The 144179-nt window shown below is 39.7% G+C and overlaps 3 pseudogenes; 1 reads left to right on the top strand and 2 right to left on the bottom strand.

Moving 5' to 3' along the window:
• Positions 1-9223: 9223 nt before the first annotated feature.
• Positions 9224-9974, bottom strand: LOC149153348 (spermidine synthase 2 pseudogene; annotated as a pseudogene).
• Positions 9975-21601: 11627 nt separating this feature from the next.
• On the bottom strand, positions 21602-22351 carry LOC149153347 (spermidine synthase 2 pseudogene; annotated as a pseudogene).
• A 23825-nt stretch (positions 22352-46176) lies between these two features.
• On the top strand, positions 46177-112962 carry LOC149153346 (ferredoxin-dependent glutamate synthase, chloroplastic pseudogene; annotated as a pseudogene).
• The last annotated feature ends 31217 nt before the right edge of the window (positions 112963-144179 follow it).

Here is a 144179-nt window from a genome sequence, read left to right as displayed (position 1 = left end):
TCCAAAACCAGGAAATTTGTTTTCCTGATGATACGCCCTCAAGGAAAGAAGAAGACAGTGGCCGCGGCCTCCAAACGGGGTCCCTCTGCACGACAACTACAGATGGACAAGATTGTGGAGGAGTACGAGGACATCTTCACCTCCCCGGCAGGGGTTCCTCTGCACTGTCAAGTCAAGCACTCCATCGATCTGACCCCAGGTGCGCCGCTACCCAATGGACCAATTTATCGGCGCTCCGTTCTGGAGAACGATGAAATCAAGAGGCAGATTCAGGAGCTCCTGCAGAAAGGTCACATCCGTCCGAGTTCATCGCCCTGTGGGAGCCCGATCGTGTTGGTAAAGAAGAAGGATGGGACGTGGAGACTCTGTATTGACTATCGGGCGCTGAACAAGATCACTGTCCGTAATAGGTACCCGATCCCACGGATTGATGACCTCCTAGACCAACTAAAGGGGGCGAAATATTTCAGCAAGATCGATCTGAAGTCAGGATATCACCAGGTACCAATCGAACCCTCAGATGTGTGGAAGACTGCCTTCAAATCCAAGGAGGGCCTCTTCGAATGGTTGGTCATGCCTTTCGGATTGACGAATGCTCCTGCAACCTTTATGAGGCTAATGGATGACATCTTGCGGCCATTCACCAACTCCTTTGTAGTAGTATACTTGGATGACATTCTGATCTTCAGCCAGAGTTGGGAAGAGCACCTCCACCACATCCGACAGGTTCTCCAAACACTGCGGCAACACAAGCTATGTGCCAATTTGGAGAAATGCACTTTTGGCATGACCGAGGTTCAGTATCTGGGATACATCATTGATGAACAGGGGGTGCATGTCGATCCAGCCAAGGTCCAAGTCATTCGGGATTGGCCCTCTCCAACCACTCTAACAGAGCTACGCAGCTTTCTAGGTCTTGCCAACTTCTACCGCAGGTTTGTGTTGGGGTTTTCTCATATTTCTTGGCCCTTGAGTCAAGTCACCAAGGGCGGGGCGAAAGCAAAATTCTTTTGGTCTGAATCTCAACAGAAGGCATTCAGGGAGTTGAAGGATCGCCTCTGCACGGCACCAGTGCTCGCGTTACCAGATTTACAACAACCATTTGAGGTCGAGACAGATGCCTCTGACTATGCTATTGGGGCAGTCCTTACTCAACATGGACATCCAGTGGCATATCACAGTGAAACACTTTCAGACACAGTCCGGAAGTACCCCACTTATGATAAAGAGATGTATTCCATTGTACAGGCCTGCCGACAATGGAAGCATTACATTTTGGGGAAGGAAACGGTCATCCACACAGACCACCGACCTCTGCAGTTCATACAGACCCAAGGGAAATTGCAGAATGATCGCCATCAGAAGTGGTCTACATACCTGCAACAGTTTCACTTGAATATCAAGTACAAAAAGGGCAGCACCAATAATGTTGCAGATTGCCTCAGTCGACCACCGATCATGGCGCTAACCACCGTGCTCAACTCTTGCGGGCACGAGACTTCTGATTGGCCACTTCTCTACAAAAGCGACCCAGAATTCGGCCACACATACCAGACACTCTTGGAGGGTCGGCAGGTTGCAGATTTTCACCTCCAGGATGCCCTATTATGCCACCTCGGTCACCTTTGTGTTCCTTCAAACGAGCGTGCCAAGATGATTTGGGAAGCACACTACAGTCGGGCTGCTGGGCATTTCGGGGTCGAGAAAACAGTGGCAGTACTACAAAATTATTTCTATTGGCTGAATCTTCGGCAGGATGTTGGGAAGTACATCCGATCATGTACTGCCTGTGCCATTGCCAAACCAACCATTAAGAAGCAAGGCCTCTACACCCCGTTGCCTACCCCTAGTCGACCTTGGGAATCCATCTCCATGGATTACATGTCAGGCCTTCCTTCCACTAAGCATGGAAATGACTGTGTTTTTGTGGTCGTCGACAGGTTCTCAAAGATGGCCATTATGATGGCCTGCAAGAAGAATATCACAGCAGAAGCCACTGCTAAACTCTTCTTTGAACGAGTGTGGGTGCACTTTGGGATCCCACAGTCTATCATCTCAGATCAAGAACACTCGCCAACAGAATATCCAACTGTATCGAGTTGTCAAAGCAGGCCAACTCCTTCAGCAGGGCAAGTGGCTCACCAGGGAACAAGTTCAGCAGAAGTTTCCTCATCTCATGGAGGATCTCAACGCAATGGGGACCATTGCTTCCTAAGGGGGGAGGAATGATCCAGGTGGATATTGGTGGCCACCTGCCAAGTCCACCTGGACCCCCACCATTGTCTTTCTCAGCATTTTCAGTTTCCTTAATTGTAGCACAACTTACTATTTTTAGCGGTTTTTCGGGTGCTGAACTTCCGGAGCCGTTTTGAGGCCCTAAACGACGTTTTTTGGGAAATCTACCGCCAGCGATTTTTTTGATAAAAATCGCCTTTTCCGTCGTAGTCCTCAGAGAGATATTTCCAATGGGCTATCATGCACGTCAAACGGAGATAGTATGACCAATTCGCGACCCCGGGAAGTTGATGTACCAACTTACCCAAAAACGGGGCCCACAATTTGGCGTTTCATCTTCTAGGGTTAGGTTTTGGAATGTGAAGGGTTTTCTATTGTTTCTCAACAATAAATAGGCCTCCGAGCCTCACTGTAAGACAGTTCAGAGGCATGTAGCCATCACATCTCTTCTCAGAGATAAGCTACCATCGCCCTAGCTAGTTTATTTCCATTTCTGTTGTAAGCATATTTGAGTATTTTCCATTAATGAAATGAAGTATTATTTCCGCTGCATCTTTGTGTATATGGTTATCTCTGTAATTTGTTGCGTTCCTGTTTAAATCCGGATCAGTGGTATCAGAGCGGTTTGCTTTTTCTCTGTTTTTCTTTGCATGTCCCCAACAAGGTCGGGATATAAGGAGTTAGGGCTTGAACTGGTTGAACCTTTGCAAGACCAGCCTCGCAAATCCCGACGGCCTCCCATGGCGGACGAGAAGAAAGACGAGGGGGCAGGAGATCCCATCAAAATCTTGCTCGAAGAAGCCCTCGAGCGACAACGGAACGCGATGATGGACAGTTTTGCCCAGATCCTTCAACGGCTACCGAGAAGCAACGCATCGGCTTCCAGCAGCTACTCTGGAAACGCCACACCCTTTAAGGTACAAGTTAATTTTGAAATCCCCATATTCGAAGGTCAGATAGACGCAGATGCCGTAGATAAATGGTTAAATCTACTAGAGGGTTATTTTTCTGTTCATGAATTTTCGAGTCGGGAAAAGATTGTTTTTGCTCTCCTCAAAGCAGCCCCCCACGTCAAGGACTGGTGGGAAACCTACTGCGAGCAGAAGGATGAAAGTACTGGCTCACTATTTTCAGCCGCACCCACCTGGGATTCGTTCCAGGATGCTATCAAGGAGCAGTACTACCCTGTCGGGAGCTATGAGGATGAATACATAAAGTGGACCACGCTGCGGCAGGGAAGGGACCAAGACGTGCCGGAGTTCACCAATCTTTTCCATACCCTTCGCACAAAGTTGGGTATCAAGGATTCAGAGCAACATTTGATACTCAAATACCATGGCTGCCTGCACAAGTACATCCAGGAAGAAATACAATTCCTAAACATCCCCTCGCTCGGCGCAGCATACCGGTATGCCGTCAAGGTCGAGCAGAAGTTTAAACAAAAGAAGTGAGACTTTGGATCTGCGAATCCAAAGCAGGGGAAAGGTGCCCCTAAACCACAGAACAAAGGACAAATCCAAGGCGGGACAGCCCAAGACAACCAGCCGAAGCTGCAAGCAAAGAATAGCACCGCGAAGCCGAGAAAGGACACTGGAAAATGGTGCGAGTTCCATAAGAGCTCCACTCACAACACAAGTGAGTGTCGGGCCAAGCAGTCACTGGTGGCTGAGCTAAAGGTTTCAGAATCAGATGCATGTTCCGACACGGAGTCAGAACCCAATAAGGGGTATGAAAAAGGGAAGCAGATCATTGATGCGGACCCCAGCGCCACTGTTGATACCGCAAAGATCCAGAAAAATGAACCCGAAGATCCAGAGGAGGAGGAGCGTCTCTTCCACTCCCAGATGTGGGTAAAGGGCTCCCCGATACAGTTCATTGTTGATAGCGGGAGTCAAAAGAACCTCATTTCGGCAGAGGTCGTGAAGCGGTTGGGCTTACCGACCACATCACATCCACAACCATACACCATTGGGTGGCTTCACCAAGGACGAGATCTTCGCGTGAGCCAGCAGTGTCGCCTTCCATACAACATCAAGCCCTTCACGGATGAGGTATTGTGTGACATTGCTCCCCTTGAAGTTTGTGATGCATTACTAGGACAACCATACTTGTGGAAGCGACATGCTGTGTATGAATCGAGGCCCCGTGCAGTTATTATTACATTGGGAAATAAGTTGTTTAGGATACCAGAGGTAGCACCACCTGCCGCCCTCTCTTTGATTACTGCAAAACAATGCAGTAAGATCATTTCCAAAACCAGGAAATTTGTTTTCCTGATGATACGCCCTCAAGGAAAGAAGAAGACAGTGGCCGCGGCCTCCAAACGGGGCCCCTCTGCACGACAACTACAGATGGACAAGATTGTGGAGGAGTACGAGGACATCTTCACCTCCCCGGCAGGGGTTCCTCTGCACTATCAAGTCAAGCACTCCATCGATCTGACCCCAGGTGCACCGCTACCCAATGGACCAATTTATCGGCGCTCCGTTTTGGAGAACGATGAAATCAAGAGGCAGATTCAGGAGCTCCTGCAGAAAGGTCACATCCGTCCGAGTTCATCGCCCTGTGGGAGCCCGATCGTGTTGGTACAGAAGAAGGATGGGACGTGGAGACTCTGTATTGACTATCGGGCGCTGAACAAGATCACTGTCCGTAATAGGTACCCGATCCCACGGATTGATGACCTCCTAGACCAACTAAAGGGGGCGAAATATTTCAGCAAGATCGATCTGAAGTCAGGATATCACCAGGTACCAATCGAACCCTCAGATGTGTGGAAGACTGCCTTCAAATCCAAGGAGGGCCTCTTCGAATGGTTGGTCATGCCTTTCGGATTGACGAATGCTCCTGCAACCTTTATGAGGCTAATGGATGACATCTTGCGGCCATTCACCAACTCCTTTGTAGTAGTATACTTGGATGACATTCTGATCTTCAGCCAGAGTTGGGAAGAGCACCTCCACCACATCCGACAGGTTCTCCAAACACTGCGGCAACACAAGCTATGTGCCAATTTGGAGAAATGCACTTTTGGCATGACCGAGGTTCAGTATCTGGGATACATCATTGATGAACAGGGGGTGCATGTCGATCCAGCCAAGGTCCAAGTCATTCGGGATTGGCCCTCTCCAACCACTCTAACAGAGCTACGCAGCTTTCTAGGTCTTGCCAACTTCTACCGCAGGTTTGTGTTGGGGTTTTCTCATATTTCTTGGCCCTTGAGTCAAGTCACCAAGGGCGGGGCGAAAGCAAAATTCTTTTGGTCTGAATCTCAACAGAAGGCATTCAGGGAGTTGAAGGATCGCCTCTGCACGGCACCAGTGCTCGCGTTACCAGATTTACAACAACCATTTGAGGTCGAGACAGATGCCTCTGACTATGCTATTGGGGCAGTCCTTACTCAACATGGACATCCAGTGGCATATCACAGTGAAACACTTTCAGACACAGTCCGGAAGTACCCCACTTATGATAAAGAGATGTATTCCATTGTACAGGCCTGCCGACAATGGAAGCATTACATTTTGGGGAAGGAAACGGTCATCCACACAGACCACCGACCTCTGCAGTTCATACAGACCCAAGGGAAATTGCAAAATGATCGCCATCAGAAGTGGTCTACATACCTGCAACAGTTTCACTTGAATATCAAGTACAAAAAGGGCAGCACCAATAATGTTGCAGATTGCCTCAGTCGACCACCGATCATGGCGCTAACCACCGTGTTCAACTCCTGCGGGCACAAGACTTCTGATTGGCCACTTCTCTACAAAAGCGACCTAGAATTCGGCCACACATACCAGACACTCTTGGAGGGTCGGCAGGTTGCAGATTTTCACCTCCAGGATGCCCTATTATGCCACCTCGGTCACCTTTGTGTTCCTTCAAACGAGCGTGCCAAGATGATTTGGGAAGCACACTACAGTCGGGCTGCTGGGCATTTCGGGGTCGAGAAAACAGTGGCAGTACTACAAAATTATTTCTATTGGCTGAATCTTCGGCAGGATGTTGGGAAGTACATCCGATCATGTACTGCCTGTGCCATTGCCAAACCAACCATTAAGAAGCAAGGCCTCTACACCCCGTTGCCTACCCCTAGTCGACCTTGGGAATCCATCTCCATGGATTACATGTCAGGCCTTCCTTCCACTAAGCATGGAAATGACTGTGTTTTTGTGGTCGTCGACAGGTTCTCAAAGATGGCCATTATGATGGCCTGCAAGAAGAATATCACATCAGAAGCCACTGCTAAACTCTTCTTTGAACGAGTGTGGGTGCACTTTGGGATCCCACAGTCTATCATCTCAGATCAAGAACACTCGCCAACAGAATATCCAACTGTATCGAGTTGTCAAAGCAGGCCAACTCCTTCAGCAGGGCAAGTGGCTCACCAGGGAACAAGTTCAGCAGAAGTTTCCTCATCTCATGGAGGATCTCAACGCAATGGGGACCATTGCTTCCTAAGGGGGGAGGAATGATCCAGGTGGATATTGGTGGCCACCTGCCAAGTCCACCTGGACCCCCACCATTGTCTTTCTCAGCATTTTCAGTTTCCTTAATTGTAGCACAACTTACTATTTTTAGCAGTTTTTCGGGTGCTGAACTTCCGGAGCCGTTTTGAGGCCCTAAACGACGTTTTTTGGGAAATCTACCGCCAGCGATTTTTTTGATAAAAATCGTCTTTTCCGTCCTAGTCCTCGGAGAGATCTTTCCAACGGGCTATCATGCACGTCAAACGGAGATAGTATGACCAATTCGCGACCCCGGGAAGTTGATGTACCAACTTACCCAAAAACGGGGCCCACAATTTGGCGTTTCATCTTCTAGGGTTAGGTTTTGGAATGTGAAGGGTTTTCTATTGTTTCTCAACAATAAATAGGCCTCCGAGCCTTACTGTAAGACAGTTCAGAGGCATGTAGCCATCACATCTCTTCTCAGAGATAAGCTACCATCGCCCTAGCTAGTTTATTTTCATTTCTGTTGTAAGCATATTTGAGTATTTTCCATTAATGAAATGAAGTATTATTTCCGCTGCATCTTTGTGTATATGGTTATCTCTGTAATTTGTTGCGTTCCTGTTTAAATCCGGATCACCAAGTGGAAGCAAGAACCTCCAAGTGGACTCAAGAACTGATAGAGGGAGAGGACACTAGTTAGATCTCAAGCTGACTCATCCTCTCTCCAAACATCTATATATGGATCTCACCTCCATGAGATCTAGAGGCTGGAATTTTGTAATTGCAAAGAATTGTTGTTGGTTTGTGGCTGGAAACATTGGGTGCTTAATGCTTTGAAGGGAGCAGAAGAAGGAATTCCATTCTGCTGGGAAGGAGATGCTGGATTGGAGCCCTATGGGTTGTATCTCTTCCTGAACCCTGTTACTTATCAATAAAGCTATCTTTATTCTTTCCTATATGCTGGTGTATTTTATAGGATTGCATTAGTGTATTTGATTTACTTCTAATCCTGAATCATTTATGAATATGTATATTTGCCTTTGCATTGTGTCCTTCTCTTGTCGCAAGTAGCTGTTCTCTTGTCACAGGTAGCTGTTCTCTTGTGATCTCGTGGGATTCAAGTAGTTGTTCTCTTGACCAAGCGAGGAGAAAAGTAGCTGTGGATACACAAAGAGAAGAGGATCTAGATCGAGGGACAACCGGAAGACAACGGTAAGTCTGCCAATCTCCCCTCTTTCACATTTCATAAAGGAAGAAATCATAATAGCTGTATTCGTTTGTTGCTAAGGCGCTGTCACACCTTAGGTGGATAGGATCGTCCTGCATAGGCATTTTTCCCCACAACAATGCTCTTCGATAATAAGTTGATGAACATATTCTCTACACACATCAACTCTCATCTGAGCTCAAATTAACCCCGTCGAAGATTAGAATAGGTAGCGGATCAAATGATGCCGACAACACACATCAGATCAGATGCAAATATGTTGAAGGCATATGTTGGATCAGATCAAACGTATGGTGAAAAAGGCACTAGCCACTAGGCATCAAACCTCTGTTGTCATGTGAGTAATTTCCTTACAATATGTATGAGAGATTTCAGAAGTTTGATTAATTTCTGGAGCATACATACTGGTGCTCACGACTACTTAAGTCGAACAACCAACCAATGCAAAACCACATTGCTTTCAGCTGCACAAGCTCAACACTATGCTCTTTCAAAACGTCCACAATTTTTTTGCTAAATCCACAATGTGGTTGATCTGGGGTACCTTTCATAAACAAAAGGATGGGTTTAGAGTCCACAAGTTGCTGCAGTCTTCTCTTAAGCGCGGTATCTGATCTAGCAGTGATGTTCCCAACCTGTGGAGACTTATTCAATTCCTTAACTACCTCAATTACTGCATGACCACCAGCCATGCCAACACTAGAGGGAGCAGCTTAGCTGACATGGTCATTAGCAACCCGTTCTTCAACTGGAGTGCCAATATCTGTATTTCCTTCTGTGGTTCGATCAACATGTGAAACAATGCTTGAATCTGCTGCGCTTTTGCGAGGAGTTGAATCTCTTTCACGTCCTAATCGGAGCTCATGCAGATGCAAGATCATTGCCACATGACTCCAATACTGCTTCAAAATGCTTCAGTCTTTAATGAAGGGCATTTAAAATGTGTTTCGAATTTATAAAGCGGAGAAGTTATTGGTGTGACCGGAGCAATTTTGAATTTGAAATTTATAAGCGGTGGCACAATTTCTGTGGTGTTCCGGCTCTGTGCGCCGCGAGCACAGCTAGTGCGCCGCGCTGGTCTGGTGCGCCACGCGCTTGTAAATTTCCACTGGCAATTTTAGCTCAGTGCGCCGCACACATCCTATGCGCCGCGCACTCCTTGTATGCGCCGCGCGCACTGTCAACACACTGTCGGCCTCTCCAACACTGAAATTCACTCTTCAACCTCCAAATTCGGCTTTCTCCTTTGGATTTTTGTGAACGTTTGTCATGCAGATAGGTTGTCAAAAACAATGGATTTTCTTTACAATTTAATATAGCACTGCTCTTTAATGGGATTAACAGGATTTTTGAAATCTACTTGTGGTCCTTCACTTGAGCAAATCACAAAACCAATTGCGCCACTTGGATATGTTAGAACTGATGTCCATGTATAGTGAACAGAGCCCTTGAAATTTTGCCTGCACGTTGTGACAATATCTTGAATAACATGCATATGTAACCAAAAGCTTTCTGCCTGACTTATAACTACGCCTCCAGGCCTCAATGCTATGGACACTGTTTCATAAAATGGTTTTCCAAATAGTTCCTCTGTAGGACCTACTAGATCAGTAGAGTCTACAATAATTGCATCATAAATTCCAGCCATACATTCTCTCAAAAAAGGCAGTTCCATCACCGATATGAAGCCTTACACGAGGATCATCATAGCCTACAACAACGTTTGGGGAAAATTGTTTGGATACATTCATAACCATTTCATCAATTTCACATATATCAATTTGTTCCACCAAACTATGTCGACATATTTCTCGAAGAACTCCCCCATCACCTCCTCCAACAACCAATACCTTTCTGGGAGATGAAATAGAACAAAGTGGAAGATGAGCTATCATCTCATGGTAGGCGCATTCATCTTTCTCTGTCAACTGAATCACCTTATCCAGAACAGGCACTTTCCCATATGTTACTGACTGAAATACCATCACATCTTGATATTCTGACTTGCCTTCAAATAATATATTTTCCACCGCAAATTCCTTCGAGTCTTTCATTTTCTTCTCTGACCTTCTTTAGCTGAAATGATGGTTCTTCTATTTTTGCTTTTACAGGGATAGGAGCAGCTATAGCTGCTGCCATTGAAGAGCTGTACAACTTCGAAACATTTTGACAAATTACATATTTACTACAAAAACACATTTGATGATTTCTTCTTCAAAACAGGATTTTGAACCTTGGTGAATTTGGCTCTGACAGAGGACTGACAAGACTGAGTCTAACGTTGGCTCCAATTGGGATGGAAGTTGCCACTCCGTGGAGATGCCAAGAACCGTAGATCTTTGGGTGAGCAGACAGTGCCTTCGTCCATTGGGCTATAGAGTCATTATTCTGACAACCAACACAGACATTGACGCATTTATTAACTGAAACTGGACTCAAACCGAATCAATTGTAAATCTGAAATGACTAAAAAACTGACTCGACAAACTGTACTTAAAAACACTAAGACCTGAACTTAAAACATAAAGCTGCGTGGCAGTACATGGCCACCTGTGTTTCTTACAAGACAATATATCCTCAAACTATATCAAAATGCCAATGCAACCAATCAAGAAGATGGCTTCTTGATTGATTCTTCCTATCATATCTTTTGGTCAACAGTGGATGCTTGTAACTGGGTCTCCAGAAAGCTAATTTACCATGATCTCCTTCATCACCGAATACTGCAATAATCACCTTCACTGCTGACTGCAATAAATCTGCCATTGGATCGTGAAAAACATGAAGATTTTCTTCCTGCTGAAGAAACAAGGTGTCCTTTGCTTCAAATTCTAATCTTCCTTCATCATGTGCTTCAGTAAAAGTATGCTCATGGGCTTCAAAAAACTCTGAACAGGTAGATGAGTAGATATCTTCTTGGAAAAAAAATTCAACACATGAAACATATGAAGAGGAATCTGGATGGAAATCCTGAATGTTTTGATCTTCTGTGGTGTGAATGTATTGAATGAAGGTCCGATCTTGTTTTTCATACACTGACTGGATTACCTCCTCATGAAGGTTGTATTCTAATGAACTGAGAGCATTTGGATCCATAACTGTGTCTTCTGCATCCCAGATGGTTTCAACAGCAAAGTTCTCTTTCATAGGATTCCGTACTAGGCATTCTTGGTCATCACAATCTGAATCTGGAACTGAAATAGCTGTCCTGACATTATCACATTCTGAAATTAGGACTGAACTTACTTGCATGTCGTCTTCTTCTATTGACAGATCTGAACCGACACTTTTTCTTTCATCACCTTCAGCCATATGGAACTCTTCAACCTGCTGATTTTGATCCTGCTGCAAAGTTTCCTCTAAGAGTTCTGTAGACTGCTGAAACGGATTTTCATACAATGCTTCCATGATCTCATCATCCATAAAATTATCATCCTCATTCTCAATAAAACCATAAGCATGATTTCAACAATCCTGAACTAAATTTAATGATGGATAAGATTCTTTATACTTCTCAAAGAATATGGAATGAAAATCCTTTAGACAATAAATGGAAGCAGGTGGCAAACTTTCATACCAAGATCAGGCTTCGTCTTCCAGAGTAGCCATAAACATTTTCATCAAAGAGTCCTTAGGAAAATTGATCTTTAATTTATGCATATGAATGTGAAATTTCACTAGATGAAGAGCAGCGTCATTACCTTCCACATTTCTGAACACAGGCAAATTCTTCGACCAATCTACCTTGGGCATTTTATTTGGAAAACCTGGGATGTGATCTCGGCTCATGGGAGCGTATCTTCTTGCAATCTGATCCATCTTAAGAAATATCAAAGCTACTGATCCCTCTGTAGTGGAGTCACCATGAAGGATTGATTGCATGGATTTCTCAGTGAATGGAGTCGCCAGGTGAATGCTTTCAGCCTTTCCAGTGTCTGATCATCGTCCACCATCAAAAATCAGATCGAAACTTGAGATATGAACTGGGGCAAGACAATCTACAAGCAAACCATTTTCGTCCCAAGCGGAGTTGCCACTATGTTAGCGCTTGAATCTTCCTTAGGCTGAAAAAGCCAAAACTCGAGGCAACATCAAACCAAGCTTAGCCTCGTAGCTAGCCCTACGAGGACAGGAGAGGGCTCTCTCTAGTCAATTTCGATAGAATGAGCAATCGGGTGCGAGATGACTAAAATTGGGAACTGATTTTAGGCTAGTAAATGGATAGGAAAAGGGGTAATTTGATAAATGATTGGGTTTTCTAGGCAGCGTGGGATCGAGAATAGCATGAGTAGGGAGATTAAATCTGAGACATAGATTATCTCAAGAGGCAAGATAGGCAATAAATTTAGCATTCAATTTTGAAATTATATGGAATGAAAAGAGTGCTGAGAGGTTGACAAGGGCAATAGATGAATCCTTATCAAACAGAAGAAAACATAAAACATGAATACCTTCCCAAGGCTGAGCAGCAAACTGGATTCTTCCTTTCTCACTTAAAAGTATTCATTTAGAAATGATTACGAAATGAAATGGAAACATAACAAGATACATATGAAACAAAGGAAAAGACAAATGCTAAATTTACACCACACGAATCTCAGGAGTCAGAGCTGTATCTTTTCATTAAATCCTTGTCAAAAACTCTACAGTGAAGTTTTCTTTCACAGCTCTCCCACTGTTTGCCAGAACTCAGAACCCTTTACAAATGATTCTTTATGCAATAAATAAGCTTTTCTGTGGGAAAATGGATCTACCAAAAGTGGGGGGTTATTTAATCATTGTTAACAGAAATGAAAAGCCAACCATCTGTTTTGAAGAAAAGGAGCGTTACACTTGAAAATTGTTTGATAGCCCACGAAGAGGCAACAACTGTAGCGTAGATGCTTTGAACCATAACTGAAGTCCAACAATAGACTATCTTTTCCTATTTTTCGGCTGTGGTAGGTATTTTTCATTTAATTGGGCCTTTGACCTTTCACGTTCTCTTTTGTCATTTGAAACCAATTTTTATAATGAGCGACAGGTCCATCAGTATTAACCAGTGCCATGAAACGCCCAAAAGGACCTTGTCTCTGAATAAGTTTAAACATACTCTTCGAGCTAATTGAATTTGCAACACAGCCATTATGATACTCTTCAAATCCAGCATCTTGATCGGGAAATCTTTGTATGTGTCTGGGTATAGAAAGTGCAAGCCTTGCTGCACTTGCTTTGAATGCACCCAAAATGACGTTAGAACTCAACTAGTCATCCTCATCTGTTACTTCACAATCTTTTGTTGTGAGGAGGTCCAGATCTGCTAGATATTGAGTCGTTCCCTGAGGTCTCAAACTAGTTTTCATGTTGAGAATCATCTTTACAAGGAATTTGCCAACCTGGATAAAAAGAATTGTGTTGTAACCCTCATATGTGCAAGCAGGTATATATGCTGCAAATAGCTCTGGAAGTCCACTAGCACATAAGTAACCATGGCCTCCACAAGCTTTCCTATTTTTCAATCGCATCTGCAGTAACCGAGGTGGTCAGAGCTTTTAGTCCAGACGTGCATGCGTGAATCTCTGCCAAGGTTGTATTTCCCGATTCCCATTGTTAAGGCTAAACTGCCGCCTAACAACATTGTACCTCACAGCTATAGTAACAGCACGAGAAAGACACACTGAAGCTTCCATGAGAATGATTTGCCGTGCAGTGATCATGCCTCCATATAAAATCTGTTTAGGCACATTTTGGCGTACATACTTGCCCTCTTTTGTTACTATAGCCATTCGCATTAGCAAGTGGTCACGAGGGATTCGAGTGTTATTGAACTGTGCAAAATCGTTATCCACTGTATTATTTCCACCATTCCCAAACTTTTGTCCAATGTCCCCCACTGCTATTGTTGTCAAAGGTTTGTGATCCTCCATACTTCGAATTTGTACAATGAATGCGTGCACACCATAGTCCCTGTCTAAAATCAGTCGTACATGAACAATTGCATGAGTTGCAACCTGCTGATTCCGTAGCTACTGCAATATTCACCCAGGAAACGACGACTCTTTACAACTTTAGGCCAGCTCTCCATGCTAATCTTCTCCACTCAGCTTCACTCAGTTTTAGGTACTCGGCTTCATGCAAATGTCAGCTTGAAATTTGTATTATATCAAAATAAAAACTGACATTCACGCGCTGGTTTCCGGAAAGAGGAAGGTGGGTTGTTGTAACAACGATCAACGATTCTCCCTGCAATCGTTGTTCTCCTACAGCGCCACGGCAGATGGGCTCTTCACACATCCTTTCAGAGCTCTTTAGTTTGCCTCACATTGGAGCTTCTGGTTACTGGTTAAGATGATGTTGGTCGTCCATTGCTCTGAATTCACGTTGCAGAATTGTAATGTCCCTGTGTGATGACTCCTTGAAAATATTAGATTGGTCGATGGACTGGCTAACATTCCGAAGCATGCTGGTTTTGAATTGGATATCACCGAGACTTGGAACTTCAAACCTACACAGTGAGCTCTATTTTCCATTCTAGATTCATGCGAGCAGTCTCTCCACACAAGCACACAGTTTCGCTAGACAGGCATGTACAGTCAAGCTCTCCATTGTCCACGCATAGTTGTATGCTCTCCCACAATAAGTTGATGAACATATTCTCTACACACATCAACTCTCATCTGAGCTCAAATTAACCCCGTCGAAGATTAGAATAGGCAGCATATCAAATGATGCCGACAACACACATCACATCAGATGAAAATATGTTGAAGGCATACATCAGATCAGATCAAAAGTATGGTGAAAAAGGCGCTAGCCACTAGGTATCAAACCTCTGTTGTCCTGTGAGTAATTTCCTTACAATATGTATGAGAGATTTCAGAAGTTCGATTAATTTCTGGAGCATACATACTGGTGCTCACGACTACTTAAGTCGAACAACCAACCAATGCAAAACCACGTTGTTTTCAACTGCATAAGCTCAACACTATGCTCTTTCAAAACGTCCACAACATTTTGCTAAATCCACAACTTGATTGGTCTGGGGTACCTTTCATAAACAAAATGACGGGTTTAGAGTCCACAAGTTGTTGCAGTCTGCTCTTAAGCGCGGTATCTGATCTAGCAGTGATGTTCCCAACCTGTGGAGACTTATTCAATTCCTTAACTGCCTCAATTACTGCATGACCACCAGCCATGCCAACGCTAGCAGGAGCAGCTGAGCTAACATGGTCATTAGCAACCTGTTCTTCAACTGGATTGCAAATATCTATATTTCCTTCTATGGTTCGATCAACATGTGAACAATGCTTGAATCTGCTGCGCTTTTGCGAGGATTTGAATCTCTTTCATGTCCTAATTGGAGCTCATGCAGACGCAAGATCATTGCCACATGACTCCAATACTGTGTTATGAAACCAGCTCAAGAAAATATAGAAAAGATAGATCAATGCCTTAGAATTCAGCCTCTTCGAGGGGGCAACCTCCTTTACATTACATAAATGAACAATTCTTTGATGATACAAATGACAAAACCTCCTTTCTATATATAGGAGTCTAAGGAGTCACAATATAATCCAGCCGACCTAACAATAATAATATAAAGCCACAAAAATAACAATAGAGGGATTCTATGGGGCACAGAAATAACAATATGGGGGTAATAGGGGCACAACAATATAAATAAGGGGTATAACTACAATAGTAATGGGGTAATCACTAGTATTATAGGGACCCAACATGCCCCTCTCCTTCAAAAAAGTGTTGTCCTCAACGCTTGAGTAGTTCTGGATACTTCTGCATAAAATTCTCATCCTCCCATGTGGAATCTTCAGCGGATAAGTTCTTCCACTTGATAAGATACTCTGAAATTGATCGATTTCGTAGCTGTCGAGTTCTTGTTTCTGTGACTTCTTCCGGTTCCAATATAATTTTTCCTTCCTCGTCAAGTTCTGGCAATATTGTTTGAACTGGGAGCTTGTCGCCTATAACCTTCTTTAAACATGAAACATGGAAAACTGGGTGCAATCGAGAAGCTGCAGGAAGCTCCAATTTGTATGCCATAGTACCAATCTTTTGCAACACCTTGTACGGACCATAATACTTTGGTGATAATTTATTATCCTTCTTAGCTTGCTTTAGGGACATTTGCTTATATGGTTGTAGGAATACCCAATCACCTACATCAAAACTTCTTTCACTGCGATGTTGATCTGCCTGTTGTTTCATTCTATTTTGTGCCAACACGAGGTTATCCTTTAAGAGTTGGAGGACTTGTTGTTGATGTTCGATGTGATGTTCCACTCCCTGAACCTTAGAATTTTCTCTTAAATATGATGTGATGGATGGTGGTTGATACCCATAAAGTGCCATAAATGGGGTCATTTTTGTTGCTGTATGGAAGGAAGTGTTATACCACCATTCAGCCAGAGGCAACCATTTGACCCATTGTGTCTGTTTATCAGATACAAAGCAACGAAGATATCCTTCCAAACATTTGTTTACTATCTCAGTTTTCCCATCAGATTGAGGATGATAAGATGAGCTATGAGCTAACTAAGTACCAAGACAAGAAAATAATTCTGTCCAAAAATTTCCAGTGAAAATGGGATCTCTGTCACTTACAATAATCTTTGGGTTTCCATGTAGCTTTTGAATTGTTTCCATAAATGCAGTAGAAACTGTACTGGCTTTAAATGGATGTGATAATGCACAAAAGTGTGCATACTTGGTAAGTCTGTCAACTACCACCATGATGACACTCTTTCCCTCAGACTTGGGTAAACCTGTGATAAAATCCATTGAAACCTCCTCCCAACGTTGGCTTGGAATGGATAAAGGTTGTAATAGACCCGGTGTCTTAATTGTTTCAACTTTATTTTGTTGGCAAACCAAACATTCCGCCACAAACTTTTGAATATCTGATTTAAGGCCATCCCAAAAAAATTCCTTCTTAACCCTGTGGTAAGTTTTTAAAAATCCTGAGTGCCCTCCTAAGGGAGAAGTGTGCAATTCCATAAGAATCTTTTGTTTTAGCTGGGAATTCTTACAGAGGTATAAGCGATCTTTGTACCATAACGAATCATTTTTCCAGCTAAATGTATCAGACGTACTGGAATCTTGTTGTAGCTTTCGAATAAGTGCCCACACTTCTTCGTCATTCTTCCATTCCTCCCTTGCTTCGTTTATCCAATCTGGTTGGATAATAGAAATGGCGCACAACAATGCTTCCACATCCTCATCCTTTCTTGAGAGTGCATCTGCCACCACATTTTGCTTCCCTTTTTTGTAGATGATTTCAAAGTCATAACCCAACATCTTTGTGACCCACTTTTGTTGCTCTTCAGAGGATAATCTTTGTTCTAAAAAGTATTTAAGGCTATCATGATCCGTTTTTACCTTGAAGTGTCTTCCCATTAGGTAGGGTCGCCATTTCTTAAGTGCATGGAGTATTGCCAACATTTCCTTCTCATAAATAGCTTTGCTTAAAAACTTTCCCTTGATTGGACGACTTTCAAAAGCAATGGGTCTTTCATCTTGCATTAGAACAGCACCAATTCCATTTCCTGAAGCATCACATTCCACAATAAAGGTTTTTGTGAAGTCCGGTGTAGCTAAGACCGGTGCTTGGCACATTGCCTCTTTAAGATGTTCAAAGGCCTTTGTTGCTTCCGGAGTCCATGAAAATGCATCTTTCTTCAATAATGTTGTTAGAGGTGCTGCTATTCTCCCATAATTCTTAACAAACTTGCGATAATACCCTGTCAACCCAAGAAATCCTCGCAGATGCTTTATGGATGTGGGGATTTTCCATTCCTTAATGGCTTTAATTTTGCTAGGGTCTACCTTAACTCCTTCATGAGATACAATATGACCCAAATATTCCACCTCCTGGACTCCAAAGAAACATTTGGATCTTTTTGCATATAATTGTTTCTCCTCCAATAGTTGTAGCACCCTGTCAACATGTTCAACATGATCCTTCCAAGACTTGCTGTAGATTAGTATATCATCAAAAAATACTAACACAAATTTTCTAAGGAATGGTTTGAAAATTGAATTCATCAAACCTTGAAATGTTGAAGGTGCATTGGTAAGGCCAAAAGGCATGACCAAAAATTCATAATGACCCTCATGAGTTCTAAATGTCGTTTTCGGAATGTCTTCAATCTTCATTCTGATTTGATGATATCCCGAACGAAGATCCAACTTGGTGAAGTAAATTGATCCATGCAATTCATCCAGTAATTCATCAATGACAGGAATGGGGAACTTATCTTTAATAGTGAGCTTGTTGAGCTCCCTATAATCCGGACACATGCGCCATGATCCATCCTTCTTGTGCACCAATACTACTGGAGCTGAGAAAGAACTTTGACTCGGTTGAATTATACCAGCCTCTAGCATTTCTGCAACCATACGTTCAATTTCACTTTTTTGGACATAGGGATATCTGTACGGCCTGATGTTTGGAGGAACACTTCCTGGAATCAGATGAATAGCATGATCATGATCACGCATAGGTGGGAGACCTTTGGGAGTCTCAAATACCTTGGAATGATTGTCCAGGACTTTTTGGAGATCTGGAGAAATAGATGATTCCAATGTGGAAACATCTAGCGAACATAATTGTGCAATTACACCTCTTTGCTCCTTTTTTAGAAGCTTTGTCATACCATTAGAGCTGATTATCTTTCCTGGTTTCCCTGCAATACCCCTTAATTCAACTTCCTTTCCTTCCGTAGAAAATTTGATGAAAAGTTCTTGAAAATTAAAAGCTATTGTACCCAAGGATTGTAGCCATTGGACTCCTAGTACAACATCAGCACCTCCCATTGGAATGGAAAGCATTGGGCTAGTCAATACATATTCTCCCATGGATAGCTTGATATTATGGCACTTTCCAGAGCAATTTATTGTTCCTCCATTTGCAATCATCACTTGACACTCTGGTGCTGGATATAGGAAGCAATTCAATTCTTTTGCTACCCTACAATGAATAAAATTGTGGGTGCTTCCTGAATCAATCAACACTATTACCTTTTTCTTCTTGATTTGTCCTTCTATCTTGATGGTTTGAGGAGTGGTAATTCCCGCCAATGCATTACAAGATATGGTCGGATTTATTTGTTCTTCATCTAGGCTTTGTTCCTGGAGTATATCTTCTTCTTTTGACCTTTCTTGCTCCTTTTCTTCTTCCTCTTCACAATCTATGTAGAATAATTTCTTCTCAGCACACTTATGACCTTTAGTGTATTTGCTATCACAACTGTAACAAAGCCCTTTTGCTCTTTTTTCTTCCAATTGTTGTGGTGTCAACCTTATAGGTTGTGGAAGACTAGGGGCAACAACACTTCCGTCTTTATAGTTGTGAGTGGTATGCTTCCTGGTTGCCATAATTTTGCTTTCCATTTTTCTTGCTAACCTGAATGCCTTCTCTAATGAATCAGGTTCCCAAAGGCGAACATCATGTTGGATATTATCCTTTAAAGACCCTATGAACACATCAATCCTATGCTCCTCTGGAATATCTTTTACCCTTATGTTCAATTTTTGGAACTCCTCAATGTGCTCCATTATTGAACCCTTTTGTTTGAGACTTATCAATTGGCTAAAAAAAGTGTTGCTTTTTGTATCTTCATAATGTGCTATCAATTCTTCCGTAAAAATTGCCCAAGTGATAAATTTTTTACGAGAGCAAAGCCATTGATACCATACAAACTGATTTGGTTCCAAATATAAAGTTGCCATACGTACCTTTTGTGTGTTTTGCACATTATTGAGATCGAAGAATTGCTCCATCTGTAATATCCATGTGGCGGGATCCTTGCCATCAAACTTCCTCATATCGATTTTTGGAATATGGTGGGTCTTCGATCCAACATTAGCGTCTATGGAATCATGATTAACATTTCTTTTGTTCACATCATGAGTTTCCTTTACAACCTTTTCACCATTAGTAAGTATTTCTTGTAGAAAATTTGTCAAATCTGTCTTCAAATCTGCCATGTCTGTCTTCAAATCTGTCTTCGAATCATCCATCTTAGCTTCCATGCCCTTTATCTTAGATTCCACGCCATTTATCTTAGATTCCACACCATTTATATTAGATTCCACACCATTTATCTTAGATTCCACGCCACTTATCTTAGCTTCTGTTAGCTTTTGTGAGCGTGACATTTGTTGCACTTGTTCTTGTAATTTTGATATATCATGTAGCATTTCTTCCTCTTCTTCATGAGTCATGCTAGAGCTTTCAGGTTCCTTACTAGGTGTTTGCATTTTCTTTCCTCGGGGCATCAGTTACCGATAATAATGCTTTACTATGCCCTTTGAATTCCGTTAAACCAAGCTTACACAAAAATTTAAAAAAAAACTACACACCTTTTTTCACTTTATAGAAGCCTGATATTGAATCTGATGTATCTCTGTAATTTCGGATCATCCAGTTCTGAAATTGCAACCTGTAGTAGCCTTCTGCGTCCTCTTTCCAATGCCACAAGTCTGACCCAAATTGGATTCTCCAAGGAAGAGTTATGTGAAATCTCCCACAGTGACTTGCTTTTAGACTAGTTCAGTAGAGCGAACTTGTACGACGTGCCACGAGTCACTGTTTCAATGTTGGAATCTAAAACACGCACACAAGAAACTACAGTCTGTCCTATTTCTGTACCTTCTTACGAAATTTCAATCCGATCCCAGAGAGAAAGTTATGACGATTTTCCCCAGGTCACCTGTTTTGAATGTAATTCAGGAGTCTGCAAAAAGACCAACTTCCTCAGATCATATCTCCGCAAATATCGCGTGAAAAGCTCTGAAATTTAGACCCAAGGTTCAGCGCAATTTCTTCTCAAATGGGTTTTTTTTGCGACTTCTGAAACGTCACAGAAAAAAAGTTATAGCGAAAATTCCACGATGACCTGTTTGGAGCAGCGAAACCCTAGAATCCAAAGCTCTGATACCAAATGTTATGAAACCAGCTCAAGAAAAGATAGAAAAGATAGATCAACGCCTTAGAATTCAGCCTCTTCGAGGGGGCAACCTCCTTTACATTACATAAATGAACAATTCTTTGATGATACAAATGACAAAACCTCCTTTCTATATATAGGAGTCTAAGGAGTCACAATATAATCCAGCCGACCTAACAATAATAATATAAAGCCACAAAAATAACAATAGAGGGATTCTATGGGGCACAGAAATAACAACATGGGGGTAATAGGGGCACAACAATATAAATAAGGGGTATAAATACAATAGTAATGGGGTAATCACTAGTATTATAGGGACCCAACATACTGCTTCAAAATGCTTCAGTCTTTAATGAAGGGCATTTAAAATGTGCTTCGAATTTATAAAGTGGAGAAGTTATTGGCGTGACCGGAGAAATTTTGAATTTGAAATTTATAAGCGGTGGCACAATTTCTATGGTGTTCCGGCTCTGTGAGCCGCGAGCACAGCTAGTGCGCCGTGCTGGTCTAGTGCGCCGCGCGCTTGTAAATTTCCACTGGCAATTTTAGCTCAGTGCGCCGCACGCATCCTATGCGTCGCGTGCTCCTTGTATACGCCGCGCGCACTGTCAACACACTGTCGGCCTCTCCAACACTGAAATTCACTCTTCAACCTCCAAATTCAGCTTTCTCCTTTGGATTTTTGTGAACGTTTGTCATGCAAATAGGTTGTCAAAAACAATGGATTTGCTTTACAATTTAATATAGCACTGCTCTTTAATGGGATTAACGGGATTTTTGAAATCTACTGGTGGTCCTTCACTTGAGAAAATCACAAAACCAATTGCGCCACTTGGATATGTTAGAACTGATGTCCATGTATAGTGAACAGAGCCCTTGAAAGTTTGTCTGCACGTTGTGACAATATCTTGAATAACATGCATATGTAACCACAAGCTTTTTGCCTGACTTATAACTATGCCTCCAGGCCTCAATGCTCTAGACACTGTTTCATAAAATGGTATTCCAAATAGTTCCTCTGCAGGACCTACTGGATCAGTAGAGTCTACAATAATTGCATCATAAATTCCAGCCAGACATTCCCTCAAAAAGGTAGTTCCATCACCGATATGAAGCCTTACACGAGGATCATCATAGCCTACAGAAACATTTGGGAAAAATTGTTTGGATACATTTATAACCATTTCATCAATTTCACATATATCAATTTTTTCCACCGAACTGTGTCGACATATTTCTCGAAGAACTCCCCCATCACCTCCTCCAACAACCAATACCTTTCTGGGAGATGAAATAGAACAAAGTGGAAGATGAGCTATCATCTCATGGTAGGCGCATTCATCTTTCTCTATCAACTGAATCACCTTATCCAGAACAAGCACTTTCCCACATGTTACTGACTGAAATACCATCACATCTTGATACTTTGACTTGCCTTCAAACAATATATTTTCCACCGCAGATTCCTTCAAGTCTTTCATTTTCTTCTCTAACCTTCTTTAGCTGAAATGATGGTTCTTCTATTTGTGCTTTTGCAGGGATAGGAGTAGCGATAGCTGCTACCATTGAAGAGTTGTACAACTTCGAAACATTTTGACAAATTACATATTTACTACAAAAACACATTTGATGATTTCTTCTTCAAAACAGGATTTTGAAGAAGAATCAATCTCGCATTATTGATGATGACATTCCTGAAATAAAAACTTACTGAACCTCCCTCTGGCCTGCAAGCGTTACTTCACACTTCTGGAGACAAAACCCTGGACTCAATAATTAAAATAACTCTTTTTTACCAAAATGGCATTTGATGACAGCAAATGACGAGAAATGAACCTTGGTGAATTTGGCTCTGACAGAGGACTGACAAGACTGAGTCTAACATAAGGGATGTAATTTCACATTCAATGGTAAATATAGATTCCAATCTGTAAACTAACTGAAAGGGTGTAAAACCTATGGTAGTCTTTACCGAGGTTCAGTATGCCCAAAGATTCAGATACAATATAAGATGCCAATTGGACTGGTTTTTGTCGATCGTCCTTTGCAGGATCATCTTAAGGGGTTTGTTCACAGCCTTGACATGTCCATTGGCTTGAAGATAGTATGGAGATGAATGCTCCTACCGGAAACCCAATTTAAAAGCCAATTCAGACATTAGTTGGTACTGGAAATGACTGCCATGGTCAGTGACAATCTCTCTCGGGATACCGACCCTTGAGATAATCTGATTGAAAAGGAACAATGTCGTTGTTTCACTATCATTTTTATAAGTGGGCTTGGCCTCAGCCCACTTCGTGAAGTAGTCTACGACCACTATAATGTACTTTTGATTCGCTGCTGAAGGCAGATTACAAGTAGTAAAATCAATACCCCACTTATTAAAAGGACCAATGATGACAACAAAAGAGGAGTTGGATGTGTGCGCATATTCCAATTATAGAATTGACAAGGGTGGCAACGTTTCACCGCTTCAACACATTCTTTGAAGAGCGAAGGCCAAAAGTAGCCAGCATGCAGAATACGCTGGGTTGTAGCAAGCCCTGAAAGATGACCACCACAAGCTCCACTGTGGCAATCATTTAGCACAAACTCTGCTTCCTCTAAGGTTAAACAATGCCTAAGTATTGAATCAACCCCTCGGCGATATAGCGTATCACCAATGATGACATAGTTCTTAGCCAAGTGATGTAATTTTCGACGTTCATCCTTAGAGAAAGTAGAGGGAAACTTCGAAGTCTGGAGATAGACAATAATATCTCCATACTAGGGGTGAAGAGATGAGGAATAAATGTTCACCAGGAAAACTTTCCTCATCAATAGTATCCTCCCCACAAGGCAGCTCGGAAATTAACTTCGTGAAAACCAAAGATTTCTTAGACTTGGCGGACAAGAACTCAAGATCGAACTCTTGTAAAATGATGATCCATCGATTGTATTTGCCTCCAATCACTCACCTACTGAGGACAAATTGGAATAGATTGACTATTGCTAAGACAAAAGTTTTGCGTAGCAAGATATAATTGCGGAGCCGCTGGACAGCATGGACAGCTGCCAAGGCTAACTTCTCAACAGGAGAATAGCGCAGTTCAGGACCTACCAAGCCTCGGCTCAAGTAATAAACCACGTGCTCAATGAGAGCATCGTCTTCCTGAACGAGAACCATACCAATGGTTGATTCTGTAGCTGCGAGATATAAAAGGAAATCCCTACCATAATCCGGTGGACTCAAAAGTGGGGCAGAGACTAATGCCTTCTTCAAGGCATCAAACAACTGTTGCACAAAGTCGTCCCATACAAATGGAACTCCTTTTCTGCAGCAATCACATAAACCATTTAGTGATCTCAGCATAATTCGCTATAAACCTTCTTAAGAAATTAGCCTTTCCCTGAAGACTTTAAAGTTGTCGAACAGAGGATGGGGGAGGCAACTGAATTATTGCCTCTACCTTGAAGGGATCAACTCAAATCCCTTTAGTTGACACAATGAACCCTAGTAACCGACCTGATGTAACTATGAAAACGCACTTATTGGGATTCAACCGGATCTTGTGAAATTGACATCATTCAAAAACCAATCGAAGGTGACTAGGATGATTCATTCTCTTTTGAGAACAAGTAGCTAAATCGTCCAAGTATGCTTCGATGATATTCTTGATGTCGTGGAAAGAATATGACAATGGCCTGCTGGAAGGTAGCTCCATCATTTTTAAGACCAAAAGGAATCTTTTGTATGCAAAGGTACCCGAGGGACATATAAAAGTTGTCTTATGCTGATCTTCAGGATAGATAGAGATCTGATTATAACCAGAAAATCCGCCCATGAAGGAGAAAATCTCATTACCCGCACATTCATCAATTATCTAATTAATAAATGGCGTGGGGTAATTATCTTTGGGACAAGCTTTGTTTGGGTCTCTAAAATCAATGCATACTCAGATTGTTCCTTACTTTTTATCAACTGGAACTGGATTAGAAACCTAATCTGTAAGAGGAATAGGGTATATAAAACCCACCTTGAGCAGCTTCTCTACTTCAGCTTTAATAGCTGTTGTTTTCCTAGGATTGACCAGCCGAAGCTTCTGACGAATCGGCTTGGTGTTTTCATACGTCTTGATCTCATGTTGAACTATGGATGGATCAATACCAGGCATTTCTTCATAAGACCAAGCAAATACATCTCGAAACTCTTTAAAAAGGTTGGTGTAAATTTGAATTTCTTCAGGGGAACATTCGGCTCTGATGAAGAGATTCTCGATCACATTAGGGTTCCTAAAGATGTTTATAGGTATCATTTTTGAAATCACCGACATATTACCTTCAGCACGAATGTGTGTTGGAGCCAAAGGATTCGATACCTTACAAACATCACTAGTAAATAGCTCGGAGAACCTAGATTCAACTTCCTGCAATGGAGGAAGAAAATATGAACGATGGTGTAAGTCTTCCCAAGGTCGATCTACACCAGTCATTGCTTCTAAGATCGCTTCTTCTGATGGTAAAACTATATCTAAGCAGTCCATAGTGGAGGTAGAATCAAGGGTCCAAGCTGGGGCCACATCACAATCTAACTCCTCCTTAGAGAAAGGAGTAGAATGGTTATCTGTAGAGTTGACGATAAACTGATATCTAAGCTTTGCTGCAAACATAGGAAATGCCATTCCACCGACTTGTCCTTCATCTAATGTGGTCGTAGGCAAAGGCAAGGTCCAAGGGTCTTAAAAATAATGAGTTTGGTGGAACTCTTCCCATGCAGATTCTTTGGATGATGAAATGACATTGATTCTAGCAATAGGATATACATCTCTTGCTTTACTTCATTGAGCACATTAGCATCATAACATACCAATAGCACCATGATGACATAAATTGCATATAATGACTTCACAAGGCATGTTTGGCCTACTATACATGCATAAGCATAACCAAGACCATACATACATAACAACTAAAGATACACACATAACAAATGAGTACCAAACCATATGCACATCATTATAGATAGATTCTAGTCATCCATGCATGACAATATCAACCACACAAACCATGACCGCATGCCTGACAACAATGACCCCCTCATGTACAGTTGATAACATCTAAACATTGATGTGAATAACAATTCATAATCAACCATACACACATTAAGACATACTCCATGAAAATCCTTCGACCTTCACATGGTGACATCACTACAACCATGATCAACACCATGAAAATGCAACAAGCACATGGACTACATGTATAAGGAACACATATGCAACCAAGATGAAAGCATGATCAACACACAACCCAAGGAGAGTGCAACCATGCTCTAATACCACTCTGTAACACCCTCCTCCCACATCTACCCAAGCAACCAGCTAGCCAGGGTAAACATGCGACAATAGGCCACTATGATAAGATTCAACCTCCTTGGTGAATTTAAGGAAAAGGAATCAATGGAACATCACACACAGTCATCCAACATTGTCCAAATAACCTTCAGGAGACAAGTCAGTCACTCAGACTGCCTGTCCTTGGGTCCTACTTTTGTTTGAAAAACTTAGGGCAGGGTAACGCTACCTCAACATTGCCCATCCAAGTTAGTCTCCAGACTAATGCTCCCTAGACACTAGTAAGGCGCGTTATAATGCTTCCTAGACACTGCCCAGGTGAGTTAGTCTCTAAATTAACGCTCTATTTTGCTAGCATTCTAGGATTTGAGCCACCTTTTTCGGCCCAGAGCCCGAGACATTTCCCAGAATGGAATGATCACTTAGAATTCGTAAGGATACAAGTAAACAAGGATGCAAAAGAAATAAACTAAACAAGATCATAACCAAATCCCTACTATCCATGACAGGTGTTTTGTCAAACATATCATCGACATGTAATCTACAAGTGTAAATAATAGAGTTAAGTGTAGGGATATCATACTTATCTGAGAATCGTTATGAACCATTTTTTCCTCATGCCACTTGTTGCATTATCCTACATTAAGTCATAGACACATTATCCATTCACATGCAAGTAAAAACATGATGAGATCCATACATAGATTCTATCATAAAATGTGCATATAACCAACATAATAGGAACATAAATACAATAAACATATCAGCCATAAAATCCATAAATACATCAATACCTTTACACATGAAAATCAAGGGAATGAATTTCTCATTAACGAAGGCAATGAACCAATTGGAGATGGGACTACCATGTTCCACCCGACCGTAGAATGGTTGATCCAAATCTCTCTTCATCCATTCACCCTCGTTCCATATTCCAAGCATGAATGGGGGATCTCATAGAACACATTAATCAAAATTCATCCAGGGTTTCTAGAGGCCATCCACCTCAACCCATCAAACAATTATTCCACCTCATGGGCAGACATCACCAAGGCCATCATCAAATTGGTCTCCATCCAAGCCTTCCAGGGCTTCCAGAGCATTTGTCCAACCAAGGTTTTTAGAACTAGTAACTCAACCCACAGCTTATACTGGGCTTCCAGAGCGTTTGTCCAACGAAGGCTTCTAGAAGTAGTAACTTAACCCACAATGTATATAGGGCTTCTAGAGTGTTTTCCCAACCAAGGCTTCCTGGATTAGTAACTCAAGCCACCAAGGGATTCCAAAGCATTTGTCCAACCAGGGCTTCTAGGACTAGTAACTCTGTTGGGTTGTGTTATATTCTTTTCATGACTAGCCCACGTAGTTAACTGGGGGGTTAGAGGGGGGGCGGAGCCCCCCTTCGTTGCGCCGGTTGTGTAGTTGGGGGGGGAGGGGTCATAAGGGGTTTGAGGCGTACCCGTAACCCCACTTTATGGGGTCTAGGGTAGCACCCTAGAAAATTTTGGTTTTGGACCCTATGTTAGGATGGGCGGACCCACCTATGGTTTTGTGCATGTTTTTCGCACATGTTTTTGGACGCGATGGTTTTTGGTCCATGGTATTGGATGCTTCGGAATGTATAAATATGTATTATAACATTGAAAGGAACATAATGAAAAATCAAGCTAGTGGTCCCGATTTTGGGATCCAGGGGAAAATCTTTGTGTATATGTGTTTTATGTGTTATGCTCTCACATAGTTTATTTTCTATGTTTTAGAATTCGTATGCAGGTAATTTCTATATGAGGTTAAAACCTACATTTGGTATTAGAGCAGTTTTGGCTTCAAGGGGACGTCTTTGTTGTTGAGGGGTTTCGCTCGGGCCTGTGGTAGACCCTCTTTAGTGGGATATCTACGAGATCGATCTGGTGGTGAAAGAAGATGGCGAGCAGTGGAAAGATAGAGATCGAGAAATTTAATGGTCAGAGTTTTGAGTTGTGGAAACTCGAGATGGAGGATCTATTGGTGGATAAATATTAGTGGCTTGTGGTAGATCCAGGTACTAAACCAATGGGAGTGTCCGATGAAGAATGGAAGAAGTTGGATCAGAAGGCAAAGAGCACAATACGATTGTGTGTCTCAGATTCAATATTGCTAAATGTATCAGGGGAAGCTATGGCGAAGGCTTTGTGGGACAAGTTAGGGACTTTTTACCAATCTAAGTCTCTGGTGAATAAACTGTTCCTGCGGAAAAAGTTGTATAACCTGAGGATGAAATATGGAAACTCGGTGACAGAGCATCTGAACACATTTAATACTGTGGTAAATCAGTTAGCATCTATTGATATTAAAATTTCAGATGAAGATAAGTGCATTAGTTTGTTGTGTTCTCTACCAGATTTGTGGGATATTCTGGTTATTGCAATAGGTAGCAATGCAATTGTCTTGCAGTTTGATGAAATAGTCTCATCCTTGCTGACGGAAGAGATGAGATGGAAAAATATGGAGAGCCAGAATGGTGATGCCTTGTCTGTACGAGGACGGTCCCAGAAAAGAAACAAAAATAAGTCATCTAGTGGGAGATCTAAATCTAGAGGGAGATCTAAATCTCTAGGAAAACCTGTAAAGGTGGTGTGCTGGAAATGCGGAAAGGAAGGGCACTACAAAAGGGACTGTAAATCTAAAGCTCCTGATAAAAGAAAGGGATCTGATGATGCTCATTTTGTAGAGGTGAAAACCACCTCAGATGAAGGTGGGGATGTGTACTTGGCTTCTTCAAGTACAAATATAGATCATGAGACATGGTTGATTGACTCAGGTGCATCCTTTCACTTCACTCCCCACAGAGAGTTGTTCTACGAGTATGAGAAATATGATGGTGGTGATGTCTTCTTAGGGGATGATAGGAAGGCTAGAATCATTGGTCGTGGAAAAGTAAAGTTGAAGTTGCAAGGTGGAAGGGTTAGAACACTTTCAGGTGTTCTGCATATTCCTGCATTGGCCAGAAATCTGATTTCTATAAGCAAGCTGGATGATGCAGGTGTAAAAACAGTGTTCGAGAATGATACTTGCAAAATGGTTTGGGGAGCATTAGTATTGATGCGGGGAGTTCGAATTGGAACTCTATACAAGCTACAAGGTAGCACTGTTATTGATGGGTGCAATAGTTCTATGGTTCTTGAAAGTGGATCAAAAAATCTAGTGGTCTCTGGAGAGAAGACCATGTTGTGGCATCAAAGGCTTGGACATATTAGAGAGAAGGGCCTTCGAATACTTCATGGTAAAGGTATGGTAGAAGGTATGAGTAATAGCTCTCTGGATTTTGATTTTTGTGAAAATTGTGTATATGGGAAGTAGAATCGGGTGAGTTTCCCCTCTGGTAGTAAGAGGGCGAAACAAATATTAGAACTTGTGCACAGTGATGTGTTTGGACCTGTGAAGGTTCCATCACTGGGTAATTATGTGTACTATGTATCATTTATAGATGACTTCTCAAGGAATACATGGATATATTTCCTTAAGAAGAAATCTGAAGCCTTTGACAGGCTTAAAGAATTTAAGGCTCTCGTGGAAAATCAGACAGAGAAGAAGATAAAGGTGTTGAGGCAGATAATGGTGGAGAGTTTTGCAGCAGGGAATTTGAATAATTCTGTAAGAAGTGTGGTATAGCACGATAGAAGACTACTCCATATACACCTCAGTAAAATGGAGTTGCAGAAAGAATGAATAATACGTTGATGGAAAGGGCAAGAAGCATGCTCAGTGGTGCTGGGATAGGACAAGAATTTTGGGCAGAGGTGGTGGATACTGCATGTTACCTAGTCAACAGGTCACCTTCATAAGTGTTGGAGGATAAGACTCCACAAGAGGTATGGATTGGTAAGAAACCCTCTCTTTCACATCTGAGGGTATTTGGATGTGATGCATATGTACATGTTACAAAGGAGAAATGAACCAAGTTCGATAGTAAATCTGAAAAGTGCATATTTATTGGGTATAAGGATGGTTTAAAGGGTTATAAGCTTTGGAACCCAGTCACACAGAAGGTTGTGTACAGCTGAGATGTGGTATTCAGAGAAGTCCAACCAAAGGAACCTAAGAAGATAGAGTTTGAGCTTAAGGAGGAAGAATCAGACTCTACAGCAGAGGAGGAATCAAAAGATGAAGAGCCACAAAATCTGGGTGTGAGAAGATTAGTTCGAGAAAGAAGGTAGCCAGAAAGGTATAGTCCATTTGCTTTCTGTTCAAATTTTTCTTTATCTATCACTTACGATGATCCCAGAACTGTGAAGGAAGCAGTAGATTCACAGGATGGGAAACTCCAAAGAGGCCATGGTTGATAAAATTACATCTTTGCACAAAAATGAGGCTTTGGATCTGGTGGAGTTGCCAGCTGGAAGGAAACCCATTGGCAACAAATGGGTGTTCAAGAAGAAGAAAAATGCAAAAGGAAAGGTGGATAAATACAAAGCTCAGTTGGTAGCAAAAGGTTATCCAGGTGCCAGGAATTGATTTTGGTGATATTTTTTCTCCTGTTGCCAAGGTAACTTCTATTAGATTACTTTTATCTGTTGCTGTTGCTTTTAATTTTGAGGTAGAAAAGATGGATGTGAAGACAACATTTCTTCACGGGGATCTAGAAGAGGAAATATACATGAAGCAACTTGAAGGCTTTGCAGTGAAGGGTAAGAAAGAACTAGTCTGCAAGTTAAAGAAGTCTCTGTATGGGTTAAAACAGTCACCAAGGATGTGGTATTAGAAATTTTATACATTTATACGAGGACTTGGCTTCACCAGAAGCAAAGCAGATCACTGTGTGTATTTTAAATTAATTGGTGACCGTGTTATTTATCTGGTCTTGTATGTGGATGATATGTTGCTGGTTGGAAATGAAAAAGAAATTATCCAGAATTTGAAGACTCAATTGTCCTCCAAATTTGACATGAAAGATCTTGGTGTTGTAAACTATATTTTTGGCATGGAAATTAAAAGAGATCGGGCAAAGAGGAAGCTCTGGTTAAACCAGAGGAAGTATGTCGAGACAATACTGCAAAGGTTTAATATGCAGGATAGTAAACCGGTGAAGGTTCCTATTCCTGTAGGTGTAAGGTTATCTGCTGAACAGTGTCCCAAGACACAAGAAGAGGAAGAGGACATGTCCCGTGTTCCATATGCAAGTGCAATCGATAGCCTGATGTATGTAATGATTTGTAATAGACCAGACATTGCACATGCAGTAGGAGTATTGAGCAGGTTTATGTCAAAACCAGGGAAGGAGTACTAGACAACAGTGAAGCGGGTTTTCAGGTGTTTGCGTGGCACTAGTGATTATGGTTTGTGCTACCAAGGAATATCAGGATTGGACAGAATGTTGAATATTCATGGCTTTGTTGATGTAGAATGGGCTGGAGATCTGGATCAGAGAAGAACTACAAGTGGGTATGTGTTTAACCTATTTGGAGGTGCAGTCAGTTGGATGAGTAAGAAACACTCTGTAGTGGCACTATCAACTACAGAGGCAGAATACATGGCAGCCACACATGTAAGCAAGGAAGCAGTTTGGTTGCAGAGATTGTGTTCAAGTATGGGGCTAGTACAGGGAGCTATAAGGATAGACTGTGATAGCCAAAATGCAACTTTCTTGGCAAAGAACCCCGCATATCATTCAAAGACAAAGCACATTGATGTTCAGTATCACTTTGTGAGGGATATGATAGAAGACAAAAAGATGTTGTTGGTAAAGGTGGAGACTTTGAAGAATACTGCAGATGCATTAACAAAATTTGTGAGCTCTGAGAAGTTCTCTTGGTGTAGAGAGACAATGGGTGTTTCAAGGCTGCAAAAATGACTAAGATCTCTTGTGGCCCCCTATGGAAAGAAAACAACAAGTGGGAGAATGTTGGGTTGTGTTATATTCTTTCCACGACTAGTCCACGTAGTTAACCGAGGGGTTAGAGGGGGTGCGGAGCCCCCTTTGTTGTGCCGTTTGTGGGGGGGGGGGGGGGGGGCGGGTCATGGGGGGTTTGAGGTGTACCCGTAACCCCACTTTATGGGGTCCAGGGCAGCACCCCGGAAAATTTTGGTTTTGGACCCTATGTTAGGATGGGCAGACCCACCTATGGTTTTGTGCATGTTTTTTGCACATGTTTTTGGACGCGATGGTTTTCGGTCCATGGTATTGGATGCTTTGGCATGTATCAATATGTATTATGACATTGAAAGGAAAATAAGGAAAAATCAATCTGGTAGTCCCGGTTTTGGGATCCAGGTGAGAATCTCTGTGTATATGTGTTTTATGTGTTATGCTCTCGCATTGTTTATTTTCTATGTTTTAGAATTCGTATGCAGGTAATTTCTGTACGAGGTTAAAAACTACAAACTCAACCCAAGATGTTACATGTCTTCTAGAGTGTTTGTCCAACCAGGGCTTCCAGGACTAGTAACTCAACCCAAGCTATTACAGGGCGTCCAGAGAATTTGTTCAACTAGGGTTTCTAAGACTAATAACTCAACCCAGGGTAAGGAAATATGAGAACCAACCAAAACAAATCAATGAAAGTAAACCCACAATCACCATGGCTATGCAGGAAATGACAAGGCTAGGAAGTCTAATGTCAATCCCATCCATCCTCCATACCAATGACAGATCATAACCAAGAAACCACATGCATATGCCATGCATGCCAAACTAGTGAAGAAATCATACATGCAACTCGGTACCTACAAGAAAATATGATGTAGTTGTTGATGCCAATGCCCTCTTGCGCTTTCCTACTCTTCTTTTGTCTTCCTGGTCCAAGAATCCAAGTACGCCACACCCTCCAAGAGTGTCCCAAGAAAACTCTAAGTATCCAAGAGTATGAGAGAGAGAGAGAGAGAATAATGAGAGAGCTCCAAAACTGAACTGACAAAAGGTTCATAGTGAAAGGAAGAAGCTTTCCAACTAATCCTCATAAGCCTTTTTATAATGAGGCCTCTATTTTCTTCATTTTCCATTATTTTCCTTCAATTTCCTCCTCACATGAAACCTCTGACCTTTCACCTTCCTTTTCTCCTAATTTCTATTATTTTCATAAATAAATGTGCCAAAATACCTTTTTTCCTCTTTAATTCCTTAGCCACTACCTTTGCCAATTTCCTTAGCCATAAACAACCAAATCAACACCCATTAGGATTTTTCCCCACCATTCACCTTGGAATACATGTCCCATCATCTGTGGTATTTATATATCTTTACATGGAATTTTCACCAGGGTTTTTATAGGTTGCAATAACATGAGGTAAATCATGATGAAGAGAGTGAATATGGGATGCAACTATATAAGTTATGATGCAATGATGATGAGGGAAAGAAGGGTGTGATAGCTATGTAGTGAGGTCGCGATTAGGTGAGCTAGGTCACGACATGATGATGGAGGATGTGATTGTGATGAAGGAAAGACGTTTTTTTGCAATACCAGACGATTCATTGAAATAGAGCCGAAAGAGATGTAACCTTGCTATAAAATGGCCTACAAGACCTAGGGAAAACACTTGTTTCCCATCAACCTTGAAGCTTTTGAAGACAAGCTATTTTTCTTGTGACCTCCCTATCAATCTTCGAAGATGCTAGATTCCACCCGGGAATGATGGAAAGTCCTATCTTTGGCATTCCATAGGTTGTTGCATCTCCACAAGGACATAGGTCACCAGAAAGAGCAACTGCCACCACCATTGCCATCTCTCTTGGTCCAATTAAAGGGCTCCCACATGTAGTTTAGCTTCATCTTCATAGATGTCATTAAGGGAGAAATATTGTTCCATTTGTGCTACCCATATTGCAGGTTTAGAGCCATAAAATTTTTACATGTCCAGCTTGGGTGTCCGGTGGTTAGAATGGTGGTGATTTCCATGGATGTCAAAGTGATGGCTAAATTCTCCTTCTATGTGTGCATCAACACTAGGCTCCTCCCAATGATACTTTGTTATAAGTTTTGTTAGTCGAGAGAGTTGTGTGTTAATATTGTCCATATTGTTTTGGAATTCTTCAAACCTTTTTTCAAGGTATTTGACCCTCCTAGAAGCCATAACTTGAGATTGGGTACCTAGAATTCACCACCTTGGTCAATTAATTAAGAGTAGTCTTCATGGAAAGAGGGCAAGCTCGGGATTCTAATGGCGTGGGCCACTTGAAGTCACGTCAGAAAAAATTGGGACTGTCAGAAAATTGGGGGCTTACAAGTGAATGGTACTACTACGACCAACTCATCATCTTGAAGCTTATGGGCTAAGTCTCCTGCAAGCATCCCGAGATGGTCTCAAATTTTTTTATTTTTTATTTTTAACTTCGAGAGGAGTTTTACTCCCTATTGATCAATACCACAGTGGTTGAATTCTAGAAATCTTGATACTACCCAATGTCTTGTGAAAATCAGGCCTCGACTATAGTTACAAAAACCCCAAGGTCTTGGTCCTACTGAATGTGCTATGAAAATTTGATCTAGACTATGGCGACCAAAATCCTCACTGCACAAACAATCTGATCTACACTATGAAAACCCCAACTATTGAATATGAATTGTACGGTGGCGAGAGAAACCCAACTGTTGGATCTCATATGAAAGATAAGGTAGAAGGAAATACTTAGATAGAAGAGGGAACTATGGTCACAAAGGAGAGTCAGGTGCTACAGATCATGATATACATAGGGGTCCTACAATAGTACTCGACCCAATATTTCATGGTGCTAACTAAGGAGGATCGACCCTACCATTAGTCGTACTACCTGACTATGCTATTATATGTGTGAGTAATGTCCCTGAGTATTGTTCTTAGTGTATTGTAGTAGCAAGAAGGCAGACGTCTTATCTAAGGATAGGTTTTAAGCGAGCCTGGGGCACTTCCGATATACCCAAGGGTATGTGGAAGTGCAGTCTGTGCATGGTTCTATCTAATGTGCCACTGCTCAAAAGGGTATCCACAGGGGTTACAAGGGAGTCCAAAATGTGTGACCACCTCTTGTAGTTCCTACGTGCATGCCTGCCCAAATCTGTAGGTTTATGTGCTCAGTGACAGATCGCATGGTTTAAAGACGTTAGAACACATCTCTAGCCTAAAAGAAAAGTTTGCGAAAATTTGAGGTAAAACTAGCCTTGGAAATTTCTCTAATACCATTTGTTATGATCTTAACCTGCGAAAAATATAGAATACCAGAAATATAAAGAAATATAGCCCAGAACTTAGAATTATCACATGAAACGAGAAGAACTGCAAAGTATTTTATTATTCAGAAATAGATTCAATGTTTACTTGCCTCTTCGAGGGAGTAACCTCCAGCAGAGCAGAGCTCAATTACAATGACACTCGATGATATTTCCCTTACTAACTAAGACTATTTATAGCTAAATGAAATCCAAAACCCTAACTACTAGTGGTCCCTTTCATAACATGGTTTAGTCACTTTATTTATTAACTATGGCCTGTTTACAACTAACTATGGTCCCTTTTCTCTAATGTGGGTCAACCACTTACAGTTATTAATGCGAGCTTTATTGAATCTCTAACTAACTATGACTCTGACTCGACCCATTGGTTTTATTACATAAATAAAATGGTTAGGGTTGGACTATAACATCTCTTTTTGAACAAATGTCTTCATCACCCTTACCATACATCGGATATGCAGAGGTGTTAGTCATCACACATGACACATTACATCAGTTTCTTTGGTTCTTCATACACGTGAGTCGTAACTAAGTTCCAGGGGAGTTTTTCTTGGTTCTTCCTCCAACAATATTGTTGAGTACATGTCCATTATCAAACTCCTTACTGAAGCCTCATCTTGGGACATCTCCAATCTGGTGGTCAGGTTAGAATCTTATCTAGTTGTTATGCAATTGACTAATTTCTATCACATTTGTGATCCAATATTAGTATGTTACATTTTACGGGTATGACTTTTATAATGTCAATTAGAGTTTATTACTTATGAACTTATTCTTAGATAATCTAATGCATTAGCTGATTCATCGGAAAATTATGTATTGTATTGGCATCTCTCCCATTCTTTATAGTTACATGTATGAGTGTAAAATTTTCATGGTTAAAAATTTACAAAAAAGAAAAAACACATACACCATTAATTGCCAAAAATATATTTATATATATATATAGATCGTGTCCAGTATTTTTACATCAAAAATTCCCAAAACTTGGGTGTTTTAAGTACAAAAATGGTTCTGCTAAGCTTCGCTCGGACTCCCGCTGGTCATACCCTACTCTTATTGAGCCTGATGCTCATGTAATATATCACTACTCTAGCTAACCTCCATAAAGGCATCAAAAACTGCTTCAGAACACCCACTGTGTTCCACTTCATATGGATTGGTATGTCCCTCATGGGAAGAGGTATCACACCCATGGTCAAACATTGAAAGTTCCTAGAAACCTCGCAAACTCTATGTGTCATCATCCTCTTCGATGGCTACTTCACCCTATGTTGCTACTCCAGCTCCAAGTAGATGATCACCTCACTCAGCATGGTGAGGAATAAATGTTGGACGTATTGATGCCACATCTATGTCAAAAAAACGCTTCATGTCAAAAAAAATTCACCCATAAAACAAAAAAATTACATAAACTTCAAAAGACAAAAAATACTTTTTTTCACTTTGATCAATCCTCTTACCTAGTGGCCCCCACTGAGTGTCGAGTGGAAATATCAATTTTGAATACCCTGATTAGTTCATGTTAGCATACGGATAATCCTCAATCGTGATCTAGCCACTGAGCCACTCAAAGAAGTCATCCTCAAAAAAGTTTCTAATCAGTCCCCCTCCTGTATGATATGCTAGGGATGCCCATTGCTCCTTTCTAGTATCCCTAGGACCGGCTATACCCACAACTCATACCTCATCACAAGCACTCTCTTTAGTATAAAGGACATGATCAAAGTACCGTACTGTTATGAAACCAGGTCACAAAAAAATAGAAAAGAAAGATCAAGGCCTTAAAAATCAGCCTCTTTGAGGGGGAAACCTCATTTACATTACAAAAATGAATAATTCTTAGATGATACAAATAACAAGACCTCCTTTCTATATATAGGAGTCTAAGGGGTCATAATATAATCAGAGCCAACATAAAAATAATAATGTAAGGGCACAACAATAACAATAGTGGTCTTCTATGGGGCACAATAATAACAATATGGGGACTACATGGGCACAACAATATAATAAGGGGGCTGCACTAATAACAATAAGGGGTTACCTAGTAGTATAGGGACCTAACAAGCCCCTCTCCTTCAAAAAGTGTTTTCCTCAACGCTTGAGTAGTTTTGGATGATTCCGTATAAAATTCTCATCCTCCCATGTGAAATCTTCAATGGGTAAGTTCTTCCACTTGAGGAGACACTCTGAAATTGATCGATTTCGTAGCTATCAATTTCTTGTTTCTGTGACTGCTTTAGGTTCCAATATGATTTTTCCTTCCTTGTTAAGTTCTGAAAATATTGTTTGAACTAGGATCTTCTGCAACTTTTGAATGTGTGGCCACACTTCTTCATTATTCTTACATTCATCCCTTACTTTGTTTATCCAATCTGGTTGGATAATAAAAATAGCACAAAATAGTGCTTCCACATCCTCATCCTTTATTGAGAGTGCATCTGCAACAACATTTTTCTTCCCTTTTTTGTAGATGATTTCGAAGTCATAACCCAACATATTTGTGACCCATTTTTTTCTTTTCTTATCAAGACAATCTTTGTTCTAAAAAGTATTTAAAGCTATCATGCTCTGTTTTTACCTTGAAGTGTCTTCACATTAGGTAGGGGGGCCATTTATTAAGTGCATGTAGTATTGCCAACATTTCCTTCTCATAAATATCTTGCTTGAGATGTAGCCATAAAAATACCCAATCACCTACATCAAAACTTCTTTCACTGTGATGTTGATATGCCTAATGTTTCATTTGATTCTGTACCAAAGTGGTGTTATCCTTTAAAAGTTGGAGAACTTGTTGTTGATGCTTGATGTGATCTTTCACTGCTTGAATATTTTTCTTCTTGATATTTCCTTCTATCTTGAGAGTATGAGGAGTGGTAATTTCTTCCATTGCATTACAATATATGGTCAGATTCATTTCTTGATGCTCAATGTGATATTTCACTTCTTGAACATTTTTCTTCTTGATATGTCCTTCTATATTGAGAGTTTGAGGAGTGGTAATTCTTTCCAATCCTTTACAAGATATTATCGGATTCATTTATTCTTTCTCCGGGGTTGGTTCCTGGTTTATATCCTCTTCTTTTTATGTTTCTTGGTCCTTTTCTTCCTCCTCTTCACAATCTATGTAAAATAATTTCTTCTCAGCACACTTATGACCTTTAGTGTATTTTCTATCACAAATGTAACAAAGCCCTTTTTCTCTTTTTTCTTCCAATTGTTTTGGTGTAAAAATTATAGGTTGTGGAAGGCTAGGAGAAAAAACACTTCCATATTTATATTTGTGAGTGGCAGGATTCCTTGTTTCCATAATTCTGCTTTCAATTTTTCTTTCCAACCTGAATGCCTTCTCCAATGAATCAGGTTCCCAAAGATGAACCTCATGTTGAATGTTATCACTTAAAGTCCCTATGAAGACATCAATCCTTTGCTTCTATGGAATATAATTTACCCTTATATTCAATTTTTGGAAGTCCTCAATGTGCTCTTCCATTGAACCCTTTTGTTTGAGATTTATCAATTGGCTAAAGAAGGTGTTTCTCTTTGTACTCTTATAATGTGCTATCATTTCCTCCGTGAAAATTAACCTACGTGGGCTAGTCATGGAAATAATATAACACAACCCAACATTCTTCCACCTTTTGTTTTCTTTCCATAGGGGGCCACAAGAGAGCTTAGTCATTTATCCATCCTTGCAACGCCCATTGTTTCCCTACACCAAGAGAACTTCTTAGAGCTCACAGATTTTGTCAATGCATCTGTAACATTCTTCAAAGTGTCCACTTTTACCAGCAACACCCTTTTGTCTTCTATCATATCCCTCACAAAGTGATACTAAACATCAATGTGCTTTGTCTTTGAATGATAAGCAGGGTTCTTTGCCAAGAAAATTGCACTTTGGCTATCACAGTCTATCCTTATAGCTCCTTGTACTAACCCCATACTTGAACACAATCTCTACAACCAAACTACTTCCTTGCTTACATAATTGGCTGCCATGTATTCTGCCTCTGTAGTTGATAATGCCACTACAGATTGTTTCTTACTCATCCAATTGACTGCACCTCCAAATAGGTTAAACACATACCCACCTGTAGATCTCCTCTAATCCAGATATCTAGCCCAGTTTACATCCACAAAGCCACGGATATCCAAAACTTTGTCCATTGCTGGTCTTCCTTGGTAGCACAAACCATAATCACTAGTGCCACGCAAATGCCTGAAAACCCGCTTCACTATTGTCCAATGTTCCTTCCCTAGTTTTGACATAAACCTGCTCAATAATCCCACTGCATGTGCGATGTTTGGTCTAGTACATACCATCGCATACATCAAGCTACCAATTGCACTTGCATATGGAACACGGAACATGTCCTCTTCCTCTTCTTGTGTCTTGGGACACTATTCAACAGGTAACTTTACACCTACAGGTATAGGAACCTTCACCGGTTTACTATCCTGCATATTAAACCTCTACAGTATTGTCTCAACATACTTCCTCTAGTTTAACTAGAGCTTCCTCTTTTCCTGATCTCTTTTAATTTCCATGCCCAAAAAATAGTTTGCAGCACCAAGATCTTTCTTGTTGAATTTGGAGGACAATTGGGTCTTCAAATCCTAGATAATTTCTTTGTCATTTCCAACCAGCAACATATCATCCACATACAAGACCAGATAAATAACACGATCACCAATGAATTTAAAATACACACAATGATCATATTTTCTTCTGGTGAAGCCAAGTCCTTGTATAAATGTATCAAATTTCTGATACCACATCCTTGGTGACTTTTTTAACCCATAAAGAGACTTCTTTAACTTGCATACCAGTTCTTTCCTACCCTTCACTATAAAGCCTTCAGGTTGCTTTATGTAGATCTCCTCTTCCAGATCCCTGTGAAGAAATGGTGTCTTCACATCCATCTGTTCTACCTCAAAATCAAAAGCAGTAGCAACAGATAAAAGTAATCTAATAGAAACTACCTTGGAAATAGGAGAAAAAATATCACCAAAATCAATTCCCGACACTTGGGAATAACCTTTTGCTACCAACCGAGATTTGTATTTCTCCACCTTTCCTTATGCATTTGTCTTATTCTTGAACACCCATTTGTTGCCAATATGTTTCCTTCCAGTCGGTAACTCCACCAGATCCCAAGCCTCATTTTTGTGCAAATATGCCATTGCATCAACCATAGCCAATTTCTAGAGTTTTCCATTCTTTGAATCTACTACTTCCTTCACAGTTCTGGGATCATCATTAGTAACAGATAAAGCAAAATTTGAACAGAAAGCAGATGGACTATACATTTTTAACTGCCTTCTTTCTCGAACTAATCTTCTCACACCTGGAGTTTGTGTCTCTTCATCTTTTGATTCCTCCTCTACTGTAGAGTCTGATTCTTCCTCCTTAAGATAAAACTCTATCTTCTCAGGTTCCTTTGGTTGGCGTTCATGTTTAATAACATATTTCACCTCTCTGCACACCACATCTCGGTTGTACACAACCTTCCTTGTTATTGGGTTCCAAAGCTTATAACCTTGTAAACCATCCTTATACCCAATAAAGATGCACCTTTCAGATTTACTATCCAACTTCGTTCTTTTCTCCTTTGGATCATGTACATATGCATCACATCCAAATACCCTCAGATGTGAAAGAGAGGGTTTCTTACCAGTCCATACCTCTTGTGGAGTCTTATCTTCCAATGCTGATGAAGGTGATCTGTTGACCAGGTAACACGTTGTCTCCACTGCCTCTCCCCAGAATTCCTGTCCTAACCCGGCACCCCTAAGCATGCTTCTTTCCCTTTCCATCAATGTCTTGTTCATTCTTTCTGCAACTCCATTTTTCTTAGGTGTGTATGGAGTAGTATTTTTCCATGCTATATGAAACTTCTTATAGAATTCTTCAAATTCCTTGCTACAAAACTCTCCACCGTTATCTGTCCTCAACACCTTTATCTTCTTCTTTGTCTAGTTTTCCACCAGAGCCTTAAATTATTTAAACCTGTCAAAGGCATCAGATTTCTTCTTAAGGAGATATATCCATGTATTCCTTGAGAAGTCATCTATAACTAATACATAGTACACAGACTTACCTAGTGATGGAACCTTCAAAGGTCCAAACACATCACTGTGCATAAGCTCTAATATTTGTTTCGCCCTCTTACCACCAGAGGGGAAACTCACCAGATTCTGCTTCCCATATACACAATTTTTACAAAAATCAAAATCCAAAGAGCTATTACTCATACCTTCTACCATACCTTTACCATGAAGTATTTGAAGGCCCTTCTCTCCAATATGTCCAAGCCTTTGATGCCACAGCATGGTCTTCTCTCTAGAGACCACTAGATTTTCTACTCCACTTTCAGGAACCACGAAACTATTGCACCCATCAACAACAGTGCTACCTTGCAGCTTGTACAAAGTTCCAATGCAAACTCCCCACATCCATACCAGTGCTCCCTGAACCATCTTACAAGTATCCTTTTCGAACACTATTTTTACACCTACATCATCCATCTTGCTTACAAAAATCAGATTTCTAGCCAATGCAGGAATATGCAGAACACCTGGAAGTGTTCTAACCTTTCCACCTTGCAACTTCAACTTTACTTTTCTGCGACCAACAATTATAGCCTTCCTATCATCGCCTAAGAAGACATCACGACCATCATATTTCTCATAATCGTAGAACCACTCTCCATGGGGAGTGAAGAGAAAGGATGCACCTGAGTCAATCAACCACGCCTCATGATCTACATATGTACTTGAAGAAGCCAAGTACACATCCCAACCTTCATCTGAGGTGGTTTTCGCCTCTGCAGAAGGAGCATCATCAAATCCCTTTCCTTTGTTAGGAGCTTTAGATTTATAGTCCCTTTTGTAGTGCCCTTCCCTTCTGCATTTCCAACACACCACCTTTACAAGTTTTCCTAGAGATTTAGATCTCCCACTCGATGACTTATTTTTGTTTCTGTTCTGGGACTGTCCTCGTACAGACAAGGCATCACCATTATGGCTCTCCATATTTTTCCGTCTCATCTCCTCCGTCAGCAAGGATGAGACTCTTTCATCAAACTGAAAGGCAGTTGCATTGCTACCTATTGCAATAACCAGACTATCCCATGAATCTAGTAAAGAACACAACAAACTGATTCACTTATCTTCATATGAAATTTTAATATCAACAGATAATAACTGACTTACCACATTATTAAATGCATTCAAATGCTCTGTCACCGAGTCTCCATCTTTCATCCTTGGGTTATACATCCTTTCCCGTAGGAACAATTTATTCACCAGAGACTTAGATTGGTACAAAGTCCCTAACTTGTCCCACAAAGCCTTAGCCATAGCTTCCCCTGATGCATTCAACAATATTGAATCTGAGACACACAATCATATTGTGCTCTTTGGCTTCCGATCGAACTTATTCCATTCTTCATCAGACACTCCCATTGGTTTAGTGCCCAGATCTACCATGATCCACTGATCTTTATCCACCAACAAATCCTCCATATTTAGTTTCCACAACTCAAAACTCTGACCATTAAATTTCTCGATCTCTATCTTTCCACTGCTCGACATCTTCTTTCACCACCAGAATCAATCCCTGTTACAGATCCATTTGGGCACATCAAATCCCAACATTCAGATCATTGTTTTAGGGCTCATCAAACCCTAATTTCAGTTGCGTCATGCCCTAAACAAGTCATCCCTTTGAATGCCTCCTTCCCAGACAGTTTCATGACTTGAAGACATCAAAAAATAGCCTCTAAAGGGACCAGCGTAGGTAAGCCCTTATGAAGGTACACTGCAGAGTAGTTAAGTTCACTGCCAAGGTTCTCTGCAAAGCACTTAGGCTTCTATTCACCTGTGCTGGGCGAGAATGAGCGAAATTCACATAGGGTTTGGGGAACATTCTTATCTTTTGGATTCATCTAGAAGTTTCCCTCACTTATCAACTCCCATGAGATCAAAAATGGATGAGGAATGAGTTAAGGTGCATCCTATCCTCTCATCCCTTCCTCCATGGAAATAATTCTAAGTATGGAAGGCCATTCAATGGCACCATTAATGAAAAAACCTCCTTCATCTTCCTATAAATTGACCACTCATCTAAGTGATCAGGGGCTGGACTATGTTGAATTGTAAGGAGATAATGCTGCTATGAGATTTGGCTTTGAAGCAAGTATTGTGATGCTACAAGTTTGTCATGCTTTTGATGTGATGTGGATGGGATCCAAGCTGGAGGAATGGCTTTGAATCAGACACCAATGGTTGTAATTCCTTTTTCTATCTAATAAAGTGTTTGAACCTTTTTCCCATATGTTTGTATTGTTTCATAATGCTTATGTGTGTGAATTGTATCTGATTCCTTTCACTTATATTTAATAGATCATATGCTTTGATCGGTTTTTGTCTTCTGTTGTGTTTACAGGGTACTTCTCAAGCGGATTAAGTACGAGGAGGAGCAACAGAATTGATACAAGGGAGACGAGAGGAAAGCAGAACTATAGGTAGGCCTTCTATATTCTCATCTTATCTATTGCTTATAGGAAAAGTATAAAACACTTTAAACTGTTGTTCTAGATACAACTACTTATCTAGGGAATTAGTATTTATCTGTAGATACTAAATTCTCCAAAACAAATTGGTGACCATACTAGGGAGGAATCCTCTTTCCTAGTAGCTTATCCACCTCCTAAGACATCCTTGTAGACCTCATTGTGTTCATAGATCGTAATTCAGTTGTTTACATTGAAAAATTGGTCAAAACTGTGTCAAGTTGCCTCTTGAAATAGCTTACTGTCACCAACACAGGCTTGTGAGGGACACAATGCGAGCGTAGAGCACCCTAGCTTAGGGACAACGCACTGTCTCCCACTCTATGCTATGTTGATCCTCCTAGGATCAGTTTCCCACCTTTGGAAAGTGTTTTTTGCCAAATTTTCTCTGTTTGATTGTTGGCTGATTGATCAATGAATGCTATGTCTTGGAAAATGAGTTGTTATCTCCTGGTCTAGCCCAACTTTGATTGGATCAATTAATGTTTCTTCATGTTTTCTTTTTCATTGTCAATCAATAGTCAAAGTTAGGATATAATTGATTAATCTTCATTCGAAATAAAGTGTCATAAAGTCTTCTCTTCCTTCGAATTAGAACTATCGTAAAAGTCTTCATTCTTATGAAAGATTGTTTGATTGTATGTGCATATTTCCTTTTTTTTAATATTCAAATTAAGGAAATCAAAAATAAATACATCAATGTTGCATTGAAAAAGTTTGTGTGTGCTCATAGGAATAGTGTAAGGAAATTGCATTTAGATTGTGCTCATTGCTCTTTGATCAAAAGAAATCTGATTTCTCTATCCCTAAGTAGCTAGGATTTTCATCGTTAAATTGAATGGAAAGAATGCTTATCATAATAGTTGCATTCCTAGGAATTTCATAATACATCACGTGGTGAACTTGAAAGGCAAATTCCTAAGCAAGATCAACTTAAAATTAACATCAATTTACCTAATGGAGCATTGTCATTAACGAGAACATTTAGTGGTTCTAGGCTAGAGACGTGTTCCGGCGTCGTAAAACAAAGTAGATGTCGCTAACTTGTTTGCAATACATCCCGAGTGTGATACCTCATTCCACATACATGAGTATATTGTAGCTCATCCACGTACCTTCGAGTATATAGGGTGGTGTTACAGTACGTAAAGTATAAGGGAATGCTCTCACTGTGCGGTTTTGCATTAGACAACGCTTATATGGACTGGGCCTCCATGTACCTCCCGGTATATGCGAGAGGACAACTCCAAGTTTCTATCCATCCTTAAGTAACTAAGTCAGCCACCTTGTAAACTATGATACACCGAACACATCATTCGGGGAGATTGCCTGCCCTTACTTCTTGGTTCGCCAGGAGGTATTTTGTAGTTCACAGTTGCTTGGTAAACCTTTTACCTAGTATACCCCTTTTTGTTTATTTCTTTTTTGATAATAAAATTAATCAGCATTCATGGAGGAACATCAACCCCCACCCCGTCGTTCGTGGAGAACAGTGAGAAAACCACCTTTTCCACCCAAAGCGACACCTATGCAGACAAAGCGGTCTCGCTTAACTAAGTCTAGTACATCAAAAACTCCTAGTTCTTCATATGAATTACCTAAATCATCTCAAGTTACTCCACCTATTTCTAGTACATCTGTTCCTAAAGAAGAAGTTTCACAATTACCTGAGGACATTAGCACTGATCCTAATGAAATAGTTACTGAAGTTGTTCAACAACAAGTTGATCCTCAACTTGAAGTTGCTCAGCAAGAAATTACTTCCGAACTTGAATCAGTTCAACTAGAAGTTAATTGAGAACCTATCCCAGTTCAAATGGAAGTTACATCTGAACCTGAAGTTGTTCAGGAACCTCTTACTGAAGCTATTGTTCATTTACCTGAACATTTGGACTTTGAAATTGAACATTCAGAAATTGTTACTTTATAGGAGGATGATCAACTGGTTACCCCTCAGACATCAGTAACTATTGAAACCTCAACTTTATCAATAATAGAAATATTTGACAGACCTGATGGTGAAGTTCTTCCACTAGGTCTAATTGCTACAGAGGAAGAATTGGAAGAAAATTCTACACCAAGAACCCCTTTCCACTTTGGAGATGGGCTTTATATTTACCCTCATACTCTTCATTTTACTACTCCATTTGATCTCGCTTATTTTCAAGTACTCGTTGATTCTTTAGGACAACTTTTGGGTCAATTAACTATGGCTGAACAACCGCCAACATCTCAAACTGTATCATCTGATGCAGCTGCGGTAGAATCTTATGTTACAACCTCTTCAATGTTTTCTACCACACTGAGTCACACCTGTATGGTGAACCGTCCGTCCCGGTTGGTTACCAATCGTTATCTAGAACCCACTCAGGGGTTGCTTCTACACCATGGTCATCACCCGTGTCCTCAACCAAAATTTTACTTGGTTCTTCTCTAACGGGAACTCAACAGTTTGATCTTGCATATCAATATCAAGCTAGGCAATCTAGTTAACAAAGACTTATGTATCCATTAAATACTAGATTACCACCATATGGAGAATAATATGATTATTCACCGTATCCTCCTTATTCCGGAGGACCATCATATGGTAATATCCCGCAGTATTCAAGTCAATCTAGAATTAAAGTTTGTCAATGGCAACCAACAATCCTAGTTCAACCCAGACTTGTGTATCCAACACAACCAATGCAAAATGTGTCAACTATTCCTACTACACCTGTTGTTACTACTGTACCACAGTCACAAGTTCAAACTGTTGTATCTCAACTGGTACAAACTGATCCTTCTACCTTGCAACCACAAGTTTCAGGTCAAGAAGTTTAAATTCCTCAAGTTTTCGTACAACAACCACTTGTTTCCGAGGTTTAGCAACAACCTCATGTTAGTATACCCCTATCTGGACTAAACCAAGCTTACACTAGTATAGTTTATTCACAACCTGGCCAGCCTTTCGTTGTTGGGCAACAAAAACCATTAAATCAACAAGAGTTGTATCAACAATAGTTGATTCAAAAACCGTGGTAGTTGTTAGAGAATTATATATTACAGAGCAATGGAACACTTAAAATATTATAGAAATATAAACAAAGAAAAAACATAAAAAATGAGAGACACAGATATACGTGGTTGACCCAGTTTGGGCTACGTCCACTGAGAAACAGCTAGTCCTTCTTTTTTTTATATTATCCAGCAAACTGAAGAGATACGACCTATAGCAGAACTGCTGTAAATACCTCTTCGCTCTCAATCTCCTCTCTCTTCCTCACTCAGAATATAGATGTGCATAGATGCAATACAATTCCCTCATATATAGTGAGGGGTTGCCTTCTAGGGCAAAAAACCCTAAATTAAACATAACTTATACCATCAGATCTCTGCCTAATGAACAACCCAGATTGACTATGGAATTACAAAATTTTACAAGGCAATTTTACATCTATTCTTATCTTCGGGGGTGCTACCCCAGATCCCCCCACCAAGGGGGGGCTCCCAAAGGTCATAGTCGCCCCCCCTGGACCCCCCCTGCAGTAAATATTTTACGGGGGACGTTTCCACCCCATTACGAACTGGGGTCCAATGCGACGATACCTTTGAATACAAAAGACAATCAGGCTCCATAACCAACAATCTCCCACTTGGAGACTGATTATAGCAACTCCATCGATGCTTCATTTTCTAGACAATGACTCCACTTTGGACCTTGTTATTTCTCATCTTCTTCATCATACTTGAAGACCAATTCAAATTGAGCAAATTCTCAGTTTTTCCTTGGTTACAACTTTTGTTAACATATCTGCAGGATTCTGGCTAGTGTGTATCTTTTCCAGCGTCAATTGTCCATCTTCCAACATTGACCATATGAAATGGTACTTGAGTTGTCTATGTTTAGCCTTGGAATGAAATGTAGATTTCTTTGCAAGATGTATGGCACTATGGTTGTCACTGTATAACTTTCCCAACTCCTGCTTCTTACCCAAATCATCCAAAAACCTTTGTAACCAAATCATTTCTTTACTAGACTCTGTAGCAGCAACATACTCTACTTCTATTGTTGAGAGTGCAACAACACTTTGCAGTTTTGAGACCCAACTGACAGTTGTTCCACCTACAATAAACACATACCCTGTTGTGCTCCTCCTATTATCTCTATCACCCGCCATATCTGCATCAACATATCCTTGTAGAGCAATGTTTGAACCACCAAAGCATAATGCTTGATTTGTGGTACCTCTCAAATACTTGAGAATCCACTTCAATGCCATCCAATGTTCTTTTCTTGGATTGTTCATGTACCTGCTTACAACTACCACTGCATGTGCAATATCAAGCCTTGTGCATACCATTGCATACATTAAGCTTCCAACTGCTGATGCATATGGAACTTTAGACATATGAGCCATTTCTTCCTGAGTCTTGGGACACTCCTCCTTACTTAATTTGAAATGGTTAGCCAAAGGTATACTAACTGGTTTTGCATTCTGCATATTAAACCTTTTCAACACCTTTTCTATGTAATCACTTTGAGACAATGTTAATTTGTGATTCTTCTTATCTCTAGTTATTCTCATACCAAGGATTTGTTTTGCAGCACCCAAATCCTTCATTGCAAATGAGTCTGCCAATTTTATTTTGAGCACATTTATTTCCTGCATGTTAGAACCTGAAACAAGCATGTTATCTACATACAATAACAATATAATATAGCTGCCATCAATTTTCCTTTTGAGATAAACACAATGATGAGAGTGACATCTAGAATAACCTTGTTCAGACATAAACCTGTCAAATTTTAGATACCACTGCCTTGGAGCCTGTTTTAATCCATACAAGCTCTTCTTCAACCTGCACACTAGTTTCTCCTTCCCTTTTACCTCATATTCTTGTGGCTTCTACATACATATATCTTCCTCCAAATCCCCATGAAGAAAGGTTGTCTTTACATCTAACTGCTTAAGATGCAAATCTTTAGCTGCTACTAGAATTAAAATAGTTCTTATTGAAGTCATTTTAACAACAGGAGAAAATATCTCACCAAAGTCTATACCCTTTTTCTGTGCAAACCCTTTCACCAAAATTCCAGCTTTATACAATTTTCTACCTCTATCTTCTTCCTTCAACTTGTAAACCCATTTATTCTACAATGTTGTTTTACCTACGGGGACCCTGACTAAGTCCCATGTCTGGTTAGGTGCTAAGGAGTCCATCTCTTCTTTCATGGCTTGCTCCCACTTCTTCCTAGTTTCTACCTACACTGCTTCTTCACAACATTCTAGTTCACCAGAATTAGTCAACAATACATAATATAATGACGAAGAGTATCGTTCAGGGGGTCTATTTATCCTGGTAGATCTTCTAACACGACTTTCAGGTGTTTGAGGTGCTTTTTGTTATTGTGGTTGTTGTTCTGGCTATCGATCATTATGATTTTCAGGCACCATCACTTTTCCTGTGATCTCGTCAAGCATTGTGTATTCTTTATTTTCTTTTTCCTGTTTCTTTTCCTACAGCTGATCCTTATACAAAACCTTTTCATTGAATATGACATCTCTGTGCCTAATGATTTTGTGTTTTTCATAATCATAAAAGTGATAACCAAAATCATTAACACCATATCCAATAAAGGTACATTTCTTTGATTTTGCCTCAAGCTTTGTTCTATTTTCTTTATTAATGTGGACAAAGGCTTCACAACCAAAAGTCTTTAAAAAAGAGTAGTTTACCTTTTTACCTGTCCATGCCTCCTTTGGAATACCACCATCCAAGGAACTTGATGGCCCTCTGTTTATTAGATAAACAACAGTATATACAACATCTACCCAAAATTGTAAAGGAAATCTTGCATGCAATCTCATGCACCTTGCATGCTCCATGATTGTCCTATTCATTCTTTCTGACACACCATTTTCTTGTGGTGTTCCTGGAACTATTTTCTCTCTGCGAATTCCATTCTCTGAACAGTACCTATCAAACTCTTTGTTGTAATATTCACCTCCATTGTCTGATCTGAGACACTTAAACCTTTTTCTTGTCTCATTTTCAACCAAAGCTTTCCATTTCTTGAAAGTATGAAATACATCAGATTTATTTTGAATACAATAAATCCAGGTTTTTCTGTTTGCATCATCAATAAAAGTAACATAATAACGAGAGCCACCAAGAGATGATACCTAAGCAGTCCCCATACAAATGTATGCACAAGCTCTAATTTTTCGGTCTTCTTTTCTTTCCCAACTCTAAGGAATCTGACTCTCTTCTCTTTTCCATAAACACAATTCTCACAGAATTTTAAATCAACATGCTTCAAACCTGGCAACAAAGTTCTTGAGTGAAGAATCTACATCCCCTTCTCACTCATGTGCCCGAGCCTATGATTCCACAATGTCGTATATTCTCTTGTAGAGGTTAAAGCATTAACATAATTAGAAATACCATTGCATAAATACAATGTACCAATCTTTCCTCCTTTTGCTATTACCAGGGATCCTTTAGTGACCTTCCAAGTTTTACCTATGAAAGTAGTTACGCAACCTTCACCTCCCAACTGCCCTATTGAAATTAGATTTTTCTTTAGATCTGGAACATGCCTTACCTCCGTCAACAGCCATTGATTTCCATTTTGTTGTTTTATGAAAATTGTACCCATTCCAATGATTTTACAGGGTTTATCATCACCCAATCGAACCTATCCAAAATCTCCTTGAACCTAATCATAAAAATGTTTCCTATTAGATGTGGCATGGAATGAGGCCCCTGAATCTACCACCCAGGCATCAATAATATTTTCTGATGAAAGAATCGAAGCATCTTGTATCACATCACCTATTACATACGCTTCATGATTAATTTCTTGATGCACATCTCCTTCTTTTCCCTTTCGAGACTTGTAGTCTTTCTTTAGGTGTCCTTTATTCCCACATTTCTAGCACACTATCCCTGATTTGGACTTGGATATTCCTTTTCTTGACTTACTGCGATATCTAGGGCTCTTTCCTCTTTCCATTTTTCTTCCCCTAGTATCTGCAGTCAAAGCATTACCTGATGTCTCACTGGAGATTTTCTGTCGCATTTCCTCGCTAAGGATTGCACCGACAACATCATCAAACCTTAAAGTACTAGATCCAGAGATAGTTACTAATGGCCGTAACTAAAGCATTCCAACTTTCTGGCAATGAGAACAGAAATAACAGAGCCCTAACTTCATCATCAAAAGTTACCCCTACAGAACTTTACTGACTGGTAACTGTATTAAACTCATTTAAATGATCAGCAACAGATCCACCTTCTGACATCTTCATATTAAATAAATGCTTCATAAGAAATACCTTATTTGAGGCTGAGGGTTTTTCATATAGTTTGGCCAATGTCAACATTAAACCCTTTGTTTTCGTTTTCTTTGAAATATTAAATGCTACTGACGCCGCTAGGCACAGCCGTATTATTCCAAGTGCTTTTCTGTCGAGAATATCTCATTCTGTGTCTGTCATACTCATCGGCTTCTTTGTCTTTCCGCTCAATGGTTGGTACAAATATCTCTGATACAGATAATCTTCCATCTGCATCTTCCACAGCCGGTAGTTTTGGCCATTGAATTTTTCAACCCTAAACCTACCATCTTCCACCATTGCTCCCACTTGAACCAGGAACCCTTCTCTCCCAAAAAGACCTTCGGCTCTGATACCAGTTGTTTGAGAATTATATATTATAGAGCAATGGAACACCTATAATATTCAAAAATATAAACACAGAAAATGCATAAAACAAGAGAGACACATATATATGTGGTTCACCTAGTTTGGGCTATGTCCACTGAGAAATAACCACTCCTTTTTCTTATATTATCCAGCAAACTGAAGAGATACAACCTATAGCAAAACTATTGTAACTCCCTCTTTGCTCTCAATCTCCTCTCTCTTCCTCACTCAAAATGCAGATGTTCATAGATGCAATACAATTCCCTCATATATAGCGAGGGGTTGCCTTTTAGCGAAAAAAACCCTAAATTAAACATAACTTCTACCGTCAAATATCTGCCTAATGAACGACCCAGATTGACTATGAAATTACAACATTTTAAAAGGCAATTTTACATCTATTCTTAGCTTTAGGGGCGCTGCCCCTGATCCCTGCGCCAGGGGGGGCTCCCAAAGGTCGCAGCTGCCCCCCCTTGCCCCCCCCCTACAGTGAATATTTTACGGGCGGTGTTTCCGCCCCATTACAAAATGGGGTCCAATGCGGCAATACCTTTGAATACAAAATATAATTAGGCTTCACACCCAACAACAACCTCATTTTCAACAACCCCAATTCCGGCAAATCCAACCACAATTTGGACTTGCCCAGCAAGTTCAATTTGGGTTTGGTCAATATCAAGCTTACCAAGGTCTTGGTCAACAACGCTTTGCAAGTTATGGACAACCACACATTCAACCTGGTTATCAACAACCACCTTATGCAAGTTTTGTTCAACAACAACCATACCAAGGTTACCAAATGCAGATGCCCTATGTTGGTATGCAAAGACCTATTGCTCAAGCAATTCCATCATATCCTGGGTATGCTCAACTTGACTTGAATCGACAGTTTCCATTTGTAGCAACTTTAGAATTACCATATTTAAATCGGCTCACTAATGATCCAATCTTATATGCACCTTGGTGGCCAATAATTCTGCATAAGTTACCATCTGACATTCCGAAATTTAATGGAAATCCTGGAGAAGACCCATAAAATCATGTTATGACCTTTCATTTGTGGTGTTCATCAAACTCCTTAAATGATGATTGGGTTAGAATTCATCTTTTCCAAAGAACACTTACTAGTCCGGTAGCTAAATGGTGCATTGAGTTACCAAGAGCTTCTTTCAAAAATTTCACCACTTTAGCCACTAAATTTTTTATCCACTTCCAGTTACCCATCAGATACGAGACTGGAACGGAACTCCTAACCAACTTTAAATAGACGACTACTACCCATATATCAGATTATATTCATGAGTGGCAGTGTTGTGGACGAATGGTTAAGACATTTGTTCCTGATAAGCTGTTAGCTAAGTGGTTCATAAAATCCTTGTTTCCATCAATCACCGAGGATGTGGCAAAAGGTGGAGTTGTCATAGAAGAGCAAGTGATTTCTCGTCCCCAATACTTGGATTTGATTTACACACAATCCGACATGCTTTATGATAAAATTCCCAATGCACCCCGACCAGCTTTCACTGTTCCTCCTCCTCCACAATTGAGTAAGGACTCTCATGCTAGCAATGGTGTGATCGGTTCTTCGAGCATGCAAATGGCGGGAATACCATCTAGTTAAACCCTTGCTATTTCCGATCAAACTATCAATGCATCAAAAAATACTCTTGCTTCCGAAATTAATTCCATGTCATCTGACAAAGGCAAAAATCCAAAGCAACCAAGAAGCAAGAAAAAGGGGAAAACAAGAAGAAACAAGATAATTCCCCTCTAGAGAAATCATTTGATTCTTCTGCTTTGGCAAGGAAAACTCATTATCCATGTATAATCTGTAATGACGAGCATTTTACAAGAGATTGTCCACACTGCTCCAAGGTCTCTAAACTTTTAAAGACTTCAAACACATCGGCAGTGTTGATTGATCCGTTTCCAAACCTGGAGACTCATTTGGTTGCAATAGGCCATGATTCCACATCGTAAGTACTCATGGTATCCGTCAAAAAGCCACAAAACGAAGTTTTGGTGTCAACGAGAAACAAAGATTATGGAAATCCATCATCATCATTGAATAATTAGGCCACTGATCAACCTCATCCTTCAACTTCGACTTCATCTGAAAATGTTCCAGCTATTGTACCAGAATTGACAATAAAACCACCAAAGGGAGTTGTGCATAAATCAACATTTAACCCTTGGGCTCAAGCATCTCAGAATTATAACATAGTGGAAGATCTTGCTCAATCACCTTTTGTTATGTCGACACTTGAGGCATTACAAAATTATCCCTCCCAAAACCAAGCTTTACTATCGGCAATAGGTGGGGTAGATCCTACGGATTCTAATCTTGTGGTTTCTAACCATGCGGGATATACACCATAGTTACTGGTGTAGTTAGCCTTCCTAATTCAAGTAATTTCTCTCAATAAAAATGTTCACCAAACTATTATTGATGAGGGGGCATCCACTTGCATTATGTCAATGAGCTGCTAGAAAACACTTGGTTCACCATCATTGTCATGATCACCAACCATGTTGAAAGCTTTAGATGGAAGAACATATACTCCTTGTGGGATTTTGAGTAACCTGAAAATCGAACTAGGGGGAAAAACAATTACTGTTGAAGTTAAGGTAGTTGACAGACCCCTCGATTACAACATTTTACTGGGAAGGCCATGGGTATATGTTGTGGCTGTTGTGGTCTCCACGTATTTTCATACTATTCATTCCCTTTTAAGGGTGAAATCACAGTCATTGATTAGCTAGCCTTCTTTGCCAATAGTTCACAGGCTACAGGAAGCATTCCATTGGTACACGGACCCCCGATGTCACTTCAAAGTGTTGAGTAGGTCTCTTTAAATATCCTTCCTTAATGGGTATGTTCACCCTTCCATCACCATATGATTTGGCGGAAGTGGCAAGAATATAGACTTGTAATATGATTTCCTCCACCTCATCTGATTAAGGAGGATTACTAACAAGGTTGAAGTTGATAGTATTATTGAGGTGATGCCGTTAAGCCCCATTGAATCATCATAGAAACCAATTTTTTGGGCTTGCGTGGCAAACCCAAATCCACACTCAACAATTGTATGGGTAGACCATTCGTTAGAATATGTTACTTCTTCGAATCCTTTTTCACGTATACATTCTATGGATGAAGGAATCATCCAATCAATGATGATAGGAGAAGAACCTTGGGAAGATTATCATCATCGTTCCCATCTTCCAAATAACATAGAAAAATATTCAAATGAACTATATCACCCATCAGACGTTGATTTCCTATCAAATTCAGTTTTCATAGACACAATAGAACCTAAGAAAAACCTGTCAAATATTGAAGAAACAATTTCTATTAATATTTCTACCACGCCTAATATTGTAGAGAATATTCATGTCGGAAAATCTTGTTCTCCATTGGAACTTAATAATAACCGTACTCTCTTTCATGAATTTAGAGATATCTTTGCATGGTCTTACGAGGAGATGTCAGTCAGTGACTCAAGTATTGTTGAACACAAAATCAAAATGTACCATGATGTCAAGCCAGTTCGACAGTGGCTTCGACCTGTTCATCCAAAGAAAGTCACTAGAATTAAAGCAGAATTTGAAAAAAATTTGCGGGATTGTTTCATTTACCCTGTTCCTCTTACTGACTAGGTTTCCAATATTTTTCTTCTCATGAAGAAATAGGGAACAATACGAGTGTGCGTCGATTAAAGGGATGTAAATCAGGAATGTCCAAAAGACAATTATCCTACTCCCTTTATTGACCAAATTATTGACGGATGTGCCGGATGCAAAATATTTTCGTTTATGGATGGTTTTTCTGGCTACAATCAAATCAATATATGCCCACAGGACCAATCGAAAACAACTTTTATTTGTCCATGGGGCACATTCGCCTATAGAAAATTCCCATTTGGTTTTAAGAATGCTAGAGCCACTTTTTAGAGGGCAATGAATTATGCCTTCCATGAAATCAAGCACATTGTTCAAACTTACCTTAACGATTTACTTGCTCATTCACGAAAGTGGACTGATCACCCACAACATTTGAGAGCAATATTTTTACGGTGCCGACACTACAAGATACGACTCAATCTGCACAAGTGTGTGTTTTGTGTTGGTTCTGGTTGATTGCTTGGATTTGTAGTGTCTAGAGAAGGGATTCAACTTGATCCATTAAAGGTTCAGGAAATTTTGGATTTGCCTCCACCTTCAAATATTTTACAGTTACAAAGACTCCAAGGGAAAGCAAACTTTCTGAGGAGGTTCATTCCTAATTACGCTGAGATGGCTAAAGGTTTTACACGTCTTTTGAAAAAGGAGATACCCTTTCATTGGGATCAGGTCGCACAAGCTTCCTTTGACGCTCTTAAAGATACCTTGATTAGAGCTTCATTAATGTATTCTCCAAATTACCAAAATGACTATTACCTGTATCTCGCCATTGCAGATACAACCATTGGCATGGTTTTAGTCTAGGAAGAAAATGGGATTGAACATCCGATTTATTACTTGAGCCGTAATCTCAACGACACAGAAAGTAAGTACTCTTATGTCGAAAAACTAGCTTTGGTAGCTGTGTAAGCTATTCAAAGATTTCACCATTATATCCTGTTACAAAAAACAACTGTCATTTCAGATTACAACCCTATGACATACATTTTTTCACGTCAATTGCTGGGGGGAAAATACTCAAAATGGATAGTTATTTTACAAGAGTTTGATTTGGAATTCATCAAGTCCAAATCAAAGAAATCTCTAGTTTTCGCTGAGTTACTATGTGACCTTCCCTCGACCTCCATTGATTCAACATCTGAACCATTAATATTGGATGAGTCTCTGTTTCTAATTTCATCATCTGATGCATGGTATGGAGATATACTGATCTATCTCTAGACCCAAACTTTCTGGAAAGATACCTCTCGCTCGCAACAGCGACGTATTCGTTACCAAGCCAAATATTATCTAATCATTGGTGACACACTTTACCGTCATGGTATCGATACAATTTTACGGAGGTGCCTCACAGATGAGGAAGCCGAGAAAGCATTGAATGATTGCCATTCTAGTGCATGTGGTGGACACTTATCAAGATATGCAACTGCACAAATAATTCTCTGTGCTAGTTACTTCTGGCCAACTATATTTAAATATTGTATTATTGCTGTCAGAAGATGTCATGCATGCCAGATATATGACTGAAAAACCAGATTACCACCTGCACCACTACATCCAGTCATTGTTGTTGTCCCATTCGCCAAATGGGGCATTGACTTTATTACATGTAACCCCACCTCGGCTGGGGAGCATGGGTATATTATAGTCGCCATTGATATTTTACAAAATGGGTCGAGGTGATGCCAACATTGAACAACAATGGAGAAACGACTGCTCTTTTCTTTTTTAACCATGTGGTTGCCCAGTTTGGTGTACCATAAGACATAGTTACAGATCATGGGTCGCTTTTTCGTAATCACATGATGGCTGAATTGACTGCTAAGTTGGGACTGTCACATGATAGTTCTACCCTGTATTACCTACAAGCAAATGGACAAGTTGAGGCCATCAACAAAGTCCTGAAGCGGATGTTGAAAATATAGGGGTTCATAAAAGAAACTGGCACTTAATCCTATACTTTGCCTTGTGGTCATATCAAACCTTGGTAAGAAATGCAACTGGATTCACACCCTTTAAATTGGTGTATGGTTTGGAAGCAATCTTACTAATACAATGTGAAATTTCATCGCTAAAACTTGCAATTGACCTGTTACTGAACACTTCTGAAGAAGAAGCACGTTTCTTGGAATTAATCTATCTGGATAAAACCCGTAATGATGCCACATTGGCTAATGAAGCACATAAGAAATTTATTAAGGTGCAATACGATAGAAATTTCAAGCCTCGTATATTCTCAGAAGGAGACCTAGTCTTGCTTTACGATTAGGAAGCTGATAAACTTGGAGCAAGAAAATTCGAACCAATGTGGATGGGTCCTTATGTTATCAAGCATGTTCTGGAAAAAGGCACCTACGAGTTAGTAGATTAGGATGGGATTCCATTGTCGCAGCCCCGAAATGAGTTGTACCTAAAACATTACTATGCTTGATTAAGTGTAGTAAAACTCAATGCATATATGCTTTCATTGCATGAGTGTGTGTTTCTTTTAGATATTTTTATCTAGTTAGTAATCCTCTTTGCATTTGTTGTAGATGTTGGAGTCTTCAGATGCTTTTGTTGGTTACGACGATGGTGCTAGTCGTAGTATGTAGAATTTTTCTTCTGCGGCATGGGCTATTTTCGCTCCAAGTGGCGAGTTAGTGAGTTTCCAAGGGATTTGTATCAGTCGATCGACAAACAATATCGCTGAGTATACCGCGTTGATTGAAATACTCTCTGATGCCATTTCACTTGGCATTCGCTAAATCATCGTTAGGCTGGACTCACGACTCATTGTACTACAACTAACAAACATTTATACTGTCCGAAATCCAGCAATTTTTTGTACATTCCTTGGAGTTCGTATTTTGGAAAGATGTTTTGAACACATTCAATATCAACATATTTCCATAAATCTTAACACATTAACTAACTCTCTAGAAAATCATGTTTTAAATAGACATTTTGCGACACATGTAAAAGTAGTATTTTCAATTCACATCATCAATTGAATAGGATTTCATATAACCATAGAAAACTCTGAAAGTAAAATAGAAAAGTGTTTTAATTTTTTTTTACAAAATTTGTGCCTAAGACACATTTGGTCATCTAACTCGAAGACTCAAAAATGCATACAAAACATCCTAAGTAGATCTAGTGGTGCTCATGGTAACAGGTCACAGCCTGTACTATCATGTGCAAAAGTCTCGCCCAACGGTTAGGAACATCAATCGTGTGGCGCTGCAGCCTCATAGGTAATTCCTCAATCCAGATATCTGGAATACCAAGGGTTAATCCCTCTATATGATCCTGCAACACTGTTAAGGTTTCGGCCAAATCCAAGTCCTGAAGAACTGCTCTCCCGATGTTTCTCTGCATTGGCCCACCTGCAACCTATCGACGTACTGCAAGTTGAGCACTACTCACATCTGTATGCATAAGAGTAATTTTAGTTTAGTCTTGGAAACATTAAAAGACATAAAAAAAAAACATGTAGAAACTTGAAAAATTGAAAAACACTTTGGTCAAGAAACTTACCCATAGGACCCCATTGTGCTCCAATTGGTAGAATCAAATCTAGATCTCCACGATAATCCATCCCTGAGTATGGATGCTTCTCAATAACATGTTGTCACTCAAACCAGCTAAAAAATGCAAGGGAGAAAATGATTGTTGACTGGCCTACGTGTCGAGCCATCAATTCAACCCACCTCTGCATACGTGGATCTCTAGGACCAACCACACCTAGTGATACATGTTGCGGTTGCATCAATGGGATTTTCTCTAAGGAAAAGGCAATTAATATCGAACCATAGCATAAATTCTTCGTCTTACCGCTTTTTACCTTAGTTAGTTGTTCTTTCAGCAAAGAAAGCACAGCCTCGCACCAGTTGAAAACTTTTCTTTCTAAACACTCCAGTGCATACTGCATATAAGATATGTTCGCCAGATGGAGTGTCACACTGCCAGCCAATTTTGCGATTGTGAAGAGGATCGTTCTTAAAGGAAAATCACCTACATCCCTGATATTTATTTTCCCATCCTTGCTAGGTTGTGTACTTGGCCGACAAAACTGTCTGAAATAATCTCTCACTGATTCACCTCCACGGGCAAATCCAAAAAGTGAGATGGGGGCACCTTGCCTTGACAGTCCGGTAAGAAAGTAGATATCCTCAATGGTAACAGGGACCATCTTTTCCCTAATGCAAAAATTCTAATCTGTCGGATCCCATGCACGAACAAGGAACTATAGTAGTTCTATTTGTTGCCTCATTCCAGACAACTTAAAATATTTGAGTAACTCGCAGTTTTTGAGGGCCTCAATTGTACCCGAATTGTTTAGGGCAACCATATCTTGTTATTCATGCTCTCTTTCTTGCCATGTAATCGACATCCTAATCCAATGAAATCCTGAAACACAATCATAAGCTAAATTAGGATCATTTCCATGCGAAAAATAGGGCAAATTTTGGACCAAACAACTAAAACAAACTTGGGAAATGCACCCAGAGTAGCCTAGACATAGAGATAGTGTGCTGCAGAGCATACAACCTTCCATCTAGGTGCTCTTCAGCATAATTTTCAATGTGAAAACCTGTGTTGATCCCAGGGCAAAAAAACGAAACCGTAGGGGCCCCAAAAAACCCTAAAATTTGCATGAAACGACAAAAGAATGACTTGAAAAGAAAGTAGAGAGGTTTAGCTCCTACCTGGTCCAAACGGCTCGAGAAATTGTCCGCAGAATATTTCGCAATCAACTGGTGAAGATCGAGGTAAAAACTAAGCTCAGAGCACAAAACTGAATGTTAAGTTCCAAATGGTAAAATGTCATGGCAAAAACTTGTTTTATGTTTATTTCATGTTCATTAATCGATTAAACATTAGTACTTACCTATTTTTTCCTATGAAATAGATATTTTTAATCCATTTGGTGATGCCTTGAGCAGGTTTTGCAACTGATTTACAGAATTCAACGTGCTCAATTGTAAGTTGTACCTTTGACCACAAAGCACACTTTTATCTCTTTTTCGAGCTTTGTTAAAAACAAAAAAGGAACCCCCTTGTAGTCCTCTTTAAGCTATTTTCAGACTCTAAATATGAAAATATTTACGAGTGCTTGTGCTTTCCAGCTCATTAACGGATTGGAATTGATAGCTCTCTTGTATTATTTTAGGCTTTTTCAGGCTTGAGAGATTAATTTATGAAAAATAACTTGTGAAGTTTTCTTTTTGTCCCTTTTCAAACTCACTAAACATGAAAAGGACTGAGTTATCTTTGTCATTAAACTTGTTAAAACATCAAATAGCAACAAACTTGTCCATCTGGACAAGACTGAGTTTCACCTTCGCTAGACTCATTAAAACATCAAATAGTGATGGATTCACCCAAAGGATGAAATTATACAACAAGCATATGTTATCCTCCTCAAGCTTGTTAGGATATTCCGACACATAGGATATAGTTAAGTTCAACTTGGTCTAGTATAGAGTTAGGTTAGAGTTAGGTAAAGTGTGTTTCTTTACCGTTGTACATTTTGTAACTTACAATCCGACGGTCACGATATGTAGTGATCCGACGGTTCACTCTCACCTCGGTATTACCGACACTTGATCTGTGGCTTGACACCCGATTGGTCCATGAGTTCTATTTAAAGCGCATGGAGGGTCATTGTTCGGGTAATCCGTGCATGAGAGAAGCTTATGTAAATTTTCATTCTTTGATTAATAAATTGCCTGTAGTACCCACGTTGGGATAGGCCGTGGACTGTTTCCCTCCTTGCACTCTGAGGGTTTTAACCACGTCAAAAATACTGGTGTATTGATTTGAGATCTGGTTGTGAGCGGTGTCCTTTTGGTATTCTTTCTGTGGAACTTACCCTGTAAATTCCTACATGGTATCAGAGCCAAAGTTCTTGAGTTCGAAACACACCTGGCTCGCATTGAGGGGGGAGATTGTTGCGCTCCCCGTTAATGGCGGTGTTGATCCAACGCTCCCGTGTGTTTCGTGGCATGCACTTAAATCTAGCGATGTGTGTGTTTACTAACACCTGCAGGTTTTGGTGTAACGGCAATCGTGACTCCAACAAGTGGTATCAGAGCTTCGTCAGATCCTATCAGAGTTTGGCTTTGAGCAGCAGCATTCAACCACACTTTGGTGTGATAATCAAAGTGCCATTCATCTATGCAAAGATCCAGTCCAGCATCAGCGCAGCAAACACATTGAACTACACATGCACTTCATCAGAAAGCTCATTCATGACCATGTTCTTGAAGTGCAATATTGTCCAACAGATGATCAGGTTGCAGACATCTTCACAAAGGCTCTCACAGAGGCGAAGTTCACTAAACTTCGATATATGCTTGGAGTTCAGGAAGTTGTCACTAAGGGGGGATAGGCTCTAGTGCCTCCTTCCTTCTCCTATTGTGTCATATTTGTAAATCCTTCAATCCTATCCCAAGTTGTTCTTAAGGGGGGATGTTAGGATATTCCGACACATAGGATATAGTTAAGTTCAACTTGGTCTAGTATAGAGTTAGGTTAGAGTTAGGTAAAGTGTGTTTCTTTACCGTTGTACATTTTGTAACTTACAATCCGACGGTCACGATATGTAGTGATCCGACGGTTCACTCTCACCTCGGTATTACCGACACTTGATCCGTGGCTTGACACCCGATTGGTCCATGAGTTCTATTTAAAGCGCATGGAGGGTCATTGTTCGGGTAATCCGTGCATGAGAGAAGCTTATGTAAATTTTCATTCTTTGATTAATAAATTGCCTGTAGTACCCACGTTGGGACAGGCCGTGGACTGTTTCCCTCCTTGCACTCTGAGGGTTTTAACCACGTCAAAAATACTGGTGTATTGATTTGAGATCTGGTTGTGAGCGGTGTCCTTTTGGTATTGTTTCTGTGGAACTTACCCTGTAAATTCCTACAAAGCTTGATAAGAATAAGTAGGTACTGGTCAGGAATGATTGGGGAAAATGGGAAAAGGGGAAAACCACTTTATGGTAGTAGGTCGCTCTTGAACATGACACTTCGCTCCATCACCGTGACTATTTGGGTTGGGTTATTAGCTTTGATGGTTATCACACCAATGGTCTATCATACCATCCATGATTTTGTTTTGGGTCAATGCTACCAATTCACTTTAGTTTTTCCGACATGTTCAAGAGAAGTCATCCAGTCAAAATTCATCTTTTTCAATACCATAAGCCTTCATTTTCATGGCCACCATTCCTAAACGTTGTGTCGTTAGCCAAATTCAATCTCTAAAATCACTACACTCGTTTTGTGTCATTGATGTGGGATACATCAAGGCCCTCCTACGACGAGTCACTTCTTGTTGACATCAACTCATTATCCAAGAAATTGACTTAGAAACACTTATTCAGTACCTTAAAGCCTTCATACATCAATGGCATTTTTCTCGCTTCTGACGATAGGAATATTCTTATATTTTGGAGTCATCTAGAAGTTTCCCTCACTTATCAACTCCTATGAGCTCGAAAATGGATGAGAAATGGGTTAAGGTGCATCCTATCCTCTCATCCCTTCCTCCATGGAACTAATTTTAAGTATGGAAGGCCATTCAATGCCAACATTAATGACAAAACCTCCTTCATCTTCCTATAAATTGACCACTTATCTAAATGATCAGGGGCTGGACTATGTTGAATTGTAAGGAGATAATGTTGCTATGAGATTTGGCTTTAAAGAAAATATTGTGATGCTACAAGTTTGTCATGCATTTGATGTGATGTGGATGGGATCCAAGTTGGAGGAATGGATTTGAAACAAACACTAATGGTTGTAGTTCCTTCTTCTATCTAATAAAGTGTTTGAACCTTTTTCCCATATGTTTGTAGTGTTTCATAATGCTTATTGTGTGTGAATTGTATCCGAAAATATAGCGAGACAAGGTCTAAAATTAGGACCTGAGGTTCAAAGATATTTTTGCTCAAATGGGTTTTTGTTTGCGCTTCTGAAACGTTGCAGAAAAAAATTTATAGAGAAAATTACACGATGGCTTGTTTCAAGCAGTGAAACCTTAGAATCCAAGCTCTGATACCAAATGCTATGAAACCAGCTCAAGAAAAGATAGAAAAGAAAGATCAACGCCTTAAAAATCAGCCTGTTCAAGGGGGAAACCTCCTTCACATTACACAAATGAATAATTCTTGGATGATACAAATGACAATACCTCCTTTCTATATATCGAAGTCTAAGGATTCATAATATAATCAAAGCCAACATAAAAATAATAATGTAAGGGAACAACAATAACAATAGTGGTATTCTATGGGGCACAATAATAAAAATATGGGGACTACATGGGCACAACAATATAATAAGGGGGCTTCACTAATAACAATAATGGGTTAGACTAGTAGTATAGGGACCTAACATGTACCCAAACTCTCTCTAGGCCCGAGTCTTACACGCTGCCAACTCTGCTTTCACTTGACAGAGGAATCCCTCACACCAGTTGAGTACCTGCAGTCGTAAGTATCCCAATGCCAGTAGAAAATGGGCCTTTGTAGCCACATGCTAACTCTTTGACCCTACTAGGTGCATTATCATCTATAGAATAGATCTCATTGGTATTTTTCTAATTCGCTCTATAGGAATCTTATTTCTCATAGGCCGAGTGCCATCTCTGCAATATGTTTGGATAAAATCCACAATGGTCCTAGGATCTGCTCTCCCTCTTGTCAAGTTTACTTATGCACCTCTCCATGATAAACCAATGAGGAAATGTATGTTGTCTCTCTCGATTAAGAGCTCATGGTCCCCAATCATGAATACACCCTAACATTCATCCCACCATTGGATAATCTAACTAAAGAGATCCTCCTTACTCTTCATCGGGCCATGTATGGCATAATTCATCATCCCACACCATCGAAAAGCTTTCAAACATGTCAGATCATTTATAATTTGAATTTCCTCAGCATCATGAACTCTTTCTCTTCACAGACTCATTTTTCAAGCTTGATTCCTGCACAATACAACCCTTGAATCAGTCTTTAGTTGGCAGAAACATCTAGTAAACCAAGAAAACTAAGATTGGCTTGCGCTTGCCAAGATAATGAGGCCCTCCAGTGCCCACAGGGCATGCTAAAGTCCCTCCCTTTCATGGGAAGGGCGTTTAATGCACCCCATTTCGTGGGCTATTGTGTTATCCAGCTAAGCCACATAGGGCTTGCTAAAAACTGAAAAATTGACGAGAAAAATACTTGAATTAAGTATGGAAATGCAAGCTTGGTGTCAAGACATCTACGTGGAACTGACAGAACGTAAAATGGTCACCTGGATTGCTCGCAATCGCTCGGGATATTTCTTCTCCTTTTTCTCTCCAGAGCACTCTCACCAAATTCAAACAGTGAAAATGAGGGTCTGCCACCCTTCTTATAGTCACTCTGGAGGTATGACTCACTCTAGCTAGTCATTGAAATTGAATTTTTTTCATTCCTATCTTCAACATGCACCATATCGATATTCTGTCAAACTTTACTTATGATCTGATGATATTTTAGTGTCTTTATGTAGAGTTGACCAAGTTTGACTCCAGATTATCATGTTCTTTTTTGGGACTTTTTCTCGCCCTTGAATTGAAAAAACCTTGAGTTACCTTATTCAGGCTCGTTAAACTCCTACGAAAAAGACCTGAGTAGTTCTTTTTATCTCTTTTTCTTTCTCTTGAAACCAAAAAAGACATATCGATTTTTCTTCATTTGACTTGTTAAAATTTTATGAATATATATCGAGTTTTTCTTCATGTGACTCGTTAAAATTTCACCAAAGATATCAATTTCACTTTCTCTCCTCATACTTGTAACAAAATGAGATAGATGCCTATTGAGCATAGGTTTATCACTTTATTTGGACTCAATGGACTAACTTACAGAAAAGGAACAATGTCAAGTACACTATTAACCCTTTGTCGCACCCGGTCATCAACAATGACAAAGGTACCTCCTTGGAGTTGTATCTAAGATCTTTTCAGAATCTATAAATATGAAAAGACCATTGATTTTACCCATCTGGACTCGTTAAACTTAATCAGATGGGGAAAAACTGAATAGAACAGTGGCTCAATATCTATATTCTGAAGGATCTTTTGGTAGTTGTCTATCCCTTGAACATGGCACTCCAATAGTAAACCTCTTTTATGAGCTTCTCGTTGAACCTTTCCATCCAATGAGTTTAGCCTTCATACTCAGACGTTCTTGAATCTCTATATCCTAACAATCTTTGGTGTTCATGAGTTTAAGCTGCCTGGTATCCTTGATATCATGCCTTCTATTATTCAAGGGATTCATCTATCCTCTGCTTCCTGTATTGACCATACCATCATATGCCTCAAAATTTACCTCCATTTGTTTGACCCATTACTTAAAATATATCTCCAAAACAATCATTCTTGTCTCGTTTCGTGTCAACTGATGTAGGACACCTCATTACCTACCTTTTGATAGATCTCTTCCTATCAACTTCAACACTTTATCTAGGAAGCAGATCCATAAACATATTAGTACCCTAGAACTTGCAGTCCTGAGTAGCAGGTTACCCTGTGTTTGAATGGGGGTTTTCATCATTGGATCCCAGTTGAATGATTCTATGAGTGTTCAATGAAAAAATCATTCTCACACTTACTAGATTGTACTGTGCAGCTTGGATACCATCATCCTTATCGGTGGCCATCTTCGTGTCTATTAACAATTTTCATCATTGACTGGTAATCAGATGATTTCTCACATGTTCAACTTCAACTCCTTTATTCACATGTGCAGAAATATGTTTTTGAGATAAGCGATGATCAAGACCTTAGGTAGAGGCTTACATAACTCCTTCTTGTTTCCTCTCCCAAGATGCGTATATTTTTTTCGAAGACAACTTGTCAGATTGATCATATTATGACACAGCTTCCACATTGTGCCTATCGGTGGACATGTCAGTCATACATCTTTTTTGGGAGATCACTCTGACATAACTACTGAGCATGGGAATGCCCAACTTAGGACATGATCTTATATTTTTGACATATGTTTCTTGTCTAAGGTCTCCCACAGTCCTGAATCTCCAATCCTCTCTCTCTCTTCCACTACATTTATAAAGTATTTCAACCATTGTCTTTGTATATGACCAAACAATTTATGGGGAATCTGTTATACAACAAAATGACCTCCTCATTATCTCAGAGGAGAAAGACACATTGGTTGGAAGAAAGACCTAAGTTACAGGTATGTTTTCCAGGGTAATGCACCCCGGAAATAGACAAAAGGAGTTATAATGTTGTCCAACTCTCAGCCAAAAGTGTTAATCCCTAGGTTAACACTCTGTTTTTCCTAAAGGGAAGAGTTCCTGGATTTTCATAAGGTCTGAAGGTCAAAACATGAGTGGGTTGACTAACATCCTGCCTGTCACTCAACTCTCACCTCAAAAAGAAGGAAACCTGTGACCCAATGCTGACTTGGGATATTGTTAATCATATCTAAAGACACATGGAAAGGGAAACAATGATAAAGAAATGCAAGTTCCTAGCTCATTCCTCATTAGGAACTCATGGAGGAATTGGCAAGGATGAGCCTCTCTCCATCTATAAATTGGAGGCTCGGTCATTGACACAAGGGTCAAATTATTGCTGAAAGTTTGAAGAGCTTAAGTGTTGGATTTAAGAGATCTGTGGTTTGTATCTTTTGAATCAGAGACTGGAGAATCCACAGTATGAACATTTTTACACCAACGTTTCAAATCCCAAGTGGGATCCATCATCAGGGCTCAAGAATGATAATAAAAGAAGAGCAGATCAGGGAAATGTAGATCTGCTTCTCTTCTTGTTATCCTCACTCTACATCTTTCGAGTAAAAGGATTTCACTCCAAGTATCCCCTCCGTATAGGGCCAAGATTTTGGATTTAAGAGATCTGTGGTTTGTATCTTTTGAATCAGAGACCGGAGAATCCACAGTATGAACATTTTTACACCAACGTTTCAAATCCCAAGTGGGATCCATCATCAGGGCTCAAGAATGATAATAAAAGAAGAGCAGATCAGGGAAATGTAGATCTGTTGCTCTTCTTGTTATCCTCACTCTACATCTTTCGAGTAAAAGGATTTCACTCCAAGTATCCCCTCCATATAGGGCCAAGATTTTGGATTTAAGAGATCTGTGGTTTGTATCTTTTGAATCAGAGACCGGAGAATCCACAGTATGAACATTTTTACACCAACGTTTCAAATCCCAAGTGGGATCCATCATCAGGGTTGAAGAATGATAATAAAAGAAGAGCAGATAAGGGAAATAAATATGTAGATCTGCTGCTCTTCTTGTTATCCTCACTCTACATCTTTCGAGTAAAAGGATTTCACTCCAAGTATCCCCTCCGTATAGGGCCAAGATTTTGGATTTAAGAGATCTGTGGTTTGTATCTTTTGAATCAGAGACCGTAGAATCCACAGTATGAACATTTTTACACCAACGTTTCAAATCCCAAGTGGGATCCATCATCAGGGCTCAAGAATGATAATAAAAGAAGAGCAGATCAGGGAAATGTAGATCTGCTGCTCTTCTTGTTATCCTCACTCTACATCTTTCGAGTAAAAGGATTTCACTCCAAGTATCCCCTCTGTATAGGGCCAAGATAAGAGATCTGTGGTTTGTATCTTTTGAATCAGAGACCGGAGAATCCACAGTATGAACATTTTTACACCAACGTTTCAAATCCCAAGTGGGATCCATCATCATGGCTCAAGAATGATAATAAAAGAAGAGCAGATCAGGGAAATGTAGATCTGTTGCTCTTCTTGTTATCCTCACTCTACATCTTTCGAGTAAAAGGATTTCACTCCAAGTATCCCCTCCGTATAGGGCCAAGATAAGAGATCTGTGGTTTGTATCTTTTGAATCAGAGACCAGAGAATCCACAGTATGAACATTTTTACACCAACGTTTCAAATCCCAAGTGGGATCCATCATCAAGGCTCAAGAATGATAATAAAAGAAGAGCAGATCAGGGAAATGTAGATCTGCTGCTCTTCTTGTTATCCTCACTCTACATCTTTCGAGTAAAAGGATTTCACTCCAAGTATCCCCTCCGTATAGGGCCAAGATAAGAGATCTGTTGTTATGATGCCAAGAAGTTGTGAGAGAGAGTGAGAGAGTGCATCTAAAGGACTAGAGGAGGCTTGATCTAGACAATACAGTTGTAATCATCCTTCTTCTATCTAATAATATAGATCTATTTCTATTTTGTCTACTTGACGGTGTTGATATTTTATTTATTTACATGTTGATTCGATGGCGTGATTGATAAGTAGATTAGATGCATGCTGGTTTATATTATCCTATACATTAATGCTTTGATTGTTAAGGTTCATATGATGTGGATATTACATTTCATCTTGTTATGTGAAGGTTCTGATCTAGGAGATGGTGGAGAGGTCTTCCACTTTGCCACACTAGGATCTCCACTAGGAGTGAGGTAATTCTTCTCCTTCCTCTTTGTCAATCATGAGTTAATATGAATATATGTATGTTTCTTTGTGACAATTGCAGTTAATATCAAACAATCTGCATTGGGTCTCGAGAAGACCCGAGAGGGTATTTCATTCACAACCACACATGTAATAAACCCTATAGCATAGAGCTAGCTTAGTCTAGTACAAATGAGGATAGTTGAGTTATATAACTCTATAAATCAAGTGTTCTAGTACAAATGAGGATAGTTGAGCTATATAACTCCATAAATCAAGTGTTCTTCCCACTACGGCCAAGAAACATAGTAAAATAATGATCTATGGGGATTTTCAAAGAGTAAAGATGAGATTTGGTGCATTAAATTCCTCAATTTTTACCTTTTTACTTTACTTTCATCTTGAATTAAGTCAGTTTTTACATAATAAAAGCTTAGGAAAATTATAAAGAGTGAGTAAAAATCTTGAGATAACTACCATGTCACTTGAGGCTCAAGGGGAAATATACCATTGTGTTGATGCTTAGAGGGGTTCTATGGCACTTGGTAACTTCTTAGGAGTGATTTGGGAGGATCCAGAACGACCTAAAAAATAAACGTCCTAAGATTCGAGTGATACTAGTTCCATCGTGTAGAGCTCAAAAAATAGATTTTGAATCATGTCAAACTGAGTTCGTATGCAAAAGTTATTAAAATTTAAAATTTTGCGATATGATATATACGTTTGTTCAAACATATATGATTAATGTCATCTGAGTTCAAACATATAATATATACATTTGTTCAAATGTTATTCGACTACTGCCATGGACCTTATTGCATAGTTGCAACAAATCTACCATATTTATATATGGTTAAAACAATATACCATATATATAATATATGGTTGTAACAAAATATTAATGCACTATATTTTTGTAATGAGCCCAATGTTATATAAACAAAGGGCCTTTTTCTATTAAGCCATATGATACGAATAAATTTCCATAGAGAAACAAGTCTCTTTGGGGCATGAGAGTTTGGGTTCTATTATTTTGGGGTGTCGAGATTGTGTTAAGACATATTTTGTCTTATGTATATTGTATGCTAGTGGTGTTTCTGGAGCTTGTTTTTTTGTAGAAACCAAAGGCGTTTTGGTTGCATTTTTGAGGTCATACTTGCTAGAAAAGTTTTCATTTTGTAGTAGGCCTTGGGAGGCATTTTCGATTTTATAATTGTGATTTTTGGGTGATGTAATAAAGCATTTGAGGCTTAGAATCACGTTGTCCTTATTTTTATGTGTCTCGATCTTTTTACATATTTTTAATTTTAAATTGCAGCTTCATTTAAAGTCTTCGTGTTTGATTTAGTCATTATGTTGGTTTAAGTTTCATCATTCACGCTTAAACATTTTGACAAGCCAAGTCAACTTAAAATATCCTGGGTTAAGTTTAGCTCAAGTGGTATTAGAGCAAGTTTGATGGTGGTTTGTGAGTGTGCATGATAACCAGGAGTAAACTCAAGAAAGGTGAAGGAATGCTTATTGAATGAAATCCATAAATTAGATCGAGAAGCTTTAGATGATGAAGAGAGACATCATTGAATGAGGGACAGCATAATCCTTTTGGATTTGAGAAAGAGTTTCGTGAATCTTTCATGGTGATGAAGATCATGGTTGACGAAATGTATCAGGAATGGAAGGATTTTAGAAGCTCATCGAAGAAGGAAGTTAAAGATGAAGGAAATGATATTGATTCGAAAAATAATCCTCCTCCTCCTCCTCCTTCAAGTCCTCCTCATTCTCCTCCTCTATCTCCTCATGGAAAAATTGTGTCAAAGAAGATGTTGTTGAAGTTGGATATTCAATTTGACTTGATAGATTATGATGGTGACCTTAATGATGAAAATATTTTCAGCTAGATTCGCAAGATGGAATTCTATTATCGTGTGCATTATACCGTTGACAATGAGGTAAAAAGTCGATTGGATTCACTTTGATTGGAAGGTATTGTGTTAATATGGTGGGAGACTAGACTTTGGGAAGGTAAAAATATTTCATCATGATTTGAAAAAGTAATTATATCCTTTAGCACATGACTAGAAGGAAATAATATAATGAAAATCTATGCAACAATGTAAAGGCCAAAGTTTGAAAAACTTTACATAAGAGTTTAGGAAAAAGGCATTGGCTTTAAATATTCCACTTAATACAAAAGAGACTCTTTTGAAGTATATTGGTAGTTTGCATGGTTATATCCACAATACTATTTTTCTGTTGAAGCCATCTAACTTGGATGAGGTTTGTGTACAAGTGACCTATATTGAAGCAGGTAAACAAGGTGGTGGAGTCTCTATGGAAGACATTCAGTCAAAACATGACAAACGGTAAAGGGAAGTAGAAGCCAAAGAGAACAACTTCTGTGAAGAAGAGCGATGAGAAACCTTCTTGTACTCATTTCAAGAAAAAGGGGCACGTTGATGATCATTGTTGGAAGCTACATCCAAAGTTGAGGCCTAAGTGGTTCCAAGATAGGAAGGGAAAGCAAAAGGTGGCAATGACAGTCCAACAATATTTGGGATCGAACTCTAGTGATGAGGCATGAATCATAACTATGGGTGTGCAAGGTATATCGCTTTCTCATGTTCATTCTGGTTCTTGTATTTTGTCTTCAATTTCAAAAAGAAAGAGGAATTAACTCTTTCACATCAGGGTGGTAATTAAGCATGTAAAAGTAGATACTTTGTTTGAAATCGGTTCTCAAGAGAACCTGATATTTGAGGAAGTTGTTAAGAAGCTGAATTTCGTATTAACACCACATCCTAAACCTTATCTGCTTGGATGGGTATGTAATGACACAAAGCTGCAAGTGACTGAGAATTGTAAGCTTAGGTTTTCTATTACATCTAGATTTGTGGATGAAGTTGAACTAGATGTGGTTCCATTAGATATTTGTGGAATTGTGCTTGGAAGTCCTTACTTGTTCGACAGGAAGGATATCTACTACAGGAAGGAAAACATGTATCATATTTCCAAGGACAACATATAGTACATCATCTGAGCTCATCAAATGAAGGATGATTCTTCACTAGTAACCATAGGACAGTTGAAGAGGCTCATCAATGCAAGCAAGGCTTTTTCGCTTATATTTGCAAAGGTGGACAAAGCAAGTGGTTTGGAGCAGGAGAATTTGTCATGGGAACCTATCAGGAGGATCAAACATTTTAGTTCTCTGTTATTATCATCTTTGTATATATTAATGCTACTAATGTGTTGTACATGGATAGTAGTTGATGTAACACATGTAGAAGGACGTGTGAAAGTGTAGATGGCTAATAGTGGGTTTAGTTGTCATAATTATTGTATAGATTTTGTGTTGAGAAGAGTATATAAAACATGGTGGATAGACACTGGACAAGTGGGAAGGTAGTTCATGCACTTGGTTTTTGAATAAGAACCTTTTGGAGGTCCAAAAGCCTCTCAATGGGGAAGATTAATCCGAGACGATCTAGAAAGACATGAAAAATAAAAGTCCTCATATTTAAGTGAGACTAGCACCATTGTGTATATCTTGAAAAATCGATGATCTTGAAAAATCGATTTTGGTGCACTTTGAATCACATCAAACAGAGTTTGTATGCGAAAGTTATTAAAGTTTAAAATTTTGCGACAATGAGCAAAAAAATCAAAGTCAAAGTCAAAGTAACACATGGCACATTTGGGAATTGACAAGTGGCACATGTTAAAGCTCACACTGGGTAGATAAAAGGCTCAACATGTGGCCCAATGGATGGGTGACACATGACCTATGGTAAAGTGCCATGTTGCTATATTTCATTGGGAAAAAAGATTGTATCAATTTAACACTATAGATTCTCGGTTACAAGTTGAATAAAAAACCCGTTCGGATAAGGCGCCCACCATCATTTATGTCAATGGTATATTAAATATGTTGGATATGACTTTAACATATGCTACACTTGGCATAACCAATGAATATATTTATATTATGATATTTAAATGGACCATGTATAACATATGCCTACGTTCGAGTCGTTATTATGGGAATTACACTATATAATATGGTCATTAAATGCCATCGATTGGGTATACCATACATATGGTATATGGTTATGGTTTTTTATATTCGTTGGTTTGGATACAGACAAGAGGACTCTCTCTTTGATCTACATAAAATTAAAGTTAAAAAATGTTTAAATCCCTATAATATTAAAATTATAAAATATAAAATTTTGTTTTTAATTTCCTCTCCCATATTTCGAATTTCCATGACCAGATCTCTCATTTGCTCATCAATTTTAGGGTTATGTTTGTTAAGGGTAGTAACCATATCTCTCATCTGGTCATTAATTTTAGTGTTAGTAAGGAAATGAGTAATCTTTGTTTAATGTAACTCCAAATATTACAATTACTACAATCCTAAAAAGTTCGCTACCAGACCAGCCAGATGGTTAAGATGATCACATGGTTTAGATTGATGCGAGGACGACATTTTTATTTTTATTTTTTTTGATCATGACATTGGTTCACTCTTAATAAAAAGAAATAAATTAAAAGAAATAAAGCTTTCACTTTTTTTATTATTGAAAAGCAAAGTAACTATTTTAATAGAATATTAATAATATAATGATAAATAAATAATTGTAAATTTAAATTAAAATAAATAAATAAATAAATATATAAAAAATAATAACAATAAAAATATGAATACATATTCTTTCAAATATATTATATTAAATTAATATTAAATAAAATCAACAATTTTTATAATTATTTTAATATCTAGAAAACACAATGAAAAATTGAAATAAATTTATTATCTAAATTGTTAATAAATTATTATCTTTTTCTATACATTTTTTCATTAAATTTATGAATAAAATAATTTTAAATATAATATTAAGAAATAAAATTATTAGTAAATTTATATAAATGATTAGTAAGTTTATAATTGTTTTTAGCTTGGTTAAAAAACATTAAAAAAAAAATATTTTATATATTCAAATCACATACATTTAAAAATGTATATATAGGTATTTTGAAAAATTATGATTTACCCACCCTAGAAACAACGAAAAATGAATATCGTAAACAAAAGTCACATGGAATTTTGTTATACATATGGTTGAATATTCAACCATAGTTTGATTCATGGCATCCAAAAAAAGGGGTTGAAGTAAAATAATATATAGATAATTACATATTATGAATTTTAAAAGAAAATTAGATATAAAAAAGGTTATGATAGATAAAAGTTAGAAGATATAAAAAGGCAAAGGCATACCATTAACATATATCTTATTAACATTAAAATAATATAGAATAGTTGGATAATATTTTGGTTGAATATGTTTATTGTTTAATTTATTCTATTTATATATTTTTTTAGACATGTTGATTTTTGTTTCAATATGAATATTAATCATGGTCCAATGTCATACTGTGACAAAGATTGTTTCAATATGAAAATCAACGTTGATAAACCATGGTCAATCATGTTTATTTTAGGGTTTATAATATTTATCTTAGGGTTTACATAGCTTGACATTATAATATTAACCCCTTGGGTTTAATATTATTCCCCTAGATTTAGAAGCCCTTGGGTTTTTAGTATTAATCCGTTGCGTTTATTAATCTAAGGGTTCATATTCCTAGGGTTTATAATATTAATCCTAGGGTTTAATTTAAATCCATTGGGTTCATAATCATCGTCAACCATGGTCAGCCATGGTCCAACATCACATTGTGACAAAGATTATCTCAATATGAATATCAACCATGGTTAACCATCGTTGACCATCGTCAACCATGGTCTATCATGGTTAATCATGTTCAACCATGGTCCAAAGTGACATTGTGACAAAGTTTGTCTCAATATGAAAATCAACCATGGTTAACCATGATCGAGGATGGTTAACCATGGTCTAACGTCACATTGTGACAAAGGTTGTCTCAATATGAAGATAAACCATGGTCAACCATGGTCGACCATGACTAACCATGATCCAACATCGCATTATCACAAAGATTGTCTCAATATGAAAATAAATCATGGTGAACCATGGTCCAACGTCACATTGTGACAAGGGTTGTCTCAATATGGAAATCAACCATAGTCAACCATATTTTTTTTAGGGTTTATAATTTTTATATTAGGGTTTATAAAACTTGGGTTTATAATATTAATCTCTTGGGTTTATTAATCTAAGGGTTCATATTCCTAGGGTATAATATTATTCATAGAGTTTATAATGTTAATCCTAGGGTTTAATATAAATCCCTTGGGTTTATAATCATGGTCAACCATGACCCAAGGTCACATTATGAGAAATATTATCTAAATATGAAAATCAACCATTTTCAACCATCGTCAACCTTGGTCAATCATGGCCAGCTATGGTCCAATGTCACATTGTGACAAATATTGTCTCAATATGAAAATCAACCCTGGTTAAGCATGGTCGGATGTCACATTGTGACAAAGGTTGTCTCAATATGAAAATCAACCATGGTCAACCATACTTATTTTACCTTTTATAATATTTATGATAGGGTTTATATACCTTGTTTTATAATATTTATCTAATGGTTTTTCATATGATTTTCTCAATATGAAAATCAACCGTGGTCAACCATGGTCAATAATGGTCAAAATTGGTCAAACATGGTTAACCATGGTCAACAATGGTCTAACGTCACATTATGAAAAAAAATTGTCACAATATGAAGATCAACCATTGTCCAAGGTTGCATTGTGACAAAGATTGTCTCAATATGAAAATCAAATATGGTCAATAATCATGGTCACACTGTGACAAAGATTGTCTCTTGGTCCAACGTCACATTATAACAACCATGATTGACCGTGGTCCAATGTTGCATTGTGACAAAGACTGTCTCAATATGAAAATCAACTATGGTCAACCATGGTCCAATGTCGCATTGTGAAAAATATTGTCTGAATATGAAAATCATGGTCAACCATGGTCCAAGATCGCATTGTCACAAAAATTGTGCGAATATGAAAATCAACCATGGTTAACTGTGGCTAACCATGTTTATTTTAGGTTTTATAATATTTAGCTAAGAATTTATATACCTTGAGTTTATAATATTAATCCCTTGGGTTTAATATTATTCTCTTGGGTTTATAATCCCTTCGGTTTATAATATTGATCCATTGGGTTTATTAATCTAAAATTTTATATTCCTAGCATGTAATATTATTGATAAGGTCTATAATATTAATAATAGGGATTAATATAAATCCCTTGGGTTTATAATCATGGTCGACCATTTGCAACCATGGTCCAACATCACAATGTGACAAAGATTATCTCAATATGAAAATCAACCATGTTCAAACATCATCAAACACCATCAACCATGGTTAAGCATGGTCAACTATAGTCCTACATTACATTACGACAACGATCGTCTCAATATGAAAATTATTTGTTTATATATATATATATATATATATATATATATATATATATATATATATATTCAAATTACATACATTTAAAAATATATATAGATATTTTTAAAAATTATGATTGCCCAGAACAACGAAAAATGAGATATGGTAAATGAAAGACACTTGAAATTTCATTATACTTTATTATATATGGTGTTGGTTGAATATTCAACAATAGTTTGATTCATGGAATAAAAAAAAAATTGAAGTAAAATAATAAATATATATTTACATATTATGAATTTTAAAGGAAAATTAGATATAAAAAAGGCTACGACATAGATAAAATCTAGAAGATATGGAAAGGAAAGGGCATAAAACTAAAGTACATATCTTATTAATATTAAAATAAAATAGAGTAGTTGGATAGTATTTTGGTTGAATATGTTTATTGTTAAATTTATTATATTTATATATATATTTTTAGATATGTTTATTTTTGTCTCAATATGAATATCAATCATGGTCCAGCGTTGCATTGTGACAAATATTGTCTCAATATGAAAATCAATGATGGTAAATCATGGTCAATAATGTTTATTTTAGGGTTTATAATATTTATCTTAGGGTTCATATACCTTGGGCATATAAAATTAATCCCTTGGGTTTAATATTATTCCCTTGGGTTTAGAAACCCTTTGGATTTTAGTATTAGTCCTTTGGGTTTATAATATCAATCTCTTAGGTTTATTAATCTAAGGGTTCATATTCCTACGGTATAATATTATTCATGGTGTTTATAATATTAATCGTAGTGTTTAATATAAATCCCTTGGGTTTATAGTCATGGTCAACCATGGTCGACCATGATCCAACATCACATTGTGACAAAGACTGTCTCAATATGAATATCAACCATGGTCAACCATCTCTGACCATCATCAACCATGGTCAATCATGGTCAACCATGGTCCAATGTCACATTATGAAAAAGGTTGTCGCAAAACCATGGTCGACTATGGTTAACCATGGTCGAATGTTGCATTGTGTCAAATATTGTCTCAATATAAAAATAAATCATGGCGAACCATGGTGAGCCATGGTTGAATGTCTCATTGTTACAAGGATTGTCTCAATATGAAATTCAACCATGGTTAACCATGCTTTTTTAGGTTTTGTAATATTTATAATAGGGTTTATAAACCTTGGGCTTATAATATTAATCTCTTGGGTTTATAATCCCTTGGAGTTTTATTATTAATCCCTTGGGTTTATTAATATAAGGGTTCATATTCCTAAGGTATAATATTAATCCTAGCATTTAATATAATATTCCTAGCGTTCATATTCATAGGGTTTATAATATTAATCATAGCGTTTAATATAAATCTCTTGGGTTTATAATCATGGTCAACCATGGCCCAAGGTCACATTGTGAGAAAGATTGTCTCAATATGAAAGTCAACCATTGTCAACCATGGTCCAATGTCACATTGTGACAAAGATTGTATCAATATTAAAATCAACCATGGTCGAGCATTGTCAACCATGGTCCAATGTCGCATTGTGAAAATTTTTGTCTCAATATGAAAAATTGATAATGGTCAGCCATGGTCAACCATGATCCAATGTCACATTGTGACAAAGATTATCTCAATATGAAAATCAACCATGGTCAATCATGCTTATTTTACCATTTATAATATCTATGATATCTTTTATATACCTTTTTTATAATATTTATCTTAGGTTTTGTCATAGGATTTTCTCAATATGAAAATCCATCATGGTTAACCATGGTCAATCATGGTCAACCATGGCCAATGATGGTCAATATTGGTCAACATTGGTCAAACATGGTTAACCATTGTCTCAATATGAAGATTAACCATGGTCAACCATGGTCTAATGTCACATTCTGATAAAGAGTTTCTCAATATGAAAATCAACTATGGTCAATAATCATGGTCACACTGTGACAAAGATTGTCTCTTGGTCCAATATCACATTGCAACAACCATGGTTGATAGTGGTCCAACATTGCATTGTGACAAATATTGTCTTAATATGAAAATCGACCATGGTCAATCATGGTCCATCGTCACATTGTGACAAAGATTGTCTGAATATGACAATCATGGTCAACCATGGTCCAAGGTCGCATTGTGACAAAAATAGTGTCAATATGAAAATCAACCATGGTTAACCATGGCCAACCATGCTTATTTTAGGGTTTATAATATTTATCTAAGTATTTATATACCTTGGGTTTATAATATCGATCCCTTTGGTTTATTAATCTAAGGGTTTATAATCCTAGCATGTAATATTATTCATAGGGTCTATAATATTAATATTAGGGATTAATATGCCCGTGGGGCTTTTGATTGACGGTGAATGGGTACGCTGTTAAGGCACTCCTTTCGATAGGTTACCGGTTCAAATCCCCCATGGGTACTTACGTAGTATTAATTAGAAGAAAAAATATTAGAGATTAATATAAATCCCTTGGGTTTATAATCATCGTCGACCATGGTTAACCATGGTCCAACATCACATTGTCACAAAGATTGTCTCAATATCAAAATAAACCATGTTCAAACATCATCAAACACCATCAACCATGGTTAAGCATGGACAACCATGGTCCTATGTCACATTGTGACAAAGATTGTCTCAATATGAAAATTAACCATAGTCAACCATGGTTAACAATGTTCAATCATGGTCAACCATGGTCAATCATGGTCAATATGAAAATCAACCATGGTCCAATGTCACATTGTGACAAATAGTGTCTCAATATGAAAATCAACCATAGTCACCGATCATCAACCATGGTCAACCATTGTCAATCATGGTCAACCACAATTAACCATGGTTGGATGGACCATTGTGACAAAGATTGTCTAAATATGAAAATGAACCATGGTCACATTTTGACAAAGATTATGTCATAGTCAACCATTAGATTGTGACAACCATGTTCATCCATGGTCAAGCATAGTCATCCATGGTCAACCATGGTCCAAAATCACATTTTCATAAATATTGTCTTAATATGAAAATCAACCATGGTTAAACATTTTCAATCATGGTCAAGCATGGTCTATCATGGTCAACCATTGTCCAACGTCATATTGTTACAAAGATTATTTCAATATAAAAATCAATCATTGTCAACCATCATCCAACGTCACATTGTGACAAAGATTGTCTCAATATGAAAACCAACCATGGTCAACCATGTTTGTTTTAGGGTTTATATTATTTATCTTAGGGTTTATATACCTTGGGTTTACAATATTTATCCTTTGGGTTTACTATTATTCCCTTGGGTTTTTAGTATTAATCCCTTGGGTTTATAATATCAATCCCTTGAGTTTATTAATCTAAGGGTTCATATTCCCAGGGAATAATATTATTCATAGGGTTTATAATATTAATCCTAGGGTTTAATATAAATCCCAAGGGTTTATAATATAAATTCCTTAGGTTTATTGATCCCTTGGGTTTATTAACACCTTGGGTTTATTAGTCACACAGTCACAAAGATTGTCTCGATATGAAAATCATTCACGGTCCACCATTGCCCAATGTCACATTGTGACAAAGATTTTGTCAATATGAAAATCATTTGTGGTCAACCATGTTTATTTTAGGCTTTATAATATTTATCTTAGGATTTATATACCTTGGGTTTAGAATATTTATCCCTTGGGTTTAAGATTATTCCCTTGGGTTTATAATCCCTTGTGTGTTTAATATTAATCTCTTGGGTTTACTCTTCCCTTGGGTTTATAATATTTATCTTAGGGTTTATAATATTAATCCCTTGGGTTTAATTTTATTCCCTTCAGTTTATAATACCTTAGGGTTTTAAAATTAATCCTTTTGGTTTATATTATCAATCCCTTGGGTTTATCAATCAAAGCATTCATATCCCTTAGGTTTATCAATCCCTTGGTCTAGCGTCGCATTGCGACAACTATGGTCATCCATGGTCAACCATGGTCCGACATCGCATTGTGAGAAAGATTGTCTCAATATTAAAATCAACCATGGTTAACCATGTTTATTATAGGGTTTATAATATTCGTTAATGATAACAATATTATTGTCAGTATTATTTAATTATTCAATATTTTTAAATTATTTAATTTAATTGTTAATTAATTATTATTATTATTTAGTATTTAGTAATATTACTAATTAATTAATTAATTAATCAATAATTATTATTATTAATTAATATATATTAAATTATTATTAATAATTAATAATTAAATACTAATTATTATTTTAAAATTCTTTATTATTTAAATTATTATTCTTATTAGTTTTAATTATTTTAATTATTTATTTTTATTTAGTTATTAATTAATTATTAATTATTTTTATTATTTATAAGAACAATTATATTTTTATTGTAATTATTTTTTATATTTTTATTATTATTATATATTTATCAATGGTTTGTGTGATAGATAAAAATGAAGCCTTCGACATATATCAACCACATTTAATTAATTAAATGTGGTTGTGCTAGTATATGGTTGTATCAAAATATTAATGCGCTCTATTTTTTTAATGATCCTAATGTTATATAAACGAAGGGGATTTGGCTATTGAGCCATATGATACAAATAGATATTTTCCATAGAGCAACAAGTCTTTTTGTGGCATGAGAATTTGGGTTCTATTATTTTGAAGAGTCGAAAGTGTGTTAAGCCATATTTTGGATTATATATTTTGTATGTTAGTGATGTTTTTGAAGCTTGTTTATTTAGAAACCAAAGGATTTTTAGTGGCATTTTGGAGGCGATACTTGGTAAAAAAAAGCATCATTTTCTAGCATGTCTTTGGAGGCATTTGGGATTTTATAATTGCAGTTTTTGGGGGATGTACTAAAGCATTTGAGGTTTAGTATCATGTTGTTATTATATTTTTGTGTCTTGATCTTTTTACATTTCATTTTAAATTGAAACTTCATTTAAAGTCTTCGGGCTTGATTTAGTTATTATGTTGGTTTAAATTTTATCATTCACACTTGAACATTTTGATGCGGGAGCATGTGACTCAGAGGGGAAGAATCTTCCAAATTATTCCAAAAAAATCCAAAAAAATTTACAGGCAAGGGAGTGGGGTCCTTTAGCCTGCAATTTCTATGCTTTTCTAGTTAAAATTAGAATAAATCTAGAAATAAATCATGCTAATTGTAACTAAGCTTTCAAGCTTTAAATCACCTGTAAAGCATGATTTTCTTGTATTGGATAAGGACGAGAGTGCCTATCTTTAATTATAAATAAAATTGCAGCAAACCTCTCATCAGACAGAGGAGAGGGGCGAGTGCCTTAGTTTCACTGTGGGAATTTTATTCTCGATGTCTCTGAATTAATGGTACTGTAGAAAGTTTGTATAGTTTAATTTTAAAATGCTTTAACATGGTTGAACCGATGACTGGTTTTCCTCGCGCTGCCCATACTTTATATGAGTTATAGAAATCGAAATTCTTTTTGTTTATGTCTATCCAGGCTTGGATTCGGTGGCGCATATACCTCTGTCTATTCCCTGAGTGCTAGCGGTGTATATTTAATGGCTGTAGCGGATTAAGAGTCTATTACCATATGCTCTCAACATCGTGGCTATGATATATACTGGCGTAGGAGATTAGGAATCGTTGGTGGCATGCTCTGTTCATAAAACTTGTAGCGAACAGAGGATAGCGTAATAACAAAGGCGAGTTCCAATTTGGAACCGAAACAATATAAAATTGTGTATATATAATTCGGGGGATCCGGCATCGCATGGACAACCAAGTTACCAACTGCATCGAATGCGAATTACGGAACCAGCGAAGTATAGAACCTTGTTTATAGTTGCATCGGGTCCGTTCTAAAGACCTTTGTCCGCAGCGGAACTGGCGAAGTCTTAATCGAGGATCTTAAGTGCATCGGGTCCGTTTCAAGACTTTTGTTTGGGCGATTCCGATTTGTATACGCACCGGTCATAACCCAATATAAAGGCGTAAAGGTATGGCGATATACCTATTGAATCAAACCGTTATGAGGTGCTGAGATTTATAAAGCGACAGTCCGTGGCTTATAAGCCATTGTTTATGGCAAAGGTCAGTTTATAGTTATCATTGATAGATAAGGAGGTAAGCACTTCCCACGGTTTTATATAACGTAACATATGTCGCGTGGCATATAAACATATGTGTTGTATATGTCGGCCCACCAAAGGAGGTATCGCTCTTAAGCTTTCAGCCACGTTTAATTAATAAAACACGATATTGGGATTTCTGAAATGACCCATCAATGTAATGACTGATGCATTCAATCCTGAAGAAAAGGAGATTGACGAAGGCATAGAAGACCTCGCTGACCGATTTGAAAAATTGACTCTAACGCCTGCACCCTCGCCATCATTAGTGGTATCAGAGCCCACAACTGACATTGAATTGAATCTCAGGAGCAGAAGAAGGATGGCTTTCAGAGTTGGAAGAGGACAAGGACGTGGTGGAAGAGGACGACCTGCTGCAAATGCTGAATTATTTGAATCAGTGGAGGAGCTGCGAGCTAGAGTGGATGCTTTAACTACAGGTCGAAATATAGATGATGGAGATGTCAGTGAGCCTGAAGTTGAAGCTGCGGAAGAAGAGGAAGCTGTACAGGTTACTCCTGAGATGAGATTCTTCCAGTCAGTGTTAAAATCCACAGCCATGCCATGGAACCAATTAGTACCAGTATATCAGGGAGGATTGAATCCAGAAGAGTTAATCGACTGGATCAACAGCATGGAGAAATTCTTCGATTACGAAGAAACAGAGGATGAGAAGAAAGTGAAGTTTGTTGTCACCAAATTAAAAGGCCATGCAGCACTTTGGTGGGATGGTGTGAAGGCAGAAAGGAAGAGACTTGGTAAGCAGCCAATCAAGAACTGGAGCTGAATAGTCGCAAAGTTAAGAGGTAAGTTCTTGCCAAGTAATTATCAGCAAACATTGTTTAGACAAATGCAAAATCTTAGACAGAGAGCTTTAACAGTAAAGGAGTATACAGAAGAATTTTATAAAGTGAGTATAAGAGCTGCAGAAGCCCAAGACACAGATGAGAAGGTGGCTAGATATATGAATGGCCTCAGGATGGACATTCAGGATGAGATCAGTTTGCTGTCTCCTAAAACAGTAGAGGAAGCTTATCAGCTAGCGCTGAAAGCTGAGGAAAAAATCATAAGGAAGCAGTCTGCCAGAGGGAAAGAGACTTTCAGAGGAAAAGGAAGTCAAGGTGGTAGAGGAGGATCTAGAGCACCTAAAGAAGGAGCTAACAGTAGCTCAATCCAGCATGCACCCACAGGAGGTGATGCAAGAGGCAGAGGGAGTTTTTCCAGAGGAAGAGGAGGCAGAGGAAGAGGTGGAGAAATAAGATGTTACAGATGTAACAAGCTGGGACACAGAGCTTTTGAGTGCCCAGAGAATGCAGACATAAAGCAGAGGAATGTAATTGTTGCTCCAGCTGAAGAAGAAGCACCAGCGGCAGCGGTAACAGAAGAAGAAGATGCACCAGAAAGAGGAGAATCTCTGGTGATTCATAAAATCTTACTTAAGCCAATGAGGGAGGTGGCTGCTGAACCGCCGCAAAGGAAAGCTTTATTCGGGACAGTATGCAAAGTCCAAGGGAAATGTTGCCAGATGGTTATTGATAGTGGCAGCACTGATAATTTGGTCTCTACAGAAGTAGTGGAGAAATTGAAGCTGAAGACAATGAAGCATCCAACACCTTATAAGGTGTCATGGTTACAAAAGGGACATCAACTGTTGGTAAGTGAACAGTGTGAGGTGGAATTTCAAGTGGGCAAGTACAAAGACAAAATTGTTTGTGATGTGATGCCTATGGATGTGTGTAACATATTGCTTGGAAGGCCTTGGCAATATGACGGAGGAGCCATACATGACGGGAAGAGAAACACCTACAAGTTTGGGAAGGATGGTATCAATCATACTTTGTTGCCTCTGCAAGAAGAAGATGAGTCGGGACAGAAGACTAATTCAAGAACTCTGTTACTTGGGAAAAAGGAATACCTGGAGCAAATGATAAGGGCTGAGGAGGATATGCAATCTCGTGAAGTTCTTATGGATGCAGAAGAAGTGGACCAGTCTATAGCACGGATAAGTGAAGCAACAGTTGAAACTGTTGAACTCTGTGATTTTCAAACTGACAGTTTGTGTGTGAATGCAGGGACTGTAAGTGATGATGAAATGCTGCAACAATGCCATAAGGAAATTGCATTGTTAGAGTACTGGTTGGAGAATCCAAGATATGACAGAGAGATTGCAAGTGAAAAAGTTCAGTACAGGGGACAAGAACAAGAAGGCATCATGGATAGTGTCATGAATTTTGCTAAGAATTCGGATCAGCATGCTGATATGCTGGCAGAAGAGAAGGACAAAACAGAGCAACCACTTGAATTATTGCCAAAAGAAGATAAGGCACAACAGCCTTATGTTTTTAATTTTAACAAATGTTTTGTGAGTGCAGGTGATGAAGAAGACAATCCATCACTTGGAATGGTCTTAAGGGAAGAAGAACTGTTGCAGAATGAGGATAAGACAGTTATGCAGAAACTTGTTTCCATGGGTGACAATAAAGAGTTGGCTTGCTTAAATAGCCAAGAGAGAGCTGCTACAATGTTAGAAGATGAGGCTACAATGTTTGAAGAACTTGCTTTGATTGGAAAAATCAATCAAGATGATGTTGGACAATTACTAAAGATTGTCAAAGAAGGTGGTGAGCCAAAGAATGTTGCAGAGGGTCAGGAAGTTTGGGAGGCAGCAACATCTATAATGACAGCTAGAGCAGTTATGGTGACAGTTAAGACAACATTGACAACAGCAGAAGAGGCACTGAAGCCTTATGGTTTTTATTTTAAAAATTGTTCTATGAATGCAGGTATTGTTGCCGGTGCTGAGAAACATTTGACTCAGCTGAACAGTCAATTGAAGGGAAAAGAAGTTCTCTGTTCCAGAAGACAAGAGGGTGTGGATGATCGGGTGGCTGTCAGAACAGAGACCAGCATAGAGGTAAGAAGTCAGCAGGCAGCAAGAAATCAACAGCTGGGAGATTTATTGGACCAAGAGATTGAAAACATCAGAAAACTGATGACGGCAGTATCCTTGAAGAGGCCAACAACAGTAAAACAAAGGAGAAGCAGCGAAAGAAAGATAGCAGAAGGTTATGAAGGCTTAGTCAGTGCGGCGATGCAGCATAAAGTGTGGAGACCTGGAGAAGAACAACAAAATCAGTGACAAGTGGAAAATGGTAGCACAAGATATGGGATCCAGGGAAACATAGATCTGAACACATGATCAGGAGATCATGAAATTTTTCTTCCTTGGGAGTCTGATGCGGGAGCATGTGACTCAAAGGGGAAGAATCTTCCAAATTATTCCAAAAAAATCCAAAAAAATTTACAGGCAAGGGAGTGGGGTCCTTTAGCCTGCAATTTCTATGCTTTTCTAGTTAAAATTAGAATAAATCTAGAAATAAATCATGCTAATTGTAACTGAGATTTCAAGCTTTAAATCACCTGTAAAGCATGCTTTTCTTGTATTGGATAAGGACGAGATTGTCTATCTTTAATTATAAATAAAATTGCAGCAAACCTCTCATCAGACAGAGGATAGGGGCGAGTGCCTTTGTTTCACTGTGGGAATTTTATTCTTGATGTCTCTAAATTAATGGTACTGTAGAAAGTTTGTATAGTTTAATTTTAAAATGCTTTAACATGGTTGAACCGATGACTGGTTTTCCTCGTGCTGCCCATACTTTATATGAGTTATAGAAATTGAAATTCTTTTTGTTTATGACTATCCAGGCTTGGGTTTGGTGGCGCATATACCTCTGTCTATTTCCTGAGTGCTAGTGGTGTGTATTTAATGGCTGTAGCGGATTAAGAGTCTATTACCATATGCTATCAACATCGTGGCTATGATATATATACTGGCGTAGGAGATTAGGAATCGTTGGTGGCATGCTCTGTTCATAAAACTTGTAGCGAACAGAGGATAGCGTAATAACAAAGGCGAGTTCCAATTTGGAACCGAAACAATATAAAATTGTGTATATATAATTCAGGGGATCCGGCATCGCATGGACAACCAAGTTATCAACTGCATCGAATGCGAATTACGGAACCAGCGAAGTATAGAACCTTGTTTATAGTTGCATCGGGTCCGTTCTAAAGACCTTTGTCCGCAGCGGAACTGGCGAAGTCTTAATCGAGGATCTTTAGTGCATCGGGTCCGTTTCAAGACTTTTGTTTCAGCGATTCCGATTTGTATATGCACCGGTCATAACCCAATATAAAGGCGTAAAGGTATGGTGATATACCTATTGAATCAAACCGTTATGAGGTGTTGAGATTTATAAAGCGACAGTCCGTGGCTTATAAGCCATTGTTTATGGCAAAGGTCAGTTTATAGTTATCGTTGATAGATAAGGAGGTAAGCACTTCCCACGGTTTTATATAACGTAACATATGTCGCGTGGCATATAAACATATGTGTTGTATATGTCGGCCCACCAAAGGAGGTATCGCTCTTAAGCTTTCAGCCACGTTTAATTAATAAAACACGATATTGGGATTTCTGAAATGACCCATCAATGTAATGACTGATGCATTCAATCCTGAAGAAAAGGAGATTGACGAAGGCATAGAAGACCTCGCTGACCGATTTGAAAAATTGACTCTAACGCCTGCACCCTCGCCATCACATTTTTACAAGCCAAGTCACTTTAAAAGATCTTAGATCAATTTCAATTCAAGGAGGGTGATGTAGCACTCCATTGACGCTGAGTGATGTGAATATTGAGTTGGTAAGGAGAAATACAATATCAAGGCTATGTTTATGAGACCATAGCACTAGATTAAGGATCAAGGGGGAACTATAGAAACTTGTAAAGGATTAATGGAGTGACTTGGAAGCTCAAGGAAGAGGCAAGTTGACCTTGAAGACCAAGTTTATGGCCCTATTTAATTGGCTTGATGGTCAAGGGGGGATTATAATGCTGAGTAGAGGATTAAAGGAGTGATAAAATGAGGCAAGAAGGTTGCAAAGTGATATACATTCCGAAATGTGAGGCAATATTGTTTGAATTAATCTCAAAGGGGAATTGTAGTGCTCCACTGAGGCTTAGTGAGGAGGTACACTAACTTAAAAAGCCAAAAAATGTCTAGAATATTCAATTCAAAACTTTTCCTTAAGTGTTAGATAACTAGGCTAAGGAATTACTAGGGTGATTGTATAGATTGATTAAGGATAAATACTCATCTATATTTTAGGACTAGCCAATAAGTCTTAGTCATGCTTATAATTCTTTGTCTATATTCTCAATATTCATAGAGAGATGATCATAGCTAGAAAAGGTGAGTCAAGCTTTGTAAGCTAAATTAATAGGCCTTTGATTAGAAGGATCCCTCAAGATTCCTATTGGCACAAATTACCATGATGGTTTGAGGAATGTTATTGAAGTAGCTACAAAAATTGGAAATGCACTAGTAGGACCCTTGAATATTTGAGTATTTTCCAAGAATATATTCCAAAACACTTGTGATTGGTGTGCACATACAATATATTGTCCATGCCAAGAGGGTACCAATTCTTAGAACTATGGAATCTTGAGCAACATGACTTACCATTTCTTGATTTTGGTTGCAACTTAAGGAAGGAATACAAGGGTATAAATTATAATGGGGGCTTTCATTTTCACTTTGGAATTTGTTGCCATGGAGATATTGATTTTTCAGCATATTAAAATGTTAAGGATTAAATATGAGTTTTTTATGTTACCCCAATACTAAGAACATCCATAGCCTTGATGGAGTCACTTTGGAGTCAAAGGCATTGCTTCACTTACAACAAGAATCTATAGCCCCGATGTATTTACCTAAATGCCCTAACTTCTTAGGAAACTATTCTCAATACTTTACCCTTTTCATTGACATTTGTTCATTTTTTATACTTTTTCTTTATTAACTACAACTAGCTACAAGGAAGATACAGGATCCTGAATGGTAGTTGATATGATTCCTTATAGAAACTATAAAGTTTTCTTGTTATTGATATTTCTCCTCTGTATCATTGCTTGAGATTGAGCTTTGATATCAGAATGAGGCCATAGTTAAGATCTTAAAGGATGTACTGAGCCTCATGATTGCTTCATTTTAGAACTCTCCCTTAGTTTTTCCTTTCCTTGACCATCATCCTCAACTCAATAGGCATAAAACTACAATGTTTTTGACATGGTAAGGTATTTAGTTGTCTTATCTTTCATATTGCATAATGTTCCTCATTATTGACTTAATTTTTGTATTCACTACTGAATTCTCACGATTCTGTAGCTAATCTCTATTTATGTAGCCAATTCCATGGTTTACCAGGATCGGAGGTGCCAGCTAATAGGAGTAAGATATGGATAGGTGGAGATAGATCCCCTTAATTATTTCCTCATATTCATCCAAACCAAGTCATCAAAGGATTGTTTGATTGTGTGGTCAAAGGGTAAAGTCAACATGGTTTGTAAACATGCAAGCGAGAGTCTGAAATTTCTACGCTTCACGATTTGCTTTGCCAAATAGAAAATTGTGAGCAAAAATATCTCAATAGTTGTTAGAAGCTTAATTTAGAACTATGTTAGCTAAGGTAGGCTTAAAAGCCTCGAACAGTTATTGACATAGGATTTTATAAATATCGTGTAGCAAACATGAACATGAGGTTAATTTTTATGTATGTAACAGTAATGTTTTAAGACTCTGTTTTATTTTATTAATGAAGAAATTCCTTTGAAGTTTCGATGCATAGCTGACTGTTCGATTGAATTTCTATGTACACCTATTTTTGGAGGGCCCCTGCAAATAGTGAAGGTTCTGCATTCACATATATTTTCTTTATCGTTTGTTATAGTTATTCATACGTTTTAGAATTGATTTGCAGTCTTGAGTTCAATCAGATAGCGATAGAAATATTTGACTAATCATTCCTTTTTAAAGTTAATGTATAATGATGCTAATGGTAGTGTAATCATTTTTCATAGATTTATTTATGATTTCAGAGTGTTTCATTTCAAAGCTTGATAGATTTCTTTATTGTTTCATTTTACAGTATTTCATTTCAAAGCATGTGTGATTTCTTTATGGTTTTCATTTCAAAGCATGAATGATTGACAATGAGTAAATGTTTGGTTTTCATCTTGAATAGAATTTAATTTCATTTTAGTTTTTATGCAAAAGATTGTTAGAATGTTAGATGATTAATTTTTCTTTTAAATTAATTTTTTGTTGCAATAGATCAAATAATTTTTCTTAATAAGATAGTGTGAGTTTGCTTTAAGTTTCATTTTGCAAGTGTGAAGAGAATTTTCATTAGAAAGGAGTAGGAATATGTAATGTGTTAAATCCATTTTCTTTGAAGAGTAAGATAGGAATGAAAAACATCCTTAGAATTAATTTTCAATAACTCAATCATGCCCATTAATAATATTATTTAATAAAAATGACTTCTAGCATATATAGTGCACTTTCACTTCACAAGTTTACCAACTCCAGTCAATAATTCATGTAAAAATTTAAGACAATTAAATTGAAAAACATTTTTACATCATTTCCGAGGAAGTGTAAATAGAATTCTTAGTCTTTTCCATTTTGATAAGTTAAAAAAAAAACAAACAACAAAAGCAAAAACATTATATGCATAGGGAAAGAGTCTCTGGGGTAGATTTGTAGGTAGAGGAAATAGTTTAATTCCAACAATATCAATTACCCCACCATGACCTTATAGCACCACACCACCCATAGAAACTCAAATTCCATCCATAGCAGGCAAACACAAACTCCCTAAGAAATTAAGATCCGAAATCCAACCTAGAGATTCACCAACTTCATCAATAGAAGCCACAATATAAGAGCAAGATCCCATATCTCCAACAACAAGAGTAATTTTCTTATCCTAATTTGGATAAAAAATTCTAGCTCAAGAACTTGAAGTTCCTCCTGAAGAAGAGGAAGAAGAAACCTATTTTAACAAACCATTGATAGAAGAACCAGAGGAACTAGAGGAAGTTGAAAACCCAATTTTGGAACCAGAACTCTATATTAGTTTTGAAGAATCTATAATGGATGGAGAAGGGGAAGGACATATATATAATTTTAATGGTGAAAAACCTAGGATTAGAGGAGGAATATGATGAAATAGGGAAGGTGGAAGAGGCAAAGGAAGAGGGAGAGGGAGAGGAGAAGATATAAATCCAAATCCCTTCAGATTTCCTATCCTCGATGAATATACAACTGTTGTATGAAACATAATATTAAGGATGAAGTCTTTAAAATGGTACAGAAAGAATATGAAAACCTTGAAGACATCATTGAAATATTTGCTTATAATGTTAAAAGGGAAAAAATGAATAATCTAGATGAGGAAACTTTGAAAGCTCTCTTATTGAAATCCATTAGAGATGTGTGGAGTGATCTTCTCAATCTAATTGATAAGGGAGATATTTCTCAGTTGTCACTAGGATAAATTTGTGAGTTATGCATACACATTTCCATAGGCAAAGCAAGAAACAAGAAAAATCCAAGAGATCCTCTTTTATCAAGGATTAATAAATCTATAGTTGGGACAATAAGTAGGACTACCTCAATGCCTTGGAAATCTTGGCCACAACCTTGGTCACAAGGATGGAAAAATCCTTATGGAAGGTACCCTCAATACCCTCAATTTCCACAATTTCAAAACTCATATCCTACTTTTCCTCCCCAATATTATCCTCAGTCAGTTCAACAAACTCAACCCCACAATTGGAATCCATAAATTTCATTACCATTTCCTCAAAGACAAAACCAATTTCCTTCCCAATCACTTCCAAATCCAAATAATAATAAAAACTCACAACCTGTTTACAATATGGAAGGACAAAATTTCCAAACTTACATGATAACTCCACTAGATCTAAACAATGTTCAACTTAGATCTGGTAGAATATTAGAGAAAAAACCCCCATTAGTTGTTATTTAGGAAAGTGAAAAAGAAAATATTTCTGAAGAAGAGAAGTCATTTAATGAAAAAGAAAAACTAAAAAGTAAGTTACTCTAGCACATTCAAATGCTCAACTCCTATTATGGAACAACCTTCAGTATCTGTTTCAAAACCACCTTTTCCTGAGAGATTATAAATTGATGAAGGGCTAGAAAAATAAATTTTATTTCCTGATTATGACATGTTAGATGAACTAAATAATGTTTTCTTAAAAAATCCTTTTCTACAAGCCATTAAGGAAATACCAATTTTTGCAATGACAATTATGGAATTGAGTATAAAAAGGCCAGGAAGAAAAAGAAAAGAAGTCAAAAGAATCCAACTAGTTGGAAAATTTGCAAATATCATGATGGGTAAGACAACAATTCAGAAAATCTTGATCCAAGAAGTCCCATTGTGAAAGCACACACCAATGGTGTAGAGATCCCAAATACATTGATTGATCTAGGAACAACTATAAACATCATGAGTAAACAAACTATGAATCAATTAAAACTTTCTAATCTTCAATATACACCTACATTGTTACAATTGGAAGATATATTTGTAATTAAACTTGATGATATATTAGAATATATATATGTATCCTTAGATTCTTGGGAATACCCTGTCAATTTTATGATTTCAACACCCAAGAATAACTTAGGAGGACATCCATTGATTCTAGGAAGACCACGGCTAGCTACAGTCGATGATTTAATAAGTTGTATATTTGGTGATATGTTTATTTCTGATGGGAGCTAAACAAAGAAATTCACACTGTATCCACATGCAAAAACATCAATAGAAGTTGAAAATAAAGAAGGGATAGATGATGATATTGATATAAGACCAATATTTACTACTTCACAAATAGATGAGGAAGATCAAATTTTGAATTTAATGGAGAATAATGAATCTTCATCATATTGTGAATCTAGTCATAGTCTTCAAGAACAATGCAATATTGAATATTTATCATCTTGTCAACTATGCTTGCATTCTATGGAAAAATTTGGCAATTATACAATTCAAATCTTTTAAGGAAAAACTTTGAATATCAATAATAATTTGGAAGAATTTCAAAAGAAAAAATTAATAAAAATGTTACAAGAACATTCCTCTTCCTATGCATGGGAATATACTGACATGAAGGGAATTGATCCTAATACTTGTATACATCATATCTACATTGAAGAAAATGACAAACCAATTTGAAAACCTCAAATAAGAATGAATCCAAATCTAAAGGAAATTGTTAAGGAGGAACTACAAAAATTGTTGAATGTCAATTTCATCTATCCAATATCAGATAGTTAGTGGGTTTCACCCTTAGTAATTGTTCCCAAAAATAATGGAAAATGGAGGGTATGTATTGACTATAGGGAATTGAATAAAGCCACTTTAAAAAATCACTTTCCACTTCCTTTCATAGATCAAGTTTTTGATACATTGGCGGGAAAGAAATATTTTTCATTCTTAGATGGTTTTAGCAGGTATAATCAAATCCAAGTAGCCCAAGAAGACCAAGATAAAACTGCCTTTACCTACCCATGGGGAGATTATGTTTACCCAGTAGTTCCTTTTGGATTATGTAATGCACATGCAACATTCCAAAGAGAAGTATTAAGCATTTTTTCTGATCTAATTCATGATTGTGTGGAAGTGTATATGGACGATTTTACAGTTTATGGAAATTATTTCGAAGAAGTTCTTAAAAATTTGGAAAAAGTTCTCATTAGATGTAAAGAGGAAAATCTCTTATTAAGCCATGAAAAATGTGTTATGATGCTTACTTAGGGAATTGTTTTAGGACCCCATATTTTAGGAAATGGAATTAGAATGAACACATATAAAGTAGAAGTTATTTGTAAATTATCAATTCCAACTTGTCAACGAGATGTTAGAATTTTTCTTGGTTTCACTGGTTACTATAGAAGATTCATAGAAAACTTTACAAAAATTACATCTCCACTTTTCAAACTTCTCACAAAAGACTGTGAATTCAATTGGAATACTGATTGCCAAAAGGCCTTTGAAACATTAAAGGATAAAATATATGAAGCACCCATTCCTAGAGGACTAAACTGGAAACCACCTTTTCACATTTCAATTGATGCCTCAGACATGACTTTAGGAGTTGTAGTAGGACAAAAGGATTTAAATCCTTATGTCATTTATTACACCAGTAAAAATTTGACTTGTGTAGAGATACATTACACTGTAACAGAAAAGGAGTTTTTAGTTGTTGTCCATGCCATCAATAAATTCAAACATTACATTACTGTCTACGAAACATTTGTACATACAAATCATTCTACAATTAGGTACTTAATGAATAAACCTGTCACTAATGGCAGAATTACAAGATGGTTGTTGTTGTTGCAATAGTTTAACATCACTATTTTGGATCAAACTGGCAAACAAAATATAGTTGCTAACTTTTGATCTAGAATTCAAAATGATAATAATGATGTACCCGTAGAAGATAATTTCCTCGATGAATATCCTTTTGTAGTTTCTACTAAATCACCTTGGTTTGCAGATGTTGCTAATTATTTGGCTACAAGGTCCAAGTTACCATAGTATTTATCTCCTCGAGAAAAAAGGAAGGTAATTCAAATTAGTGTATCTTATTCATGGATAAATGAAGTATTGTATAAAACAGGGCCATATATGATCATTCGTAGGTGTGTGTTAGAGATATTGAAGGCATGTCATGATGAGCCATGTGGAGGACACTTCATTGAAAAAATAACTTCCTAAAAAGTCCTTCTCTTAGGATACTATTGGCCTTCCCTTTTCAAGGATGCTAAGGAGTATGTCAAGAGGTGTGATAGTTGTCAAAGGATGTCGAAACATGTTCCCTCTGATGAAATTCCTCTACAGCCTCAGGTACTTATTAAACCTTTTTAAAAATGGGCTCCAGATTTTGTTGGTCCATTCAATCCACCATCGAGACAGAAAGGTACAATCTTGTTTGCACTGATTTTGTTACAAAATGGGTAGAAGCTAAAGCACTTCCTTTTTCTATTGAAAATGTTGCAGTTTCATTTCTTTTTGAGGATATCTTTACTCATTTTGGTGTCCCAAGGGAAATTGTAAGAGATCAAGGTACTCAATTCATATCCAAGTTGGTACATAAGATAATGGAGGAGTACAAAATGAAACATCAGAAGTCCACTCCATACCATCCACAAGAAAATGGACAAGTGAAGTCCACCAATAAAGTAATTGAATCAATTCTCACCAAAGTTATGCATTTTCATAGAAGATACTGGGAAGAAAAGATTCCAAAATATTTATGGGCATACCATACAACATGGAGAAACATTATAGGGCATACTCCCTATGAACTTGTTTATGGGAAGCAAGTCCTTTTTCCTATTGAGTTTTAATTAAAAGCTTTCAAGACAAAAATTAAATTGGGTCTTGATCTTTCAGAGGGACAAAAACAAAGAATGGAGCAGCGAAATAAACTTGATGAGATAAGGCAAGATGAAATCTAAAGAAACAATCTAGTTCAACAACAAAGATCCAGATGTCATGAAAAATATATCAAAGAAAGAAAGTTCCATCCAGGAGATTGGGCATTACGTTTTGATTCAAAGTTCAAAGATTTCCAAGGGAAATTTCAAACTCATTGGCTTGGGCCTATGAGATTTAAACAGTATTTTATAATGGTGTAGTTAGGATCATAACTATTGATGAAGAAAGGAACACATTTCTTGTGAATGGTCATCGATTAAGAATCTATCATAAGCCATTGACGAAGGAGGAGTTTATTAAACATTTTCAAGACAACACTGATTTCCAATTGGTTATGAAGGATTTTCCTTCTCTTCCAAATTAACTCATAAGCCTTTTTCTTATATATATATATATATATATATATATATATATATATATATATATATATATATATATATATATATATATATATATATATATATATATATATATATATATATATATATATATATATATATATATATATATATATATATCTATATATAGATATAGATATAGATATAGATATATAGATATATAGATATATATATATATAAAATAATAATAATAAAATTTGTATAAACATGAAAAACAACATTGTTCGTATGTTTATACAAAAAATATAGGGTGAAAACCAAGTAATTTTGGCATCCTAAATTTTATTTCCCGTTCCAATTTCCTTTTTTCTCCCCTCTTTTTCTTTCTAGAATAAAATAGCGACAAAATTGCTAAGAAACTATAGCTTTGATAGAATTCTGCAACTGATGTTTGACATGGAATACTAATTGGAGCAATTGAAGAAATGATAAAATCCATCCTCGGAAGTACCTAAAGGAAATACAAAAAGGAGCAATCAAATGTTAGAATCATCATTTCAAAAGGTATGCAAATATTTGATTTAATAATAAGGGTCAAAACATTAGTATATGAATTATATGGATGATATACCACCGGTTCAAAAACCATCATTGCCGAAAGTGAGATGAAAATATCTTGTCATATCAAATAAAAAGTCGTAAATCACCCATTCATCCCTCATCATTACACAACACTCGTCTCAAATTCCGAATTCATTGTTGAAATTTCCCAACTCACATCCATTCATACCTTAACGATCACGTCACTTGTTTTTTCCCTCACTCTTTTTTATACTCTCACCGAAGCCATTATCCTGAAACCTTCACTCATACCTTGTCAAGAAGTGAATTCTGAGGTAAAACTTCTCAACCATGGGTTTCATAGTAGGAACATAACCAAATAGAATGAAATTCATGGAAGGATATCCGCAGGTGAAGGAAATGGTGCATAAAGCACAGTGGCTAGAGTTCATGGAAAACTTTGATGGTTTTAACAAGGAAGTAACCAAATCATTTTCCAGAGCTTTTGATGACATAGAGGTTGAAATTGGAGACATCAAGTTCGTAGTGATAAAATCTCTTATTGCTGAAGCCAGCAGGGTGTCAAGAGTCGGATAAAAATGGTTTAAGAATGGGGGCATTGAAGGAGAAGAATGGAAGACTTTCTTGAAAAACCCAGGTATGGATATCACTATTTTTAAGAAAGGAATTCCCAATACAACACTTAAGGGTAAATGGAAAAATTGGTTGCTAGTAATTCAGATATTTGTCTCCTACAAAGGAATATTTGCTTATATGTTATTTTACCAAATTTGTTTAATGATGCATTTTCTCAAAGAGAATGAAATCAATCTTCCTTATTTTCTGTTAAATTGCTTAAGGAAAATGTCTGGGAATGTTCAGAAAATGATCCAAATCATAGAAAACACCATGTATCTCCACGACCTTATAAAAATATTCATTGAATTTCATCTTGAAAGACTAGGAGATAATTGGGATAGCTTTCTAGTTAGGAATCATTTTAAGGAGGAGGATCAAGAGCCACCTAGCAGTAGCAAAGAAAAAACAAGAAGGAAGAGAATATCTGAGAATATTATTAAAAATTTACCTCAACAACTACTACAAGAACAGTCAGAAGATGAGACTCCTATTGTAGAAATTTTAGGAAACATTAAAAGGAAATATGTCTGAATAAAGAAAGCACATCCAAGAAAATAGGGGAAGCTAAAATATAGAAGAAAAGAGTTAAAACTAAAGACCCTCTTCCATCAAATATAAGAAGAAGCATCAGGCTTAGTCAAAAACCATCTCAACAATCTACAGATGTTCTTAATTTGGAGGAAGAAGAGAAAATGGAATCTCCATCACCTACAGTCATCTCACATGTTCATAGCCCAAGCTGGAAGACACCAAAAATAGGTCTAGTACAAAAAGAAATATATGAATACATTGAGTCTCTGGAGAGGAAAGTTGCATAAAATCCATCTTCTTCTACAGTCCATGAAAAAGAAGTCCAGTCTAATAGTCTACAAGAACCTCCACTTGTGAAAACTCGGAAACAAGAAGTCTTTGAGTTGGAGACACTGAAGATACATCTGAAGAAGGAACATGAAACATTAAAAATGCAGAATGAGATACAAAGGACAAGGGAAAATTTTAAATATGGAAATTTATCCTGAAGTTTAGATAACTCGGTGATCTCACTAGTCCATATTATGAAAGATGTAAAAAAATTTATGATACTTTTGTAAAAATATTCAAATTTCTAACAATTTTATATAGTATCTATATAAGATTTTGGTGAATTTTAAAGTAAAATATTTTTATACTATAAAATTTGGGTGAATCATTTTTAGGAAAAATGGAAATTAGCGAATCTTTTTTTTTTTTGGAAAAAACATGGAAAATTAGCCCACTTGCAAATATTAGCCCCTAAACTTTTCCATGCAAAGGACTGAGAATGATTACATTCTTTTACATATGTTCTTATGGTATGAAAAGAACAAGAAGTTAAAGAAAAAGAATGAATCTCTAAAAAGGAAGGTCATGAGTCTAAAATGCAAGATTTTGATGAAGAAGCCCAAAATGACAGTTGCAAGAAAGAAGATAAGAAAGACAAACTTAGATGTTCTAGCCCAAGTTTCTGAGAGAGAGAGAAGTGATAGAGAAATACTTCCAGTTTTGAATTTTTGCATGAGGACATGCAATGGCCTCTGTGTGGAGGAATGTTGATCCTCATGATTGCTTCATTTTGACACTCTCCCTTACCGATTTTTCCTTTCCTTGACCATCCTCATGAACTCAATAGGCATCAAAATACAAGTTTTTTGACATGGTAAGCTATTTAATTGTCTTATCTTTCATATCTCATAATGTTCTTTATTATTGAGTTAATATTTATATTGGCTAGCAAATTCGCATGATTCTACAACTAATCTATGTTTCTGTAGTCGATTCCATGGTTTACCTAGATCGGAGGTGCCAGTTAAGAGGAGAAAGATATGGACAAGTTCACATTGATCCCTTGAACGATTTCCTCCTATTCATCTAAACGAGATCATCAAAGGATTGTTTGATTGCATGGTCAAGAGGGTAAAGTCAACTTGGTTGCTGAATAGGTGAGCGAGAGTCCGAAATTCCTACACTTCACGATTTTCTTTACCAAATAGAAAATTGTGAGAAATGATATCTCAATAGTTGTTAGAAGCTTAATTTAGAACTCTATTAGCTAAGGTAGGTGTAAAAGCCTCGAAGAGTTATTAACATGAGCTTTTATAGCAAACATGAATAGGTGGTTAATTTTTATGTATGTGACAGTAATGCTTTAAGACTTTGTTTTACTCTGTTAATAAAGAAATTCCTTTGAAGTTTCGATGCGTATTTGACTGTTCAATTGAAGTTCTATGACCACCTGTTTGTGGAGGGTCCCTGCAAATAGTGAAGGTTCTACATTCACATATTTTTTCTTTACCATTTGTTATAGTTATTCATACGTTTTAGAATTGATTTGCAGTCTTGATTTCAATCATATAGCAATAGAAATATTTCACTAATGATTCCTTTTTCAAGTTAATGTTTAATGATGCTAATGATATTGTAATCATTTTTCATAGGTTTCTTTATGATTTTAGAGTGTTTCATTTTAGAGCTTGATATATTACTTTATAGTTTCATTTTACTTTATTTCATTTCAAAGAATGTGTTATTTTGTTGACTTGTTAGGGCCTGACCCAAGTTCAGAGTTATTTAGCCAAACAAATCCTTGTACTACTAGCCCTTTCCGCAAAATTCCATGGAGCGTGGATTGAGCTCTCACCCGAAGTAGTATGGGGGGTGCTAGAACCAGGTTTCCGCACCCTTGAGATGTCTGAGAGGTTGAATTGGTCCAACTTCATGCAGGTTACTTCGCGAACTTCCCTGGCCTTCGCGCCCTGATGCATTCACCTTCGCACAGCCCTAACCAGGGGCTATGGGGCTTCCGCATTTCTGGAGCAACGCTCTACACTATTTCCCTAAGTCACACCCGAGATCTTACTTATCTTCCTGCACTAGTTAGTTATCTTCATGTAAATGGATGCCTTATATTATATTTATTTATACAACACATTCATATGAGTTCGCACAAAAAATAAACGTTAAACTTGCTATTCATACCCAATAATACATAAAAAAGGAAAAGATACATAGAAATATGATAAAATTTTTCTTTATTAATGCTTCCAATGGTTACAGACTCAACCTGCCCTGCACACTCAGCTGCAGGGGTCCACACACTTAGTTGTGGACTACTAGGCCTCTACGCACTAAGCTACAGAGCCTTCTCCTACTCTATGACCCAAAGACACACTTTACACTTCGACTCACTCCTTCATCAATTTGTCTATTCCATTAACTTCACTTCCTTCTACACTTAGAGCCTCGCTCCATTTATACAATCCCATGGTCCGCGGACCATGTGTAGATCTATCAAGCCGAAATTATATTACAAAAACAAGGGTAGACAACCCCTTCATTCTATTATGACTTCACGTTCCGCGCCCACAAATTGTGAAGTCTTTACAATGGACTTTGTCAAAACTTGGGGTTTAAGCTGCAAAACATGCCTTGGGGGGGATTCCGTGCCCAATAGGCGCCCAACACAAAGATCATGGCTCACCCTCGAGTCACTCTGTCGATGCGGAGATCTTCATGCAAAGTCCCTCTAATTATACTCGAACAGTTTAAAGGTCAGCATTGCACTGAGCGTCTGCCTTCTGAATCTCCTGTACCCGCTATTCTAAGACCATGGTGTCAGAATTGCTTCCCTGCATCTGTTCCTGCGTCCCCTACATTTGTGTGATCTCCCCTTCAATTGTTGATGTAATGGTGAAGGCCTCATCAATCCAAGGCTGATGCGCACCTTCAGAATTGCTTCTCGGTGTCATGCGGTGTCCACTTTCTCTTTTAGCGCTTTGGACTGTTGCATTCACTCGAGCCTCTGAGTGAGGGCCACTGTCTACATGGTCCCTTTGACGATGTCGTACTGCTGCTGGAGCTCACGCACCTCTGTCTCTAAGTGCTAGATGTTAGGGTCCTCCTGTAGATTCGTGAGGACCTCAAATGACTCCTCCAACATTCTAGTGCAGTCCCTTACTACACTATCGATCTCTTCCAACCCTGATGTAATAGTACTGACACATTGTTCTTTTACTTCCGAAGGGGTGGACGGCTGCACCTTCAACCACAGCTCGGCTATCTGAAGGTTCAGCTCCAACTGAACCTTGGTCATTTCTTCTCGTGCTTTGTGCACCCCTGCTGCTAATTTACGGATGTGTGCCTCTCCTGGTGCATCTGCTGGGATGGCTAGCTTAGGGACCATCTGACAGGCTTCTTCCAGTACTTGTACCATCTACCTATTCTGCGACACCACTTCATCGCGTTGTAAGCTCAACTGCTCCATGTTGATCTTTTTCTCGCTCAGCACTTGCAGCACGTGGCTCTCCCTAGCTTGTAGTTCTATAGTAATCCCATCCTGTAGAACATATAGTGTCTCCCATGGGAGTGCATCCAGGTTGATCCTGATACCTTTTAGTGTGCTAATCGTAGGCCTATTGGCCTCATTTGTTGTAACTAGTGCCCCTTCTGGAAGCACTATTTTATTTTTTGTTTGAGCATGTAGCATCTGCTCTGTTGTAGTTGTTCCTACTGTGAGGCTGGTCGAAAGGGTACTAGCCTGAGGAGTGCACACCTGCAACTCCTGAAGCTACGATCTGAGGGCCCCCGACACAATGTGATTCTCTTGCGCGATGTTTTGGAGGGCCTCACAGGTGACGTCATGCATCGTCTTGCCGATGTCATGGAGATCACCTTCAGTAAGGGTGATCGGGTCGATAGACAACTTTGATGCCTTGACCTTCTTACGCGGCCCCACCCGCTCACTCGGGCATTGGCGCTTCAGTTGTGTTGACGCGGTTTGTGGGTCTGCACTGCCCTCCTCTTCCTCTGTTTCCTGCCCATGTGAAAGGTGACTTCTGGCCCTCACACACCTTCTCAGTTGCCTCTTGCGCTGTTGCTGCTGCTACGACCTTTTTTTGTTCTGCTACTATATGTACAGTGTCCCGCACCTCTTGCGCTTTTGCTGCCACTTATTCTTGCCTTCTCTTCTCTACCAACTCTGCCATGCACAGTTTGGCCTCCTCTTTCTTCTTTTGTGCCGCGGACTTATCCACCACCACGATGTCTGAGGTGCACCACTCCGATGGCCATGTCTCCAGTACATAAAAAATTACATCATTTGTGGCTACGAAAGGTAGCTTGCTCCATTTCTTAGTCAGGTCCTTGTGCGCTCAGATATATATGCTATGGAGGTCTGCTTTAAATTCTGCAAAACCTTGCAGGCTGTTGTATATAGTGGGTGATAACCGCGGCTTGTGGTTAATCCCCATTCTGATGTTCATTTCCATGAAGACCCAGAATATCTTATTGTCGCAGATCCGGTTTGCGTCTTTCATGGCCCACAGTGAAGCGTACCTCGCGGCCTCTGGAAAATCCCTGTCAATTGTGGGGAACTAACTATCCTCCGAAAATTCCCCTGCCACGAGCACTATGGATAGCAGAAGTGATGTATAGCGGAATGTTTTTCCTTGTTCCTGGGCCTCATGGCAATATTCCAGGAATTCTTTACATAAGAACTCAGACCAGTTGAACTAGACCCTTTCTATGCACAGCTCAACAAGTGCCACCACTGGTGCGGGTACCTCGTCCTCGTGGCACTTGCGCATAACTTTACTCACCAATATTTGGGTCGCCACTTTAACTGCTTTGTTGTTGATGCTAGATATGGTGTCGCCCCTTTTCTTCTTCTCCAACTTGTATTTCTTCTTCATGGCCTCTGCGATGGCCAAGTCATTTCTCTTCCCCTTCGAGATGTCTGCGGGGTCCTCTCCTTTGCATGGGAGCCAGGTAATGTGGTGGATTAAGTGGCCCATGATGGGGATGGGCTCCTCCAGCCAAAAACATCTACCATGCACCAAGGCAGAGCAACTTCTTGATGATGAATATTACTATTAGGGTGTGGTGGAAATGCAACACCCAGGGCAGGTTTAATAACCCTACCTTTTCCACTCCGCGTAACCACTTTCATGGCTCTAATTCGATAACCCCCGCCGTGGTGTTCTTCTTGGGCTTCATGAGCTGTGCGGTCTCTAGATGAGGGAACTTCTCATGGTCACTGAGATCCCAATCTTCAAATTTCAAGTTAGTTACCCACCCCAGGTGCATGCCCTCAAAGATGATGTCGTCCGGGAGGAGCGGGGACTGGAGAGAGCTCTTGCTCTCGTCGAGATCTTTGGGAACTTTTTCCTTCCCCTTCCATGGGGGGATATAGGTACACAGCTTTGTTGGAGGGTGCATAGGCTCAGTTTCCTTCACCATGCCTTCGTCATCATCTTCTTCAATTATAAGGTCCTCCAGGTCTTCCTCCTCCTCGTCGGTTTCCAAGTTAACTGCTTTCCCTTTCTCCTCCATCGTTATCCTAGTGGGCAACGGGTTATGAGAGGACACATGTATAGGAATCATCAGTTGTTTGTCTTTCTTCAGCCTCAGCGTGTGTGGTGACTTAGGGATTTCGGCCACAATCCCGACACCTTCAAGGGAATCCCCCATAGTCAAGGCCTGCGCTGCCTCTTCGGTGGTCATCTTTGCAATTTCCCTAACTTTTTATGATGCTACCATCTTGCTGGTCCAGAAATATTTGAATTGCGTAATCAGGGGCTTAATCAATGCTTGGCATAGGGAAAACATATCTCGGCTCAGAATACGTGGGGCATACAACATCTCAATTCACAAATGACCAAGTGTTGTTTTCTAGGAAACCCTTTGTAATTTATAGCGCCTTTTGAATTTGAATTCGACTGTTCCCCCCAAATCCAGTTCATTAATTCTCCCTTGGCAGCATATTTTCCCATAAAGCGCATGTTAAATGCCTTCCCCTTGCTCCATTTGGTCTCAAATCAAGCATCACATTGTGAATAGTGACTCCAATGGTCACTTTCCAGTAAACCTGCGCAGCAGCACAGCTCCCCTTGCACAGTCGCGGACCTTGTGACACTCTGCTTCTACGCGCAAATCCAACATCGTGCAACTCCTAGGCATAGTAGCACACCTCCTTTCAATTTCCTAGAGTGCTAAGACTGTACTTCCCATGGCTAGTCAGGTGGTCGCACCACCTTTATATGGTTTCATCTAGTCATCCATCACTTTTCCTGGAAAATACCCACCTTGTATTGTTATTGTCTTTGTCGCACACTTTATCATTGGCATTGTGCCACCATGGTTGATCCATTTAGTAGTATGTGGCCCAATCCAAGGCATCAGGCTTATCAATTCTCAATAATAGTCCCCAAATTCATCGATGTGGTCGTGCACACCTTGTTTTATCACCCTAGGTTCTATATCGAGAAAATCCTTTTTGATCCCATCATCAAGCTTCTTGGCTTCCGCTTCCAACAGAGTGCTTTTCTCCCTTAATCACACACTATCTTCCATAAGTTCTTGGAGCCTAAGACCACCATATCAGATTTCTTCCTCAAGTCCCAAGTGTTCAGCTTCTTTCAGTTGCGTGATCCCTTCTTCTAACGCTCCACGAACCGTCGTATCTGTCGGTGCTGCTATGCGCGGACTAGGCATTTTATGCTCTATGAGGATTATAGCATTCACTCCATCCTCCAGCCTCGGAGGCACCTGCGCTGTCAATTTCTTGCACATGGTTCTATAAGCCCATAGAAACGCTGGTATGCACAGGTCCCAATTAGTCCGCTGCCCATTGTGGACCTTGTTCAGTGCTTCGCATACTTTGTTAAAGGCTTCTGCATGGATAACCTTCTGCACACTTGGTCTTTCCATACTTCAGGGTTCCAACCAAAGGGTTTGGCTGCACCATTGCCGTGCCCACACCTGCTTACTTACCATGTCTCCTAACGTGAAGGCTATGTGCATCTGCACAAGGTTCGTACCATATGCCTGTATCCATTTGGACAGGTGAGTGCACGGACCGTTTCATCCGGAAATCTTGTTTTTTAATCACATCTGAGGCTTCCCAAACCATACGCACATCATTCTCCTACATTCGCGCCAGTCCTTGAAGCTTCCTTAGTGCGTACCCCAGCACCTTGCAGGCGTAGCGTGTAGTACCCATTTCAAAGCTTCGAAATGTTGTTGTTTCGACACCTCTCCTTCAAATCTGTTCATAAAGTCATTTGCCTCACTTAACCCATCATACGTAGGTAGATCCCTTACCTCTGTTGATACGCAGCATAGCGATCTCATCATCATGTTATAGTTCATGTGTTTACCTCATGTAACTGGTTCTGCCATCGTTCTATCTCCTCGTCAGAATCTGATGTGCAGGAGCTTTCGTGCTCCCATGAGATTCATCCATCCATGGTTGGATTTACCTAGTCTTTATCTCACGTGGCTATCTTGTAGATGCATTCCAAGTCATTGTCACTTTCATAGTCACGCACGGGCTTCGTGTAGCGTGATCCTTCTGCAGGCTCCAATGGTACAACTACGCGCAGAGACTTTCTCTCAAAAATCATCTTACGCTTCTTTAGATTTATCAACCCATTCATGTCAATGGCCCAATCTATTCCTAATACTATAGGGTAGGGATTTCTATCATCAAAAATCTCTATCACTTCAAAATCTGCCAGTGCGCTCGCCCCTTCAATATCCACTATGATCCCCTGTAATCTTCCCATAGGTAAGATCTTTTCTTGGTTTGCCATTCATAGTTGGATAGGAGACCATTGGAGCATAGGCCTTCCCATGCACTCCCATGTCTATTTCGGCAGAACATTTGCATATGATCCCAGGTCCAGAATCACTTGGTCCAACCCATATTCTCCAATTTGCGTGGTTAATCTCATCTCCCTTCTTGTCCTCGTCGTGTGCTTTCTGAGCTTCCGAACTATGCACGATTCTCTTGGCACAATCCCAACGCATCTATTTATGATTTCCTGCAACCCCTTTACAGCCTTGTTGTCGCACAGTAGCTTCATGCATGTTTCTAGGAACGTGGTTAGCATCAATGGGTCCATTTTCGGCTGCAGTCTGTCTTTTCTTCCTGAAGTGGAGGCATCAGCAAAGCTCTTCCTGGCTTCCATGAAGGTTTCCTTAGCACGCTCCAAATCAAACAATGGTTCTTTCATTGGAGCCTTGCGAACCCAGGTACTCTCTTCAGGCTGCTTGCCTTTGTCATCTCCTATCGTAATTCAACTTTGGAGCACAATATTCATTGGGTCTTCCTCATGTGGCTCAAATCTCATCATTTGTAGGTTCTGAGTCGGGGAAGGTTGGAGCGCTCCTTTATCACGTAGCCATGCTATTAGTATGGGACAATCCTCCATCTCATGATCAAACAATGTAAAATACAGGAATGATGGACATGTCGAATTCATACAATCGCAGGCATAATGTCCTGGCCCTCCGCAATTGTAACATATCAGTTGTCTGCGACCTCTTCTAGGTCCTCCTCCACCTCGGCCTCATCTGCACCATCCCTGCATTCTGGTCAAGGGGCTGGGTTTCGGCCAAGACTTTGTAGGTGGGAGTCCTATCCATCATCAACTCATAACTTCTATAGGTGCACTCATCATTTCCCACTGATTTACAAAAATTAAAGCACAACTGTTATGAATTCTGTGTTTACTTTTGCAACAGATGGCAGCTATCCATAGCAAGCTTTCCTCCTATTTGAAAAATCGTGCACCACAACGCAGGAACTGTGCTAGGTCCTACTTGTGACTTTGGTCTCAATGGAATTGGTCCTCCTCCCATGAGCTAATTCGTGAACACCGGGCAGTGGTCCTTATCATGTCCCTGACCCTTGCACTTTACACACCATACCTCGTCACACACTTCTAGGTGAGCTGTCCTGTGTTGATTCAGACTCTGCATCTCAAGGCACAAGTTTTTCAACTACGTGTGAAACTACTGAACTCCTAGGTTGGGATCCTGTATCAGGGTCTCACGTAGTCTCATCGTGATCTCCAAGGCCTCGGTCTGATTTCTTAGCCTCTGTTGTGATAGCATGTTCCTTAGATGCGGTTTGAAGGATGCTACAAACCATTCGTGATGTTGTCCGTCTGCCAACGTCATGTTAGCTTTGTGAATTGTGCACTTCATTCTATGATCCAACTCCCAAGGGGTCTCGCTTGGTAGCATTATGATTTCCTTGAACCCAATGATTGACTGCGCCTTTGACTTTGGCCTGCTAAATTCTTTGTTTAGTGTAGTTTGGATATCCGTGATCCCCGCATTCGGATTGTCATTGGAATGCTTGATGTACCAGGTCAGCTCGTGATCCTGTAGAGCGCTGACCAATGTTGGCTTCTTTATATTGTCATATGTAACTCCCTGCACTTCCCATACAACTTTTATCACGAACCAAAACTGGTCCAGATATTCATTTCCTACTCCCTTGAACACTGGAAACTTTATCGTGCTTGCCATATCATCTCGTGGTCGTGGTGGAGGTGGTATGGGTGAAGATGGGGGTGAAGACGATGAAACTGGCAGTGGTGTGGGTGGCGATGGTATGCGCGAAATCCTCTACCTTATTAAATTGATCACACTTCTTTGTGAGACCTTCGCGAGCTCTTCCTCATCCCCTCGCAGAGGTGAAATCAAGGGGCTAGTTTCTAGTTCTGCACTACCTTTGTTTATGTAGACTCTCCCACTTCGCGTAGCCCCAAACATCAATTTATTCGCATAACCTGCTTTTCATAGAGTAGCATTTTAATCGAACTGTTTAAGGACTTAACGTACCTCGCGGTCCTTTGAGGAAGCGTCGCTCTGCCTTGCTATAACTGACTGAAGTATCTACTACGAACTTAGTGATGAATCCTCCTATTATCAGCTTATTGGGGCCTGACCTAGGTTCAGAGGTGATTTAGCCAAACAAATTCTGGTACTACTGGCCCTTTCGGCAACAGTCTGTGGAGCGTGGATTGAGGTCTCACCTGAAGTAGTATGGGAGGGTGCTAGAACCAGATTTCTGCACCCTGGAGATGTCTTATGAGTTCAAGAGGTCCGCGGTTCGACCCTCCGCACACGTCACTACGTGCACTTTCCCGTACCTTGTAGCCTGAGATATTGCCTTCGTGTAGCCTTACTTAGGGGTCGAACATTGTTATTACCCAATTCCTTACTAGTATTCCAATGTTAGTTGATTATTTTAGCCTACTTGCGTGCTTTAAGTTATACTTATCAACAAAAACTATTCATACCAGTGCGCGTAGTAAATAAATAGTATATTTGAAATTTACATCAAACATGCATTAATCCAAGAACAGATACATGAATTGGTAACAAAACGTTTCTTTATTAATCTCTTCTTTGGTTACAGACTCAACTCTGCCCTGCGCACTCAGCTATAGGGGTCCACACACTCAGCTGCAGACTACTAGGCCTCTACGCACTTAGCTGCAGAGCCTTCTCCTACTCTACGACCCAAGACACACTTAGTCACTTTAAGTCTATCCTCTCTTCTTGCTTCCTTATTGCTCTTTCTTACACTTAGAGCCTTGCTCTATTTATACAATCCCATGGTTCACAGACCATGGGTAGGTTGACATTACATTACAAGACTAGGGCGGACAACCCTGTGACTCTATCATACATTTCGTGCTCTGCACCCATAATTCACAGAGTCTTTACAACAATATCAGGTCAAAACTTGGGCTTTGAACCCTAAAACATGCCTTGGGGGGATTCCATGCCCAACAGGCCCCCAACACAAACATTGTGACTCGCCCTCGAGTCACTCTATCAGCGTGACAATTTTTACATGGGGTCCCTCCAACTATTCTCGAACTGTGCTAAGGTCAGCAACGCATTGAGCTGCCACTTGCTAAATCTGCTACATCAGCTATTCTGAGACCTCTATGTCTGAACTGTTTCCATACATCTGTACTAGTATCTACTGCATATGTTTATATTCCTATGCCTTTGTCTAGTTCCTTGGAGTGTGAAGACTATGCTTCAGCCATCTAGTCAGATAGCCGACCCACCAGTGTAGGGCTTCAAGTGGTTGCCATTCACCTTGCCTGGTAAAGGTTCTCCATTTAGTTTGACCAGTTGTACTGCGCCTTCGTCTATTTCTTCCTTCCACGTATGGTCCTAGCCAATGCATTATGAACTTTCCCCGGAATTTTTCAAACTTGATGTCATACAACGGGACTAAATCATTTGCCTTGAAGGTGCGGAACTTAATATGGCGATCGTGCCAAGCCTTTTCATGCTGCTTTTTTACCTGCTAATGAAAACTAGCCAAGAACCCTTCTTCCTCAAGTTCTTCTAATTGCACGAACCTTTCTTCCAGGGCTTTGTGGTCCATCATACCTGTGAGAATGGCTATTTGTAGAGTAGGTACAATATACTCTATTGGCATGACAGCTTCCATGCAGTAAACTAATCGAAAAGGTGTTTGTCGCGTCAGTTTCTTGCACATTGTCCTATAAGCCCATAGTACTTCAGGTACGCGCAGGTCCCAATCGTTTCGCTGCGCGTTGCACACTTTGGTGAGTTTCGTCTCTAGTATTTTGTTGAATACTTCTACTATCCCATTGGCTTGTGGGTCATATGTTGTGCTTTTATGATGATACATCTGGAACCCTTATATGAGCACGTTGATGGTTTCGTTCAAGAAATGTGTTCTGCGATCACTCATTGATATTTTCGGACAGTCAAATCAGGTCCACACGTTTTCAAACAAAAACTTTGCAGTCATAGCAGTCGTGCAGTCTTTGATTGGCTGTGCTTCCACCAAGCATATCAGGTACTCCATCGCAGTGATGATGTAGCGTGCGTCCATTTTTCCCTGAGGTTTGATGGGTCCCATAAAGTTGATTCCCCATTTCTTAAATGGCTACAGTTTCATTTTTGGATTCAACGACATCTCGTCCCTCTGCGATGGTTTTCTGGTCCTTTGACATATATCGCAGGCCTTATAGTGTGCTTTCGAATCCTAGTGAAGGGTTGGCCACCACAACCTTGTGCGAAGAATCTTTTGTGTAGTTGCTCATCCTGCATAGTGTCCTCCTGCATCGCCCCGATGTGCTTTTGCGAGGATATGATTTCGTTCAAATTCAGGTACGTACCTTCACAATATCTCATCATTTCCCATTTTATATAGGTGCCTCGCGATGATAGAAAAGTCTCCCATGCACACTACCAATTCCTTCTTCTGTTGGACGAAGTATTCCTTCAGTGCGGTCCCTCTTGTCAGAAAGTGGATTATATCTTCGAAGTACCCGTCTGCAACATGTACAACAAAGAGTTGTGCATCAGGTAATCCTTCCTCCAAACTAGTAGGTTCCTTGCCTATCTCAATACGCGACAAGTGATCCGCTCCTACATTCATGCATCCAGGTTTTACCACAACCTCAAAGTCATATTATTAGAACAATAAGAGCCACCTACATATGTGTCCCCCCAACATAGGCTTATTGACCAAGTACTTTAGTGCGGAATGGTTTGTATACATTTTGAAATGTCCTCCTGGCAAGTAGTGCTGGTATTTTTGGAGCGTGTACACCATCGCCAACCCCTCGCGCTTAGTTGTGGAATAGTTCTTCTTAGCTTTGGTTAATCGACGACTTGCAAATGCTATAGGGTGATACAAGCCTTCTCCACCTTCTTGTGTGAGCACTGCTCCCGGCAATACATGATGCATCAACATGGACATGAAACTCCACATCCCATTTTTGGAAGACCAAGATTGGAGCGGAGGCCAATTTCCCCTTTAGGACATCCAGGCTCTTCATGCAATCATCATTCCAGCAAAATGTGACATCCTTTTTTAATAGTTTCTCCATCGACGCGGTGATGGCGTAGCTTTTGATGAACTTCCTGTGGTACCCTGTGTGTCCCAAGGTAGCGCGCAACTGTTTAACACTTCGTGGTGTTTCCAAATTTAGAATAACTGCAATCTTTGTGAGGTCCACCATCAGTCCCTGTTTTCAGACTACATGTCCCAACAGTTTCCCAAAGGGAACGAGGAATGTGCACTTCTTAAGGTTAAGCACAATCTGGTGTCATCGGCAATTATCCAACATCAAGCATAAGCTAGCTACGTGGTGCTTAACCAATCCAAAGATAGTCGAATCATCCAGATAGACCTCCAGGAACTTGTGGATGTATTCTTTGAATGTGGCAACAATGATGCATGAAAAGATGGCTAGCACTTTATTTAACCCAAACGGCATATTGGTGTATTGAAAGCATCCCCATTCCGTCGTGAAGGTCATCTTGCTCCTGTCTTCTAGTGCAATTTTGATTTGGTGGTACCCTGAGAACCCATTCGTGAAAGAGTATGCTTCTTGTCCACCAACATTTTCCAATACTTCATCTGTGAATGTGTTATCACTGACAAAATTTCAATGCCAAATGTCTGCAAATAAGCACATGAATCCTTTTTAGCAGTTTTGCAGTGCAACATCTTTTAGGTGATTTCGTAGCGCATAATTCATATTTTTGCATTGGTTGCGCTACGAAATGGGGGATTTTTTCGAATCCATAGCAGCTGTCATGCAAAATAGCTCTGGGGTGGATGCACTTTACAGGAGGCATGCTCTCAAGCTCCTGCGTGTATGCTTGTCATCAGTTCTGAATCTGAAGGTGATAGTTTTAGTGATTGCAAGGTACCACCTCAGGTTAAAGGCACCCTTGTTGTTTGTCCCATGGTAGCTGTTATTCAATGGAGGAACGACATTGCTCGGTTTATTGTTGAAGGAAGCACTAAAGTTTTAGTTTATCATGGCGCAAATGATGAAAGATTTACAAGATAAAAGCAGCTTGGAATATCAGCGTATGTCTTGGGATGCTCTTCATAAAAGTATCATGGGCTTGTAAACAAAGTGAACGCATCAAACATTAAAAGCATTATCCTAGCTTAAATGCCATTCCGCTAGTTGGCAGAAGCATTACAGCACAGTTGTCTGAGCTTGACATTATAGCAAAACAAGTGGAAGCAGGGGAAGGCCTAGTCATGTCTCTGGAAGTTAGTCTTGGAAAACGAGAAAATATTTTGGAAGTTGGACCAAAGAATGCTTCTCAGGTAACTCTTGCAAGTCCCGTGCTGAATGAGGGAGAGCTAGAGCTACTGAAGAAAGATTCATATTTGAAGGCTCGCAGATTACCAATATTTTTGATATCAGCAAAGGTCTTGATGGATCTTTGGAAAAAGCAATAAATAGCCTCTGTGAAGCTGCAGATGAGGCTGTTCGAGGTGGTTCACATCTGTTAATCCTCAGTGATCGTGCCGATGAATTGGAACCAACTAGGCTAGCAATTCCTATTCTTTTGGCAGCTGGAGTTGTTCATCAACACCTCATTCAAAATGGCTTGCGTATGTCAGCATCGATAATTGCTGATACAGCTCAATGTTTTAGTACACATCATTTTGCTTGCCTAATTGGGTATGGTGTGAGTGATGTTTGTCCATATCTGGCACTGGAGACATGTCGTTAATGGCGTCTGAGTGCTAAAGCTGAAAATATGATGAGGAATGGGAAAATGCCAACAGTTACAATCGAGCAAGCTCAGAAGAATTTTGGCAAGGCAATTAAGGCTGGCCTCTTGAAGATACTCTCAAAGATGGGTATCTCGTTGCTTTCTAGTTATTGTGGAGCACAAATTTTTGAGATATATGGGCTAGGTAAAGAAGTGGTTGACATAGCATTTTGTGGGAGTTTCTCCCGAGTTGGTGGTTTGAATATGGATGAGCTGGCACGTGAATCATTGTCATTTTGGGTGAAAGCCTTCTCTGAGGATACTGCTAGGAGGCTTGAAAACTTCGGCTTTATACAGTTTAGACCTGGAGGTGAATATCACGGAAATAATCCAGAGATGTCAAAATTGTTACATAAAGCTGTTCGTGAGAAAAATGAAAACGCATTTTCAGTCTGCCAACAACACCTTGCTAACCGGCCAGTAAATGTCCTTCGTGACCTCCTAGAATTTGCAAGTGATCGGCCTTCTATTTCTGTTGGGAAGGTCGAACCAGCTTCAGAAATTGTGCAGCGCTTTTGCACTGGGGGCATGTCACTTGGTGCTATTTCAAGGGAAACACATGAATCGATTGCCGTGGCAATGAACAGAATAGGAGGAAAATCAAATTCAGGGGAAGGTGGTGAGGATCCTATGCGTTGGAGACCTCTATCAGATGTAGTTGATGGATATTCATCAACATTTCCACACCTTAAAGGTCTTCGAAATGGTGACACTGCCACTAGTGCAATTAAACAGGTTGCTTCAGGTCGGTTTGGTGTTACTCCAACTTTCCTAGCTAATGCAGATCAGTTGGAGATCAAGATTGCACAAGGAGCAAAGCCAGGCGAAGGAGGGCAACTGCCTGGAAAGAAAGTCAGCACTTACATAGCAAGATTGCGTAACTCTAAACCTGGTGTACCTCTGATATCACCTCCTCCACATCATGATATCTACCCTATCGAGGACCTTGCGCAATTGATGTTTGACCTTCACCAGGTCAATCCAATGGCAAAGGTTTCTGTCAAGTTTGTAGCAGAGGCTGGAATTGGAACTGTTGCCTCTGGAGTTGCAAAAGGCAATGCTGATATAATACAGATATCAGGACATGATGGGGGCACTGGAGCAAGTCCAATAAGTTCTATCAAACATGCAGGTGGTCCTTGGGAGCTTGGTCTTACAGAGACACATCGGACACTTACTGAGAATGGGCTGCGCGAAAGGTGTGTTCTAAGTTTTGTAAAATTTTGCTTAGTTCCTTATTTTGAAGGCATGTAGACCCTGCTATACATATCCAAGGTAAAAAGGAGTTTTGCAATCAGGTGGCAGAGCAGTAAAAATCTCAAGGGAAATGGAAATTGTTTAAAACAGTTTCGCAGTTTCGTAGCGCGCTACGAAATTGCGAAACTGCTGTAGGTGTTGTTTTTAAAACACAGGCAAAAAGTTTGAAAGAAGAATCAGAAATTTGCAAAGGGAACACCTCAGTGACATGGAAGGGATCAAAGGAATCTGCTACAACCATTCAACATATGCCAGGTGTACCTTTAACAAAAGGTGAAATCTTTTAACCTAAGTTTAGGATTTTTGGTTATAAAGCCACTTTATTCTCGGTGATTAGGGTTTTGAGGGAGCTGCATACGAGAAGTTGGTTGGCACACCTGTCCATCAAAGAAGCTTCCAACATATCAGAAACATGGTGATGCCCTATATTCTTGGCTCATTAAAGACTTAAAGTACCTGCTGCTGAATACTTGAAGTGATGGAGGACCAGAACCGAAAATTTAGGGATATTCTCAGCCAACATGGAGCGGATCAAAGCCTTCAGTATCCAAAGCCAACATGGGACATTAATTGCTCATCTCATGCCATCTCAGCCAAACGAAGAGGAAGCCAAGTGTCAAAGCTGCAAGGAGGAATCAATTTATGAAGAAGATAGAGTTAGAGTTATAACAAAATTAGAACTCTTTAGAACTTCTGTTAGTGGTTATTGTATTAAATAGTTTGTTAAAAGCAGATAGGTGTCATTAGTGGCAGTCATCGAGCTCCCCTCATGCTGGAGGAGGAAGCCCCAAGTAGTTAGAGTCATGTTTCTATATATAGCTGAATGATCGATGTAATTAGGGTTGGATGTTTTGGAGAAGACTGTTTTGGTTTATGTATAAACAGATTTCAGTAATGCAAATGATTGTTTTTTCTTCTCAGGATTCACAAAGGATCTTCTTGTTCAAATGTGTGATGGTATATTTTCTTTAATGTTCTTTTACAGTTTTGTTAATGCATAATCACTCAGAACTCATGGATCATGCTCTGACTTCCTGTATGCCTTTGCAAACTGTGGTTTCAAAGTTATGTTTGAACATTTAGATGTTAAGTGCCCTGATTTCTATGAAAAGATAGTGTTATTGTTCACTGAGATATGAGTGACTCCATAAGCCCAATGGGAATCAATTCAATGTTGTCCAGCCAGCATACTTGTTCATGTGTCTTATAAGAGTTAGCCATCTTGTCATTAGTCAACATTCATAACCTTTGAGAGAGCCCTCTCAGACTAAGGAGGCTAAGCCTTAGTCAAAAGCCTGGTTTGAAATAGTTACACAGAGTCTTACTGATAAGCAGCCTTTCAGTGCTTGATTTTGTGATAACAGAATGGTGTCGGGAATGGGTCGTGTACACAGGCATCATTCAACTTCCCAAGGTCCATGCATATTCTTATCCTGTCATTCTGCTTTTTATCTTGTACTACCATAGGGCTCACCCAGTCGGATTCTTCCATCGGCTCAATAATTCCAACTGTGAGCATTTTGTCTAGTTCTACGTGGACCTTTTCCTTATACTTCAGATTCAAGTAGTAATGCCTCTACTTAACCAGCTTCCCGTCAAGTTTCAGGGTGATCTTCATCATCCCTAAGTCCCCAATGATCCTTTTAAGTCCGTAATCTCGGTCGGGAATAAGTCTGGGTACTCATGGAGTAACTCAACGACCTTATCCATCGTGGCACCATCCCAATAATCACTAAGCATTGCATATTTTGGTTCAGCCTCCGTCCTAATGTTTACCTGCTTTGTTTTTAACGGTGCAGTGATGTCAGGATCTTCGATCAATGGTCCTCGAACCTCGCGACAACTTTCAGTTTCTGGAATGTTAATTTTCTGTGGATCCTCATCATCCTCCTCAATATCTACATTGTAACACTCCAATGCGCAACTCAGCCCCGTCGCCCATTCTGGATGAAGCACTTCCATTGGCTCCTAGGGTATTTTGAAGATAGCTACTTTTACTGCTTGTAGCGCATCATCAATAGTATCCCACCAGTGATCCTCAAACGTGAAGGTTAACAGGAATCCTTCGCACAAGATATCCCATTCACTCGTGCCATGGCAGAGCTCCATCTTAGTATACCAATTCATATGTATGATATCGAGGGTATGACAGAATAGATGCACCCACTTAGGTTGTGTCTCTTCCTTATAGACTTTCGTCCATTTCACGAGGTGCATACGTGGGTCATCCTATCCGTCATACTTGTTTGTTAGCTGCATCTGAGGTTTCCCGAATCATAGTCACATCATTCTCCTACACTCCCCCCAGTCCTCAAATTTTTTTTGGTGTGTACCCCACCATCTTGAGGGGGTAGCACGCAGTGCCCATTTCAGAGTGTCGAAACGTTGTGGTTCCGGTACTTCTTTTTCAAATTTTTTCAGGAAACCATCTACCACAGTTAGTCCATCATACATAGGCAGATCTCTTGCCTCTATTGCTACACAGCATAGTGACCTTATCATCATGTTTCAGTTGAGTGTGGTTACCTCGTGTAACCGGTTCTGCCATCTTTCTATCTCCTTGTTCGAATCTGAGGTGTAGGAGATTTTTCACTCCCACAAAATCCTGCCATCCACCGTTGGATTTACCCAATCCTGCTCCTAAGCGGTTATCTTGTAGATACAGTCTAGATCGTCGTTACTGTCGCAATCATGCACCGGCTCTGTGTAGCGTGATCCATCCACAGGGTCTAGGGATACCACTACGTGCAGTGACTTTTTCTCAAAAATCATCTTGCACTTCTTTAGATTTATCACTCCATTCATATCAGTGGCCCAATCTATTCCCAGTAGTGTGGGATAGGGATTGCTGTCATCAATAATCTCTATCACTTCGAAATTTGCAAGCGTGCTCGCACCTTCGATATCTACCGTTATTCCCTGCAATCTTCCCATCGGTGGGATATTTTGCGGGTTCACTATTTGCAATTGAATAGGAGACCATTGCAAAGCGGGCCTGCCCATGTGCTCCCATGTCTGCTTTGGCAAAATGTTCACGTCCGATCCTAGATCCAAAATCACTTGATCCATTTCATATTCCCTGATTTTTACAATAAATCTTATCTCCCTTCCTATTCACGTTGTGTGCTTTCCAAGCTTCTGGAATACGCGTGTTTCTCTGGGTCCCGCACATCTAGTGATGAGTTCTTGCAGCCCCTTCACCACTTTGTTGTCGCGCAGCAGATTCATGCATGTCTCTAGAAAGGTAGTGAGAATTGATGGGTCCATCTTTGGTTCTAGTTTGTCTTTACTACCTGAACTGGAGGCCTTCGTGAAGCTCTTCTTAGCTTCCATGAATGTATCCTTCGCGCGCTCCAAATCGAACTTTAGTTCCTTTGTTGAAGCCTTGCGAACCCAGGCACTCTCTTCGGGTTGCTTGCCCTTGTCATCTCCTGTTGTGATACTTCTTTGGAGAATGATGTTTACACTTGGGTCCTCCTCATGTGGCTCAGACCTCACCATTTGCAAATTCTGAGTTGGGGGAGGCTAGAGTGTTCCCTTATCGTGCAACCTCGCTACTAGTGTGGGGCAGTCCTCCATCTCATGATCAAATTGGGTACAATATAAACATGATGCTCGCGTCGGATTTGTACAATCACAGGCATAATGCTTTTTCCCTCCACAATTGTAACAAATCAGCTGTCCGCAACCTCTTCCTCATCCCATTCCACCTTGACCTCACCCGCGCCCTAGAAATCTAGTGCACGCCATCCCTGCATTTTGATCAAGGGCTCGTGTTTTAGTCTAAAGTCTATAGGTAGGAGTCCGATCCATCATCAGTTCATAACTTCTACAGGTACACTCATTGTGGCCTACTGACCTGCAAAAATTACAAAATAACTGCTGGGACATCTGCGTATACTTCTGTAATATATGATAGTTATCTGTAGCATGCTTCCCTCCGATCTAAAAAATCGCACACCATAATGCAGGCACCGCGCTCAGTCTTTCTTGTGCCTCTGGTCTCAATGGCATTGGCCCTCCTCCCGTCAAGTAGTTCGTGAAGACTGGACAATGGTCCTTGTCATGTTCCTAGCCTTTACACTTTATACACCATACCTCCTCGCGCACTTTTGGGCGAGCTGTCCTGTCTTGTTTCAAGCTCTGCATCTCAAGACACAAGTTTTTCAACTGCACATGGATCTGTTGGACTCCTAAATTAGGATCTTGTACCAGGGTCTCGTGCAGTATCATTTTGATCTCCAAGGCTTTGGCCTGAGTTGATAGCTTCTATTGTAACAACACGTTCCTTAGATGCGGCGTTAGCGATGCTAAAAACCATGCGTGGTGTTTCCCATCCATCAAGGTCATGTTGGCCTCACGAACCATACACTTCAGTCTCTGATTCAGCTCCCAGGGGGTCTCACCTGGAAGCATCCCGATTTCCTTAAATCCAATAATCGACTGGGTCTTTGATTTTGGCCTGCTAAATTCCCTGTTTAGTGTAGCTTGGATATCTGTGATCCCTGCATTTGGATTGTCATTGGAATGCTTAATGTACCACGTCAGTGTGTGATCCTGCAAGGTGCTGACCAATGTTGCCTTCTTTCTATTATCATCCATGACTCCTTGCACTTCCCATATAGCCTTTACTACAAACCAAAATTGGTCTGGATCTTCATTTCCTACTTCTTTGAATATCGACAACTTTATTGCACTCGCCATATTTGAACTGTGGTGGTGGCGGAGGTTGTGTGGGCAAAGATGGGGTGAAGATGGTGAAACTGGTGGTGGTGTAGGTGGGGGTGGTATGCGCGGAATTTGCTACCTTATCAGACTGATCACACTTCTTGGTGAAACTTTCGCGAGCTACTCCTCACTCTCTCGCAGAGGTGAAATCAAGGGACTAGTCTTTAATTCTCTACTACCTTTGTTTCTGTATATCCTCCCATTTCGCATAGACCCAAACATCAATTTATTCGCATAACCCACTTTTCACACAGTAGCATCTTAATCCAAGTGTTCAAAGATTTAATGTACTTACCTCGTGGTCCTTTTAGGAAGCATCGTTCTGCCTCATTGTAGCTGACTGACGTATCTACCGCAAACTCGATGATAAACCCTCCTATAATTCATTCGAGCCAATGGTCCACAGTGCGTGTGATCTTATCTCCTGATTCTTCTAGTATATGGACCAATTTTGGAGTCCACACAATAGGTCTGTCAAGCCTACACCTTCCCTAACTATCTACGAGCTTTGTGATCCAATCGTACAACTCAGAGGGGAAGAATTCAAAGAAAATTTCATGGATTTCCATATATAAGTAGCGCTCTAACCACTATTCTTTGATACTCGTGGATTCCTATTTTCCTGCACCGCAAACTTGTGAATCTTTCTATCCAACCACCCTTCAATTTCTTTCTTTATTGGATTCTAGTGACATGACATCAGACATCTCTAATGCAGATCACTGTCCCGACAATGGAACCATTTGTTGTCTTATTAGGGCCTAACCCAGGTTCGGAGGTGATTTAGCCGAACAAATCGTGGTACTACTGGCCCTTTTGGCAACAGTTTGCAGAGCGCAGACTGAGGTCTCACCTGAAGTAGTATGGGAGGGTGCTAGAAGAAAGTTTCCACACCCTGGAGATGTCTGATGAGTTCAAGAGGTTCGTGGTTTGACCCTGCGTGCACGTCACTATCTGCACTTTCCCGTACCCCGCAGCCTGAGATGTTGCCTTTGCGCAACCCTACCTGGAGGCCGAACGCTATTATTACCCAATTCCTTACTAGTATTCCAATGTTAGTTGATTATTTTAGCCTACTTGCGAGCTTTAAGTTATACTTATCAACAAAAACCATTCATACAGGTGCCCACAGTAAATAAACAACATATTTGCAATTTACATCAAACATACATTAATCCAAGAACATATACACAAATTGGTAACAAAACTTTTCTTATTAATCTCTTCTTCAGTTATAGACTCGACTCTACCCTGCACACTCAGCTGTAGGGGTCTACGCACTCAGCTGCAGACTACTAGGCCTCTGCACACTTAACTGCAGAGCCTTCTCCTACTCTACAACCCAAGACACACTTAACCACTTCGACTCTATCCTCTCTTCTCACTTCCTTATTGCTCTTTCTTACACTTAGAGCTTCACTCTATTTATACAATCCCATGGTCCACAGACCATGGGTAGGCCCACATTACATTATAAGACTAGGGCGGACAACTCTGTGACTCTATCATACATTTCACACTCCATGCCTTAATTCGCGGAGTCTTTGATAGCATGTGCCATCTTATTCTCCGATGCTTCCAATATACGCACTAATTCTGGAGTCCACATAATAGGTCTATTGAGCTTGCACCTTCCTTGGATATCTGATAACTTCATGATCCACTCGTATAGCTCAGTAGGGAAGGATGCGAAGAAAATTTCATGGATCTCTGTGTATAAGTAGCAGTCTAACCACTGCTTTTGATAGTCACAAATTCCTATTCTCCTGCACCGCAAACTCATAAATTTTCCTATCCTACCAATCTTCAATTCCTTTCTTAGTTGGATTCCAGTGATACGACATCAAACATCTCTATGTAGATCTTTGTCTCGGCAATGGAACCATTTGTTGGCTTGTTGGGGCCTAACCCAAGTTCGGAGTTATTTAGCCAAACAAATCCCTGTACTACTAGCCCTTTTAGAAATATTCTGCGGAGCACGAACTGAGGTCTCACCTGAAGTAGTATGGGGGTTGTTGGAACCAAGTTTTCGCACCCTTGAGATGTCTAAGAGGTTGAATTGGTCCAACTTCGTGCAGGTTACTTCGCACACTTCCCTGGCCTTCGCACCCTGATGTATTCACCTTCGCACATCCCTAACTAGGGGCTGTGGGGCTTCTATGCTACTGGAGCAATGCTATGCACTATTTCCCTAAGTCACACCCGAGATCTTACTTATCTTCTTGTAGCAGTTATTTATCTTCACATAAATGGATGCCTTATGTTATATTTATTTATACAACACATTCATATGAGTTCACATAACAAATAAATAGTAAAGTTGCAATTCATACCCAATAATACATAAAATAGGAAAAGATACATAGAAATATGATAAATCTTTTCTTTATTAATGCTTCCAACGATTACAGACTCAACCTGCCCTGCACACTCAGTTAAAGGGCTCCGTGCACTCAACTGTGGACTACTAGACCTTTGCGCACTCAGCTATAGAGCCTTCTCCTACTCTACAACCCAAAGAAACACTTTACACTTCAACTCACTCCTTCATCAATGATTCTATTCCATTAACTTCAATTCCTTCTACACTTAGAGCTTCCCTCTATTTATACAATCCCATGGTCCGCAGACCATGGGTAGATCTATCAAGCCAACATTATATTACAAAAACAAGGGCGGACAACCCTGTGACTTTATTATGACTTCGCACTCTGTGCCCACAAGTCGCAGAGTCTTTACAATGGACTTGGTCAAAACTTGGGCTTTAATCCCCAAAAAAAGCCTTGGGGGGATTTCACCCCCAACATATTTCTTTATGGTTTTCATTTCAAAGCATGAATGATTGATAATGAGTAAATGTCCGGTTTTCATTTTGAATAGAAGTTAATTTCATTTTAGTTTTTATGAAAAGGATTGTTAGAACGTAAGATGAATAATTTTTCTTTTAAATTAAATTTGTGTTACAATAGATTAGTTAAGTTTTCTTAATAAGATAGTGTGAGTTTGCTTTAAGTTTCATTTTTCAAGTGTGAAGAGCATTTTTAATTTCATTACAAAGGAGTAGGAATATTTAATGTGTTAAATCCATTTTCTTTGTAGAGTAAGATAGGAATGAAAAAAATCCTTAGAAGTAATTTTCAATAATTCAATCATGCCCATTAATAATATGATTTAATAAAAATGACTTCTGGCGTATATAGTGCACTTACACTTCACATGTTTACCAACTCCAGCCGATAATTCATGTAAAAATTTAAGACAATTAAATTGGAAAATAGGATGCTTAAGGCTTCTTGGTGGGCTCCAGTATTGTAGCAATAATGCTACAACTCCTGGAGATTCCTATCTCTAATTTTATCAACCCGGTAGTTCGTACAAACTTGGAAGCGACGGTGCTGTATGCACAAGTACTAGCTCTTCTCGCAGTTGTCACTTGGTCAGCTGGCACAAGTTCGCTAGGGCTCAAGCCAACTTCTATATGCTCACAGAAGAAGCTTTATGAGTGATGGACGAAAGCTAACTCAGAGGAGGCTAATCTATTTTCAGAAAGAAACTGAAAGCCAACAAAGCATGAAAACCCTAGTAAACCCTAATTTGACTAGCTAGGCCCTTACAATGCAAAACTGTGAATGAACCTTCTACCAATGATGCCATTACTTGCAGTGAGCTGAAATACATGCATCTAAGCTACTTGCATCTGAAAAGACATGTTTTTGTATTTTTTCATTAAGTGGTTGGATTTATTGTGATGATGCTTTGGTTTAGGGTTTGATTGTGCAGGAGCGGTTCGAATGGAAGGAAAGCATGGGCAAGGTCAGGATGGCTAGGAGAGGTCCCAGAGGGTCTCTAGCATTAGTCCACAGAAGTCTACCACGTTCGGATGCTCAGCAACCGAGTTTGCAGGCTTCTACAGGAAGTCTGCAGGGGATCCTACAGGAAACTTAGGGGTTCTACAGGAAGTCTGTGAAATTCTACAGGATGTTCGACCGTGGGAGTTTTGGGAGATGGTGAAGTGATGGAGTGGTGTGGAAGGATAGGTGAGATGGAGATGGAACTGGTGATGGCTCAGGAGCAGAGAAGTCAGATGGAGAAAGAGTGCATGCAGTGGGTTGATGGCTGGAAGGATGGGATCAACGAAAGGTTAAGTAAATGGAGCTACGTGAGTAATGGAAGAGCTGGAAGGTAAACGAGCTGAAAAGAGGTCGGTTGAGTGGCTTCAGGTGTGGTTGACAAGAAGAGGAAGGTAATGGAATGGCGTGGAGCAGTGTAGATGAAACAAATTGTCTATGAATGTCACCAAAAACGAGAACTCTTTAACCTATGTTAACTGTGCTATTCTGAACCGATGAACAGCAGTGCAATTTGTGAAAGAAACTCGTGCATGGAAGTGGAATGAAGAAGTAATGATCAAGACCAAAGTGCATGGATGGATCTACGGCTGAAGTAACTATTGCAGCTTGCATGGACGTGAAAAGAACTGCGTTTCCTTTTTGGTGGTTGATATGGACTGCACCCCAATCCCTAAACAGAGATGGCAGTGATCTCTAACAACCTTTTTTAGGAGCTCCAATGAATTATAACTATCCTCTTCTAACCTAAGCAACTGGAAGCAAATTCACCATAAACTAATCCTATTCAATCTCATAAAAACTAAATCAGCAGACTGTAAATTCGAATTGCATGTCAAAGTAAAGAAACGAAGTGCTGGAACGAAAGGCAAATAACATTACAACACAGAGGAGGTCTATTGCTCTCAGGTTGGGCCCTAACCTGAGAGCTATAGCTCCCTTAGAAACTCAGAATGAGATCAAAATCTGCCTGCCTTTATTCATAACCAAAAATCTGATGTCATGCCAAAACTGCCTTACAAAAAGAACCAACACCGAGCTGTAGCTTGTACTTCGAAATTACAAGAGTAATGCAAAAGTTCAAAAAGCCCCTATCAAAGGCTACAGCCTCAGTATATATGCAAAATGATAATCCAACAGGTTTCCTTGATTTGTGGAGCTCGGCTGTCCAACTGAAGGTTAAACTGCTGATCCTGTAGAACAGTTGTAACTGTTGTTCCTGTAGAACGGTTGGCTGCCTCTAAGCTCGGTGGGGAGATTGGTTGGAGCTCGGAGCTATGGTGGGAATCACGAGGAAGGTCCCCAAGACTGTGGACATCCTCTCCTAAAAACCAGCAATGCCACCTTACTGTCTCCTTGTCTCCTTTCTCGTGGTCTTTTGCTCCCTTTTGATGCCAAAAACCTGAAATCATCATGTATTAGTCACGTAGATAGAATGCCTACCCTTCTTCCTACAAACAACACGAATAAACCAAGAAATGAATGCATAAGTAATAAAAGATGAATGGTTTGAGCAAAGCAAGTAGGCCAAATGAGCCCATATTGTACCAAAAATTGGGGCTCATCATCACCCCCTAGCTAAACTATTTGCTCATCCTTGAGCAACTTTGCTCTGGCTCCTCGTCTTTGGCCGAGAACTAGAGCCCGGAGCATGCTCTTCCTTTCCTGTTTTTGGTGGCCCTGCCTTTTCTGCCCCTGGTGGTAACGAGGGTGGCGCTTCTTCCCCCTTTTCCATTTCCTTGAGCCGGGCTTCGGAAGGCGATTGGCCTATTTTTCGTGTCCAGGAAGTTATTTTTGGGCTTCCCCTCTCGAGGGTGGCCGATGTTTTAGAGGGGGTTCTTGCACTGGGTGAAGTAGGGACATCCCCTAAAATGGTTTGGCTGCTGGGTGGAGGCTGTGGCTTGCCCGTGTTTATCCTCTTACTTCTCCTGGCTTCAGATGGTAGAGGGGTCTCCCTCTCTCTCTTCTCCTTCGGCTTTGGAGGTGTACTGAGGGCGGCCAACGCCACTGCTGCCTCCTTTTCGAGAATACCAGCCTTCTCTTTCTTGCATTTTTCTCTCTCAGAGCTCCTTGTAGAGGGCCCCTCCTTTTCAGATTTCGGGCTTCCTGTAGAAGACCCTGCTTTGCCCACTTCCGGGCCTCCTGTAGAAGATCCTTTCTTTCCCGATTTTGGGCTTCCTGTAGAAGACCCGGTTTTAGCCACTCTCGGGCTTCCTGTAGAAGCCCCTGCTTTGGTAATCTTCGGGCTTCCTGTAGAAGACCCTTTCTCTATCTTCAGGCTTCCTGTAGGAGCCTGTTTCTCAATGATTTTCGGGCTTCCTGTAGAAGCCCCTTTTTCCAATTTCGGGCTTCCTGTAGAAGCCCTTGTCTCTGTTTTCGGGCTTCCTGTAGAAGCCTGTTTCTCAATGATTTTCGGGCTTCCTGTAGAAGCCTGTTTCTGCTTTCCTGTAGGCACAGGTGTCTCCACCTTTGCTTGCTTACCCGCCTGAGTTTTGCTTTTTGCTTTGGTTGCGGGTGCTGTTGAGGTACTTGGGCTGACGTGGACCACCTCAACTTTGTCCATTCTGCTCTTCAGCCTCTTTTCTCTTGCTGACAAGATAGGTGTGCCACCTTTTTCTTTGTCCTCCTTTTCCTCATGCTTCTTCTTTTGTTCTTTCTTCTGCACTGTGGTCGGGGTCTTCTGGCCTTTTTCTCTCTGTCCCTCGGCCACTGCTTCTTGTTCCTCACTGCTGGAGGAACCCGTTTCTTCGATCAACATTTTAATGTCTCCATCTTTTGTCAAATTCCGGAAGGATTCCCATGAGAGGGGAACCTTATATGAATGCAGCGCATCCTCCACAAGAAGCTTGATCAACCCATGGTGGACTATCTGATCTGGTATGCCCTCCTTTAGCTTTGTGGCACACTCCATTAGAGACTGCAATAGGAAATAAGGGATGCTCAGTTTTTGTTCTACAGGAAGATCAATCTGGTGCCTCAATTCAGTGAGAAACCGAAAGTGATATGCATACACGATGCTAAAACGGCCTTCACAAGTGATATATTTCATGATTTGCAAACTGACTTCATTCCATGGTGGCAACAGACTCGTTCTTCGCACCCCATTTTTGTCCTCCGAGAATTCCTCCTCAGGTGGAAAGAATTCTTTCTTTGCCTGCTGGCTCAGCTTTCTTTCTTCCTTATCCCATGGCAAACCCATAGGAAGTTTTGTGATCTGACTGATATGTTGCGGGGTGAGCTTGAGGCTTAGACCTCTGAAGTTCACTGTGGCCAGTGTCTGGGATTTCGGCCTCAGAGCCTGCAAGAATTCTTCGGCCACTTCATCATCGCAACCCTGCAGCTTATCACAAAAAGACATCCATTGTGCTCGTGTGAAGAGCTCTACCACTTCCTGGTTTTCGCTTAATTTGGTTGACTCAGTGGGTTCCCGTCTTATAAACCCACCCGGCATGATGAACATGGTTGTTTTAACTAAAGGTGGCAAATGCGAAAGAGATTTGGTCTATTGAGACAGAGCATGCACATAATCCACAAAATTCAACACAGTCTGATTACACTGTCATCCTGTAGAACGACAGTATAGGCACAGCAAACAACAATTTCACTGATATCTTTATGACCAGACTGTGGACGATGATCTTGCCACTCTTATTAACCAGTCGCACGAAGAGTTCAGGGTTACCTCTTTAATTGGCCACCTTTTTACGTGAGGCACCCGCTTCCCTCTAGAAGACCGCGTTCCTGTAGAAACTGTGTTGTGCGCAAAGTTCGGGGAGGACTGTAGTTGGCCTGCGCTCGAGGTGTGCTTCACCGGCGTTCTAGTAGCCAAAAGCTTGGCGTATCAAAGTGCAGAGGAGATTAGAATAGCCACTCGAGTTTGAAGTGGTGGTTGATAAATGCATGTGCACAATCTAGCCGATTAGATTTTGAATCGGCGCAATCTGTGGCGCGGGGGGTGAGCTGTCCCCGCCGGACCGTTGGGCGACGTAATCCATCATTCGCCTGCGTATTCACTTGCTGCCGCATCCATTCCCACAGATCTGCCGCTGCCTCTTTCTGTTAAACTCATTGCTTCCGACGGGAGTGTTCTCACATGCGTGCTGCTCATTCTCTTTGTCGTGGCCGCCACCCAAACATCCAACTATACCATAACTAGCCGACGTGGCCAATCGACTGGCCATACGGCCGCTCAACCATTCACTTTTACGCTGTGCAAACAATTCAAAGTAAAATTCATGTGATTTGATGGAAGGAAGGGTCGAGACACTAACCTGCGTGGCTGCACACGATTTTTCCAGTTTTTGGACGATGGTGAGTGGTTCTACCTGTTGCATGCGAACTTACACAGACCCGGAGGCTCATGGTTACAGGCTGCCGACGATGGAGTGGATGCTTTGGTTACATGCGCCCGCGTTTCATTGTAGATGGCGGTGCTGTGAATGGTATCCACTCTAGCAGGTTTAACTGTTACAGGATTCCCGCGGGGTGTCTCGTAACAGTTCTTCCTCCTTGGGTGCATGCTGCACGACGGAGGATCTGGCTTTTCGATCACGCTCCCGGAGCTTCTGATGCCTGTGGTATGAGATCTCAGCACTTGTTTATCTTTGAAAATGGCTTTTCCCGCGAGAACTCATCGATCTGCTTTGTTGGTGCAGGGAACTTGGTTGCATGTCGACGAGGATGGTGGAGCAAGGTAACAGCAATGTGCAAGGGTGCCAACAGAGGCTTGCATGCGTCAAAACCGATCCGTAGTCGCTAGATCTCCTTTTAAAATGAATTCTGGGCCGTCCCAAACTTCTACAGGAAGTTTCTTGTAGAACACAAAGCTTCCTATAGAAAGTTCGGGCTTCCTGTAGAAAGTCTGCACTTTCCTGTAGAAAATCCGCGTCTTCCTGTAGAAAGACTACATCTTCCTGTAGAATATTCAAACCATGATAAAATTGCACATACCTTGAAAAAACATGGGTATCCTTGGAGGAGGTGCTGGTGAGGTCCCTTGACAGCATGATAAGGACCCTTGGCTTTGAGTTGAAGGGCTTCCTCTCCTCCATAGAACATCTGCAACCTGCATGCAATTTTACAATATTTTGCTTATTTTTTTTTTCTTTTTTTTTTCTCTCTTTTTTTTTTTTGAAAGATAACAGGGGTGCCTCAAAGAGGTTTTCACCCATGCCATCTGCCCTGAGCGCCTCAGAGAGGTTTTCACTCAAGGATCTTTTTCAAACCTTTTCCTTTTTCTTTTTTTTTTTGTTTTCTGAAAGACAATAGGGGCGCCTTAATGAGGTTTTCACCCCTACCACCTGCCTTGGGCGCCTCAGAGAGGTTTTCACCCAAGGATCTTTATTATTTTTTCCTCTTTTTTTTTTTTTTTTCTTCAGGGTATGCCAAAAGCAGAGGCAAAACCCTTCTCTATGACCAATACAGATTTCTCCATATTTTTATGAACTCTTGTCTTGAGAGAGGTCTCCTGTAGATCTTCAATCGATGCCCATTGACAAGCATGGGAATGGCTTCCTCATCAATGGTTCGAATAAGGACAGATCCATTGTCATGGCATTTTTCCACTGCATATGGTCCTAACCATCTGGTTCTCAGCTTCCCCTTGAAATCTTTGTATCTGGAGTCATACAACAAAGCCCAATCTCCCGGCTGAAATTGCTTGTCATGGAGATGTTGGTCATGCCACACCTTTCTCTGAAGTTGAACCACTTCTGAGTGAAGGAGGGCCAGCATTCGGTGCTCATCCAGGCCACTCAGCTGCAATAGACTTTCTTGTTGTGCATGGCTGAGATCTAGGTCCAGCTGGGTTGCCATCCTCAAAGTGTTGTATTCAAACTCAATGGACAGCAAAGCTTTCTTCCCATAGACCAGCTCATACGGTGTGAAGCCGGTGGTGGTCTTCCAAGTGGTGTTGTAAGCCCATGTGGCTTCAACCAGGCGATCTGCCTAGTCCTTTCTGCTGCTGCTCACCACCTTAGTCAAGATCCCTTCTAATGCTCTATTGGTGACTTCCACCTGCCCATTTGCTTGAGGGTGATAAGGGGTGGAAGTCCTATGCTTGATCTTGTGATGAGCTAGTAGATCTTCAACCAGGTTGGAGGTGAACTGGCTCCCTTGATCGGTGACCAGCTCTCTTGGATAGCCAAACTTATAGAAGATGTTTTCTCTTAGGAACTCGGCCACCTTTTCTTCTGTTGCTGCTTTGATTGCTTTGGTCTCTACCCACTTTGTCAAATAGTCAGTACACACAATGATGTAAGACCTTTGCCTCGAAGAGGGGTTGATTGGGCCCACAAAGTCCATGCCCCACTTCTCAAATGGCTCAAGAGTCACTTGAGGTTGGAGAGGCATCTCATCCCTTTGGGTCGGTTTCCCCATTCTTTGGCATTGGTCACACTGACTGACATATCTTCTGACATCTTGATGAAGTGTGGGCCAATAGTAGCCTGCCTGCAGGATTTTGAAGGCAGTTCTCTTTGCTGCAAAATGTCCTCCACAAGGCCCATCATGACAAGTGAGGAGGATATCAAAGACTTCCTCCTCCCTTACACAACGCCTTAAGATCTGATCGGGCCCAAGCTTGAACAGATTGCCCCCGATCCAAGTAAATGAGGCACTTTTTCTGATGATTCTGCTCTTCTCTCTGGAAGATAGGTGCGGAGGGAACTGTGCTGAAACAAGATAGTTTGCTATATCAGCAAACCATGGAGAGAGTACTGAAATAGCAAACAGATGTTCATCGGGCATCTGGTCATCCACTGTTCCATCCTCATCTGCAGACAAATCCAATCTAGATAAAAAGTCAGCAACAACATTTTCTCTACCTGGTTTGTCAACAATGGTCAAATCAAACTGCTGCAATAAAAGTAACCATCTAATAATACGAGCATTCACATCTGGTTTATTCATTAAATATCTAATTGCAGCATGGTCAGTATGTACAAAGGTCTGGTAACCAGTAATATAATGTCGGAACTTGTTCAGTGCATGGACCACAACCAAGAATTCTTTCTCGGTTACAGTGTAATTCAGCTCAGCTTTGGACAAGTTTTTGCTAACAAAGTAAATGGCATATGGAAGTTTTTGCTCAACTTGTCCTAAAGCTGCACCTATGGCTTTGTTTGAGGCATCAGTGTGGATGTGGAAAGGTAGGGCCCAGTTTGGACCTCTCAGGATTGGGGCTGACACCAACTTGTCCTTCAATTCATTTAAAGCCCTTTGACAATCGTCAGTCCATTTAAACTCCACATCTTTTGCCAACAGACCAAACAATGGCGAGGCTAGCTTGCTGAAATCTTTAATGAATCTCCGGTAGTATCCTGCTAATCCCAAGAAACTCCGGACATCCCTTACCTTTTGAGGAGGTGGAACCCTCTTGATGAGAGAAATTTTGTTAGGATCCACCTGCAACCCTTGGCAAGAAATGGTATGGCCTAGCACGGTCCCTTCAGTCATTAGGAATTCACATTTTTCAGGACTAAGGGACAAGTTCATCTCGGTGCATTTGGTTAGGACTTTTCCCAGGTTGGACAATGCTTCCTGGAAGTTGGCCCCATAAGGAGTAAAGTCATCCATATAGATTTCTACTGCATCATGGACCAGCTCCGAGAAGATGCTCAAGACAGCTCTCTGGAAGGTAGCAGGAGCATTGCATAGCCCAAAGGGAAGGACTCGGTAGGCAAAGGTACCCCAAGGACAAGTGAAGGTGGTCTTATCTTGGTCTTCCGGGCTGATTTGGATTTGGTTGTACCCGCTAAACCCATCCAGGAAAGAGAAGAACTTCTTTCCTGCCAGTCCATGCAACACTTGATCTATGAAAGGTAGAGGGAAATGGTCTTTCTTGGTAGCTTTGTTTAGTTCTCGTTAGTCCACACAGATTCTCCATTTCCCATTTTTCTTGGGAACCAACACTAGAGGGGACACCCATTCACTATCTGAGATGGGGTAGATGAACTCGGCATCCAACAGTTTTTGCAATTCTTCCTTGACAATGTCCTTAAGGGCTGGATTCATTCTCCTCTGAGGTTGCCTAACCGGTTTACAATCCTCTTTGATGTATATATGATGGGTACAGACCGAAGGATGGACTCCTTTCATTTCCTTATAGCTCCAAGCAAAAGCATCTAGGTGGTTGGCCAACAGACTACACAGCTCCTTTTCCTGGGACAAAGATAGGGAGGAGCTGATCTTCAATGCTTTCTCAGGGCCGAACTCCACATTCTTGACTCTGGGAGTAACCAGGTTGGTTGTACAAAGATCCACTAAGGTGCTAGCTTGGGCATCCTCCACCAATTTCTCTAAGGGTAGTGCACTGGAAGGTGGATTCTGGATCAAGGTCTCGATCAAGTCATCCTCGGTTGGGGGGTCTCTTCTAGTGGTATCTAAGGTGCACAGAGGTGCTGAGTACACCTCGTCTTCCTCTCCTTCTTCCAACCAGAGTGGTAAGTCATGCTCTAAGGAGGGTTGGGCAGGAGGGTATAGGACTAGCTGCTTGGACATGGGACCATTTTTGATGGTCATGTTTCCTGCACGACAACTTATGTAAGCATCTGCAGTAGCTAACCAAGGCCTTCCCAAAATGAGAGGATATCCAGTAAGCTTTGCCTTTGGTTGCAGAACCAGGAAGTCTGCAGGGTATTCCCAAGAGTCAATAGAGACCAAGACATCCTCCACAATCCCTTCGGGAGTCACGGTGGAGCGATCTGCTAATTGCAGTACTGTCGAGGTCTTCCTCAAGGAACCCTGAAGATTGATTTTAAGCATGGTATCCCTGGTCATCACATTAATGGCAGCCCCCAGATCAATCAAGGTGTGAGGTATAATGGTGCCATTGATGTGGACATCTACTACAGGACTTCCAGGATCTAGGTACTTTGGGCAGATGACTTGTCCCAACATAAGGTCAGACAGTTGTCCTATGACATTGATAGTTGAAGCATCTTTCTTTCGTCTGCCTGGGTTTTTGAAACACTTCTCCTTAACCAGTTTGTTGTATATTGGCACATCCTTGATGGCTTGGAGAAGTGGTATTTTTACACACAACTGCTTGAGCTCACCCAGAAGCTCATCCTCCTCTGGGTTGGGTTGTGTGGTGGCTGTTAGTCTCTCAGGAAAGGGTGGAATAGCCTTTGGTTCACTTTCCTGTTTATCTTCCTCATCCTCTGGGGGAGGAGGTTGGCGATCTGGTAGAGTCTTTCCAGATCGAAGATTGATCTCCTGGATCTCCACAGCATAGGTAGGGCATGAGGTTTCCCCAGTGTATACCTGCTGGGCCTATCTATTGTTGGGGTTCGGGTTCGGTTGAGCAAGCATTTGAGGTTGCCTTGGAGGAGCAGGAGGTAATGGCTGAGGTTGAACTGGTGGTGGAGGCAAGATGGCAGGATGAGTGTTGTATTGGGGCCTCCACCCCGACTGAGGTGCATTCCATTGAGGCTGTGGCTGGGCATGCGAGTGATATGAATGAGAAGTAGGTTGAGTGGGGTACTGAGGTGGATAAGACCATGGAAGAGGCATGGACCATGAAGGATGAGCAGGGGGACCCCAGGAAGGCATAGGAGTCGATTGGTTGGGGCTGTAATAAGCTTGAGATGCCCCTTGCATCCCCTGCTGATAAGGTCTAGATCCTTGTGGCCTCCTTTGGTTGAGGTAATATAGAGGTTTAGTGGGAGCTTTTGTCCCTTGGTACATGGCTTTAAATCCAGGTAAGGTTGGACACTGATTTGTGGGATGGTCCTCCTCACAGACGAAACACACTTCAACCGAATGCAATGGACATTCGTTCTTGGGGTGTCTCCTTGTGCACCTAGGGCAGAAGACAGCCAAGGCTCTCTCAGCTTCTTCTTTCTTTTGCTGAATCCTGAATGTGTCAAGCTGCATGGCAATGGTCTGTCTCACCTCACTCTTAAGATCTTCTAATTGATTTGCAAGCTCATGTTTGGAGAAAGGGACACTAGTTGAGAGGAGGTTTCCTCTACCTCGTTTCCGAGCTGCCCTGGAGTGGTTTCTAAACACAGTCTTGATGTCCTCATAAGGCAGTTGGTAAATGTCCCCCCCAGCTAACATGTGAAGGGTATCTAAGAGGTCTTCAGGGACTCCTCGGAGCAGGACCAACTTGAGGGATTCAAGGTCAAGTGTGCACCTAGCCCGCTTATAGCTTAGTTGGAACCTCTCCTCATAATCATCTAAGGACTCATCATTTCCCATGGTCATCCGAAAGATTTCCCCCTTTGTTTCCTTGGACCTACAGTAATCCCGGTACTTGGTATTGAAAGCTTGCTGCATCTGAGCCCAAGTGGTGATACTATTCCCAGGTAAGCCCATGAACCAGCGTAATGTTGCATCCTTAAGAGTGGAAGGGAAAAGTTTCAACTTTTGCTCATCTTCAGTATAGTCATAGGTTCTACAAAGGACAGCAAACTCAAACAGGAAGGTATCCGGATCTTCAGTAGTCATCCCATGGAAGTGAGGTAAGGCGGAGGGGCTAATGTTCTTCATTTTCATCTCTCCATTGGTCTCTCGGATGGGGAAGGCACCTTCTATTCTCTCATCTTCTCTTCTATTGTCAGCCATAGCTTCAGATGGAGTGGTCTCTAACTCTTCTTCTACTATAGGATCTCTGTATATCTCAGGATGTTCACCTATAGGTTCTTCTGGGTCACTGTCACCAAAGAAGAGAGAAGGGTGACTCAGTGATGTGGTGGGGGTGTTTGGTAGGAATTTGCCTGATCTATCTCGGTTCCTACGAGGCATGAAATGGAAAAGACTTTCTTTTTCTTTTGATTGTTTTTGTTTTTTTTTTTCTTTTGGTACCTGCAAAACTGAAACAGATTGATCTACAACTAACTATGAAAGATGCGGAATTAAACTGAAAGCAGGAAAGAACTAATCTACTTTGCTCAAATGAAATTGCAAGAATGGAAATGCTAGTCTACGCTTGCAGAAAGGAAATGCTAATCTATGAAAACAGGAAATGCTAATCTATGAAAGCAGGAAATGCTAATTTATGAAAGCAGGAAATGCTAATCTATGAAAGCAGGAAATGCTAATCTATGAAGGCAGGAAATGTCTATGCTACTTTTGCAGAATGGAAATGAAATAAACTACTTAGCAGAGAGCAAGAGTAAGAAAGTAGAAGAAAAGCAACAATTACTAATACTCTGACGCTTCCCCAGCAACGGCGCCAAAAAGATGGTGGGCTCCAGTATTGTAGCAATAATGCTACAACTCCTGGAGCTTCCTATCTCTAATTTTATCAACCCGGTAGTTCGTACAAACTTGGAAGCGACGGTGCTGTATGCACAAGTACTAGCTCTTGTCGCAGCTGTCACTTGGTCAGCTGGCACAAGTTTGCTAGGGCTCAAGCCAACTTCTATATGCTCACAGAAGAAGCTTTATGAGTGATGGACGAAAGCTAACTCAGAGGAGGCTAATCTATTTGCAGAAAGAAACTGAAAGCCAACAAAGCATGAAAACCCTAGTAAACCCTAATTTGACTAGCTAGGCCCTTACAATGAAAAACTGTAAATGAACCTTCTACCAATGATGCCATTACTTGCAGTGAGCTGAAATACATGCATCTAAGCTACTTGCATCTGAAAAAACATGTTTTTGTATTTTTTCATTAAGTGGTTGGATTTATTGTGATGATGCTTTGGTTTAGGGTTTGACTATGCAGGAGCGGTTCGAATGGAAGGAAAGCATGGGCAAGGTCAGGATGGCTAGGAGAGGTCCCAGAGGGTCTCTAGCATCAGTCCACAGAAGTCTACCACGTTCAGATGCTCAGCAACCGAGTTTGCAGGCTTCTACAGGAAGTCTGCAGGGGATCCTACAAGAAACTCAGGGGTTCTACAGGAAGTCTGTGAAATTCTACAAGATGTTCGACCGTGGGAGTTTTGGGAGATGGTGAAGTGATGGAGTGGTGTGGGAGGATAGGTGAGATGGAGATGGAACTGGTGATGGCTCAGGAGCAGAGAAGTCAGATGGAGAAAGAGTGCATGCAGTGGGTTGATGGCTGGAAGGATGGGATCAATGAAAGGTTAAGTAAATGGAGCTACGTGAGTAATGGAAGAGCTGGAAGGTAAACGAGCTGAACAGAGGTCGGTTGAGTGGCTTCAAGTGTGGTTGACAAGAAGAGGAAGGTAATGGAATGGCGTGGAGCAGTGTAGATGAAACAAATTGTCTATGAATGTCACCAAAAACGAGAACTCTTTAACCTATGTTAACTGTGCTATTCTGAACCGATGAACAGCAGTGCAATTTGTGAAAGAAACTCGTGAATGGAAGTGGAATGAAGAAGTAATGATCAAGACCAAAGTGCATGGATGGATCTACAACTGAAGTAACTGTTGCAGCTTGCATGGACGTGAAAAGAACTGCGTTTCCTTTTTGGTGGTTGATATGGACTGCACCCGAATCCCTAAACAGAGATGGCAGTGATCTCTAACAACCTTTTTCTGGAGCTCCAATGAATTATAACTATCCTCTTCTAACCTAAGCAACTGGAAGCAAATTCACCATAAACTAATCCTATTCAATCTCATAAAAACTAAATCAGCAGACTGTAAATTCGAATTGCATGTCAAAGTAAAGAAACGAAGTGCTGGAACGAAAGGCAAATAACATTACAACACAGAGGAGGTCTATTGCTCTCAGGTTGGGTCCTAACCTGAGAGCTATAGCTCCCTTAGAAACTCAGAATGAGATCAAAATCTGCCTGCCTTTATTCATAACCAAAAAACTGATGTCATGCCAAAACTGCCTTACAAAAAGAACCAACACCGAGCTATAGCTCGTACTTCGAAATTACAAGAGTAATGCAAAAGTTCAAAAAGCCCCTATCAAAGGCTACGGCCTCAGTATATATGCAAAATGATAATCCAACGGGTTTCCTTGATTTGTGGATCTCGGCTGTCCAACTGAAGGTTAAACTACTGATCCTGTAGAACAGTTGTAACTGCTGTTCCTGTAGAACGGTTGGCTGCCTCTAAGCTCGGTGGGGAGATTGGTTGGAGCTCGGAGCTATGGTGGGAATCATGAGGAAGGTCCCCAAGACTGTGGACATCCTCTCCTAAAAACCAGCAGTGCCACCTTACTGTCTCCTTGTCTCCTTTCTCGTGGTCTTTTGCTCCCTTTTGATGCCAAAAACCTGAAATCATCATGTATTAGTCACGTAGATAGAATGCCTACCCTTCTTCCTACAAAAAACATGAATAAACCAAGAAATGAATGCATAAGAAATAAAAGATGAATGGTTTGAGCAAAGCAAGTAGGCCAAATGAGCCCAAATTGTACCAAAAATTGGGGCTCATCACTTCTCAACTAGGTCAATAATTTGGTCAATTTCCACCTATCATTCTCATTATTCACAGAGTATTATCCACTTGGTATTGATCATATTATCCATAGTGAGAATCGTAACTATGATATTCGTGAACTAGTCTCAAGTGTCACACATTGGTTCATGACCAAACCAATATTATTCTATGAGGAGCATCCTAGTAAAGAGATTTTTTGTCAAGTAAATACGTGAAGTTTGTTTTCAGAACAAATTTTATTTATCTAAATGAAGTAACTAGGTTCATTGATGTAATATGTTAATCCCTAATTTTGTAATGTTAAATAGATTTTAATATTTTTGCCTGCATGAAGAGTGGAACGATATATCCACAACCCGAGGCAAAACAATGAGTAGTTTTGGAAAGAACCACCTAACAGTTTATTCACAATGATGGGTAGAGGAGATGCCCACTTTCCCTACTTCCATCGCATGAAGGGTGATGGGCCTCCAAATTAGACATAAGTTAAGGCCCATCTGACCATAATTCAATAGATTAAACCTCTTTATTTTGCATTAGATGACATATTTTTAGCTTTAATATGTTCATTAGGAAGGTTTAGAGATAATTTCATATTTGTGCCTAATATTATTTGTTTTTGTAGAATATTGTGTGAATATTAGGTAGATTATGAATATTTGGAGGGTGAGGTAATATAGGAGAATCAATATTGGATAATAAATGAATAAAATATCATGAAATTATTGACAAATTCTAGAGCTCCAGTGATTGATAAAATCTAAGAATGTGTTCCCTGCCATTTAATGCAGATTCCTAGTGTTGGGAACCAGATCCACTATTTGAGGGATTTTGGAGGGGAAAGCTACCTCCGTTCAAGGAGAATGCTTCCCCATAAATTTTTATAAGTACCAATTCGAATTTTCCTCTAGGAGAATGTATTTCTTAGTTTCTTATGGATCAAATTTGTTATCTAGCAGCTCAACTTTCATTTCTAGTAGGGATGTACTTGGATTAATTCAAATAGTGAAGATTGGTGCCATTTTTAGCTTCTAAATCCTAGTTTCCTTCATAAAAATTTGAGTTTCCTTGGGCTTGGCCATCCAAAGAGCCTCAAAGCCCTCTTGTACAATTTATTTATTTCCTTTGAACATCTTTTCCACTTGCATCTCTTATTTCTGCATTTATTTCTTATTTTTTTGTAGGTTACATTGGTTAAATGATTGAAGTGACTTATATTCCAGTTTATTTACATATTCAATATCATGATGAATCCTTATAATATATTTGAAAATTCATATTCATCATCGAGCTACCTGGATTGGTCTACTAGTTCACAAATCTAGAATTTGTGGAAATCCCTTGTAGCAAAATAGTAGTAATTTTCTGCTATTTTTTAGAACATGTTAATGAGATTATTTTGAGTTGATTCTGCTTATATTCAGTCATAAAAACATTCAAGTTAATAACAAAATTGACCCCATATAATTTTCACTTGATTAGGTTAGGCATTTGGTAGGTTAAATAACTTACTAGTTCTTGAATTTCCAGTTTTTAGAGTAGTAATTTTTAGTTGTTTTTTGCATGTGTTAAGAGGGGTATCTGTAACACCCTCCTCCCACATCTACCCAAGCAACCGACCATCTAGGGTAAACATGCGACGATAGGCCACTATGATATGATTCAACCTCCTAAGTCACATTAAGGAGGTGGAACTGACGGAAACATACCATACAAACATTCAACATCAGCATTAGGACACTGAGGAACCAATCCAACCTTTTTGCCAACCAGCCCCTAGGTCCCACTCAATTTTTGGACAACTTGACCTCTAGACACTCTCATGCTATGGGTATGACAACATCCAGGGACCTATGGAAGCTCTCACAGGCTTGCAAGCCAGCATCCAGGGAATCTTTTGCACAGTGTAGTGCCAATGTCCCCAAGATTTGAGCCACTTTCTCATGCCCAAAGCCTAGGTCACTACCCAAAATTGAATCACATCTTCACAACAGTAAAATAATAGGAAATTATAGTATAAATGAATTCACTTGAATGAGATCTTGACTAGATCCCTACAAGCCATGACAAGCATTTCGTCAAACATATCACAAATATGTAATCTACAGGTGTAAATAACATATCTGAGAATAAGGGTCTCATACTTATCTGAGATTTGTTATGAGGAATTGTTTCCTTATCTCTTTAGTTGTAGTTTCATCCATTAGGCCATAGATACATTATTCAATCATATACACGTAAAAACATGATGGGAGCCATACGTAGCCACTGTCATAAAAACATATATATAATAGCAACAAACATACCAAGGAAATCACAAACATATAATGCACATATAAACAGTATAATACTCATAGAAATACAAGGAGAAATAACCTCATATTGATCATGAATCCAAACTCGGGATGGGAATTCCACGTTCCACCTGACCATAGAATGGTTGAGCCAAATATCTCTTTTGTAGGTTTTAACCCTGTACAGAAATTACCCGCATATGAATTCTAAAACACAGAAAATAAACAATGTGAGAGCATAACACATACACACAAATATTTTCCCCGGGATCCAAAAACTAGGACTACCAGCTTGATTTTTCATTATGTGTCTTTTAATGTTACAATACATATATATGCATGTCGAAGCATCCAATACCATGGAACGAAAACCATTGCGCCCAAAACCATGTGCGAAAACCATGCACAAATCCATAGGTAGGTTTGCCCACCCAACATTCTCCCACTTGTTATTTTCTTTCCACAATGGGCCATAGGAGAGCTTAGTCATTTATCCAGCCCTGCAACACCCATTGTTTCTCTACACCAAGAGGACTTCACAGAGCTCACAGATTTTGTCAATGCATCTGCAGTATTCTTCAAAGTGTCCACCTTTACCAGCAACACCTTTTTGTCTTCTATCATATCCATCACAAAGTGATACTAAACATCAATGTGCTTTGTCTTTGAATGATAAGCAAGGTTCTTTGGCAAGAAAATTGCACTTTGGCTGTCACAGTCTATCCTTATAGCTACCTATACTAACCCCATACTTGAACACAATCTCTACAACCAAACTACTTCCTTGCTTGCATGAGTGGTTGCCATGTATTCTGCCTTTGTAGTTGATAATGACACTACAGATTGTTTCTTACTCATCCAACTAACTACACCTCCAAATAGGTTAAACACATACCCACTTGTAGATCTTCTCTGATATAGATCTCCAGCCCATTCTGCATCAACAAAGCCATGAATATCCAATACTCTGTCTGATCCTGGTCTTCCTTGGTAGCACAAACCATAATCACTAGTGCCACACTAATACTTGAAAACTCGCTTCACTTTTGTCCAATGCTCCTTCCCTGGTTTTGACATAAACCTGCTCAATACTCCCACTGCATGTGCAATGTATGGTCTTGTACAGACCATCGTATACATCAGGCTACCGAATGCACTTGCATATGGAACATGAGACATGTCCTCTTCCTCTTCTTGTGTCTTGGGACACTGTTCAACATATAACTTTACACCTACAGGAATAGGAACCTTCACCGGTTTACTATCCTGCATATTAAACCTCCATAGTATTGTCTCGACATACTTCCTCTAGTTTAACCAGAGGTTCCTCTTTTCCTGATCTCTTTTAATTTTCATGCCCAAAATATAGTTTTCGGCACCAAGGTATTTCATGTCGAATTTAGAGGACAATTGGGTCTTCAAATCCTGGATAATTTCTTTGTCATTTCCAATCAGCAACATATCATCCACATATAAGACCAGATAAATAACATGGTCACCAATTAATTTAAAATACACACAATGATCTACTTTTTTTCTGGTGAAGCCAAGTACCCGTATAAATTTATCAAATTTGTGATACCACATCCTTGGTGACTGTTTTAACCCATACAAAGACTTTTTTAACTTGCATACCATTTATTTCTTATCCTTCACCGCAAAGCCTTCAGGTTGCTTCATGTATATCTCCTCTTCCCGATCCCTTTGAAGAAATGTTGTCTTCACATCCATCTGTTCTACCTCAAAATCAAAATCAACAAAAACAAATAAAAGTAATATAATAGAAGCTGCCTTTGCAACAGGAGAAAAAATATCACCAAAATCAATTCTCGACACCTTGGAATAACCTTTTGCTACCAACTGAGCTTTGTATTTCTCCATCTTTCCTTCTACATTTGTCTTCTTCTTGAACACCCATTTGTTGCCAATGGTTTCCTTCCTGGCGATAACTCCACCAGATCCCAAGCCTCATTTTTGTGAAAAGATGTCATTTCATCAACCATGGCCTCTTTCCAGAGCTTTCCATCCTCCGAATCTATTGCTTCCTTCAGAGTTCTGGGATCATCATAAGTAATAGATAAAGAAAAATTTGAACATAAACAAGATGGACTATACCTTTCTAGCTGCCTTCTTTCTCGAACTGATCTTCACATAACCGGAGTTTGTGGCTTGTCATCTTCAGATTCCTCTTCTGTTGTAGAGTTTTCTTCTTCCTCCTTTAGCTCAAGCTCTATCTTCTCAGGTTCCTTTGGCTGGACTTCATGTTTAATAAACGCTTTCACCTCTTATAAGACCACATCTCGGTTGTACACAACCTTCCTTGTTATTGGGTTCCAAAGTTTATAACCCTTTAAACCATGCTTATACCCAATAAAAATGCACTTTCAAGATTTACTATCCGACTTAGTTCTTTTCTCCTTTGGAACATGTACACATGCATCACATCCAAATACCCTCAGATGTGAAAGAGAGGGTTTCTTACCAGTCCATACCTCTTGTGGAGTCTTATCCTCCAACACTGATGAAGGTGATCTGTTGACTAGGTAACATGCTGTCTCCACTGTCTCTGCCCAAAATTCCTATCCTAACCTGACACCACTGAGGATGCTTCTTGCCCTTTCCATCAACGTCTTGTTAATTCTTTCTACAACTCCATTTTTCTTAGGTGTGTATGGATTAGTCTTCTGTTGTGCTATACCACAATTCTTATATAATTTTTCAAATTCCTTCTTGAAAAAATCTCCACCATTATCTGTCCTCAACACCTTTATCTTCTTCTCTGTCTAGTTTTCCACCAGAGCCTTAAATTCTTTAAACTTGTCAAAGACTTCAGATTTCTTCTTAAGGAAATATATCCATGTATTCCTTGAGAAGTCATCTATAAATGATACATAGTACATAGACTTACCCAGTGATGGAACCTTCACAGGTCCAAACACATCATTGTGCACAATACCTAATATTTGTTTCACCCTCTTACCACCAGAGGGGAAACTCACTAGACTTTGCTTCCCATATACATAATTTTCAGAGAAATCAAAATCCAGAGAGCTATTAGTCATACCTTCTACCATACCTTTAGCATGAAGTATTTGAAGGCCCTTCTCTCCAATATGTCCAAGCCTTTGATGCCATAGCATAGGATTTTATCCAGAGACCACCAGATTTTCTGCTCCACTTTCCGGAACCACAGAACTGTTGCACCCATCAACAACAGTGCTACCTTTCATCTTGTACAGAGTTCCAATCCGAACTCCCCGCATCAATACTAGTGATCCCCAAACCATCTTGCAGGTATCCTTCTCGAACATTATTTTTACACCTGCATCATCTAGCTTGCTTATAGAAATTAGATTTTTGGCTAATGCAGGAATATGCAGAACACCAAGAAGTGTTCGAATCGTTCCACCTTGCAACTTCAACTTGAATTTTCCACGACCAATGATTCTAGCCTTCCTTTCATCCCCCAAGAAGAGATTACCACCATCATATTTCTCATACTCGCAGAACCACTTTCTACGGGGATTGAAGTGAAAGGATGCACTTGAGTCAATCAACCATGCCTCATGATCTACATGTGTACTTAAAGAAGCCAAGTACACATCCCCACCTTCATTTGAGGTGGTTTTCACCTTTCAGAAGGAGCATCATCAGATCCCTTTCTTTTGTCAAGATATTCAAATTTATAGTCCCTTTTGTAGTGCCCTTCCTTTCCACATTTCCAGCACACCTTTACTGGTTTTCCTAGAGATTTAGATCTCCCTCTAGATTTAGATCTCCCACTCAATGACTTTTTTTTTTCTTTTTTCTCTTCTTTTTTTCTTCCTTTTTTTTTTTTTTTTTGGGACTGTCCTCGTACAGACTAGGAATCACCATTTTGGATCTCCATATTTTTACATCTCATCTCCTCCATCAGCAAGGATGAGACTATCTCATCAAAAAACAAGGAAGTTGCATTGCTACCTATTCCAATAACCAAACTATCCCACGAATCTGGTAGAGAACACAAAAAACTGATGCACTTATCTTCATCTGAAATTTTAATATCAACAGATAATAACTGACTTACCACAGTATTAAATTCATTCATATGCTTTGTCACCGAGTCTCCATCTTTCATCCTCAGGTTATATAACTCTTTCCATAGAAACAGTTTATTTACGAGAGACTTAGATTGGTACAAAGTCCCTAACTGGTCCCACAAAACCTTTGTTTTAGCTTCCCCTGATACATTCAACAATCTAAATCTGAGACACACAATCATATTATGTCTTTTGCCTTTCGATACAACTTCTTCCATTCTTCATCAGACACTCCTGTTTCTTTAGCACCCGTATCTACCACGATCCACTGATTTTTATTCACCAACAGATCCTCCATATTGATTTTCCACAACTAAAAGCTCTGACCATTAAATTTCTCGATCTCTATCTTTCCACTGCTCACCATATTCTTTCACCACCAGAATCAATCCTGCAGATCTCCCACTGAACAGGGTCTACCAAAAGCCTGAGCAAAACTCCTCCGCAACAAAGGCATCCCATTGTAGCCAAAAAAACTCTGATACCAAATGTAGGTTTTAACCCGGTACAAAAATTACCTGCATATGAATTCTAAAACAGATAAAATAAACAATGTGAGAGCATAACACATAAAACACATATACATAGAGATTTTCCCATAGATCCCAAAGCCGGGACTACCAGCTTGATTTTTCATTATGTTCCTTTCAATGTTACAGTACATATATATATGCCCAAGCATCAAATACCATGGATCAAAAACCATCGCGCCCAAAACCATGAGCGAAAACCATACACAAAACCATATGTAGGTTCACCCACCTAATATAAGGTCCCAAAAAAAATTCCGCGGGGCGTTGCCTCAGATCCCGTAGAGGTAGGCTAACTACCCCCCTAAAACCCCCTATATAGGGAGGGCTATCGACCCTCCTGTGACCCCCCCGCTGTGCAATTAGTGCAACAAAGGGGGCGCTCTACCCCCCCTCTAACCCCCCGGTAAATTAGGTCGGCTAGTCGTGGAAAGAATATAACACAACCCAACATATTCATCCATTCAACCTCGTGCCATATTTCAAGCATGGATGCGGGATCTCATAGAACACATCAATCCAAAACCATCTAGAGCTTCTAGAGGCCATCCACCTCAACCCATCAAATAGTGATTCCACCTCATGGTCAGACATCACAAAACCAACATCAGATTGATCTCTATCCCAGCCATTGAGGGCTTCGGAGTGTTTCTTCCAACCAAGGCTTCAGGACTAGTAACTTAACCAACAAATGTCATCAGGCTCTAGATAATTTGTCTAACCAAGGCTCTCAGACTAGTAACTCAACCCAAGGGATCCAAAGCATTTGTCCGACCAAGACTATGGGACTACTAACTCAACCCAATTTGTTACAAGGCTCTAGAGTGTTTGTCCAACCAAGGCTCCAGCAACTAGTAAATCAACCCAAGGTAAGGAAACATGAGAACCAACCAAAACAAAACAAGGAAATAAACCCACAATCTCCATGGCTATTCAGGAAATGGCAAGGCTAGGAAATCCATTGTCAGGCAATCCCTTATGCCAATGATAGATCATGACCAAAAGCCACATGCATATTCCATGCATACCAAAACAAGTGAGAAAAACATATACACAACTCGGTACCTACAAGAAAATATCACTGTAGTTGTTGATCCTAATGTCCTCTTTTGCTTTCTTGCTCTTCCTTTTCCTTATTTCTCCAAAAATCAAAGTATGAAACACCCTCCAAGAGTGCTCCAAGAAAAATCTAAGTCTCTATGAATATGAGAGAGAGAGAGAGAGAGAGAGAGAGAGAGAGAAATAATAATGAGAGAGATAAAAAACTTAACTGACCAAGCTTACCCATTGATCCTCAGAAGCCTTGTTATTAATTAGGCATCTATTTTCTTCATTTTCCATTTTTTTTTTCATTTTCCTCCTCACATGCAATCTATGATGTTACACAACATTTTGTCACTGTCCCTGTACTCCCCATCTATGATCCTGGGGGAGCTCTACAGTGTACTCGACATGCTTTTCCATCATGAAGAAACTAGTATGTCCCTCTTCATGAGCATAATAATTCCCCTTTGTATCATTTCCCAAGAATCTTCCTTCTATCCCAGTTTACAAGACTGGCACTACTGATTAGTTTTCTCCTCGTGTTGTTCGGAGAGACTGAGCCCTTTTCCAGTCGTGCCGAACCTCTTTTGGAAGGTTTTTTAAATAAGGAGCTAGAGCTTCCATGTCTATAAGCTTTGTAACAGAAGTCTGGTAGATGGTTGGGCCGAATAGAGCTACAGAAGTTAGTTTGTGATCCTTTCCCCTATTAGGATGGAACAACCTCAAGAGATAGGACCTTCTCCCATGATGAAAGGAAGCATCTCCCATCCATCCAAGCTAGATAAACCTCTCTTTTTCCCAAGCAAAATCTAGTTGGAGTTTTGGAGAAAGTTTGAATAATCAGTAAGTCATCTATAGCTTGTAGCTTTCTAGTGTATGTTTGAAGGAGAATAGTGTGATTTTGGTTTGGTTTGAGACTAGAGGAAAAGAGGCCTTAAAATTTCCATTGTTGGGGCTATCCATGAAGTGATAGCATCAGTGTGAGAACTCGGATACGTCGAAGGAGACCAGTAACGTCAAGGCACTAGTTGTAATCTCTTTCTAATTTATATAAATGCAACTATTGATTGATTTCCTACATGAAGTGTCATTTTATATCTTTATGGCTTAATGTTCCTTTACCTATTAAGTAGGTTGAATACAATATTGTATGCTATCACGTTTGTTGTTGTTGTTTGCTTGTTTCAGGTATTCGAAGGAAGGAAGCGGAAGATAGCTGGAGTGAGGAAGCAGGATCATCACCAAGCGGAATAGAATTCTAAGAGGTAGTCCCTCTTAATTGATTCTAGCTTAAGGAGATTTTCCATATATTGTTTGTTTGTGGCTAGACCCACTCTCTCGGGCTAGAGGAATTGTTTGCGTCCACACTGAGAAT

This window comes from Pinus tabuliformis, chromosome 9 (genome assembly GCF_031772625.1).
Source record: "Pinus tabuliformis cultivar Carrire ecotype Pingquan chromosome 9, CPIR1, whole genome shotgun sequence".
In the NCBI taxonomy this organism is placed as follows: Eukaryota; Viridiplantae; Streptophyta; class Pinopsida; order Pinales; family Pinaceae; genus Pinus; species Pinus tabuliformis.
The sequence above is the reverse complement of the archived record's forward strand: the minus strand, read 5'-3'. Positions and strand labels throughout refer to the sequence as shown.